Source organism: Erithacus rubecula (assembly GCF_903797595.1).
Source record: "Erithacus rubecula genome assembly, contig: scaffold_217_arrow_ctg1, whole genome shotgun sequence".
NCBI classification, from domain to species: Eukaryota; Metazoa; Chordata; class Aves; order Passeriformes; family Muscicapidae; genus Erithacus; species Erithacus rubecula.
The window spans coordinates 48,371-192,549 of NW_027636099.1; the positions used below are offsets into that span (position 1 = coordinate 48,371).

The following is a 144,179-nucleotide window of genomic DNA, read 5'->3' on the forward strand; positions in this document are numbered from 1 at the left end:
TGCAGCCTCCCCCCCCCCCTTCCAGTAGTGCTGCTTCCTTGTGGACCAAACAGGTAATGCAGCCCTCCCCCCAAGTAGTGCTGTCCCCGTGAGAACAAAACCGATACTGAAGCCCCCCCGCCCCCCCCCCCACCCACAGCAGTGCTGCTTTTTTGTGGACAAAGCCGGTACTTCAGGTTCCCCCTTTCAGTAGTGCTGCCCCCTTGTTGACAAACAGGCACTGCAGCCCCCCCCCTTTCAGTAGTGCTTCCCCCCGTGGAAAAAACTGGTAGTGCAGCCCCACCCTGTCAGCAGTGTTGCCACCATTTGAACAAAACCAGTACTGCAGCCCCCCATTCAGTATTTCTGCCCCCTCGTGGACAAAACCAGTGCTGCAGCCCCCCCCCCTCCACCAGTGCTGCTCTCTTGTGAACAAAATCAGTACTGCAGCCCTCCTCCTCACTAGTCTTGCCTTCTTGTGGACAAAACAGGTAGTGCAGCCCCCCACTATTGAGCAGTACTTCTCCCTTGTAAACAAAACTGGCACTGTAGTCCCCTGCACCAGTATCGCTGCCTCCTTGTGGACAAAACAGGTACTGCCACCCCCCCCTCACTAGTGCTGCCCCCTCTTAGACAAAACTGGTACTGAAAACCCTCCACCCCACCCCAGAAGTACTGCTTTCTCGTGGCCAAAACCAGTACTGCAGCCCCCCCTCCCTGATTAGTGCTGTCTCGTTTTGGACAAAACTAGTACTGCAGCCCCACCTTTCCGCAGTGCAGCCCTCTTTTGCACAAAACATGTTCTGCAGGCCCCCCCTCCAGTACTGCTGCTTTCTTGTGAACAAAATTGGTACTGCAGCCTCCCCCCCATTAGTGCTGCCCCCTTGTGGACAAACCCGATGTTACAACTTGCCCTCCCTCAGTTGTGCTGCCTTCTTGTGGACAAAACTGGTAGTGCAGCCCCCCTCCAGTAAAACTTGCTCCTCTGGACAAAACTGGTACTGCAGCCCCACCCCCGCAGTGGTGCTGCTTCCATGTAGATAAAACAGGTACTGCAGCTCCCCCACCAGGAGTGCTGTCCCCGTGTGGACAAAACCCGTACTGCAGCCACCCCCCTTCCAGTAGTGCTGCCCCTTTGTGGACAAAACCGTACTGCAGCCCCCTGCACCAGTAGCACTGCCCCATTGTGGTACAAAACATGTAGTGCAGTCTTCACTCACTCATTAGTGCTGCCTCCTTGTGGAACAAACTGGTGCTTCAGCTCACCTTCCTTCAGTTGTGCTGCCTTCTTTTGGACAAAACCGGTACTGCAGCACCTCTCCAGTAAAACTCGTTCCTTGTGGACAAAGCCAGTATTGCAGTTCCCCTTCCTCACTAGGGCTACCCCTTGTATACAATACCAGTATTGCAGCCTCCCCGCCCTTCAGCAGTGCTGCCCCCTTGTGAAAAAACTGCTACTGCAGCCCCCCACACCAGTAGAGCTGTCCCCTTGTGAACATAACCTGTACTCATAACCTGTACTGCAGCCCTCCCCCCCCCACCCCAGTAGTGCTGCCCCCTCTTGGACAAAACCAGTACTGCTGCCCCCCCCGGTAGTGCTGTCCCCTTGTGGACAAAACAAGTATAGCAGCTCCCCCCCCAGGTAGTGTTGCCCCTTTGTGGACATAACCGGCACGGCCGCCCTCCCCCCGCCCCAGGTAGTGCTGCCCTCTTGTAAACAAAACCGGTACTTCCACCCCTACTTTTCCGTAGTGCTGTCCCCTTTCGAACAAAACTGGTACTGCAGCCCCCCCATTAGAGCTGCCCCCTTGTGGACAAAACCGGTATTACAGCCCCCCCCAAAAGTTCTGCCTTCTTGTGGAAAAACCAGCACTGCAGCGGCCCACCCCCCCCCCCCCTCCCCGCCCCAGAGTACTGCTGCTACATTGTGGGTAAACAGGTATTGCAGCCCTCCCCTTAGAGCTGCCCCCTTGTGGACAAAAGCGGTTCTGCTGCGTCCCCCCCTTCAGAAGTGCTGTCCCCTTTATTACAAAACCAGAACTGCAGCCCCCCCGACCCCTTCCACCAGTGTCGCCCACTTGTGGACAAAACAGATACTGCAGCCCCCTCTGCACCAATAGTGCTGTACCCTTGTGGATAAAACTGTTACTGCAGCCCCAGGAGTCACTGAAAACTAGGGAGCTTCGCAGAGCACTCTGGCGCTCTGAGGCTTCCTTGTTCGCATTTTGTGTTTTGCAGCGATTTTTCTCTAACGGAGCTGAACTGACATCTACTGCTCACACAGAACACTCTGTAGCTAAGTCTAGCTACTGCCAAAACACGCCTGGGATGTGGACTTTTCTTCTAAGCCTTCTGTTTTCTACCACTCTGCCTTCCTTCTTGGAAGAGTGCCATACACTCTTTCAACTCTGCATAGCGAACAGCACAGCAGTGTAACTAAAGCTAAGGAGAAAGTGTGCACACCACACAGCATTTCTCCCTTTCCAATGCACATAGAGATGTGTTCTCTGCATGTCGGAGCCTAAGGGCAACTGTCATGTTTACGGCAGAAGGCTGCATGACAGATTGGCAAATAGCAGCAAAGCTAGCAGACATTGATCTTCCTTTGGTCCAGGAGTCACTGACAACTAGGGTGCTTAGCAGAGCACTATAGCAATCTGAGGTTTCCTTGTTCTCACTTTGTCTCCTGCAGCAATTTCTCTCTAACAGAGCTGAACTGACACCTACTGCTCACACAGAACACTCTGCAGCTAGGTCTAGCTACTGCCAAAACACGCCTGGGATGTGGACTTTTCTTCTAAACCTTCTGTTTTGTACCATTCTGCCTTCCTTCTTGTAAAAGTCTTATGCACTCTTTCAACTCTGCATAGCGAAAAGTACGGAAGTGTACTTGAAGCTGAGGAGAAAGCGTGCACACGACATAGCATTTCTCCCTTTCCACTGCACATACCAATGTCTTCTCTGCATCTTGAAGCTTAGGCATGTGGTAGCAATTTTAGTACGGGAGAAATCCTGAGCATTAGGGAAATTTAGCAGGCAGAATCTCAGTGTAATGCACAGGGCCCTTAACACAATCTGGGGTTAATTTCTCTGATATATGAAGTTGAATTTAGCACTTTTTAAATGTCTATTTGGAGGAGGTGTTTGGCACTCAAAGAACAGCCAGGCTTCTCAGTGATGGCACCTTTAGTCTGGGAGAAAAGCAGTTCAATATGGAATTTTACAGGGAGAAGCCCAGTCTCAATCCCAGGGCCCTGGACACAAACTCAGGTTTATTTCTCAGTTCACCACTTTGGCAATGTCTATCAAGAGAAGGATTTTGGCACTCAAAGAACAGCCAGGCTTCTTATTGGTGGAATTTTTAGTCTTGGAGAAATCCTGATCCTTCAGAAAATTTAGCAGGAAGAAACTCAGTCCCAGTCCCAATGCGCTGAAAACAAACAGGGGCCTGTTTCTCACCAAAATAAAGCTCACTTCAACACTTTTATAATTTTATTCTAGAGGAGGTTTTTGGCACTCAAAGAACAACCAGGCTTCAAAATGGTGGCATTTTAGTCTGGGAGAAATTCTGATCTTTAGGGAAATTTAGCAGACAGAAAGCCACTGTGAGGCACAGAGCCCTGGACAAAAACAGGAACCCTTTACCCTTTGAAAAGAAGCACACCCTCCCAGTTTCCTCATAACTTTTGGAGGAATGTTTGTGACTCCACTTGTAACCAGGGTTCTAAGTGGTGGCATTTTTAGTCTGAGAGAAATCCTGAACCATAGGGAAATTTAACAGGCAGAAGCCAAATCTCTGTCCCAGGGCCTTGGGCAAAAAACAGGGGCTGGTTTCACTGTACAATAAAGCTCACTTCATCACTTTTGCAATGTCTTTTTAGAGGAGGCTTTGGGCGCTCAAAGAACAACCAGGCTTCTAAATGCTGGCATCTTTAGCCTGCAGGAAATCCTGATCCATATGGAAATTTGACAATGTGAAGCCCAGTCGTAGTCACAGGGCCCTGGACACAGTGAGTTTTGTTTCTCAGTAAAATGAAGCTGAATTCACCACTTATGTAATTTCAATTTAGAGGAGATGTTTGACACTCAAAGAACAACCAGGCTTCTAAGTGGTGGCATCTTTATTCTGCAAGAAATCCTGATCCATGAGGAAATTTAACAGGCCGAAGCCCAGTCGCAGGCACAGGGCTCTGGACAAAAAAGAGGGGCTTGTTTTCTGTACAATAAAGCTCACTTCATCACTTTATAGTGTCTATTTAGACGAGGCTTTTGGCACTCAAAAATAACCAGGCTTCTAAGTGGTGGCATCTATAGTTGGAAATCAATCCTGATCCATGAGGAAATTTTTACAGGCAGAAGCCCAGCCTGTGGTTAGCCAAAAAGCCGCACAGAAGATCACGTGATGTACGTGGAAAATAGGGCCCCCTCCTCTCCATGACGCTAGCCAATCATAATATATTCCATGGTTATTTAAGCCACCATTCTCAGAAAATAAATGCATTTCACCATCCACCCCATGGGTGTCAGTGTGTGATTTGCCCGGCCAGTTTGTAGTTTCGCCGTGGTTTCTCTCCGAACCAAGTCGCCCTGCCTGAAATACAAGGCAACATAGTGGTGCTGAAACCCCGGAACGTCCCCCGACCCATGGGTGCAGGAGTTTGGGCAACAGGATTCTCGCTGGAGGAGAGAAACGGCCGGAGTAGCTGGACTGACTTTGGCGGGGAGGACGCTCCCGTACCGCCAAGATGGAAGCACTTGGCAATGTAGTGGCTGAACTGCATAAGCAGTGGGGAATTCAATGTAAGCCCAACAATCTTAAATGCGCAGTTATGTGTTTGTTGAAGTTGGGTGCCGTTGACCGTCCCGTGGACATCCTGCATCCAGGATGTTGGGAGAAAAGTACTAACACCCTTGCGCATGATGCAATCGTGTCTGGTTCTAGCAAATGTCTGAAAAGCTGGGGGAGGGTTACCCAGGCTTTGGAAAAGGCTTTGTTAGAACAGGAAACGTGGAAAGCAGCACAGAATTGTTTAAAAATCACGCTGAAAGTGGGGGTGGGGGCTGCCACTCAGACTGCGTTTGGTGATCACGCGGTGGATTCAGGCTTGTCGTCTCGGGCTGACAGTTGATCGCGGTCTCGGTCTTGGTCTCGGTCTCTGATCCCTACTCCCGATTTAACCACTAAACCACAACGCCGGTTAGGTTGCGACGATATTTGCGAGCCTCCGGGTATCCTTAGTGACGTGGTCCCGAAAGTGTTCGGGAAAAACCACCAACCTATGCACCTGACAATGGCATTGGGCAAGAAGGAGAAGGGCGGAGCAAGGGGTTTTGTCCCACCATGGCCATGCGCAGTTGCAAACATGAGGGGGAGGGCGCGTCTGAAAAGGGGGAGGAGAACCTGAAGCCCAATCAGGGAGTGCGCCGCAAAACATGTCCTTATAAGACAAAAAGCTCCCTTGCAGAGAGGCGAAGAAGGGGAGGGAAAGAGCCCAACCACGGGAAACTTAGAGGGAGGAGTCCAACGAAAAAATACAGCAGCCTGGAAAACCCTTACCATTCAACTTCCTCCGACTCAGACAGAGAGTACAGGTAGATCCGGCGGGTACCATGGCATGAGTGGGGGGGCAAGCAAAGGGACAAAAAGCGATGCCCATCTAGCTCAGAATCTAGCTCAGATTCCGATTCAGATAAAGACAATATACCAGCTGCATTTACCAAACTTACCGGTTTGCCTGTGCCACGCACAAAGAAGCGGGGGCTGTAAAAACCCATGCCACTAACAGACAGGAAAGAGGTTCAGGCTGCATTTGCTGATTTGCCCGAAACAGCGGCACACATATTCCCGGTTAGGAGAATGGATAACAATTTACTGGCATACACTCCAGTAAACCCCAAAGATGTGCAGGCTGTCATCAAAGCCATTAATGAAAAGGGCATAAATTCTGCTATGGTCTCCACCATGATCGATGGCCTTTTCGGCAATGACGACACACTTCCCTTTGACATTAAGCAAACGTGCCGCATGATTTTTGATGGGGCGGGAATGATTCTGTTTAAGCAAGAGTGGGAGAACAATTCAGAGAAAATGCTCACCAAAGTTAATGGGGATCAACACCCACTGCACCACTCTAGCCTGCTACGGCTGATGGGTCACAATACACAAATGGTTAGCCCTCAAGCACAAGCCCAAGGCTTGCGAGCCTCTGAGATTGCAGCCACAACCCGCGCAGCCAGAGAAGCCATTCACACTGCCTGCAGGGTTGTAGCCAAGCCAGCCCCATGGATAACCATCAGGCAAAGCAAGAGCGAACCCTTCGCCGAATTCATGGACTGTCTCCAGGCAGCCGTGGATGCCTCCAACCTGCCATCAGAGGCAAAGGGTCCTGTCCTAGAAGGATGCCTCCGACAGCAGTGCAAGCAGCCCACCAAAGAACTCTTACGCTCTGTGCCACCCGGTGCCAGTTTCGCGGCAATGATCAAGCACGTTGTGAGAGAGGAGAACCTAGCTACCAAGCCGTAGTCGGCGCTGCATTGGCTCCGCTTCCAGCTGTGGTCAGCACCACCGTAGCTGAGGTCATGGCTGTCCAAAGTCATCATGGTCACCGTCAACCACCGCCTACAGGTCCTCCACACCCAAGATCAAAAGGACCTTGCTGGGTCTGCGGTAAGAAGGGTCACATCGCCCGAGAGTACTGGAGCAAGAAGCAGGGAAACGGGCAAGGGAGAGGGCAGATGGGCCGCATGCAGCCTCCTCCCAGTTGGGATATCCGGCAGCCCAGCTATGTGAACCCCGGGACAGAGCACCTGCTGAACCCACTTCCCCCCAGGGAGGTAACCAACTTCATGGCCCAGCCAATGTCCAGCCCTTTAACCCAGTCGATGCCATTGCAAGAGTCAACTACGCCCACAGCAGCAAGGCAACGCGAAGAATGAGACCCCTGGGTGGCCCTGGCAGTGGAATGCAACATCCCACCAATAATATGGGGAGTCTGTCGACAGTACTTCTACAACTCTACGATAAGCCCCTGGAAAAACTCCCCATACCATCCTCAATCAGATGACCTCGTTATCAGCGTCCCCTTTCTGGTCGACACAGGTGCAGACGTAACGGTCATCCCACAAACATCTTGGCCTCCAAGCTGGAAGTTAGAAGATGCCTCAACCGTAGGAGGAGTTGGAGGAATCTGAATCGCCAAAAAAAGTGTCGAGCTAATAGCAATTACTTTACATACCAAGAGGGCCTGAAAAGACCATCAAACTTTATGTCCTGTCAAATGTCCCACCTCTGCTGGGGCGAGATGCCCTATCTCAGCTTAGGTGCAGGGTGACAAATTTACCATAAGGGCCACTCCATCGTACCCACAACTCCCAATTCGATTGACGTGGAAATCATCAGATCCTGTGTACGTAGAGCAGTGGCCCATACCAGAGCCTCGAATGTCCATCCTCCTTCAACTGGTCCAATGAGAATTAGAAAAGGGATACATCGAACCATCTGTTTCTCCGTAGAACACACCAGTGTTTGTAATACCCAAACGCAGGGGCGAAGGCTTTCGCTTGCTTCATGACTTGTGAGCTGTCAACAAGAAAATTCAACCGATGGGCCCCGTGCAGACAAGACTACCCAGCAACTCCTTTATCCCAACAGACCAGCCCTGCGCAGTAATCAACATCAAGGACTGCTTCTTTTCAATACCCCTGCATGAGCAAGACAAAGAACGGTTCACCTTTTCCATCATGTTTCCCAATGGGCAACAACCCAATCTTCGATTCCAGTGGAAGGTCCTTCCCCAAGGAATGGTAAACTCTCCCACCATCTTTCAAATTGTTGTAAATCGAGCCCTAGCACCAGTCCAGTCAGCAAATCCCAAAGCCACCGTCATCCAGTATATGGACGACATCCTGATAGCGGCTCCCTCACCTGGCCAAGTGGACAGTCTTGTGACAGCAGCTTCTGAGGTCCTGAAAGCCAATGGCTTCGAAATAGCCAAAGCTAAAATAAAGAAAGGTCCTTCAGTCACATTTTTAGGTGTGAAAATTAATGGCTCCTACGTATCACCTCCCACAATCAAGATCCGTCACGACATCAAAACGCTACATGACGCACAGCAAGTAGTAGGGTCACTACAGTGATTATGCAATATTGTCCTTATTCCACCAGAGGTCATGTCCCCGCTGTATGACCTCCTCAAAGGCAAGCATCCATGGGAGCAAAAAACCATCTCAGAAGAAGCTGCTCACTCTCTCCACTACATCGAACAACAGTTGTCCACTGCAATCCTTTCCAGGTGGAACCCAAGCCTGTCACTAGATTTGTATGTGCACTTCACAAAAGAAGGGGGAGTCGGAGTGTTAGCACAAGGACCTCCTGACCTAGCCAAACCAGTACAATGGGTAGCCCTAGGGAGACTGTCGCGAGCCTTTACCCCAGGAGAGGAATGCCTCGGGAACCTAATCATGAAAGGCAGAAAACTTGCTTTGAATCACCTAGGTTTATAACCTGCAAAAATATACTTACCCTTTCAGAAGCAGATCCCGGCATCATCTGTGACAATCTCGCAGTGCCTTGCCCTAGCTCTGTTCAGTTCCGCAGGAGAGCTGTGCTACGCTGCAAAGCCCCCATGGACTGGCCATAGTGGACATCAACCTCCCACAGAAGGTCAGGAATCGACCCCTACCAGGCCCAACTGTATTTACCAATGCGTCCTCAACAACTTCCACTGCAGCAGTTGTGTGGCAAGAACGAGACCAATGGCAGTGTGTTAAGAAAAGAGACGAATCTCTGTCAGTGCAGCTACTAGAAGCCTCAGCAGTAGTGCTGGCATACAATCTGCTTCAGACTGAACATCTCAACATTGTCACTGATTCCATGCTTGTCGCAAAGCTGTGCCAAGCAATGTCCAATCCAGGCGTTTCCACCTCACCCGCTGCCATAATGATTGAAGAGGCACTTTACTCTCGTCAAGGTACTGTGTCAGTCGTGCATGTCAACAGTCATAACCCAGTTAAAGGGTTCTATCAAATGGGCAAAGACAAAGCTGACACAGCAGCAAAAGGCCTATGGACTTTGCAAGAAGCACACCAATTACATGAATCACTTGACATAGGAGCGAAGGCACTAGCCAAGCGGTGCAGCATTTCAATATCAGATGCCAAGCACATAGTAGCCACTTGTCCACACTGTCAAAAGTCACCCCTATGGTCCTGCGGCATCAATCCCAGAGGCCTAAAGGCCTCAGAGATCTGGCAAACAGACTTCACTCTATGCCAGCTGCTGAAGCCCAGAGTGTGGCTTGCTGTAACAGTCAACACGTACAGCAGCATCATTATAGCGACTCAACATGCCAAAGCTAACTCCAAAGCCACCATTCAACATTGGTTAACAGCCATGGCTTGACTTGGTATCCCGAAACAAATAAAATCAGACAATGGGACAAACTTTATCTCTAAGTCAGTTCAGGAATTCACAACCAAATGGGGCATCACCTTGAAGCAGGGCATCCCATACAACAGCACAGGACAGGCTATAGTGGAAAGGGCCAATCAAACCCTAAAGGCTAAGCTAGAAACTCTGGCTAAGGCAGAAGGGTTCACTAATGCCATTCCCCCACCGGACCAACCACGCCTATTAACAACTGCCATACTCGCGTTAAATCAGTTTCCCAGAGGAGACCAAAACCAAGCCCCTTCTGAAAAACATTGGGCCGTAGAAGCCGTCAGAGCGGGTCCACCAGTGAGCATCAAAAATGAATTAGGGGAATGGGAGACAGGTTGGAAGCTAGTTGTAACAGGTAGAGGGTACGCGGTGGTAGAAAAAGATAACGTCACTAAGTGGTGTCCTCTAAAATCCATAAAACCCGTGCTGCCCAAAACTAATGAAACCTCTGAGTTTCTTTTAACAGGTTTGCCGCTGTGACCTATTTTTGTGCTCCAGTATTTTTCTGCTGTTAAGCCTGCCTTATGCCATCCAAGTGGAAGCAAGCAACTGCCCCTACCGGCCCTACGTCTGGACATTTTGCAACCTGCTTACAGGTACAATCATCAGATGTTCTGAAACCAATGCACCCAGCTGGACCGTACGTGCAGTCGACATCACTAACAGAAAACTAAGCGGTTTGTACCCAATTAGCTAAGGATTGTACTGGTGTCCCAGTGTTAACCCTTGAAAAAGTTACTGCACCTACCCAGGCTATTGGTTCTGCGGGTATTGGGGCTGTGAAACCATCGTAACTGGTAACCGGTGGAAACCACCTAAAAAGGACGACGTTTTAGAAGTCACTCACTGGCCAAAAGGCTGCGTACCAACCACGTTTAAACACAGTACTAAACCCGGCAATTGATCTCACCTTATGGTTGCCGTTCTACAGCCCCAACACCCTAGCTGAACTCTAGGCAGAACATGGTCAGTGTTCGAATACATGGGCTCGTCCTATCCAGACCGAGGCACAGTTGTGCAAATTACCAAAACCTCTATGCCAACAATATATACTGCAATAGGCCTGATAGAGCCATAGCTTTAAGGAAAATTCTAACAACTACCTCTGCAACACCCAAATTAACAGCAACTATCCCTATACCTAAGGGCAATCTGTCACCTCTTAGTGTAACACCTGAAGCGCCTTCAGACAACTTGTTTACCCGAATGCTGTATGCTGCATTTGTATCCCTAAACGCCTCACACCCAGATCTTACCAAGTCCTGTTGGCTCTGTTATGATGCCAAACCACCTTTTTACGAAGGCGTAGGTCTCACCGCACAATTTACTTACTCCAAGGAGAGCAGCCCTACACAATGTAAATGGGACACTCCTCGTAAAGGAGTCACTTTAGAAAAGGTGTCTGGCCAAGGAACCTGTATAGGCAATCAAAACCTAGTAAGCCGAAACAGACAGCTCTGTAACGTCTCAATCACTCTCGCTAAGCAGCACCTATGGGCCGTTCCAGCAGTCCCAGATGTGTGGGCTTGTTACTCCACAGGCATCACCCCTTGTGTCTCCATTAAACACTTAGACGAAACTAACGATTTCTATGCGCAAGCCATTGTCGTTCCCAGAATCCTGTACCACTCGGACCACGAAGTATTCTTCCACTTCAAAGAAAGTCTCCATCGGCAGAAATGGGAACCAATAACTGCTATAAACCTTGCAGTGCTCCTAAGCCTAGGAGTGACGGGTACAGCGACAGGTGTCGCAGCACTAGTGTCACAAAAGCAAAATCTAATGCAGCTGCAAAGGACTATAGACGAAGACCTACTCAAAATCCAGAAAAACATTCTAAGATTAGAAGAGTCCCTGTTCTCCTTGTCAGAGATGGTAATGCAGAACAGGCGAGGTTTAGATCTTCTGCTAATGCAGCAGGGAGGCCTGTGCGTTGCTCTGAACGAAGAGTGCTGTACTTATGTAAACCATTCCGGGACAATCAGAAAATCCATGGCAGAACTTAAAGACAGGCTCCGACGCCGCAGTCAGGAGCTGCAGCAACAAAATTGGTTTAGTTCCCTTTTAGGCCAACACCCTTGGGTTACTGCTTTTGTGTCCACCCTGATGGAACCAGTTATAGTTGCTATTTTTATGTTAATATTCAGTCCCTGTCTTCTTAATAAGATAGTTCTGTTTGTTAAAGCTCGTTTAAGCAAGATCGATACTATGCTTTTGGAAAAAGAACAGTTGACTTGAAACATTTCAGTCGCTTATTTCATTTACCAGTTCAGCAAGTTGTACAATCCAGTTGCAACCACCCTTAACGTTTAACACGGTTTATGTTTTGCCACTAATGCGTTTGTAAGTTTTTACTAACCAAAATTAACACAATTGGAACTTAACCTCTAATGGAGAGGGGGGAAATATAGTCAGCCAAAAAGCCGCACTGAAGATCACACAATGTACGGGATAGACAGGGCCCCTCCCCTCCATGACGCTGACTAATTGCACTGTATTCTGTGGTTACTTAAGCCACCATTCACAAAAAATAAATGCATTTCGCCACCACCCCATGGGTGTCAGTGAGTGACTTGCCTGGCCAGTTTGTCGTTTCGCTGTGGTTTCGCCCTGAACCAGGTTGCCCTGCCTTTTACCCCCCAAAAAAGGCAACAGTGTCAAACACTTTTCCTTCATTCCCTGAGTCCATGAGGAGCAGCACTGGTCCCTTGGTTCCTTGGGGCCCTGCAGTGTCACAATGGCCGCATCATTACATGAGGTCCTGCTCTGTCTCAATGTTCTGCATGGTCCCACAAGGCCCTGCAGTGTCACAGTGGCCTCTTGGTTCCATGAGACCTCCAATTGCCACCATGAATTCCTTGGTGCTGCAGTGTCACAATGGAGCCCTGGCTACACAAGATCCTGCAGTGTCATTAGGGACCCTTGGTTCCATGGGGCAACACGGTGTCACAATTGTTTCCAGAGTTCCAAGAGTCCTTGCAGTGGAACAATGGTCCCTTGATTCCATTGTCCCCAGTCTCTCACAAGGCCCTCCTTGGTTCTGCAGTGGCACAATGGCCCCTTGTTTCCACAAGGCCCTGCAGTGTCACAGTGGCCTCTGTGGTTCCATGAGGACCCAGGGTGTCACAATGCACTCCTTGCTTCCATGCAGCCCCACAGTGTCACAGTGGCCCCTTGGCTCTGTGGTGCCATGTTGTACACAGTCACTCTGGTCGTCTCAGTTCCACGAGCCCCTGCAGTGTCACAATGGCCCCTTGCTTCCCCAGGGCCCTGCAGTGTCACAATCATCACAGAATCACCCAGGCTGGAAAAGACCTTGGAGAGCATCAAGTCCAATCTGTGACCCAACACCACCTTGTCACCCAGACTGTGGCACTCAGTGCCACATCCAGTCTATCCTGAAACACTTCCAGGTACAGTGACACACCCACCTCTCTGGGCAGTCCAATGCAATGCCCAATCACCCTCTTAGTAAAGAATATTTCCTAATGTCCAGCCTAAACCTTCCCTGGTGCAGCAAAAAGCTGTGTCCTCCTGTCCTTGTTTCTGTTCCTTGGGAAAAGAGCCTGAGTCCCATCTGGCTGCACTCTCCGGTCAGGGAGTTGTACAAAGTGATGAGGTTTCCCCTGAGCCTCCTCTTCTCCAGGATAAACAACCGCAGCTCTCTCAGCCACTCCTCACAGGACTTGTGTTCCAGACCCCTCACCAGCCTTGTTACCCTTCTCTGGACACACTCCAGCCCCTCCAGGTCCCTCCTAAATTGGTAGACAAGAACTGGACACAGCACTCGAGGTGCTGCCCAACCAGTGCTGAGCACAGGGGAAGAATCACTCTCCTGGTCCTGATGGCAACTCTGTCCCTGATCCATAAAAGTTCTAAAGGTGGGATGAGGGAAATGGTGGAGAGGGTGTGGGGACAAAATCTGACCAATTGTCATGTCAGCCATGAAGGGTCTTGATTTTCATATTAATTAGCCTGCATGAGAAGGTGCTGGGGGTCAATATCAATCAGACATGGCTGATATCGATCTATAAACAGGAAAAGACAACAGGACAAAACTGTTCTCTCTGTATTGTTTTCAATATAGTATATTTACTTGGAATACACTTCTGAAATCTTTCTCATTAACCACAGAGGAATGGAGAAGTGAAATAATTCCCAGGGCCTTTTTTTTTTTCAGGTGTTTTCAACAGATGTTTATGAACCTTTGTCACTGAATTCCTGAACTGAGGAGCTCAAGAAAGAAGAGGCCTCTGGAAAAGTAAAATTCATCAGCATCCTCCAAGTGGCTGAGGATCCATCCTCATCAGATCAGAAATGAACAGAAATGGGCACAGCTTTGTGGCTGCCCCAGCTCTGGCAGGGGCCCTGGGCCTGGAGCAGGAACAACTCTGGAGAGCCCCAAGGCCAGGGCTGTTGTGCTGCCCTGGGCAGATGAGATGGCAGCAGGGGCTGCAGAGCTCTCAGGAGCTCAGGGAGTGGGGAGCAGGGCACACAGGGAGCCTCCTTTTGCCTTGGCCAAGCACCTTCTCATTCATCACCCCAAAGGGACACACCCACTGACCACTCACACTGACCACACTCACTGTACCCAGTGACCACCCTCACTGACCACAACCAACTGACCACATCCTACTGACCACAACCCTCTGACCACACCCACTGCAAAGACACCAATGCCTACACCCCACAGACCACACCCACTGACCACCCAACTGACCACACTGCCACTGACCAAAACAACTGACCACCTCCTACTGACCCCTCCCACTGACCATGCCACTGACTATCCCATATGGCAACACCCACTCATCAGACCTCACTGAGTTCCCATACTGACCACAACCACTGACCACACCCAGTAAACACACCGACAGACCACCTCTGCATACCACGCCTCAATGACCGTAGCCCACTGACCACACCCACTGACCACACTCCACTGACAAACTGACCATACCTTCAACTGACTGCACAAACCAGCACATCCCCTGATCTCCCAACTGAACACCCCCACCCAGCTACCGAATCGACTATGTTCACTGACCACAACCACTGACCATACCCCCTGACCCCTTCAATGACCACACACACTGTCCACGTCCACTGACCACCCTCACTGACTACACCTACTTCCAGGCCACCAATACTCACATGCCCCACTTCCCACTCCCGCTGGTGGTCCCCACTGACCAAACACAGTGACCACCCCACTGATGCAACCATATGATCCTGAGAAATGACCACACCCACTGACCACAACCACTGACCATACCCTTGTCCCACATACCACTGTCCACCTCCCACTGACCACCCCCACTGACCACATCCTATTGATACCGAAATAATGAGAAAAAGGACTAATGTAGATATAGTAGTAGTCATGCTAAGGCTTAGAAAACTGCAGTTTTCGGACAGGCCCTGAGAACCTACCTTGTGAAACAATAGTGAAAAGAATTAGTAGAGCATATAGAACATTTAGAACTGTGAAAACAATAATCAAAGGATTTAGTAGAGCATATAGGACATCTAGAAACTTTCAAGATAAGGCTAAAGTATAATAATAATAAATAAAGGGTTCTGGTGATGGGCAAACATACAAGGGGGATTAAGGGGGGTAGCCTATAGTTCTGAGTAGACAAGCATGCAGAATTTATAACTTTTAGGAATGATACCTGCAAGATTTATGTATCTGTATTGTTTTGAAGAATGTGTATTTCTGCCCGTAGACCACTTTGTAAAAAGGTATAAAAACCTGATGGAAAAAGGGAACTGTGGGATCCTGACTTTGGACACTAGTCCGCAGGTTCCCCAGTCCCTGAATAAAGCACCGCATAAACTAACTCTGTTAGTTTGTGTTCTGTTTGGGGCATCGGGCAACAGTTTTCTGGCGACCCAGGTGGGACTCCGGAGGTGGCTGGGGCGGTTCGTGGGCTGATCCACTCCACGCCGGCACCAGGTGATTTCTGGGGAGAACATCAACCCGTGCCCGACCCCGTGCCTGACGGACGACCTGGAGGTAAGCCCGAAGGTGCTTTATTCCTTTTATTAAGGGGAAGGGGGGCCTGCCGATTAAGTCGGAACGGCGATTCCTCACGGGGGTCACAGACGTCTTTAAGGTTGTGGAAAAGCCTAGGCGCTGACCGCCAGACGCGGCAGTGCCTGCGCAGGTTCAGCATTTGCCACTCGTGGAGACGAGAAAGGCAAGATTGGTGGATTGGTGGAAAAGGGTGTGAGTGTTCTGTGTGGTGTATAGTGTGGCAAGGTTTGTGGAAAGGGTGTGAGTGTTGTGTGTGGTGTATATTGTAAAAAAAAAAAAAAAAAAAAAAAAAAAAAGAAAAAGAGAGGTGAAATGATGTCTTTAAAAACGTTTAGAACTATGGCAAGTTCTGGGATAGAAATCCCGGACGATTCGCCTTTGGGCTGTTTATTACAACATTGGAATGTGGGGAATTTTGGTCAAGAACTAAGTAAAAGGAAATTGATTGATTTCTGTAATCATGTATGGCCTTTATATGAACCCGATGGTATGCAGTGGCCTAGGAACAGTACACTGAATCCTGACATTATTACACCTTTGATGCATTTTCTGCAAAGTAATGAAAAATGGGATGAAATACCGTATCTAGACCTCTTTTATTATTTGAAAGATAAACCGGAGTGGCAAAAGGAGTGTGGGATCATGGTTTTGAAAACATTAAAGCAGAATTGTGACGGATGTAAGGGTTGGCAGAAAGAGAAGGAATGCTCAGTTAGGTTTTCGGAACCAGAGGAGGATGTTTCTTTGCTGATAGCCCCTAGTGCCCCTCCGATGGAGGAACGTGGAGAAAGTATGCCAGAGGTAGAAAGGGAAGATCGGGAAGCAAAAATAGAAGCCACTGATATACCACGGACCCCCTTATGTGAAAGAATTCGGAGAGGGCGGTGGGAGGTGGAAAGGAAGAAAAAGGAAGAAGGTGCTCATTTAATGGTTCCGCTACGTGAAGCTGTCGGGCCACAGGGGGAACGGGTCATAGTGAAAGTTCACTTCTCTCCGAATGATTTACTAATTTGGAAACAATCAGCGGGTGCGTATCGGGAGGATCCTGAACGAACTGCGCGGGTGGTAAAAATGGTAATTAAGACTCAGAACCCAGATTGGAATGATTTACAAGTTTTGTTAGACACAATAATGGATTCTACTGAAAAGGAAATGGTGTTTAAAGCTATGACAGAGAAAGCACGAGAAATGATTAGGTTGCGGCTTCTGGATGGTACAGTAAATGATTTAGTACCTAGGGAAGATCCAGAGTGGGATCCCAACTCGACGGGCGGGTCTCGGAGACTTAAAGCTTATCAGTATTTGTTAACAGAAGGAATACGGAATGGAATACCAAAAACTTTGAATTGGTCTAAGTTGTATTCGGTCAGGCAGGAAAAGAATGAGTCTCCGTCAACCTTTTTAAAGCGGCTTAAGGAGACAGCTCGTAGATACACTAATTTAGAAGTTGAAGGGGAATTGGGAAAATTACAGCTAGCATTAATCTTTATGGGGCAGTCTCAGGAAGATATTAGAAAGAAATTACAGAAATTGGAGCGAGAAGATACTTGGAATTTAGATAAACTATTGGAAGTTGCGTGGAAGGTATATAATAATAGGGAAAAAGAAACGGCCAGGAAACAACAGGCTACTATGTTGGCGGTGTTACAGCAAGCGGCTGGAAATAATATGAGAGGGGGGAGTCGTGGACGTGGACGAGGAAGGGGAAGAGGAATAGCAAAGGGGGGAATGCCAATGGGTGCGGGAGGACTTATGGGTCAATTGAATATGGGAAGAGGGAGAATGCAGCTAGGGATAGATCAATGTGCTCTATGTAAAAATAGAGGACATTGGAAAAATGAGTGCCCTCTCAACCAAGGCATGGGTTTTGGGGGAGGAATTATAGCCAGCGGGGATGGGAATCAGGGATTGATGAATAATACAGGTGCTTTCCCGGGAAATCCACAAGGTGTCGCCCAAGCCCTTATGATGGGGAATTACCAAAATCAGAGCTGACTAGACCAGGATTTAAAGGTAATAATGGAAGTAGATGGGGAACCGTTAGAATTTAGAGTAGATACGGGGGCATCATACTCAGCTGTTAACACTAAGCTAGGACCTTTGAGTGTTTCTACTATCCAAGTAGTGGGGGCTACGGGACAAGTTGAGGAATTAACATTTTTGCGGCCGTTAGATATAAAATTTGGGGAGAAAGAATTTGAGCATCCATTTTTATATATGCCAAATAGCCCAGAATCGCTATTCAGGAGGGATCTATTGTCAATGTTAGAGGCAAAGATAATATTTGAAAAAGGTAGAGTAAGATTGGAATTTCCTGAGGAGAATATTGCTAAGTTGTTTGTAGTAAAAGAAGTTGAAGCAGCAGAAATACCACAAGAAATAGAACAAGCTGTAGTACCATGGGTATGGGAAACAGGAGTACCTGGAAAATCAAAAGCAGCACAACCGGTTGTAATAGAACTAAAGGAAGGAGCCTCCCCAGTAAGGTTAAGACAATATCCTTTGAAATTGGAAGCACGAATAGGAATAGCACCCATGATTGAAAAATTTCTTAGCTTGGGAATTTTACAGGAATGTGAGTCAGAATTCAATACTCCGATATTCCCAGTCAGAAAGCCAAATGGTAAGTATAGATTAGTTCAAGATTTAAGAGCAATTAATAACATCACTAAAGATATACACCCAATAGTAGCTAATCCGTATACATTGTTGACAGCTGTGTCGGAAAGGTTTAAGTGGTTCACAGTGATTGATTTGAAAGATGCATTTTTCTGTATCCCCTTGGCACTTGAAAGTAGGAAATACTTTGCCTTTGAGTGGGAGAACCCAGACACGGGACGCAAGAAGCAGCTCACCTGGACGCGTCTACCACAAGGATTCAAAAACTCACCAACTATTTTTGGAAATCAATTGGCTCGAGAGTTAGAAGAATGGAAGACGACTCAGGTAAAAGAATCACCTTTCTTATATGTTCTCCTACAATATGTTGATGACATCTTTATAGCCTCCACAGAAAAGGATGTTTGCCTCAGACTCACTATTGGATTACTTAATATGCTGGGACAAGCTGGATACCTAGTATCGAAAGAAAAGGCTCAGCTGGTAAGAGCCCAAGTAATTTACCTAGGCTGCGAAATTTCACAAGGGGTGCGAAAGTTAGGAGTTAATCGAATACAAGCAATTTGCACCATACCCACACCACGAAATCCACAAGAGTTAAGATCCTTTTTGGGCATGGTAGGGTGGTGCCGCTTGTGGATCCCGGAATTTGGACTAAAAGCAAAACCCCTGTATGAGGCAGCCAAAAGCCCTGTGTTTCAGTGGGTACAAACGCAAGAAAAGGCATTCCAGAGTCTGAAACAAGCCTTAAAGAAAGCCCCAGCACTAGGATTGCCAGATCTTACAAAACCTTTTCAACTATACGTAAATGAGAGACAGAGACTGGCAATAGGGGTGCTTACCCAAAAACTGGGCTCATGGAAGCGCCCGGTGAGGTACTTCTCAAAGCAGCTAGACACTGTAAGTGCCGGATGGCCAGGTTGTCTTAGAGCTGTGGCAGCAACAGTGCTTCTAATTCGGAAAGCCAGAAAATTGACTCTGGGAAAAAGGATGAAAGTATTTGTTCCCCACATGGTCATTGCGGTTTTGGAACAAAAACGGGGGCATTGGCTCTCGTCAAGCCGCATGCTACAATACCAGGCACTTCTCCGAGAACAAGATGACATTGAATTAAAAATAACTAATCATCTCAACCCAGCAGAATTTCTTAAGAGCAGCAGCCAGGAAGAAGGAGGTGAATTGACACATGACTGCGTAGAAATCATTGAACAGGTGTATGCCAGCCAGAAGGACCTGAAAGACGAGCCTTTGGAGAATCCGGAATGGGAACTGTTTACAGATGGATCCAGCTTTGTGGAAAACGGAACCAGGTATGCGGGATATGCAGTAGTGACTTTGACGCAAATAATAGAAGCTTGAGCTTTAACCCCGGGAACTTCAGCCCAGAAAGCCGAGATACAAGCTCTGGTGAGAGCCTTAGAATTGAGTCAAGGGAAAAGAGTAAACATTTGTACTGATTCAAAATATGCCTTTGGAGTAATACATGTACATGGAGCACTATGGAAAGAAAGAGGACTGTTGAATTCTCAAGGATCAGAAATTAAGCACAAAGAACAAATATTAGCACTATTGGAAGCAGTGCATAAACCTCAGGCAGTGGCAGTGATGCATGTAAAAGGACATCAAAAGGAAGAGGGAAAAGCGTTCCAAGGAAACCAGTTGGCTGACAGAGTTGCCAAACAGGTTGCCCGAGAGGTATGGACACAATTAGTTTTATTGCCAGTGCGAATTAACCCTGCAACTTCTTTTCTTGAGCAGAAACCATGGTATACACATGAAGATGAGAAGCTTGCTCAATTTGTTCAAGCCCAGAAGAACGAAAAAGGATGGTATGTCACAGCTGAAGGTCAGGTTGTACTGCCAACAAAAGTAATGAAAACAATTTTAGAAATCGAACATAACAAGTGCCATTGGGGGGCAGATGCATTGGTACAATTTTTAAAACGTGAGGTGATTTCCAACCAGATGTTAACAATGGCAAAACAGATTAACGCCACGTGTCCCGTCTGTATTAAAAATAACCCAGTGACACGAAGGCAAATACAACTAGGAAAGTTACAAGTGGGGCTGCAACCAGGAGACTATTGGCAAATAGATTTCTCAGCTACCAAAAGCACAAGGGTACCGTTATTTACTGGTGTATGTGTGTACTTTTTCAAGGTGGCTGGAAGCTTTCCCATGCAGGACTAACCAGGCAAAGCAAGTAATTAAAACCTTACTACGAGAAATCATTCCTAGATTTGGGATCCCATTAGGAATGTCCTCAGATAGGGGACCTCACTTTGTAGCTGGAGTAGTCCAAGAGGTAGCCAGAGTATTAGGGATAGCTTGGGATCTCCATACACCCTGGAGACCACAATCTAGCGGCCAGGTAGAACGGATGAATCAGACGTTAAAAGGGCAGATTAAGAAAATTTGTCAGGAAGCAAAGATACAGTGGCCTCAGGCACTACCTCTAGCCTTGCTAAGAATCAGGATTAAACCCAGAGAAAAGATAGGAGTAAGTCCATACGAAATTTTGTATGGCAAGCCATATCATGCTGCAACTTACAAAGGGGACCCTCACTTAGTAGGAGATCAAGTATTGCTGAGTTACATTTTGTCTTTAAATAAAGTCCTTACAGCGCTGCGAGGAGCATTGCAGTGGAACCGGCCTCTGCCCTTGGAGAATCCTGTCCATGACATACAGCCAGGAAATCAAGTATATGTGAAGAACTGGAATACAGAACCCTTGAAAGAAGTATGGGGCGGTCCTCACCAAGTGATCATGACTACCTACACGGCAGTGAAAGTCCAAGGGATCGACAACTGGATTCACTACACTCGAATCAAGAAGGTCCCGTCAAGATGGGAAGTACAGCCTCTGTCAGCAACAAAGCTGGTGTTCAGGGCAAGGACTTAGTTCTTTTAACATTAGTCTGTATAATGCAGGTGGGAGAAGCATTTGTTAAAATTACAGTTCCGGAGCCAGATGTAACGGTGCCAGAAGGTGCGGGAATAAATTTAACCTGACTGTTTTTTGATAACCAGAGAGCTGGATTAAAAGAAGTAAAGGTAGCCTGGAGACAAATCACCACAGACGAAGTATTTACAGAAGGAATCGTGACATTTTTGGATATGGAACAGCAAAGAGGTAACACCACATTGACAATATCTCATATGCAAGCTGATCAGGTAGGACAATTCTCATGCATTGTGTGAATTAAAGAAAGCTTTGATTATGGGGACATAAATGTAGGTATTTTAAAGGAAAATAAAACCCGAAGAGGATACTCGGTGCAGGTAATACCAGTCAGTGCACGGGTAGATATGTGGAATAGATTGAGAGATACAAGCTTGGCATTACAGAGAAACCAGGAACAACAAAATTTAGTAGTAGGGTTAATTCGAGATTTTGGACAAATACAAAACGTATCAAAAATAACAGCATGTTTACCTCTGCCACAAGCTGCAGGGGAACCAATCCCTTAGGGAGTGATTCCAGTAGGAAATTTACCACTAATAAAAAGAGGTAAAAATGGAAGTTGTGAATTAAAATTACGAAATAAAATCGAAATTGAAGTAATATGAGAAAAGGTTGGAGAAACATTAAGAATATTAACCTATAAGGATTGTCTAATTAGCCATAGAAGGTTAGGACAAATTAGGGATTGGGAAATTCAATTAGCGGCAGGGGGAAAAGTAAAACCTGAAGATGCTGCTAAGTGGGAATGTTTTATACCACATTGGCAAAAGAAAAGAATACCTAAAAATGAAAGCTATTATGAAATGATATGCCAGAACTCGTCCTGGCAGGAATCCTCGTGGGACAGTTGGAAAACGGTATGGGGCCCCAGCATATTAGAACATTTTAGTTACATTGGACAAGTTAATTGGTGTGTCCAATGGACGGGAAGCAGAAATGCCACTCACATAGAAGTATCTCAAACCAGCACTTCTACAAAAACTTTGAGCGCCACAAAAGAAAATTGGAACTGCACCCAAATTCTCACCTGTGACACTCCAGAGAATCAAATTAGTTTGGCACCGGTCAAAATGCTTATAAAATGGGGTTGTGAGTGTAAAAACTTAACCATACAATTCCAGGAAGAGCTTTCCCGCAGGACCAGAAGGGTAAAACTTTGAGCTGTAAGGATACAACTATCAGGAGTCCAGGAAATTTAGTATGGATTATGGGACATGGACAATGGACAACACATTTACCGTTAGACGGGACTGTAACACAAATTACATTAGGGGTTTCCACATTATGTCCTTTTTGGAAACAGTCTAAATTAACGCAGAAAGAGATGCAGTCACGAGCAAAGAGAGAAACAAATAAAGTAGCAGAAGAACTAGGACAGGGAGATAAAGATGAATGGCATGAACACTCATCAAGAGTTAAATTTAGATGGGTACTGGAATCCTTGTTTGCACCAATTTCTACATATAGAAACCAGGAGATGCTGTACAAATTATTAGGACAAACTGAGAGGCTAGCTGCAGTTACAAAGAAAAGATTTAAGGATCTAAATTTACAATCGCAGGCAACAACAAGAATGACAATCCAAAATAGAATAGCATTAGATTTGCTTTTATTAAAAGAACATGGAGTCTGTGAATACCTCCAAGAAAAAGTTGATCATTGCTGCATACATATCCCAAATGTCACAGAAAAAGTAGAAAAGGACATAAGTCAATTGGAACAAATTGAAACAAAAGTGCATAAAGTCCAGGAGGAAGCTGAACATAACTGGGTAGGAGCACTGTTTAGCTCCCTAGGAATCCAAGTCTCTGGTTAAATATCATCAATTGTACAATATGTAATAATGATTGTATTAATTATTGTAGTATGCATGATTATGTATAAATGTCTTTTAGAAATGATTGCCAGAGAAGGAACTTATACTCGACGTGTTATGAGAGCACTGACCCGGAAGGAAGTAATCCTGCCAACTCAAAAAGAAGACTCACCATCCTACATAGAAACCACAACTTGAAGAATTGAGCATCCTTGCAGAAAATCTGAAAAATGCTCAAAAGGGGAGAGTTGATACCGAAATAATGAGAAAAAGGACTAATGTAGATATAGTAGTAGTCATGCTAAGGCTTAGAAAACTGCAGTTTTCGGACAGGCTCTGAGAACCTACCTTGTGAAACAATAGTGAAAAGAATTAGTAGAGCATATAGAACATTTAAAACTGTGAAAACAATAATCAAAGAATTTAGTAGAGCATATAGGACATCTAGAGACTTTCAAAATAAGGCTAAAGTATAATAATAAATAAAGGGTTCTGGTGATGGGCAAATATGCAAGGGGGATTAAGGAGGGTAGCCTATAGTTCTGAGTAGACAAGCATGCAGAATTTATAACTTTTAAGAATGATACCTGCAAGATTTATGTATCTGTATTGTTTTGAAGAATGTGTATTTCTGCCCGTAGACCACTTTGTAAAAAGGTATAAAAACCTGATGGAAAAAGGGAACTGTGGGATCCTGACTTTGGACGCTAGTCCGCAGGTTCCCCGGGCCCTGAATAAAGCACCACATAAACTAACTCTGTTAGTTTGTGTTCTGTTTGGGGCATCGGGCAACACTGTGGGCACCACGGCTGCACCTCCAGCTCCAGAGCAGATGTGAGAGATGGGAAGAGAGTCAAATAATTCCTGCTGGATTCTTTATTTTGTTTGCTTATGCAGGTGACTTGCATCCACTGGTAGAGGAAGTGTTTAATGTCAAATAACACTGGTAGAGTGAAAAGAATAATATTATTTAGCTGAAAAATTACTTCATGCATAATACACCATGAGGAAAAAAGGCACATATGATCAGAGGATCATCTGAATTTTTCAGAGGATGAGAGACTCGTTGATGTTCTAGTAGTCAAACTTGCTCAAATACTTTCCTCAGGGCTTCTTTTAGATGAGAGGTGAGCACTAGAGGCCTGAGCAGCCAGAGATCTCTGTCCCATCCTGGCCAATTTTGTCTGGAGAACCCTTGCATATTAGGAATTTTTCAGTATCAATTTTGGACATGGGCACTGGGTAGGACAGATGGTTCTTTTCCATTGGAAGGAAAGCACAGGGCTTCAGTACTTCAAGGGCTGATGAGAAGAAACCCTTGGCTTGCGAGAATCAGTCAAACTTGCCAGGTGGCCCCCGGGAGGACCAGACCAGCCAGATCTGTTCCATGACCTGTTGGTTCCACGAGGCCCCTCAGTGTCACCTTGCTTCTGCAGTGTCACAATGTCCCCTTGTTTCCTTGAGGCCCCACAATGTCACAATGGCCCCTTGGATCCATGGTACCCTGCAGTGTCACAATGGTCTCCATGGTTCCTTGATGTCCCCACAATGTCACCATGGTCTCTATAGGAATAAACTGAGCCCCAGTGTTGCAGGGGCAGATGAAGGGCAGTCATCAGATGCACTGAGACAGCCAGACTTGACTGTATTGGCAATTTTTTCTGGTAACCATCTCCGGATATATGGAATTTCAGAGGCGGAATACCAATTTTGGACATTAACGCCTGGAGGAGAAACAGTTCTTTCCCATAAGAAAGAAAGAATGGAACACTGGTGTTTCAGATGCAGATGGAAGGCGGCCATCAGAGGCTAAAGGCAGCCTGAATTCTGTCCTGGAAACTTTTGTTGGAAAGTAACCCTCGGATACACAAAATTTTGGAGGTGGAATCCCAATTTTGGCTATTACTGCATTGATAAGAGGGTTGGTTCTTTTCCATAGGAAGGAAAGCACCAAGCTGCAGTATTTCAAAGACAGAAAAAGAGAGAGGTGGCTCCTGAGAGGCCAAGCCAGCCAGACCATTTTGCCCTGGCAACTTTTGCCTGGGAGAAATTTTTTGGACATACAGAATTTGGGAGGCAGAATCCCAGTTCTGACCAAAGACACCTTGACAAGAACCATCGTTCTTTTCCATTTGAAGGAAAGCACTGAGCCCCAGTGTTTCAAAAGCAGGTGACTGGCAGCCTCCAAGAGGCCAAGGATAGCCAGACCTGTCTGTCGTGGCATCTTTCACTTGGAAGCAATCCATGGATGTACAGAGTTTTGGAGGTGAAATCGCAATTTTGGCCATGGGCACTGGGTCAAGGTGAATGTTTTTTTCATAGGAAAAAAAAGTGTGAAGCCCAAACACTTTGGAAGAAGATGAGGGGTGAGCACCATAGGCCAAGCCAGCGTGACCTGTCTCTCCTGGCATCTTTCATCTGGGGTAATCCTTGGACGCAGGAATTTTTGGAGGTGAAATATCAATTTTGGCCATGAGCGCCTGGCATGGAAGGAGAGTTCTTTTCATTAGGAAGGAAAGCAACGAACTCCCATGTTTCAAAAGGCAGATGAGAGCCAGCTGTCAGGAAGCCAAGGCCAGTCAGACTTGTCAGTCATGGTAGCTTTTGTCTTGGAGTTATCCTTGGATATAAGAAATTGTGGAAGTGGAATCCCAAATTTGGCCATGGATGCCTGGATGTCAAAAGTGGGTTTTTTTCCCCATAAGAAAGAAAAACACATGGGTCCCCGTGTTTCAAAGGCAGATGAGAAGTGACCTCTGGGTAGCCAAACCACCCAGATCTGCCTGTCCTGACAGATTTAATCTGGCAACAATCTTTGCATATAAGGAAATTAGGAGAAGGAATCCAAATTTTGGCCATGGCCACTTCAATGAGAAGGATGGTTCTTTTCCACAGGAAGGAAATCACACAGCCCCAGTACTTGAGGGGCTGATGAGCAACAGCCCTCGACATGCCAAGGTCAGCCAGACCTGACAGGTGGCACCCAGGAGGCCCAGCCAGCCAGCCAGACCTGTTTCGTGTTCCCTTGGTTCCATGGGGCCCCACAGTGTCCCAATGCTCTCCTTGCTTCCATGAGTCCCTCTAGTGTCACAATACTCTCCTTGATACAATATTCTCTTTGTCACAATGCTTTCCTTGCTTCTGCAGTGTCACCATGGACCCTGGGTTCCATGTGGCCCAGTTGCGTCACATAGTTCCTTGGTTCTACAGGCCTTGGTTCTACAGACCCCATGGTTTCATCACTGACCCTTGATTCCATGGGACTCCTGAGTTTCACAAAAGTCCCCCTGATTCCATGAGGCACCAGTGTCACCAGGGCTTCTTGGTTCCCTCAATTTCCACAGTGTCTCAACTTGGACCCACATTGTCACAACTGACCCATGGCTCCATGGGGCTTCACAGTGTCACCATGGTCACTGTCAGAGGCTGGATGAGATCAATGTCCCAGACACCTTGGGATGAGCTGTCAGACAGTCACACAGTGGGCTTGTGCTGACTCAGGCTCTGATTGCCTGAGCAATCACAAGTTCCACCTGGGGGAGGCCCACGAAGGCCCAGGGGCTCAAAACATGAAGTAGGTGCTGAGCCCATGGTCTGTACCCTGCCTTCTGCTGGGGTCTGTGTCTCACCCACACTGAAACCCAAGGAGTTGGTAGCCATGTGTGTGTCTTTCTATAGAGCTTCTGTCTTTATGTCTCTCTCTCTTCCCTCTTCTTCTAATGCTCTTGATATGGAAAAGTTTTGGGTACCTCAACAAATTAAGTGTTTAAAGGTTTCTAAGGTTAAATGGGTTAAGTTAATGAAATTCCTGCTATGGTGAATGTTTTGTGATGAATTGGATGTATTAAATCCTTTTCAAGAGATCCTTGATTTTCTATACTTTGCCAGTAAAGTTTTTGTGTTATTTTGAACTCTTGAGAATATCTGGCTGGGTTTTCTCTTGTGCACCAAACCTGAGTAAAGGAACCTTTGGTCACCCCCAGCATTTCAGTGTTCTGGGATGTTACAGCCCTGCAGGCTCACAATGGCCTCTTGTTTCCATGAGGCCCTGCTGTGTCACACTGGCCCTTGGCTCATAAGCATCTGGAGTGTTACAGTGATTTTGGGAATCAGGAATTGACACCAAAATTGTAGAGTGTATGTTTTATTGCCAGCTGGGACACATGGGCGGATATCTCCTCCAAACCATGTGTACCTGGTCAAGACAGGTTCCAGACATAAATACACATTAATCCCAGAAGCCCACATCTCTCTGCCCACCCATCTCTGCCTTCTCCCACTTTGGATTGTAATTAGCTGCCACACCTCCTGCTGTCATGTTCGGTGGTTCTTGGGATGAAGGCCGTATTTCTTCCTTGATGATTGCTGTTTGACCTCTGCTTCTGGGCAGGCAAAGTGCAGGTCTGGCTCTTCCTCAGGTTAACTTGTTCCCCTGAAAACCACTTGTCTGGTTCTGGCTGGTTTTTGGAGCCTCAGGTTTCTGCTTTGTCAGGCTTGGATAACACCTGGGTCTTGCTTTGCTGAGTTATCGCAATATATTTTATCTTAATGTTTTTTTTCCTGGCAACTAAGCTCCTGTGTGGTCTGTTGGATACTGTTTCTCCTATGTGATCTATTTCCCCTCCACATGCTTAAGCATATTATAGGCTTCTAAAATCCTGAATTTTCACAACCATATATGTTCCCCATCTCACAGATCCCAAGGGAGCAGCAGCAGTGCCTGGATCTGATCCCTGACTCTGGGGCAGGGCTGGATAAATGACTCCCACAGCAGCACCAGCAGCAGCAGCACATGAACCTGACTTTCAGCACAGCCCCTGCCACTCTCCCATCCTGTGTGCAGTGGTGTCACAGCAGGCTGGGGCACCTGGGAGCCCTCAACTGGAGGTTGTGCAGGAAACAGATTTGGGGACTCCCTGTCCATGTGGAACTTCCAGATGGAAAAGGCTGCTGTGAGCAGCAGCTCCAAGGACAGAGAAAGCTGGGGCTGGAGCTCTTGATCTGTGCCAGTTCCACAGTCCTGGGCAGCAGCCACCGAGCACAGGGGGAACAGAGGGCACAGCAAGAGGGACAAAACCAGTCAAGGTCAGAGACTGGGAAGAGCCAGAGCTGGGAGCAGGAGCAGCTGCTTCATTGCACCCTTGGAGAAAGCTCTTGGCTGGTTCAAAATACTGAAAGGTGGGAAGGGCAGAGAGGAGGCCACACCAAACAATGCTCCTGGTTCCACACCCTCCCCTCTCAGTGTCCCAGAAGGAACTGGATGAACTGTATTCTTCTCTCTGAGTCCTCTTGTTCCGCATGAGCAGCTGAGCACCAGGAGCTAAAGGAGCTGAGGCCTTAGGCCACAAGAGCTGAGCAAGAGGGAACTTTTGGACCAAAATAGTGCTGCCAACATGGACCTAGCTGAATCCAGCAGATGACATCCTGGAATTATCAAATCCTTTCTCTTGGAAAGGACCTCTGAGCACTCTGAGTCCAGCTGTTCATCCAGCACTGTCAAACTCAGCATGAAACCACGTCCCTGAAGTGACAAGGCCAGGACAGCAGACTCTGAGCCAAAGGTGACCTCTGGCTGAACGTCCCAACCAAAGGTTATCTTTGTATACACTCATTAGCAAAATATGCATGGTCATTTGTGATAGGTGTATGCACTCATTAATGAAACATATATTGACCTTTTTGAAATCTGACATCTGGCCATGTCCGGGGGTTTATGATCCAAGTCACCTCCCTTTGTTTCTTCTTGAGACTTGGCCAGCCCTTGGGAGGAACCCAAGAGGAGAATGAAACCAGAACGATGTCCAGTAAATGACACTGATTCTTGAACTTGGTGTCTGTGTCTCTGCTGATGACCCTGCTTATTAGTAAAACAAAGTTGGTGTAGTCTGGCTAGACCACCATAAAATGTTGCTTTTTGTATGAAAATGTGAGAAATCAGTCCTGTCTGAAATTCCCAGGTAGAGGGAAAACCTTCCCTAGAGTTTGCTGCCTCTGGAATGGGCTTAGGTCAGAGCATAATGACACCAATGTGGAAGTCAGCTGAAAGAAGCTGAACCACTGGATGCATTGAAATATGGGAAAATGAAAAAGAACTTGTGTGTGAGAAGATGAGGATGAATTTTATTAATAGCATCTCAAAAACAGCACCAACAGAGAGAATGACTACTGCCAAAATGCTCCTACATGGAGTGACAGAAAAGCTTTTGATCTTGAACTTGGATTTGTTTGTGCAAAGGATAGAGTAATATTATAATCAATAATTATATACATATATAATACCTATTATATATATATTACCTTTTATATATATATAATACCTCTTATATATATATAATACCTATTTTATATATATATATATATATATATATATATATATATATATGTGTATATATATATATATATACAATAAAAAGTTGTAATGGCACTGTCAAATAATGCTCCAAGTAGTAATTTTTTAGTTTCTCCTGCTCTGGGATGTAACACTTAATATTCTGCACAAAATTACTCTCCAGGACCCAAACATCACTGCTGAACTCTGTGAGATCATATACAATGAATGAAAGAGGAAAGGATGAATTTGGCAGTTTTAACAGGGTTTGCTGACACGAGGATGTGGAATGCTTTGCCTGTTCCTGTGAAAAATAAAGTGAGTAAGACTGCTGGGTTTTTTCATACACCAGACCATCCACAAGCTTCAGCATTAATTGAACAGATGAAGGGGTTGTTAAATAAGAAGTTGAAAAAATTAGGAGATGAGAAGATGTCACAATGAAAACGCATCCCCCCAATGTGCTCCATACCCTCAACAACTGCTCCACTGGAGAAATGGAAACCCCTTGGATGTGCATGGCTGCACTCAATTTGCAAATACAACCATGGACAGTGAGACTTGGACTTCCTGAGAAATTATTCTGGGTGTGATGGCCCCTGACAGGGCCCCCCCCAGAGGCTGCAGGGCTGGACCTTTATGCATTAGAATTAGTTATGGTAAATCAGAAACAAATGATAGTTATCAATACCAGAACAGCGATTCAGATTCCTCCAGGACACTTTGGTTTGATAAATGCTCACTCGAGTTTGGCTTTGAAGTGTTCATGTCTTGGTAGAAGTAATCAGTGCAGATTATCACAGGGAAATTAAAATAATTCTGTTAAACAATAGTGAAGAATTGGATTATTCAACCCTATGGCAGGGAAGCACAATTATAGGTATTGCAGTTTATAAAACAGCTGTGAAAAAAGGACATCCACATTAAATCACTGCTGTTCATGGAGATAAAGGGTTTGGATGCACCAGTCCTAATTATGGATCCAGAGGTCAAATGGGCCTCCAGAGGCAGTTGAAGGAACAGCTCTGGGGAAAGACAACACTGTCTGAATACTGAAACCTGGCTGAGAAAGATGGGAATGTATCCCTGAAGCAAAGTGTCTGTGTGAGAACAAGTGGATGTTATGGGATATTGTTTTACAGATCCTGTAGGACCAAATCTCCCTGTTTGCCCCAACAGCTCTTTGGAAAATGCTCTGATCCAGGGGCTCCATGTGAAGGTTGATGTGACACTGAGGCACTTCCACAGGAATTCCAACCAGGAGCCTGGGTGCCCTCAGGAACTGGGACCAGGCACCTCCCCAGCCAAGGGGAAAGGACCCAACAAGCCTTGTCACCCACAAACAGCACAGGAAAGCTGAACAGCAAAGGACCCTGGGGATATTATTCTGGAATTAAACAGGTGTCAGCTCTGTGGACAACAGAATTATTGCTCCTAACATAAATGAGAATGAGGAAAAAGGATTTAAAAACCATGTCACTAAACTACTACTGATGCCTGCAAATTTTATCTTGAGAGTCAGCCAGAATCTTTGTTTGCCAGAAACATCTCTAGAGTTTTATCAAGGATCATTCATGAAGATGGTCATGAAAATGTCAAGATAAAAGCAGCCAAAATATTCAATCTAACAAAATGCTGGATATGTCCTCAACCAGAGGGAAATCAAGGCATAGCCATGGTTTGTCATGGTTTGACATGTTTGTCATGGTTTGCTTTTTTTAAAATGAGCTCCGTGGTGCATATGGTGCTGAGCCCTTGAATCTCATGGCCTGAGAGGAGATGGCACAAACCTTTCCAGGAGTCCAAGTCAGAAGAAAAACCCAAAGTGTCTCAAAGCATTAATGGGTCCCACTGAGGTCCATCCCCTACAAAGGCTCCTCATGGACTCCTTGGAGGAAAGAACTGGAGGCCATGATTGCCCAAAAACCTCACAGAGACTCAGAGAAGAAAGGAAAAAGGAAAGTACCTTAAAAAAGCTGGAGTACCTTGAAGTATTAATGAGCCCCACTGAGTGTTGTTACTGAGAAGGGCGCTCAAGAGGCTAATTAAAGCAGAAAATTGGAGGCCGTGATTGCACAAAGCTCTCAGAGACTCCAAGGCAAAAGCAAAACCCAAAGTCCTTTGAAAAACCCGCAGTCCCTGGGAGCATGAAGGAGCCCTCAGGGCCATACCTGACCAAGGCTCCCCAGGGACTGGTCCCAGCAGATCCCTGAGACCACTGGGATGTGGGGGGGATGCTGAGGGCAGCACAAGGGGTGACAGTGCCCAGCCTTGCTGGGGCTGTGCCAGGAGGCCCCAGTGGCTCAGGACAAGGTGTCTCCTCAGAGCCCTTGGTGGCACAGACCCTGCTGTGCCCCAGGACACCAAGACGTGGTTTCTCTTTTTCCCCACCTGTCATCTCTGCCTCCAGTTCTCTGCTCTGATTGAGGTATGGGGACACTTTCTCACTAAGGTTCCTCCCTGGGACCCATTAAAACTTTAGGAAACTTTTATTTGATTGATTTTGACTTGGAGTTCTTGAGAGGTTTCCTAACAAACCATGGTTGTGCCTTGATTTCCCTCTGGTCTGGTGCCGTTCATTAGGAATGTTTCTTAAAATAGTTATGGAAAAATATTTCTAAGTGTATCTTAAAAATATTCATTCGTATTTTAAAGGGTGTATTTTATTGCTGTTCTCTTTAAAGCAGAGGTGATTGCAGCATTCTGTGATTGATACTGATACAGGGTCTCTTCCCAGGAGATCTGGCCTGCTCAGACAAGCTGTGCCTTGAGGTCTGACCCAGTGTGGACAATCTTGCTCCACATTCCCCAACCCCATCCTGTCTTTCCTCACTCACCTGTGTCCTGCTTTGCTTGGAGAGCTGCCTCCATTCAAGCAAACAGGATTTTCCCAACTTTTTTTTACTTTTGAAGCAATCTAAAACTCCTGATTTTCCCTATGGAAAACACACACACTTCTCAGGTGTGTGCCAGCCCAAGGTGCCACCAAGGAGGTTCAGGCTGGGGATCGGGGCCTCGGGTGGTGCCTGGTGCCGGCGCCATCTTTCCTTTGTGCCTCAAACTCCCATCATGCCTCGCAGCCTCATAGAGCCCCATTGGAGCTGGGACTACAATACCCATCACTCCCCGAGATCCACAAAACACCGGTATTTCCCCCCCCATATGTCCAATAGATGTCCTCCAGGATCCCCAAGTGTACCCTCAGCGCCCATTTGGGAACCTCCCCAAACCATCCCCGAATCCCTGGAACACTCCCAACCCCACAGATGCCCATTACAGCCACTTCTGGGAATTCATCTCCTGCCATCCCCCATGACCTCAGAGCACCTCATAACCCAGTCAGTCGTCTAAAATTCCTGCTGTGTCCCGTGCCCTAAAGAGCCTGGTTAGAGCTCCCCAAGATCCCTCCAAACTCTCCTGAATCGTACACGTTCCCCTCTGAGGACCTCAAGTCGCTGTTCAGAGGCAAAAGTGTCCCCGCAGGGCCCTCCCGAACCCCAAACTCTCGGCAAGAGGCAGTTCCGGGATTACAGCACCCATCATGCTCCACGGTTCCAGTAACACGCCATTCCAGCTGAGACTTCATCCCCCATCATGCCCCATGCCTCACAAAAAGACATTGCAGTTGCGCCTGGAGCTCCCATGATGCTCTGCAGCCCCTTTACACCCTACTATACCCGCGCCTACAATTCCCATCATCCCCCACGCCCTAGAGAGCCCTGACAGAGCTCCTCCAGTGCCCGCCCGGACCCCGAAGGGTTCCAGATTCTCCTCCGTGACCTCAAAGTGCCTCCCTGGACCCCCAAGTGCCCCTCTGAAGCCCATACTTCCTTCTAAATTTTTTCTCCAGACCCAAACCTGCCAGAAATGTGCCCCAGAAATGTCTCCCTGGACCCTGAAGTGCCCACCTTGACCCTGTCTGAAACAAAGCTGATAATAAAGATGATAAAAAGATTACAAATATTATGAATTATCCTAAAGAGGGAGAAATAAATTAATTAGGGGATTTGTCTTACTTAGAAACTATGACCAATAATTTATTTGGTTGCTAGTAATATAAAGTTTATTAATATAATTATAAAAATGAGTTTTAAATGTATAGAATAGTCATATTATATCTCATAAAAATATAATTTAATAACTTTTTTTTTTTAAAGATATATTTTGAAGGTTTTTTTTTATATTTTTGGTTGCCAGTCCCAGGTGGGAGATATCAAGAGTTGGTGAGTTTGGGGATGAGGAGCAAGTTGTCTGAACTGGGTCAGTCTGCAAGGGGCTCATACTTCTCTGTGCCCAGAGCTCTTAAGCAGACATTCAGCATGAAGATCACCTGTGGAAAGCTTCTATCAGTTTATCTCTTAAATGAAAAACAGAAAAGCATTCCCTTGAGGAAAATAAAGAAGTCAGAGACACACTTTCAAATCTTCCTCCTTAACAGAACTCCAAACTGACTCCAAACAACTGCACAAGCCCTGGAGACTTGATGACAAATAAAGACAGGAAAAGAGCTCCTGAAAACTTTCTGTATTTTAATGATCCCCATGGTGGATTTGGGGCTGAGTCCAGGACCCTCAGGCACTGAGAGAAGGTTGAAGAAGCTGCTCAAGGAGTCAGAAGCAAAACTCCAAGTGCCTTGGAGCATCAGTGGCCCCACTGAGGCAGGGGCTGCCAAAGGCTCCTCAGGGATTGGTGAGAGCAGATCCTTGAGGGCAGGATTGCAGGAGCCAAAGGCTGTGAGCAGGAACTGCAATGCTGAGCAAAGCCTGGCCTGGTTGGAGGCAGCAGAAAAGCCAAGGGCTGAGCCCAGGCCTGGCCCAGCAGGGCCTGTCCCTCACGGGTGGCTCGGGGCTGTTCCTGTGGCACTGAGATGGGAGGGGCAGCAAGGACAAATGGCATCACCCTGTGTGACACTCCAGATGCTCATGGAACCAAGAGCCAATGTGACACTGTGGGGCCTCATGGAAACAAGAGGCCATTGTGAGCCTGAGGGGCTGTAACACCCCAGAACACTGAAATACTGGGGGTGACCAAAGTTTCCTTTACTCAGGCTTGGTGCACAGGAGAATTCCCCGCCAGATATACTCAAGAGGTCAAAATGGCAAAAAAATTTTGCTGACAAAGTACAGAAAATCAAGGAACTTTGGAAGAGGATTTATTGCGATGTCTAATTCAACGTAAAAACACATATCATAACAACTTGATTAGCTTAGCCCATTAAACCTTAGAAACCATCAAACACTTAAATAATTGAGGTACACAAAACTCTTAGATATAAAGAGCATTAGAAGGACAAGAAAGAGAGAGAGACAGAAGCTCTGTAGAAAGACACACACATGGCTACCAGCTCCTAGGGTTCCAGTGTGGGTGAGACACAGACCCCAGCAGAAGGTAGGGTACGGATCATGGGCTGAGTGCCTGCTCTGTGTTTTAAGCCCCCAGGTCTTCGTGGGCCTCCCCCCAGGTGGGACTTGTGATTGCTCAGGCAATCAGAGCCTGGGTCAGCAGCAGACCACTGTGTGACTGACTGACAGCTCATCCCGAGGTGTCTGGGACATTGATCTCATCCACTCTCTGACAGCGACCATGGTGACACTGAAGAATCTCATGGAACCATGGGTCAGTTGTGACAATGCAGGTCCAAGGACCCCGTGGTGACTCTGCAGAACCTCCTGGAACCATGGCCAGTGTTACTGATAGGCAAGATGTCTTTAAAGAGAATTCAGTAACTGAATGTACGGAAGTTTACATCTTTGAAATGGGTCTTAATGTCTCTATTGACTTCAAGCAACAGGTTTATTAAAGCACCCAGTCAGCTTGGCTCCTGAAACAGACAAGTGGGTCTGCAGGAGCTTGAGGTTATGAACTTTGGCATAAAATGACAGTTTCAAGAGGGGAAGATGTGGCAGGCGGTTTGGGATTGCTGTATCTTCCTTGTACCTGGACTCTTACCCTTTATTCAAATAAAGTTGAATGACTCCTCTGTCTCCTCTATGGACACTGACTTTTCATAGTGTGATTTTCCATACATGGCACTATGGAATGTCACAGAACCAAGGAGCCATTGTGACACATCAAGGCCTTGTTGGAACAAAGAAACTATTGTTGACAGTATAGAAACTCATGGAACCGTGGGTCAGTTGTGACAATGCAGATCCAAGGAAACCATGAAGACACCATGGAACTTCATGGAACTAAAGAGACCATCGTGACACTCTGGTGCCTCATGGAATCAGGGGGATCATTGTGAAACTCAGGACCCCTATGGAACCAAGGGTCAGTGATGAAGCTGTGGGCCCATAGAACCAAGGAGTGATTGTGACACAGCAAAGCTGCATGGAGCCCAGGGGCCGTGATGACACTGCAGGACCTTATGGAAGCAAAGGGCCATGGTGACAGATGCAAGGAGAATATTAAGACAAGGAGAATATTGTGTCACTACAGGGACTCATGGGCTCAAGAAGACCATGGTGACACTGTGGGGCCCCAGGAAACCAAGGGAACGTGGAGCAGGTCTGTCTGTCTGTCTAGGCCTCCTGGGGGCCACCTGACAGGTTTGACAGACATTGGCATGTGGAGGGTCTGTTCTCATCTGCGACTGAAACATGGGCTCTGGGCTTTCCTTCCTATGGAAAAGAACCGTCATTCTCCTCTAGGCATCCTTGGCCAAAACTGGGAATTCACCTCCAGAATTCCCTAGATCCAAGGACAGCTCCCATACCAAAGCTGCCATGGCTGACAAGTCTGGCTGCCTTGGCTTCCTGAGGGCTCGATCTCATGTGTCTTTTGAAACACTTGCACTCTGTGCTTTCCTTCCTAATGAACTCTCTTTTCATTTCAGGCACATACAACCAAAACTGAGATTCCACCTCCAAAAATACCTACATCCAAGGATTGCCCCCAGATGAAAGGTGTCAGGAGAGACAGGTCCAGCTGGCTTGGTCCATGGGCAGACACCTCTCATCTTTTCCAAAAACCTTGGGCTTTGCTTTTCTTTTCTATGGAAAAAAAAAGTCATCTGTCTTGACCAGGCATCCATGGCTGAAACTGGGATTCCACCTCCAAAACTCTGTGCATCCAAGGATTTCTTGGACAAGGGTCTGGCTGTCCTTGGCCTCTGGTGACTGTCCCTCATCTGCCTCTGTAACTCTGGGCCTCAGTTGTTTCCTTCCTATGGAGTCCATTGTGACACCTTGGGGACCCTGTGGCACCAATGGGCCATTAGAAAACTGCAGGGCACCAAAACTCCAAGGGAAAATTGTGACACTATGAGACCTTGTGGAACCAAGGAAATCACTGTGGCACTGATGGGCCACATGGTCCCAAGGGGCCAGTGTGAAGCAGCAGGGCTTTGTGGAACCAAGAGCTCATTGTTGCATTACAGGGCCTCGTGCAGCCAACGGGCAGTTGTGATCCTGCAGGACACTGTAGATCCATGGAGAACATTGTGGCATTGCCGGGCCCCATGGAATCATGGAGACCATTGTGACACTGTGGGGCCTCATGGAACTAAAGGGCCATTGTGACAGTGCAGAAGCAAGGAGAACACTGTCACACTGAGGGACCTCTTAAGGTAAGAGAAGAGGAAACAGGTCTGGTTGGTTTGGCCTCCCAGGCGTGACCTGACATATCCAGCTGACCTTGACATCACAAGGGCTGTTTCTCATCAGTACATGGAGCACTGAGACCCTGTGCTTTTCTTCCTATGGAAATAAACTAGTCTTCTCATCCAGGGGCTATGGACAAAACTGGAATTTGGCCTCCTAAATTCTGTCTATACAAGGATTGCTCCCAGACAAATGTAGCCAGAACATAGAGGTCTGGCTGGCCTTGTTGCTCTGGTGATTTTCTTACACTACAAGTGGAACTTTTTCATTTGAAAACACCTTGCAGTGGAGCCAGAGATCTCCAGCAGTGGGGTTTGGAAACCTCAAGCAAATGACCATTATATAGGGACAAAAGAGTTCAATGCTCAGTGGAGTAGGGACTGAGGACAGCAGAGGGGAGGGATTGAAGGCCATTTCAGAGATGGTGGATCATTTTGACATAGTAGAAAACAGATGGAGAAAGTAAGGATTGATGCCATGAACAGCTGAGGCAGTCCAGACTGAACACAAGGAGAAAGGAATTTCTCTCTTCAAGAAGGGCTGTGGTGCAACACGTGCCCCAGAAGGAGTCTGGAACAGCCCAAGGCTTTGTGTGGCCAGGCAGGGGCAGGCAGGATGCAGGGCTGTCAGCCAAGGAAGTTTGCTCAGCATCAGAGACACCTTTCCCTTGTTTTTCCTTAGCTGTCATCAGTGCCACCAGTGTTCTGCTCTAACTGGAACGTGGGGAGACTTTCTCAATTGTGTCCCTCAGTGGGACCCATTAAATCTTCAAGAAACTTTGGAGATTGAATATGATTTTGAGTTCTTGAGAAGTTTTCCTTCGTTCCCTCTCAGAGACTGATGTCCAGGGACTCAGCAATGTTGGATAATCCCAGCTCTACAGGGATGGGGCAACTGAGCCATGTTTTTTTCTTAAAGAATTTGTTCGATTAGCAGTCTCCTGGAAGGGTGGAATATAAGAGATGTAAAATTCAAAGACAAAATTCTATCATAAGCCAAACTTTTTCTGAGTTATCATACCTTATAAACATTTTTCAGCCAATTAGCTTTTGTCAAACACTTGTGCTAATACTTCTAACACCAATCACTTACTATTTTACACTATAAGGTCTTGCTACAATGCATCTTTCACAGTTCTAATTCTCCGAAATATCTGGTCTTTTTGTAATGCCACAATTTAAAACTTTTTTTTAATTCTATCTCTCTCTCAACAATGTCTTCTCTATTCCATGGCCTTTTTAAGTCAGCACACCTTATCTCAGAGTTTGCATCCAGGTGTACAAGACTGTATGAGCTTTCAGTCAGGCTTTGAGAATCCTTTGCAAATCCATTTCTCACTAAGATCAATCACAGAGTGCTGCAGTCCCCTCTTGTCTAAAGAGAACAGAAATAAATTACACCCGTTAAAATAAAAATGGCTATTTCTCAGAAGTTCTTTGACATATTTCTCCAGAACTGGAGTAGGAAAACCTTCTGAATAAACTGCACTAGACCAGACAGAAATCAAGGCAGAGCCATGGTTTGCTAGGAAACCTCTCAAGAATTTAGTCAGAATTGAACTCCAAACTTTCTGATCCCGTTCATGGGTCCCAGTGAGGGACACAACTGAGAAAGTGTCCCCAGGTTCCAGTTAGAGCAGGAAACTGGAGGAAGAGATGACAACGGTGAGGGAAATGCAGACATGGAGAGCTGTCAGGACCTTGTGCATAGAGGCTCAGAGGTAGAGATGGAGACAAGATTTGACCCAAGACCTTGGAGAATGTTGGAGAAGTAGAGCGTTAGAACTAAAATAGACATAAAACAAGAATGACAAGTTTGTAGTTAAAATAACAGTATGTTTTAAGCAGAGATATGTATTGTGTAAGGAAAGCAGTATTTAAGTAAGATAATAAAAGATTTCGAGGTTTATCAATAGAACATGTTATAGTTAATTTGAAGTTTAAGATGTATTAATGTAGGTTTGTGAAGTGTTTTATGACTGGTTGAAAAATGACACGTGGCAAAGCCATGAGAAGCAAAGCAATTAATGATTGGTGTAAAAAGACGCTAGCAAACTTCCTAGAAGAATTTGATTGGCTGAAAAACTAACATAAGGCATTGAAGCTAAGAATTAGCCGGATTCTGATATTATGGCCTTGGATGTGACACCTTTAATGTCTTACTCTTCTATAAGACTGATGCAATAAAGCAATAAACCATCTTTGATGATGTTTCTCAGTTACCCTGTCTTTTGATATGTTAATCCTCTGATAGGAAACTTTTGGACATCAGACCTACCTTTTGAAATCAAATAGGATGTAAGGAAACCAGGTTTACACTATTGAAATCAATAGGGATTTAGGGAAACCTGGTCTACCCATTAAAGTCAATGTGGATTTGAGGAAATTTGGGGCTAAAATGAGATTTGGGTAAATCTGGTGGAAATCTTGGGCTGAATTCTGCGAATTTCCGCTCCAGGATTGCAGTGCTAATGCTCTAAAAATCTTGGCTGAATTCCTGCAAGCCAGTCCTGAATCCCTGAACCCACACATGTGGCCTGTGCTGAAACTGTGCCTCCAGGTAAGCCCAAAAAATCTATTTTCAGCCCAATATCTGAGAATTCTAAGGCCAAAATGAAGATTTTTTAGCAAAGTAACTTCGGGGACATTGCATCTACCCATTGAAGTCAATGGGAATTGAGGGACACCAGGTCTTTCCAGGAATAGGACTTGATCGGGAATGGTTACTGGTTGAACTGGGAACACTGGGAAGAGCTAAGGGGGAGCACTGGGGGAGGAACTGGAACCACTGGGAGAACACTGGAAGCACTAGAAAGGAGAAAAGGGGGAAAGTGGGCAAACTGTGAGCACTGGGAGAACTGGGAGGGCAAACAAGTCAAATTGGGAGCTTATTCTTGGAGCACTGGGAGCAGCTAAGGGAAGCACTGGGGTTACTGGGAGCACTGGGGCACAACTGGGACTACTGAGAGATTAGTGACAATAATTTGGGATAAACAGGACACCCAGTCTACCACATTGAAGTCAGAAGGAATTTAGGGACACCCAGTCTACCTAATAAAGACAATGCAGATTTTTAGGGACACCAGGTATACCAAATCAAAGCAATGAAGAATTTTGGGACACTAATTTTTGGGAGAGCCCAGGAGTGTTGGATTATCCAGGTGTCCAAGGGTTAGCCAGGTGTATCCAGATGATTTGTGGGACGATCCAGGATGTTTTTGGACAGTACCCAGGTGTACCCAGGAGATTTTTTTGGGATACTCAAGTGATTTTAGGGATTACCATGGGATACCCAGGTAATTTTTGGGGATATCTATGTGATTTTTGGAGCACTCAAGTGTCCCAACTCACCAAGATGACCCAGGAGAAGATGATGGCCACCGTTGCATCCTCCCAGTCAATGTGGACAAAGATGACCCTCGGTAGGGGGGTCTGTCAGGGGGCACCCAACGTTCAGAGGGCACTTCAAAACTCCAGGTCAGGGCCCCAGGGGTGGGAGGAAACCCCAAGTTACCTTGGGAGAGGATGCAGCGCAAGTACACCAAGGCACTTTGGTCTGTGCGATCAGTGAAGATGGTGTTCTGCACCAGCTTCAGATCTGGAGGGTAAAGGGGCACCCCAAAATCTCAGGGGAGCAGTGGGGTCACTCAAATTGATACGTGGAAAATCTTTATAACCCACAAAGTTATAGGTATATATTTTATTCAGCGCAGATGTGCAGGGGGGATAGCTCCACCAAAAACATGCAGAGCTTTGGCAGCCTGTTCCTTTCTTTTTATTCTCTACAAACTAGGATTGCACAATGCACCTGATACATATTCATGTTCTAACCCTGCCTGTCCCTGCTTCATATTAAAATTAGCCCCATGCCTCTTTGTGACTGCACACTGCTTCTTGTTGGTTGTTCTGCTGGTCGTCTGGGGGTCCTTGGGATGAAGTAAACAGTCATCCTATCAGTTGAACTTTTAACCTTGCCTTCTTAATGTGTGCTTATCAGTCTTTAGTTGCTTTTCAGACCTTGATACCAGTATTTGCTGGCTCAGGGGTCTAAGGAATCCCCATTATCTAGAAGAGATGTCACTCTTCCACCCCGTTTATGCATTCTTGGCCCTCTATGTTATCTTGTAGCCTTGCTCTGTCCTTGTGTTCCTGCAAAGACAATGAAAATTAAGCATTCATGGAATCTTGTCAGCCCCCTTCTAGTTAAAGCAACCTCCTGTAATTTTACACTTAACTCTTTAATTTCGATTTTAATTCCTCTTGTTTCAGTGTCACCATGGCTCTTTGGTTTTACAGGACCCAAAGCATCATCTTTGACCATTGGTTTCATAGGTATTCTGAGTTTCACAATGGTCCCCTTGATTCCATGAGTCACCAGAATGTCACAATGGTCTCTTTGATTCCATGAGGCTCCTCAGTGCAACCATGGTGTCCTTGGACCTGCATTGTCACAACTGACCCATTGTTCCATGAGGTTCCACACTGTCAACATGGTCGCTGTCAGAGGCTGGATGAGATTCATGTCCCAAACATCTCGGGATGAGCTGTCAATCAGTCACACAGTGGGCTGCTGCTGACCCAGGCTCTGATTGCCTGAGCAATCACAAATCCCACCTGGGGGGGGGGCCCATGAAGGAGCAGGGCCTTTAAAAACACAGACCATGGGCTCAGCCTATGGTCTGTACCCTTCCTTCTGCTCCTGTGGTCTGTGTCAAACCAAACGAAATTCTCTACACCCAATCCTGGAGTCCCAGCCCAGCTCCTGAGTGACCAATTGACCCAAAGTCCCTCCCAGGGGAAGGACCCAGGAAGACCAAGGAGAATTTAGAATAGACCACTAGGTAAGCACACATCTTGATCCTACCTACCCTTGGAATTTCAAACTGAACACTGCTGGAATCCAGGAGTTGCTAGCAGTGTGTATGCTTCTCTGTAACTATTTTGTCTTTCTCTCTGTGTCTTCTATTTCTTCTGTTTCTGTCCTCTTCCAAATTTTGAGTAACTTGGGGGAGGGGTATTGCTAGGCAGGGCCATCAACTGCTGAAGTCCTGCCTGCTTCCCCCTCCCCCCAGAGTGGCCAGACTGGCCCGTGGTGTGGCTGGAATGCTGCCCCTGATCAGTTTTTCCAGAAACCACAAGGCAAGGGGGACAGGGAGCCATTGGCTCATGGGTGCAGTCCTTGAGTTCTAACCTGCTGTCGATATCCTGCCCCCCTCCCAGAGCAGCCCCTACCCTTCTGGCCTGGGCCGTTGCTATCCTGGCCCGGGCCCCAGTACAGCCACAGAAAGTTTCCATCATAAAATAACTCTGGACTGTGGCCCAGGAGAGATCTCTTGACCATCTGCAGACCTGGGCAAAATATGAACTCTTTAACTGCCCAGAATATGACTTGCAGACACTTTGTTCTCTCTCCTGAGTGAAAGAACAGGACCAAGGTGATGATAGGCACAGAATCAGCATGAAAAGACCAAGGTCAGACAAAAGGAAGTGTCAGGTCCCAGATGAGAGAAGAAGTTGAGTTGTGGACTGAACTTTCTCTGTTTTTAAGCCATGGAGAAGAGACTCTTGTTTCCCTATAACTCATAGAAAATGCTTTATGGGGAGGATTAAATGTTTTAACTGTAGACATGAGCAGAGGCATTTGTGCTAAAGAAAGCAGATGTTGAAATGGCTGTGATTCCATGAGAAATTTGAATAGAGAGGAGAGAAATGAAGATCCCTGCTGTCCCCCAGGGAAGAGAAGAAGAAAGGCCTCTGTTTTCAAAGATGAAGAGAGCTTTTGTTTGAACTATTATAATCTTTAAAGTGTGCCCCATAACTTGATATGGTCCTCACAATTAGATTTGGGATAACTGTAAGTCAAGGAAGGGATTTTGACACAGTGATCCAATTTACATTCTCCTGAATGGCTGATTCACTGACATAAGGCCAGGAGAAAACTGTTTTCCTGTGGAGAAATCTCCATAGACTGAAGAGAAATTCTCCTCACCAAAGTCAATTGGTGAATAGCTATTTTTAGAGATGGTAAACTGACTGATCTGTTTCTGTAAGATATCAGTGTGAAAGAAAAGAAGTTGGGGGGGAAGAGTAGTGTTCTGAAAGTATTATTCTGAGGTTTTGTTCATGCTTTCTTTGTGCCCTTTAAAGTTTGAGCTTGTTTGGCCTTCCTCATAATTCTATCTCACAGCAGTAAATGTGTAAAAAATTCTAGTGAATGCACTGGCAACTTGACCAAGGCTAAATCCATGGCGAACATAAAATTGAACTCTTCTTTCTTGAGCTCTTCAGTTCAGGATTTCAGTGACAAAGGCTCATAAAATTTCTTCAAAACACCCAAACAAGAAATGCCCCCGAGAACAATTTAAGTTTTCAATTCTTCTGTGGTAAATTAGACAGATTTCAGAAGCGTATTCAAAGTGAATATGCTGTATATTATACTGAAAGCATTGCAGAGAGAAGTGTTTTGTCCTTTTAAGTTTTCTTTTCATATTTATAGATTGATACCAGCAATGTCCAATTCATATTGACCCCCTGCACCTTTTAATGCACTCTGAATAGATATGAAAATCAAGACCCTTCATGGCTGACAATCAATAACACTTTGTCTCCACACACTCCCCAACATCTCTGCCATCCAACCCCTGGAATTCCAATGGATCAGGAATGGTGCAGCCAGCAGGACCAGGGTACTGATTCTTCCCCTGCACTCGGCAGTGGGTTGGGCAGCACCTTGAGTGCTATGTCCACTACTGGGCCCCCAATTTAGGAAGGACATGGAGGTGCTGGAGTGTGTCCAGAGAAGAGCAACAAGGCTGGTGAGGGGTGTGGAACAAAAGTGATGAGAGGAGCAGCTGAGGGAGCTGGGGATGTTTATCCTGGAGAAGAGGAGGCTCAGGTGAGACCTCATCACTCTCTACAACTCCCTGACAGGAGGGTGCAGAGAGGTAAAGGTGAGGCTCTTCTGTCAGGGAACAGTGAAAGGACAAAACCACACAGTCATAATATGTACCAGGGTAGTTTTAGGTTGGATATTAGGAAATATTCTTGAATAAAAGGGTGACTGGGCATTGGAATGGGCTGCCCAGGGAGGTGGGTGAGTCATCATCCCTGGAAGTCTTGCAGAATAGACTGGATTTGGCACTGAGTGCCATGGTCAGGGTGACAAGCTGGTGTTGGGTCACAGGTTGGAATTGATGCTCTCCAAGGTCTTTTCCAGCCTGGGTGATTCTGTGATGATTGTGACACTGCAGGACCCTGGGGAAGCAAGGGGCCATTGTGACACTGCAGGGCCTCATGGAACTGAGAGGACAATAGTGACACTGTGTACAACATGGCACCACAGAGCCAAGGGGTCACTGTGACACTGTGGGGCTACATGGAAGCAAGAAGCCCATTGTGACACTCTGGGTCCTCGTGGAACCACAGAGGCCACTGTGACACTGCAGGGCCTTGTGGGACCATGCAAAGCATTGTGACAGAGAAGGACCTCGTATAATGATGGGGCCATTGTGACACTGCAGGGCCCCATGGAACCAAGATACCAGTGTTGCTCCTCAGGGACTCATTGGATGAAGGAAACGTGTTTGACACTGTGGTGCCCCTTGAGACAAAGAGGCCATTGTGACACTGTGGAACCAAGGAGAGCATTGCTGCACTGCGAGACCTCATAGAACCAAGGAACCACTGTGAACACTGCAGGGCCTTGGGGGACCTAGGCACCTTTGTGACACTGTGGGGCCCAGGGATCCACTGTGCTGACACTTTGAAGCCCACGGATCTGAGGGACTTTGTGATGCCAAGGGCTCCCAAGGAAGCAAAAGGATATTGCGACACTGGGAGGCCTCATGGAATAATGGAGACCATTTTGGCAGTCTAGGCCCTCGTGTTACCCAGGTGACACCAAGTTGGCTGGGAGTCAAACTTCCCTTAACACTTAGACAGGCTGGATCCAGGGCCCAAATCCAGCAAGGTGAGGTTTAACAAGACCAAGAGCTGGGTCCTGCACTTTGGCCACAACAACACCTGCAGTGCTACAGGCTGTGGACAGGATGGCTGGAGAGCATCAAGGCAGAGAGGGACCTAGGGGCACTGATGGCCAGCAGGATGGACATGAGCCAACAGTACGCCCTGGTGGCCAAGAAGGCCTAAGGCTCCTGGCCTGGGTCAGGAATAGTGTGGCCAGCAGGACTAGGGCAGTGATTCTTCCCCTGTGCTCGCCACTGGTTGGGCAGCACCTCGAATGATATGTCCAGTTCTGGGACCCCACATTTAAGGAGGACATGGAGGGGATGGAGTGTGTCCAGAGAAGGGTAACAAGGCTGGTGATGGGTCGGGAACACAAGTCCTGTGAGGAATCGCTGAGGGAGCTGGGGTTGTTTATCTTGGACAAGAGGAGGCTCAGGACAGACAAGGTGGTGTCAAGACCATGTCAGGACAGACAAGGTGTTGGACTTGATGTTCTCCAAGGTCTTTTGCAGCCTGGCTGATTCTGTGATTCTCTGAAACCACTCCTGGAGCAGTTGCAGGATGAGCCCTGGGCTTCCTCTTCAGAAGCTCCAGCAGCCCAGGTCCCTCAGCTTCTCCTCACAGCCCCAAAGCCCATCCTGTCAGTCCTGCAGAGCCTCTCCAGCCTCTCCTCACTGCCCAGAACAGAGAGCCCCACACCCAGACACAGCAGCCCAGATGTGCTCCCCCTGGCCTGTGGTGCTTCTGGCAAGGGAGCAGCACGAGGCACTGCAGGAGCCTGCAGACAATTCCTGAAGCACTTGTAGGATGATCCTGCTCTCCAAGGGATGTACCTTTGGTGCCAACTAAGGAACTGAAATGGGGAGTGGGGCCAGAGAGGAATCTGCAGAGGGATGGGCTGGTTGCAGGGGATGGAAAACAGGGGTGAGCAAGAGGAAGAGGTTTTTATGAGGAAGAGGAAAAAAAAAAAAAGGTGAAGCACAGGAAATGCTCTGGGGTGGCTGCCAGGCAGCCCTGGCTCTATGCAACATCTGCAGCGATACAGGAAACACACAGCTCATAGGAACAAACTTTCTGGCTAACTGCAGAGGCCACTAAAAACCTGAGTGGTTTCCCTCCGGTTCCCCAGCTCTTCCTAGTGGCATATGTGCTCACTCAGATCCATCTCCCCACAGCAGCACCATGGGGGTGCTGACGCCTGCTCTGTGCAGTGCAAACAGGGGCTCCTGAACCAGTGCTGTCGTGTCTGTGCCTGCAAGGATGCGGCACCTGTGTGAGCTGGGGGAGAGGCCAGGGCTGCAGAGGGGGGATGTTGTTGGCAGGTGCATGAAGACGCTCTGGGACGCTGCCCTGGGCTGTCCAGTGCAGTGGGGATGGATCAGCCCCTGCTCTGCTGCTCCTTGCCAGGGTCTCCCCCTTGCAGGGACCTTGCAGAGCATCAGCCATGCTGTTTGCCCCCAGCTTGCCCATGGCCAGCTTGGGGCTGCTCACGGGGGTTTTTTCTGCTCAGCATTGGCCTGGCCAAGTGTTGTGGAGAGAGCCTGGCCAAGGAGCCTGGAGCCCCCAGGCCCTGCCCTGAGGCATCAGCACTGCCCCAGTAGTGCCCACGGCCTGTCCCTGCTGCAGCCCCGGCACTGCCACCCCCAAGGCTGTGCCTGGCCCCGAGAGCACTCAGGCCCTGCAGAAACACGAGGAGCAGGAGGGCAGCGGGGCAGAGGCACGGGAGCAGCACTGGCAGCACCAAGAGCTGCTGCTGCTGGGCACAGCTGCTGTGCCAGCACTGATCTGCCCTCAGCTCTGCACACAAATATGGCTGCTGCAGCTACAGAGAAGGAAACAAAAGAGGGATGACCAGTGAAAACTACTGGAAGTACCTTAATTATTTTTAAACTCACCAATGGCACAGCTCCTCATTGAATCAGTTTGTCGGTCACAGCACAAATGGAGAGAAAGAAAATGAGAAAGGGAGTGAAGAATGACATTTCTTTGTGGTTGGTATTAAAAAAACTAAAAGTTTAAGGACCTCCAAAATGAGACCAACAAGGACAATCAAGGATGACTTTTATTGCAAGTGATTTGTAGAAAAGGTCAGGCAGTTCAGTGTTTCTTAATTCTTACAGTCATCTTTGTCCACAGTGCAGCCTTGAGTTCCTGGTTCCTCAGGCTGTAGATGAGGGGGTTCAGGGCTGGAGGCACCACCGAGTACAGAACTGACACCACCAGATCTAGGGATGGGGAGGAGATGGAGGGGGGCTTCAGGTAAGCGAATGACCCAGTGCTGAGAAAAAGGGAGACCACGGCCAGATGAGGGAGGCAGGTGGAAAAAGCTTTGTGCCGTCCCTGCTCAGAGGGGATCCTCAGCACAGCCCTGAAGATCTGCACATAGGAGAAAACAATGAAGACAAAACAACCAAATGATAAACAGACGTTGACTGCAAGAAACCCAAGTTTTCTGAGGTTTGAGTCTGAGCAGGAGAGCTTGAGGATGTGTGGAATTTCACAGAAGAACTGGCCTAGAGCATTGCCCTGGCACAGGGGCAGGGAAAATGTATTGGCTGTGTGCATCAGAGCATGGAAAAAGCCACTGGCCCAGGCAGCTGCTGCCATGTGGGCACAAGCTCTGCTGCCCAGCAGGGTCCCATAGTGCAGGGGTTTGCAGATGGACACGTAGCGGTCATAGCACATGATGGTCAGGAGGAAATACTCTGTTTCAGTGAAGAATACAAGTAGAAACACCTGTGCAGCACATCCTGCATAGGAGATGTTCCTGGTGTCCCAGAGGGAATTGTGCATGGCTTTGGGCACAGTGGTGCAGATGCAGCCCAGGTCAGTGAGGGCCAGGTTGAGCAGGAAGAAGAACATGGGGGTGTGCAGGTGGTGGCCGCAGGCTACGGCGCTGATGATGAGGCCGTTGGCCAGGAGGGCAGCCAGGGAGATGCCCAGGAAGAGGCAGAAGTGCAGGAGCTGCAGCTGCCGCGTGTCTGCCAGTGCCAGCAGGAGGAAGTGGCTGATGGAGCTGCTGTTGGACATTTGCTGTGGCTTGGCACGAGGATCTGTGAAAAAGTTAATCATGGAATAGTTCAGTTTGGAGACAATTTAAATATCCCAGCCCAGCTTGGTGGCACTTTTCCCCCACTACCTGCCCAGGGCTCTGCTGCCTGGAGCTGTCCCTGCCAGCAGCTGCTTCCCTGTGCCCAGTGCTGGACTCTGCCAGTGCTGCCAGAGCCCAGCCCAGCCCTGAGGGCTCAGCTCTGCCCTGCAGACACCTCCAGCACAGGGCTCTGCCTAGGGCCAGCTCAGCCTCTGCAGAATTGTGATGGCAACGTCAGAGCATCCCCGATGAGGCTGGAAAAGGAATGCAGATGCTGCATTTAAGGGGTCCTGTGCTGATTTTTGTCACTGTCTAATTTTTGAGATCTGAGGAATTTTCTTAGTTTTTATCATCCTGAAGTGAGAGAGGAATATCAGTGTGAAATCTCGCATCCAGGAAACCCAGAGCGGTAGATTAAAAAAGCTGACTTTTCCCTTTTAGGCAGCCACTCCCTGGCTGTGCTTCCTGTATAATCTCATTGGAAATCATTGGATTTAAATGTCATGCTGTGGGCAGCCCTGAACAATGCAGCATCCTCACCACACAAGGAGAACACTTCCAAGCCCTACCAGCTGTCTCCTTCCACCCAGACCTTGTCCCCCAGTGCTGGGGGCAGCTCCCAGGGCTGGCTGAGAGCTGTCCCTGGCAGGCAGCAGAGTCCCTGCCCCAGCACAGCACCCTGAGCTGCAGGACCCTGCTCTGCAGGACAGCCCTGGGCACCCTTGGCTGCTCTACACAAGAGAGAATCAGAGAATGTACTCACAGAGTCTGCAGGCATTGAGATGTTCCAGCTTTAGGAGATCACTGCAGGAGCTGCTGCTGCCTTGTCCTGCAGCCAGAGGCTTCCTGTGTCAAGGGCTGGGAGTGATTCTGCCCCATTCACTTCTGATCATCTTCCCAGCCCTGAGTGATTGAAGCTCTCTTTCCCTCTGTGCTGTGCCCAGGGTGGCTGCAGGCAGTGCCCAGCCCTGCTGGGGTGGGAGAAGAGCTGCTCAGCAAAAGGAATGTGCTTTTAAAGCTCTTCTTGCTTTCCAGCATCTCCCTCTCTTCCAGGAGCCCAGCCCAGCTCAGAAGCACAGACACAGCACAAGAAATTTAATGACCCTCTTGGGCTTTGTGCTGAAGCCCTGAACATCAGTCCCTGACAGGGAGCTGAAGAAAAATCTCAATAATTTCAAGTCAGATTATAACTCTGAAGTTTCTTGGAAGTTTTAATGGGTCCCACTGAGAGACACAACTGAGAAAATGTCCCCAAGCCACAATCAGAGCTGAGAAATGGAGGCAGAGATGACAGGTGGGGACAAAGAGAAGCCAAGTCTTGGTGCCCTGGGGCACAGCAGGGTCTGTGCCACCAAGGGCTCTGAGGAGACACCTTGTCCTGAGCCACTGCCACAGTCCCAGTAAGGCTGGGCACTGTCACCCCTTGTGCTGCCCTCAGCATCCCCCCACATCCCAGTGGCCTCAGGGATGTGCTGGGACCAGTCCCTGGGGAGCCTTGGTCAGGAATGGCCCTGGGGGCTCCTTCATGCTCCCAGAGGCTGCAGGTTTTTCCAAGGGCTTTGGGTTTTGCTTTTGCCTTGGAGTCTCTCGGAGCTTTGTGAAATCATGTCCTCCAATTATCTGCTTTAATTAGTCCCTTGAGAGGCTTTGTCATTAATGATACTCAGTGGGGCTCATAAATTCTTCAAGGTACTCAGTTTTTTAAGGTACTTGGTGTTTCCCTTTTGACACCAACTCTTATAGTAGTTTATGCAATCATGCAGAACCCTGCATGGACAATTATCTACTTTTAGGAGTGCCTTGAGAGCTTTGTATTGACACTCTCTGGGGCTCATTAATACTTTGAGATACTTAAGGTTTCAAAGGTACTTTGGATTTTCCTTTCCTCTCTGACCCTCTGAGAGGTTTCTTGGCAATCATGGGCTCCAATTCTCTCCTCCAAGGAGTCCATGAGGAGCCTGTGGTGGGGATCGATCTCAGTGGGACCCATTAATACTTTGAGACACTTTGGGTTTTTCTTCTGACTTGGGCTCCTGGAAAGGTTTGTGAAATCTCCTCTCAGACCCCGAGGTTCAAGTGCTCAGCATCAAATGCACCACGGGGCTTATTTGGATCAGCAAGTCCTGACAAACCATGGCTCTGCCTTCAGTTCCCTCTGGTCTGGTGCAGTTCATGGGAAGGTTTCCTAAAATACTTATGAATACATATTTCCAGGAGCTTCTAAACAAACCACATTCCCATTTTAAATGTGTATTTTATAAATCTTCTCTTCAGAGAAATGACTGCAGCATCCTGTGATTGATGCTGATCCAGGGTCTCTCCTGAGGAGGTGAGAGAAGCTCAGAGAAGCTGTGCCTTGAAGTCTGACCCAGTCTGGACAACCTTGCTCCACATTGCCCACCCCATCCTGTCTGTCCTCACTCATCTGGGACCTGCTTTGCTTGGAGAACTGGCTGAGCTCAGGAAACAGGGGTTTTCCTGGTTATTTTGAAGCAATTTAAAACTCCTACATTTCCTCACTGAAAACAGACACACTCCTCAAGTGTGTGCCAGCCCAAGATACCACCAGGGAGGTTCCACTTCCCCAAGGCAGAACCCTGCAAGGAATGTTTGAGACCTTTGCACTCCTTGGCTCCCTGAGGCCTTGCAGTGCCACAAAGTCTTCTTGGTTCCATGATATTCCCGACTGTCACAATGGAGATTTGGTTCCATGGAGAATCAGATAATACCATGCTTTAGTCTTCCCCTAATGTACTCTCTGATTGTAATCAAGTTAATGGACAAAGTAAAGAAAATTGAATTTTTGTAGATACAGGAGCAACATACTATGTGTTAAATAAAGCTTTAATGCCTGTAACAGATGTGTATGTTATGATAAAGGGAGCAACTGCTTTGGAGTTTAGAGGACCACACTTTATTTCAAAAATTTTACTGCAAATTAGCCACCAATTGCACATAGATTTAGAATGCCACACCTCATATCACTCTCAGTCAAGTGGTCAAATAGAAAAAAAAGAACCACTTTATCAAGCAATAAATTATAAATCTAGGATAAGAAGCAAAATTGCACTGGCCCCAGGCCCTTTCTTTGGCATTACTGTAAATTCCAACTAAACCAAGAGCAAAAGAAAAGTTCAGCCCTTTTGAGGTCCATAGAAGACCATATAGGGAACAGGAGGGAGCACCAACAGAGGTAGGAGAAGACACTCTACGTAGATACATGATGGCCCTAAACAAACAGCTCAGAGAAATTAATAAAATATGTGGTTGGGGCTCGAAGCAGTGAACTAGATGGGTCAGAACAGACATACAGCCTGGAGATTATGTGTATGTTAAGTCTCTTGCAGACAAAATTTTGGAGCCACAGCAGGAAGGACCATTCCAGATGCTTCTCATCCTTTTAATGCAATCAACAGAGCACCTGGATTCACCATACCCAAGTGAAAAAGGCTCCAGAAGGCCCTTGGAAAGCAACACTGGGTGATAAAGAGCAAAAGCTAAAGCTTACTGGGGAAAAATGAATAGATTGTGAGTGAAAATGTTGGTTTTGCTTGTGACAATCCAGGAAAGTATTCCTAGCCAGAATCAAGCAGGTATCACCTGGGAAGCTGTGGCTTTTATGATCATAATCGTGACTATGATAACACTATGGCTACAGGGATTATAAATATCTGTTTGTCCAGGATGGATTCCAAAAAGGAATAAAACCCATCTGAAGTGGTAAGGAATGTTGTGACACGTGTTTAACTGACTACCATGAATTTGGGCTTAAAATAGAGGAGTGTGAAGCCAAGGCTTTTAAAGTTTATTACAATATAACTGAAGTTTGTGTTAAACCTGAGAATGATGCAACCTAGCCAACACAGATACTAAAAATCCAGATCACACGAGCCCTAGCCATGCCCCTTAAGCCTGAAACAAAGATTTACGAAATTGGACCATATGTGATAAGGAATGTGGGCCAACAGCAATTGCTGTGCAACCCAGAATTGTCTCTCAAGCGTGTTGAGCTGCTAATGCAGATCATTATTTCAAAAATTCAGCCAGCAGGTTCCCCTTTTCTGAAAACATCTTTTGAGAGTTGGACAGTCTGAAATAATAGGCTCACTTTAAAGACACAACACGAAGACATGTGATGGAATAATAGGTATAGGATTAAGAGTCTTAAATTGAATTAATTCAGAAATATTAATGAGCAAACTGGCCACTGTGACTAGTGATTTGGCAAAAATAAGGCAGCCTTTACAATCATCTGTGTTAGCATTAGGAACCAGTCAGTGGCAGGTTTCAAAGATATTGTCAAACTTGAGAGAAGCTGAAGATCAAGGCCACAAACTAATAATGGAAACACTTGGTGTAGCCCAGGATAACGTGTCTTTAGCTCTTATTTGTAGACAGGCACAGTTGTGAATGCAGTCAACAGTCACTTTGGTCATAAGAGACAAAGTGAAGGCATTTTTCCAATTGAAATGTGAAAAACCATATGGGATCATGCCACGAATTTGGAAAGGAAACTGCAGTTCTGGTGGACTATGGTAAATTTCACTTAAGACCCCGTCACTAATGTGGCCACTACCTTTGTACTCACTATACATAATGCCACCATTTACAGAATCCACCCTATTATTGTTTTAGGATTAAACCATGAAAAGACTGTACTCCACCGCTCTGAACATAGAGCATGGGCCCAGATGGTAGACAAGAAATGGCACACTGTAAATGTAGAATCTTGTGTCACCTTAAAACAATTCCTTTGTGAAAGCAACACCATTGATGCCCAAGATATATGCCTAGGTACTGAACAATGTGTGTGTCATTATGAGATCCACCCAGACATCATTCAAAAGACTGTGAAGGAAATCAAAGAGAATGGATACAAGGTTTTAATAACTGTCCACCATGATGTTAGGGCATTCCTCCTAAATTTAGGAATTGCACAACTGCAAAAGCCATTTCAAGTGTCTCAGCCAAAATAGAAATGATTGCTAACTCAACAGCAGATGCCTGAAGAAGACTACACACTGAAATAAACTCACTAGAAGAAGTAGTCTTTCTAAACCCCACGGTGTTAGAAAATATAACAGCCAAATGGGAGGAGTTTATATTCTAATTTATAGCAATTGTTTCACTTCTATAGCTCAGTCACAGCAAATAGCAGAGGACATCCATAACATTTGGCAACATGCAAAAGGGCTCCCTGAGGTGACCAAAGGCATTACACCTTGGAGTAAACATTTGTGGGAAACTCAAACATCTTGGCTACCTAATCTGAACTGGCTAACACAACTTTTTGTAGGAATTTTAGGAACTGGAATACCAGTCCTGAAAACCTGCATGAAGAGCCAGTGTTTTGTATGGAATTATAAAAAAACTACCACCAGGTATCACAAATGGGAGCAAAATAAAATGAGATACAGGATTGAAACAGATATTTTGAGACCACAACAAGACTATAGATGCAAAAGAAATTGCGAAGGATATAAGAAAGGGCTGGATTGGTGCGAGGCAATGAGATAATTGAGCTGCACAAAACCTGTAGCTGTGCAGGAAGAAGTAGTTACATGGTAACAGGGTATGTGAATGAAGCACTTTTCAAAAATCAGCAAACTTAGCAGAACAAGCTAATTGCAAAAGCTAACCACTGGCTATTTGACCAGACAATCCTACAGAGTTTGCCCAGGAAGCAGGAGTGGAAAGTTCAGCCCAAAGAAGATTTATGAGCCTTCATCCAAAATGGCCAGCAGCAGGCTGATGACCACCTCCTGCAGAAACCATGTATGTGCTACAAGGGCTCACATAATCATGTCATTAGAAAATATGTTGCAATATGAAGGTTAGGAAAGAATAATGTGCACATTAAGTAAAAAACGTATACAAGCTAGTACTGTGCAAAGAATGGATGGGTGAGTTTGTGGTGGAGCAATGCCCCTCACTCCAGCATCAAATAAACAAATATCTGCCCCATGTGCCTTATATTATGGAGCACTGATTTCTTGACTAATTTTCAGGCCCCAGAATGCAGTGGATTTCAGTATCATCCTGCCCAGAAAAGACTTTGGTACAAGCCTTCCTTCATATTTCAGGTGGTGCAGGAACACTGTGGACTTCTTCCCACTCTACCTGGAACTGTGCAGCAGTGCAGAAATTCAGCTACTACAGCCCTGCATGGGAGAGACTTTAATTCATCTAGGAAGTGTTTCCAGAAGCCTTGTGTGCAATCCTTGCTTGGTTTCCTGGGAATGTTGGAATTAATTTGGCTTTTCCTGCATGTGATTGCTGATCTCTGCAATTGGAAATAGACAAGAGACTGTTTGAAGCTTTGTATATTGCTCTGGTTGAAATTCCCTGTTTGTGGATCTCCACTACCATGCTCAGCAGGCATCCAGTTGTGTTTGGACATGAGCAACCACTGCCAGACACACAGCAACTGGAGCATTGGACATCAGAGATTGGGCTAATATTTTTATTGGAACACAAGGAAACATGACAACATGTGGGAATTGCAGGCACAGAAAGCTCTCAGGGCCTTGTGCATACAGGCTCAGTGATGGAGATGGATACAGTGTTTGACCTAAGCTCTTGGAGAGAGCTTGGAGAATTAGGACAGTGAAAATAAAGCAGACATGAAACAAAAATATAAGCTCATATTTTAAGAGGAATTCTGTTTTACACAAATGGAGAGATGTGGGAGTCCAGGGTTTTTCCCTGGCTCCTTTGTGGGTGCAAAAACCCCCCTGGCAGACCCCTCAGAGACCCCCGAGTGCTGCCCAGGAGCTGCAGGGGCTGGATTTGGCTCCTTGGGAAAATCTGCCCACGTTGAGAGAAGAGACACAGAAAATAATGATGAGTAGAGTGTAAATTAGAATGTTAGAATGTAGTATAAGTAGTTTTTTAGATTGTTTATATTAAGGGCCATGTGGCCAAGATGGAGGACCCTGGGTGTGGTGGACTTCTTCCTCCTTCTTCTTCATGTCATCCATGCTGAAGTTGCACCCTGGGAACCACAGATTGGATGGGAAAGAACTGGACATTGTAAAGAGGTTGCATGGCATTGGGGAAAACTTGTAAATATTGTATATGTAGTTTAGGGTATAAAGACCTTGGCTCAGCCCTCTCAGGAGACCATTCTGCTATGGTCGACCTGCAGAGCGGACCTGTGACAGGCTGGCAGAAACTTTTTTAAGATAAGATAAATAAACAGCCCCAAAACAACACAAGGTCGTCTCGAGCTGCTTTCTTGTCGGCGCCTCCGAGAGAACCAGACTTTTTACCACCTCCATGCCCTCTCTGGGGAAGTCTCAAGCCTGAAGAGACCCTTGGAGACGGGACACTTGGCGTCCCTGGATGTGCGTCTGGATTCCTGAGCTCGTGAGGTTGGAAGCCCCGAAAATCCACCTGAAAAAAGCAGCAGAAGAGAGACCTTGATCCGATTCCTGAAAAGCCAGCTACCAGGCTCGTGTCGGAAGGGAGGATCCCGGGAATTCCTCCCCCTGTGCGTCTGCTGGACAGAAGCCCAGGAGGACTCCGATCCGGTTCTGGCACCTTTGCCTTTTGGTGAGTCGGTTCAGATCCAAGATACACTATAGGCACACACAATGGGTGGTCCGTCAGTCATGAACAGGTCCAAATATTGTCTGTGTTAAAGTTTTTAGCCTCCTCCCATCCAATTTCAGTAACGGAGGATGAAATCAAAGATTTACGACAGAAATGATAGTGGTGTCACAGGGAACAGCAACAACACCGGCTCAGTCACAGTTGTTGGGGAACGTCAATCTGACTCCCTCAGCAGGGCGTTAGGAGACATCCCCTGTGACAGGGATTTGCTGCCACCAGGAACGCAGTACATCCTGTCAGCTTCAAAAGTAGTTTGTTTTTTGAATGAAGAATCTGCATCTATACCTACAGGATTCAAAGCACCGTGCCAAAAGAGACAAGATTTTTTGATAATAGGCAGAGACCGGTGCAGCATTTTTGGACTGATAATATATCCTACTGTTGTTTCAGCAGACTGCTTCGAAGAGCTGACAATTTTAGCAAGGGCTCTTCGACCCCCATTGGCAATTCCACAAAATACCCAACTGGCAAAAGCGATAGCTCTGCCATCGCATCCACTGGAACATCAAGTAATGCCGGCGATGGGCGAAGGGCATCCTCACTACAATGACCATGTCGAAGTACACTCGTTATGGTTGAAGTATATAACCCGTGAACAGCCAACTATTACTTGGGACTTGATATACAATAACAGGAAGATAACCATCACAGGGATGGTGGACACCGGAGCTGACGTGACACTGATTTCATACATTTTCTGGCCTTGAGAATGGAACTTGATTGTTCCTTTGGGCCAAATCACAGGCATTGGAGGAAGTTCTGTATGCCTCCAAAGTGAAAATTCAATAACATTCATGGGACCCGGAAAGAAGACAGCTATCACTCGTCCATTTATCGTGCAAAAGCCATTCACTGTATGGGGAAGAGATCTCCTTTCACAGTGGAACATGTACCTGACAATGGGTTTTTAGTAGGGCTCACTGCGGCACTCGCCACTCCAAAACTGACATGGAAAACTGATACGCCTTGTTGGGTGGATCAGTGGGCCTTGGAGAAGAAGTTGAGTGCATTGAAAACCTTGGTGAAAGAACAACTAGAAAAAGGACACATAAAACCGACAAACAGCCCTTGGAATTTTCCAGTGTTTGCCATCCGAAAGAAGTGTTCTGGATCGTGGAGATTACTTCATGACCTCAGAAAATTGAATGAAATAGTGGAGGAGATGGGACCTCTTCAGCAAGGACTTCCATCACTCACAATGATTCCCAGAGACTGGCCTCTTGTTATTATTGACCTCAAAGACTGCTTTTTCAGTATTCCACTTCATGAAGATGACGCTCACCGCATGGCATTTTCTATTCCAAGTTTGAACAGAGAAGAGCCAATGAAGAAGTATCATTGGGTTCATTGCCAAAGAGGGAGGGCTCCTAAAAGCGTGTGCCAGCCTTGTTGGGAGGGACAGCGCAAGCTGACTACCTGGGTTTTAAGTCAAAAGGTAGAAGCTCGAGAGCTAAAAGTGGGATCCCCATCTTGGTGGCAAATATTTTCCAAAGGTATTAACCCTGAGCTTTATTGTTACCACCCCAATGAGCCTTTGGGACCATTCAATACGGATATTGTAAAAGTGAAGTGCTGGAAACAGGTAAAGAAACTCAGGTGTGATACTCCACCATTGAAAGAAAAGAATTGGCATTCTAAAGGAAGGAAGTGGGAGAGAGGAGCAAATTCCACCCCTGAAGAATATCCTTGCTGCCGTGAAGATGGGTTACCCCGCAACTAGCAGCAACCTAGTTGGCGGGCGAGGCAGAAGGATAAATAGTGGGGAAAAAGGGCTCCCAAATATAATCACCAATAAGGCACTTATTCGTTCAAGAACCCAAGGCTGGGAGGGGAGTGGTAAGAGGGATGAAATGGAAAGAATTGGTAAACAACGAACTAACTTTGGCAGTGAACACTCCCTAACTCTAAAATTGTGTGTGATGGGGGGACTTCTGGGACTTGTTATGGGACCAGCAGCAGCTAGTCACGAACCCTTCAAATGGTTGCTAATAAGGTTCGAGGATCAGAAAGTTATCTCTACAGTAATAACCTCGGGAAGTCCTTCATTTGGTTGTCAGCCCTGCGACCTTATGCCAACAAAACCCTGCCTAAACAAGATAGGATTTTATTTTTGTCCTGCATCCAACCCGGGAAGGAGTTATTGTAATTACCCAGGGGAGTATTATTGTGGATACTGGGGATGTGAGACGGTGGCTCATGGCTTCGCCCCAGGAGGCGGGAAGGATCAATACATAACTTTAGGGTGAATACCAGAGGGCTGCACTCCCTCTAGGATAGGCTCTGATACAGGAGTGGCGAACATTGGCAACTGTGCAGGAATGAAAATAACCGTCAACCGGGATAAGCTTCAGGACCCAGTGTGGATAATTGGAAAACTTTGGAGAGCCAGGTTATGGGATCCCGGGAAAGATCGAGGGGGGCACTTCCTTATAAAGAAGGAGCCAGTCCCACACGACCCGGAACCCGTAGGGCCAAACCCAGTTATCCATGAAGAAGAAGAGATTGGCACAAAATTAAATAACAATGTAACCCTAGAAACTAATGGGTCAGGAAATGGGACTAGTTTATTCAATCAATCACATGAACTTCAGGCCACCCAAGAATATGGTGCCTCATGGAAAGTAATGCAGGCCACATTTAAGGTTTTAAATAATTCTCACCCTAATTTAACAAAGGAATGCTGGTTATGTTACATGATAAGACCACCCTTTTACGAGGTTCTGGAGTCATCTGCGAAATCTAAATGAGTCAATGGAACAAACCCTAGAGAGTGCATATGGAAAAAGGGGAAAGAAAATACCCCTGGGTTATCACTGGCCCAGGTAAGGGGAAAGGGGAGATGTGTAGGGAATATACCCGCAGAGAAAGACCATCTCTGTCAGGTTAAGATGTCCATTTCCGACTCACGGAGACCCGCTCAGTGGCTTATTCCCGCAGCCAACACAAAATGGATTTGCAATAATCTAGGAATCACCCCATGCCTAGATACTAAAAACTTTAATGAAACATCGGAATATTGCATACAGGTTCTCATCATCCCCCGAATATCATATCACCCAAAGGATTATGTGTCTGAACATCAGGTGACCCCTGAATATCACTTAATGAAAAGAGAACCATTTACAGCACTCACAGTGGCAGTGTTGCTGAGTGTTGGGGGGGGCCGGGATCGGTACCGGAGTAGCGTCCCTAGTAAACCAGCAGCAAGGGATGAGTGATCTGAGAATGTCAGTGGATGAAGACCTAAGTAGAATTGAAAAGGCTATTGATGGCTTGGTAAAATCAGTAAGGTCTTTATCAGAAGTAGTGTTGCAAAATCGTAGAGGGTTGGACCTGTTGTTCTTACAACAAGGGGGATTATGTGTAGCCTTACGGGAAGAGTGCTGCACGTATGCAGATCATACCGGCATAGTCATAGACACTATGGCTGAGCTCCGAAAACAACTAGAGCAACGAAAAAGGGAACGAGAGGCTCAACAAAGTTGGTATGTTCAATCATTCCCCTTGGCTAACCACCCTTTTATCTACTATAGCAGGACCTATAGTTTTACTGGTAATCGGATTGACATTCGGCCCCTGTATTTTTAACAAATTAATTGATATTGTAAAGGGGAGATTAGAAGCTGCCCACCTTATGCTGATATGGGTGAAATATGAGCCTCTAGATGGTGTCGAAACTGAGGATTGCTTAGAACTTAGCAGAAAAGAGCTCCAGAGATACAACGAACAAAAACAGGTAAATAGAAAAAAGGGGGGATTGTGAGGGAATGGTGACCTTTTTGTTCGTTGTAAGATAGGTTATCTTGAAACCCAGACATGCAGGCTTAAGATAAGTAATCTTGAAGCCCGGGGATGCGTGCTGGTCTGTGGGTATGTGATTACTGATTACTTAGGCTAGCACAATAACCAAACGTCTTAGTAACTTTTTTAGGAAAAAAGGAGCAAGCAGAATGAGCTGGAAAGATGAATCAGCAAGAAGGGAAGAACTTAAAAGGGGGACTTGCGACTCGATCAGGCATGGCAGTTTTGTGGAGCGGAGTCTCCCTGCCACCCAGCGCTGCAATTTGCTTTTGCCGTCTGTACTCAATAAATTTTTCAAATTGGTTTTGAGTATGGCCCTTTGTGCTCATTTATAACAATTAACACTTCTGAATCCATAGTGTTCAAGATTTCCAATCCTGTCCCTAGTATCCCAGTAAGATCTCTTTTCTGTCTGAGCTTATCAGAAGCATGTTTCTGTCACCAAGTGGTCCAATCCATAAAGGAAGTGGTAAGGATTGGGGTACATTCATATTGTATAGCAGAAACATTTACTTGTATTTCCATTTCTACTCCCTTCAGGGACCACTCTGGATTCAGTAATCATCTTTGGGTCCCTACTCTCTTAATAGCACAAGTTCCAATTTTGGTAATTATTGGCTGAATTGTTCTCCTTGAGGTAGTTTGGATTAGAGTGACTGTGGTTTCTTCCGGTCTCTGGGTCAGTGCATTTTCTGCAGTCTCATCTATTTGGGGTTCAACACAATCCTGAGTAATATTGAAATCTAATCTACACCCCTTAACTGAACACCTTCAATTTTAAGTCTAAACTCAGGACAGGTAGACAAACAGGTCTCACAACATCCAGAATCAATTTAAAGCAATTCATAGGATTCTGGTGATACTTATGAAATCCAAACTGAACAAATGTCTATTCACAACCACAAACCTTTCTCCCTTCCCCAACAGTTGCATTGGTAACCTTCATCATTTGGGATAACATCCTACGGGAGTAAGCGTCATAAGTTTTCCATGGCAAAAAAATCTCCCAGTTGTACTATATATATGTGGTGGTGCATTATCTTTGGTCACAGTTATGGCCATAGTCATGAGAAATGTAGTTCTCCAGGCTAACATTTCTATCCAAAATCTATTCATATTTCTCAAGTAAATTTCAAATTCAGTTCATTATCACCCAGTGTTGCTTTCCAAGGAGCTTCTGGAGCCTTCTTTACTTGCATATGATGAATCCAAGCCTTCTGTTCCTTAATCTTGATTGCAGTATTAGTGGTGAGAAGCACCTGTAACGCTCCTTCCCACGGAGGCTCCAGAGTCTTTTCAGTAAAAGACTTAACATACACATAATCTCCAGGTTGTGTGTCGTGTACTGGGCCATCTAGTTCTCTGCTCCAAGCTCCAGCCACATGCTTCTCAATTTCTCTGAGTTGTTTGTTCAGGGCCACCATATATTTGTGTAGGGTTTCTTCCCCTTCTTGGGCCAGTGTTCCCTGTTGTACCCCATATGGCCTTCCATAGAGAATCTCAAAAGGACTCAGTTTCTCTTTTGCCCTCAGTTTAGTCCAAATCCACGACAATGCTAATGGAAGATCCTGGGGCCAAGGTAACTGAGCTTCTTGTCCTAATCTTGCAATTTGCTGTTTCAAATTCAAATTGAATGATTCACTTTTTCTACCTGGGCACTTGACTGAGGGTGATAGGGGGTGTGAAGTTGCCAATCTATACCAAACAGGTGGCTAACTCGCTTTGAAATGAAATGAAATGTGACCCTCTCTCTGAGGATAATGTGGCTGGAACTCCAAAGCCTGGTATTATTTCTTGTAACAGTACTTTGGGGTCCTCTCGTGCTTTGACAGTTCTGGCAGGAAAGGCTTCTGGCCATCCTGAGAAGGTGTCTATTAACACCAATAAATATCAGTACACCCCTTCCCTTGGAAGTGAGCTTCCCCATCCTGTCCTTTGGGATTTTCAAATTCAGACCACATCAAGCCTTGAACCACTTGTTTTGGGGCTGTTTCTTACAGATTGGGCTGCTGACTTGCTGAGGTCTCTGCCAATTCAGCTCTCTGATGATCCTGGGACAATCCTGATCCCTGTTTTAGATAAAAGCACATATTTTTGGGACAGGAGACCTCCAGGGCTGTGCAAGACCTGCAGCTTGTGAGGTGATTAGCTGTGTCATTTGAGTACTTTTAAGAAATGTCAAAGTTTTCCTACTGCAAGACAGCAGGAATTACCTATGATTGTACAGTGCCAGAAGAAGAAATATTGATCTTTCCCTCTGTTTGTGTCACCAATATTCAGGTTTTTCATGTCCTTCTTCATTCATGGGTTTCCACCTCTCCTATTTAAATGGCTATGACTATTGACATCTCTTAACTAGACCAGCTGGATCTATGGCCTTCCCATTGCTCCCAGATTTCCTCCCCTACCTCCACTCCGGGCATTCCAATGCCTCTCAAATGAGTATCTTCCCACTTTGAGCTTCAGGGAGTTGCCCAGTCTTTCAGAACTTTAAATAACTCATTAGTCAACATCTTAATTGCACTTATGTCTTTTACAATTACCTTTGTCTATATCTAAAGATATTGCTGTATGGATATCCCTTGTGGATAAGTGGGCACATCAGATGCTGCTGGGTCATCTCATATGGCTGAGAGAAGAGTTTTGATGCTTTTAACATTATATGATATTTACAATTTGTTATGTTGGCCATGAAGAGAAACTTTTCTGTGCCTCTGAGTCTCACCAGTTCCTGACCCCCAAAGAACCAAAACTAAAACATTGCTGAGGTCTCTTCCAGACTGAGCTCACTGATAATACCAGGATTCTTCTACTCCAAATTTTGGAATGGGTCGGAGCAGATGTTTATAGGACAGGAGCCCTGGGGTTGTAGGGGACTAGACACTTGCAAAGGGCATGAGCACAACTCATTAGCTGGGTTACTTGAGTGCTTTAAGAAATGTCAAAGGTTTCCCACCAGGAGAGAACAGAAACTTCCTGGAAGTGTACTGAGGCAGGAGAAGAAACATTGCCCTTCACCTCTACCATGTGTTACCCTTATACTCTTCCCCTCTGTGTTACCATTATACTGTCTATTGTTTCATGTCCCTCTTCATTTGGGTGTTTCCACCTCTCCTGTTTAAATGGCCATGTCTAAGGACATCTCTTCACTAGACCAGCTGGTTCTATGGCCTTCCCATTCTTCCCAGATTTCCTCGTTCAGTTCTTCTCTAATCATTCCACATCAGTCAACATCTCAATGGTGTTCATATCTATCACAGAATCACCCTTTCTGATGTCTTTATTTAAAACTATTCCTGTAATGAAATCCCTTGTGCATGGTTATGCTCACGTTTCTGGCAGTAGCTTTGTTTCTGGCCACCTGCACCCCAAATTGCTTTTCCTCCTAAGTTCTTAGGAATAGAAAATTTTATATATTATAAAATAAATTATTTACTGAATGGCCTTAATCTTAACAGACAAGAGACCTTAAATGGACTTCTTATTGCACAGGATAAATAAAAGAAGTACAGATACATAAAAAACACAGTGCACAATGAAGATTCCTATATTACAGCCAGTGAAGAAATAGCAGAGATCAGGAGTCAATGTCACTTGCCACCAAAATGATGAGGGTGTACACATGGAGACCTTTCACTCAACTTCCAGAAAAGTAACCACAAAAATGCATCCAGACTTGGGGGATAAGCCTTACCTGTTTGCAGAGACTATGCAGAAGACGTCTGCTTTGTGAGAGTTTTGTGCAACATTTATAGTTTGTGAAATGAATGTGTGTCACTCAGAAATTCAAGGCTTATCTCCCTTCAGTCTGCTCTCAAGGCAAGATGATCATGGTCAGCTGGGAATTCCACCTGCCTGGCACCAGAGAGAACTCAGGACAGGACAGATGTCCAGCCTGGGTTATCTCAGCAAATCCTGAGAGGGGGAAGATGCCCTGAGTGATGGCCCCAGCTGATGGACAGAACAGATGAGCTCTGCTGTGTCACAGGGGAAGTCCTGCTGCAGGAACCTCATGGAACCAAGGGTGTGTTGTGGCATTGTGATGCCTCATGGAACCAAGGAGACCATGGTGACACCAATGAACCTCGTGGAACCAAGAAGACTTTGTGACACTGCAAGGCCTCAAGGAACCAAGGAGTGCAAAGGTCTCAAACATTCCTTGCAGGGTTCTGCCTTGGGGAAGGGGAGCCTCCTTGGTGGCACCTTGGGCTGGCACACACCTGAGGAGTGCGTCTGTTTTCAGTGGCAAAAGTTTGGAGTTTTAGATTACTTAAAAAAAAAAAAAAAAACCAAAGAAACTCCCACTTCACCAGGGTGCCACCAGTTCTCAGAAACTCAGTGCAGAAAGGAAAAAGTAAATAACTTTAAAAGACTGAAGCACCTAGAGGCATTGAGCCATTGGCCATTGAGCCCCACTGAGTGTTGTTACTGAGAAAGGCTCTCAAGAGACTAATTAAAGCAGATTACTGGAGGCCATGATTATGCAAAGGTCTCAGAGACTCCAAGGAAAAAGCAAAACCCAAAGTCCTTGGAAAAACCTGCAGTCCATGGGAGCATGAAGGAGCCGCCAGGGCCATTCCTGACCAGGGCTCCCCAGGGACTGGTCCCAGCAGATCCCTGAGGCCACTGGGATGTGGGGAGATGCTGAGGGCAGGACAAGGGGTGACAGTGGCCCAGCCTTGCTGGTGTTGTGCCAGGAGGCCCCAGTGGCTCAGGACAAGGTGTCTCCTCCCAGCCCTTGGTGGCACAGACCCTTCTGTGCTCCAGGACACCAAGACTTGGCTTCTCTTTGCCCCCACTTGTCATCTCTGCCTCCAGTTCTCTGCTCTGATTTTGGCTTGGGGACACTTTTTCTCACCTGTGTTCCTCGATGGGAACCATTAAAACTTCCAAGAAACTTTGGAGTTTGATTCTGACTTGGAGTTCTTGAGAGGTTTCCTAACAAACCATGGTTGTGCCTTGATTTCCCTCTGGTCTGGTGCCGTTCATTAGGAATGTTTCTTATAATAGTTATGGAAAAATATTTCAAAGTGCATCTTAAAAATATCCATTCCTATTTTAAAGGGTTTATTTTATTGCTGTTCTCTGTAAAGCAGAGGTGATTGCAGCATTCTGTGATTGATATTGATCCAGGGTCTCTCCTCAGGAGGTCTGGCCTGCTCAGAGAAGCTGTGCCTTGAGGTCTGACCCAGTGTGGACAATCTTGCTCCACATTCCCCAATCCCATCCTGTCTGTCCTCACTCACCTGGGATCTGCTTTGATTGGATAGTTGTCTGCTCTCAGGGAAAGAGGAGTTTTTCCTTTTTGTTATTTTTGATACAATCTAAAACTCCTAATTTTCCCTATGGAAAACACACACACTCCTCAGGTGTGTGCCAGCCCAAGGTGCCACCAAGGAGGTTCAGTGTCGGGGATCGGGGCCTTAGGGGTGGTGCCTGGAGCCGGCGCCATCTTTCCTTTTTGCCTCTAACTCCCATCATGCCCCACGGCCCCACAGAGCCTCATTGGAGCCGGGACTACAATACCCATCAAACCCCGCGCTCCACAGAACGCCAGTATTTCCCCCCTCCATATGCCCAATAGATTTCTTCCAGAACCTCCAGGATCCCCATGTCTCCCCTCAGTGCCCATTTGGGAACCTCCCAAAGACATCCCCGAATCCCCTGAATGCTCCCAAACCCACAGATGCCTATTACAGGCACTTCTGGGTATTCATCTCCTGCCATACCTCTGAGCTCAGAGCACCTCATAACCCAGTCAGTCGCCTAAAATTCCTCCCATGCCCCGCGCCCAGTTTGAGCGTCCCAAGATCCCTCCAAGCTCTCCCGAACCGTACACGTTCCTCCATGAGGACCTCAAGTCGCCATTCAGAGGCAAAAGTGTCCCCGCAGGGCCCCCCTGGACCCCAAACTCTCCGCAAGATCTACTTCTGGGACTACAGCTCCCATCATGCTCCACGGTTCCAGTAACACACCATTCCAGCTGAGACTTCATCCCCCATCATGCGCCGCGCCTTCCAGGGAGTCATTGCAGCAGTGTCTACAGCTCCCATGATGCTCTGTAGCACCTTTAAACTGTATTATACCCGCGCCTACAACTCCCATCATCCCCCGCACCACAGAAAGCCCCGTGAGAGCCCCCCCACTGCCTGCCCAGACCCTGGAGGGTCGCAGATTCTCCTCCGTGACCTCCAAGTGCCCTCCTGAACCCCCAGGTGCCACTCTGAGGTCTGCTGATTTTTTTTAAGGGAAACAGTCTTTAAAAACAAACTATTGCAGGAAGGATGGAGACACTTCAAGAAAGAAATCTTGAGGGAGCAGAAACAGCTTGTCCCATGTGCCAAAAGTCAGGTAGCAATGAAAACAACTGGTCTGTCTGGGCATGGAACTTTTTCCAGGAACTCAGGGACAAAAGAGGCTGCATCACCTTTGGACAGAAGGACAGGCAACTCAGGAAGTGTTTATTGATGTGGTTAGGTCATCCAGAAAAATAAGAGGTGAAACCTCAATTAGGATATAGCATGGCCGTGTCTGTGAAGGATAAAAAAACTTATTTTATAAACACATTAGCAGGAAAAGCAGGGACAAGGAGAACCTCCATTCCTTATTGGGGGAAGATATGGTTGCCAAAGATGAAGAAAAGTCTGAGGAACTTAACTCCTTCTTTGCCTCAGTTTTCAAGTATAAGACATTTTGTCCTCAGGACAAGTGTTCTCCTGAGCTGGTAGATGGGGAAGGGGAGCAGAACAGATCCCCTGTAATCCAGGAGGAAGCAGCTGGGGACCTGCTGAGCCACTCAGATGCTCACAGGTATCTCTGGGACCAGATAGAATCCATATTAGGGGGATGAAGGAGCTGCTGGATGAGGTCCCCAAGCTGCTCTCCATCATTTATCATCAGTCCTGGCTCACCAGGGAGGTCCCAGAGGACTGGAGGTGCCAATGTGAGCCCATCCCCAAGAAGGGCTGGAAGGAGGATCTGGGGAACTCCAGGCCGGTCAGCCAGACTTTGGTGCCCAGCAAGATGATGGAACAGATCACCTTGAGTGCCATCCCAGGGCACCTGCAGGATGAATGAGGGATCAGAGCCAGCCAGTGTGGATTTCAGTATCTGCATGGATGATCTGGATGAGAGAATTGAGTGCACCATCAGGAAATTTGCAGATGACTGCAAGCTTGGTGAGAGTGTTGATCTGCTGGAGGGTAGGAGGGCTCTCCAAGTGTGCCTGGACAGGCTGGATCCAGGGCCCAAATCCAACAAGTTCAGGTTTAACCATACCAAGTGTTGGATCTGGCACTTTGGCCACAACAAACCCTGCAACTCTACAGGCTGGGGACAGAGTGGCTGGGCAGTGACCAGGCAGAAAGGGAGCTGGGGGCACTGATGGACAGCAGGCTGGACATGAGCCAGCAGAGTGCCCAGGTGGCCAAGAAGGCCAATGGCCCCTGACCTGGATCAGGAATGGAGTGGCCAGCAAAAGCAGGGCAGTGATTCTTCCCCTCTGCTGGGCACTGGTTGGGCAGAACCTCGAGTGCTGTGTCCATTTCTGGGCCCCCAGTTTAGGAAGGACATGGAGGGGCTGGAGTGTGTCCAGAGAAGGGCAACAAGGCTGGTGAGGGTATCTAGAAGAGAAGTCCTTTGAGGAGGGGCTGAGGAAGCTGAGGTTGTTTATCCTGGAGAAGAGGAGGCTCAGGGACACCTCATCACTCTCTACAATTTCCTGACACCAGGTGAGGGCTCAGCTCTTCTCCCAGAATACTGTGACTGAACAAGCTGCACCAGGGGAGATTTAGCATGCACATTAAGAAACATTATTCATAGAAAGGATGGTTTGGAATTCTAATGGGCTTCCCAGGGAGGCTGGTGAGTCACTGTCCCTGGAGGTATTTAAGGAAAGACTGGATGTGGCCCTGAGTGCCATGGTCTGGGGGAGAAGGTTGTGTTGGGTCTCAGGTCAGATTTGATGATCTCAAAGGTCTTTTCCAACCTGGTTGATTCTGTAATTCTGTCGTGGTGGTAGCACTGCAGGGTCCCAGGGAACCAAGTGTTACTCTGTCAGGCCTCATGAAACCACAGAGACCATTGTGACACTGCAGGACCTCATATTACCAAGGGGCCATGATGCCACTGCAGGGACTCATGGAATGAAAGAAATTATTTTGGCACCGTGGTGCCCCATGGGACCAAGAGGCCATTGTGGCACTGCAGAAGCAAGGAGAGCATTGCTGCACTGGGAGACCATTGGGACACTGCAGGGCCTTGGGGAACCAAAGGCTGTTGTGGCACCGAAGGGTCCCATGGAATGAAAGGGCCATTGTGACTCTCAAGGGTGTTGGGGAACCAAGGGGCTGTTGTGACACTCTGGATCCTCCTGTAATTTTGGAAATCATTGTGACACTTAAGGGCATCGTGGAATCATGGTGATGCCAAGCTGGGTGTGAGTGTGGATCTGCTGGAGGGTAGGAGGGCTCTGCAGAGGGACCTGGACAGGTGTTATGAATTGGTTTAAACACAGAAGACCAAAAGAGACGAAACCTCGGTGAATCAAACAGATCGGACACCAAAAGATTTGAAATATACCCAAAAAATGTGATAACAACCAAGCGACTTTAGATGTTAGTGCCAAAAAAAAAAAAAAAAAAAAAAAAAATTATATATATATATATATATATATATATATAAAATTTAATATTAAAAGATGCAAAGGGTAAGGAAGAATTAGAAAAAGAGTTGTGCTAGGGGGCCTGGTGGGACAGGGAGAGAGTGACAGGGGTTAGGTAGAAGTGTATCACCTTTCTGGGGATCCCAACCATGTTTCCACTCCATCTGGTAGTGAGGATCCCCCTCTGCCATGCTGAAAAGCACAGAATCCAGTGGATTAATGTACCTTTGGGCGTGTGGGAGTGCCCAGGTGCCAGCCCTGCAGGGGCCAGTTTGACACTATTTCTTGCAACACTGTGGATCATGCTGCAGTGCTCTGGTGCAGGGTCCAACTGGGGGGAGCCTTTGGTGGGCCATGACAGCCCCTCTGCTGTGCATAAGCTTTTTCCAGGGTCAAGGGCCACTGCAACTTGGGCTCCTCTGCACAGGGAAGTGTGGGCAGTCACTGCCTGGACCCAGAGGCTTTTTCACTGCACACCCAAAGCCTCTCTACCCCCAACTCTGTGGAGTGAGAGTTTGTGTGAGCCTGGCAGCTGATAGCCCTGGGGACAAGGTCTCCACCCTGAAAGTGCTAAGCTTGATGCCCCAGTGAATGTATTCTCTCCTGAGTTACTTACATCCATGAGGGAGTGGTTCAGGGCCTCAATCAGGAGGCCTATTCAGGGTGTTATAAATAGATATTTGGATTTGTTTGATTTTGTCCAATAAATCAAACAACACGATTAAATTTAGCAGAAATTTATTAATAATAGCAGCAATTGCGTATAAATGAATGCAATCAAAATATATTAGTTACATAGATTTAAGTAAATATAAAATTTGGCAGTGAGTGATTTAGTATAAATGAGGTTTGGCTCGAATAAAGCATGAGCAAAACCAACCGGGGGATACCCAACCAGGGGTACGGGCAGGGTCATTCCTCATACCGTACCAAATCAGTCAAGATAAAATCTCACTTATACAGTGTTTACTAATGCATATTAATACAGAATATTCTAAAAAGCTCCTCCTCGTTTCTATTCCTAAAATCTCCGTCACTCTGTTGTGTTGCCATGCATCACCAGTGGTCGGGGGTCTCTCCTCCTTTTGGGGGTCTTGTTTCTGATGAAGGCTCTGGGTCTTCCTCAGTGTTCGCTGTTTGACCTTTCAGGTAGCACAAGTGAATTATGCTTAGGGTTATATAAATAAATATATGTTCCACAACAGGCCTTATTCCAGTGTGCAATGCCTGGAATCGTCCCAATTTGGCCCAATTCTAGGTCAAAAGTTTTATTTCTAGATGTTGTTCTTAGACCTATACCCTTAATATCCTTACTCCCACCAAACATCTGGAGGATGATTCCATCTGCTTTGTTTAACCACTTCTTTCCCCATTTTGCTCTGTAACAAGTAGGTACAATTTTTCTATTGACTAAAAAGCAACAATTTTGCTAATATAGTTACAATTTAACTAGCATGAAGGTGTATAAGTAATAAATTATAATATTTCAGTCTCTCACAACAGGCTGATCCAGGGCCCAAATCCAACAAGATGAGGTTTAACAAGACCAAGTGCCAGTCCTGCACTTCGGCAGCAAAAACCCCTGCAGCACTGCAGGCTGGGGACAGAGTGGCTGGACAGAGGCCAGGCAGAAAGGAACCTGAGGACACTGCTGGACAACAGGCTGGACATGAGCCAGCAGAGTGCCCAGGTGGCCAAGAAGGCCAATGGCACCTGGCCTGGATCAAGAATGGTGTGGCCAGCAGGAGCAGGGCAGTGATTCTTCCCCTGTGCTTGGCACTGGTTGGGCAGAACCTCGAGTGCTGTGTCCAGTTCTGGGCCCCCCAATTTAGGAAGGACATGGAGGCACTAGAGCGTGTCCAGAGAAGGGCAACAAGGCTGGTGAGGGGTCTGCAACACAAGTGCTGTGAGGAGTGGTTGAGGGAGCTGGGGATGTTTATCTTGGAGAGAAGTAGACTCAAGGGTGACCTTACAACTCTCTACAACTTCCTGAAAGGTGGATGTGGTCAGGTGGGGTTGGTCTTTTTCACCAGGCAACAACTGACAGAATGAGAGGACACAGTCTTAAACTGTGTCAAGGGAGATATAAGATGGATATTAGGAAAAAGTTTTGTACTAAAAGGATGATAAATGCTGGAATGATCTGCCCAGGGGTTAGTGGAGCCACCATCCCTGCATGTTTTTATAAAAAGATGAGGCATGGGACTTGGTCGCATATGAAACTTTTAGGCAGGGGTTGGACTTGATGATCTTGACCTTCCAACCTCATCATTCTGTGATTCTGTGAATTCTCAGACTCTTTCAGCTGAATTCTTGGTCCCTATCCTTTCCCTAGATCTCCTTTGCAGATGGAAGCTGCTGGTGCCATTCTCACCTTTAACTCCTAAACTGACTGCAGACAGATGTTCCCAGGTGTGTAAGCAGGTGTTGCTCAATGTTTATGTGGAATTTTTGTATCCTCATGGCAAAAAGGAGACCTTTGTGGAACTGTGAAACCTCATGGAAACTGAAAGCCATTGAGACATTGGGGCTGGATGGTGCCAAGGAGATCATTGAGATAGTGCAGACCCAAGAAAACCATGGTGACACTATGGGCACTCATGGAGACATGGGCATTGTGACACAGCAGGGCTTCATTGACTCAAGCAAAGAGTGAGCTGTGACTGTTCAAAACTTAATGGAACTAAGAGGCCATGGTGACACACTTCAGAGCCTTGTGGACCAAGGGAACCACAGTGACACTGTGGGCTCCATGTAACCAAGGGGCCATGGTGACACTGGAGCCTCATTGACCAATGGTGCATTGTGACACTGCAGGGCAGTATGGAATCATGGAGACAACTGTGACATTACAGTGGCATGGCAACAAGGGGCCATTGTGACACTGTGGGGCCTCGTAGGAACAAGGGGCATTTGTGGTACCATGGAAACTGTGACAATTGTGGCACCATGGAACCAAGGAGACCATTGTGGCACTACAGGACCCCATGGTACTAAGGAGTCATGTAACACTGTGGGACACATGGAACTAAGGGGACATTGTCACACTGTGGGGACTCATAGACTTGTAGAGACCTTTGTGACACTTCAGCGCTTCATGGAATGAAGGGACAGTTGTGATACTGTGGGGCCTCATGGATCCAAGGAGAGCGTTGTGACACTGAACCTAATGGAATTGTTGCAAATGATACAACTTTTAGGGTTTTTAAATGTAACTTAGTTAGGGGTTTGTTTGCCTTTGCCCAGGTGGTGGGCAGTTGAAGTTTCTCTTCAAAAGACTCTGAGCATTGACAAACATCACCTGCAGTGTGGTTGGAGACACCTGGTCTGGGAAAAGATTGGTAAGACAATCAAAGAATGAAGGCCTAATTCACATCAAAGGCAAAGGGATCAATAACCAACAGGAGATCAAATAGAAAGAATTTAGATCAATTAATTTCTTCAATGTAACATGAATTTCTTTGGGTTTTGTCTGTATAAATATGTGAAAAGCTTAGTAAAAAACCATGTGTGATGGAATGATTTTCCCTGCACAAAACAGGCACGTGTGGATGAAATTATTTCTATTGCACATGCTGGCCACAATAACATCCTGGCCAGAATAAAGTAATGCCTAAATTCTCCAGCACTGAGTAGATGTTAGGGAGTTTCTATTTTTCATACAGTTTCAGTGTCAGTCCCACTGAGGTTCATCACCAACAGAAGTTCTTCCTGAACTCCTTGGAGGAGATAATTGGTGGCCCTGGTTGCACAAAGCTTTCAGAGCAAAAGCAATACCCAAATTCTCTGAAAAACCTGCAGTTCCTGGGATCATGAAGGAGCCCCCCAGAGCCATTCCTGACTGAGGCTCCCCAGGGACTGGTCCCAGGAGATCCCTGAGGCCACTGGGATGTGGGGGGATGTTGAGGGCAGGACAAGGGGTAACAGTTCCCAGCCTTACTCAGGACAAGGTGTCTCCTCAGAGCCCTTGGTGGCACAGACCCTGCTGCGCCCCAGGGCACAGACACTTGGCTTCTCCTGGGCACTGCCAGCCCTGCCAGGGCCCTTGGTCATGTCCAGCACAGTTTGTCCTGTGCTGTCCCACAGCTGCTGCTGTGTCCCTGCAGGCTGCACTCTCCCATCTTTCTGCCCCTGTCTCTGCCCTGCCACTGCCAGCCCTGCCCTGACCTCTGCCCACTGTCACCCTCTGTGCCTTGGGGGACACACACACATGCACTGAGCTCATCCTCCTCCTCCTGGGTGCTTCTCCTGCCACAGCACTGCCCTAGGAGGGTTCATTGCTCACAGGAGCTGCTGTGTTTGTACTGGTGCATTTTATAGCTCTACTCTGCCTCTCTGTCAATTCTGTCTTCAAAGAGCTCTCCAAGGAATAGATTCATTGAATTGTGGAATAACAGAGGTGGGAAGAGCCCCCAGAGCCCCCTTGGCCTGTGTGTGGCTGGGATGGAGTTCCATTTGTCCAGGGTAGCCCCTGTCCTGCTGTGCTTGGCTCATGTGGCTGGAGTGGGTTTGGTCCCAGCCCAAGGCTTTGGCTGCTCCTGAGCACGGCTGGCCCCACATGAGGCATCTCTGCAACCCCTAAACCAATGGGCTGCGGGTGAGCAAGTGTTACTTGAATGGGACAGCTGGGCTGGACTGACCCAAGGGATCCTCCAATCCATGGGATGTCCTGATCAGCAGGGAAATGAGGGGGACAAGAAGGTCTCTGGATTTTCTGTATACATTTCTCTTCCAGAGCAACAACTACACATGCTGAATTCTTGTCTCTCCATTGTCTTCCTTGCTTCTGCATTTGGCCCTTGCTTTTTAGTCCCCTGAACATTAATCTTCCTTTATGGTCACCCACAACTCTTCACCTTATTTTCTCCTGTTTTCTGTGTAAGGAGGGACCATGACAGAGACACTCAGTTGTCACTGGATGCCCACAGGGGTTTAACCACAGCCACCTTGCCCAACTCTGCTCTTATGGGCACCCCCAGAAATGTCAGGGCTCTGTCAGGTGCCCACCACTGAACCCTGCTCACAGCCCCAGGGGTGTCCAGGGACACAAGTCCTTCCCAGTCACACACACACAGACAGTTCATTGCAGCACGGGCAGGGGCTCCCTGGCTCTGCTGCCATTGCCACAGCCTGGCAGGGACCTCAGTCCTGCGGGTGTCACCCTCCCCTGCCCCTGCCTGAGGTGCCCCACAGCCAGAGGGATGGACACAGGGAGCTCTGGGCACAGGAGTTCATCCCAACACTGCATCCAGGGGTTCCCAGGGGATGTTAGACTCTGGAAAATCCAGGAACAGCTGAAGATGTTTGTGCTCACTGAGTTTATGTCCCCTCACACACACACAGGATGTTCAGGACTGTGGAATGTCCCTGCACTGCTAACGCAGACTCCTGACCCGGTCATTTGATGTTCCTCCAGGCAGGGAAGTGACCTGGGGTGAGAGGCCACTGCTGGAAGCAGCTCTGGCTTTGCAAGGACACTGCTGGGACAGCCCCACCCTGAACACTACCACACTTGGGCTGTCACTGCTGTTCTCCTCTCCAGGGCACTGTGTTGGGCACATCCTTGAGATAAAACAGGGAAGGAGATTGAAGCTTTCAGGCCCTGCACTGGGGAGATGCCCTTCCATAATGGAAATGCTGTTGCAGAGCCCAGCTCTGTTCCAGCAGTGCCCACGGCCTGTCCCTGCCTGCAGTGCCTGCACAGTCACACAGCAGGACTGGGACCGAGCTGAGAGAGACGTGAGAGCTTAAACCAACACAGGGGCTCTGAAGGGGAGTGTGGAAATGAAGGAAGGGGAGGTCATGGAGCAGAAGCCTTGGGGGTGCCTGGCAGTGAGGAGAACTGTGGTTCCCTTTTCACACCAGGTCTCCCCAGAGGCACCAACCCTGTAGCTCTAGAGAAGCCAAACATGTCAGGCAACCATGGCATACAGAGTTCTTCATTTTGTGTAAGCACATATGTAGTACAGCTCTTGGATTATATAGCCTGTAGTTCACACTAGGAGTTCAAATACTGAATTAAAAAGGGTAAAGATAAAGATTTTCCTGTGAACAAATTTTAAGTGTGATACCTAAGCCAATGGAAAAAACCCAGGACAAAGAATAGGCATTACTGTGTAATATCATAATAGTTATACAGTAGAATGAAAATTTAGCACTTGTGAAAAGCATTTATGATGATTTTTCTCAGGCCATCCTTGAGCTCCTGGTTCCTCAGGCTGTAGATGAGAGGGTTCACGACTGGTGGAACCACCGAATACAGAACTGACAGGGTCAGATCCAGGGATGGGGAGGAGTCTGAGGGGGGCTTCAGGTAGGCAAATGTGCCAGTGCTGAGGAACAGGGAGACCACAGCCAGATGAGGGAGGCAGGTGGAAAAGGCTTTGTGCCATCCCTGCTTAGAGGAGATCCTCAGCACAGCCCTGAAGATCTGCACATAGGAGAAAACAATGAACACAAAACAGCCAAAACTTAAACAGGCACTAACAGCAAGAAGCCCAAGTTCCCTGAAGTAGGAGTGTGCACAGGAGAGTTTGAGGATGTGTGGGATTTCACAGAAGAATTGGCCCAAGGCATTGCCATAGCACAAGGGCAGAGAAAATGTACTGGCTGTGTGCAGCAGTGAATAAAGGCACTGGCCCAGGCAGCTGCTGCCATGTGGGCACAAGCTCTGCTGCCCAGCAGGGTCCCATAGTGCAGGGGTTTGCAGGTGGACACGTAGCGGTCATAGCACATGATGGTCAGGAGGGAAAACTCTGATCCAATGAAAAACACCAAGAAAAACACCTGAGCAGCACATCCTGAGTAGGAGATGTTCCTGGTGTCCCAGAGGGAATTGTGCATGGCTTTGGGCACAGTGGTGCAGATGTAGCCCAGGTCAGTGAGGGCCAGGTTGAGCAGGAAGAAGAACATGGGGGTGTGCAGGTGGTGGCTGCAGGCTACAGCGCTGATGATGAGGCCGTTGGCCAGGAGGGCAGCCAGGGAGATGCCCAGGAAGAGGCAGAAGTGCAGGAGCTGCAACTGCTGCATGTCTGCCAGTGCCAGCAGGAGGAAGTGGCTGATGGAGCTGCTGTTGGACATTTGCAGTGTCTTGCCATAATGATCTGTAAGAAAAGTAATCATGGAATAGTTTGGTTTGGAGAGGACTTTAAATATCCCAGCCGAGCTTGGGACCCCTTTCTCCCCACTGCCTGCCCAGGGCACTGTTGCCTGGAGCTGTCCCTGCCAGCAGCAACTTTCCTGTGCCCAGGGCTGGGCCCTCCCACTGCTTCCAGAGCCCAGCCCAGCCCCGGGGGCTCAGCTCTGCCCTGCAGACCCCACCCAGCACAGGGCACTTCCCAGGACCAGCTCTGTCCTTGCAGGCTCTGTTGGCAACATCACAGCAGCCCTGAAAAGATACAGTGATGCTGCCTATAAGGGACCCTGTGATGATATCTGTCACTGACTATTGAGATTTGAGAGAATTTTAAGAAATTTTTCTCATTCTGAACCGAGTGCAATTTCCCATCCAGGCAACCGAGAGCAGTAGATTAAATAGCAGGATTTTCCCTTTTAAGCAGCCCCTGATTTGCTGTGCTCCCTGTATAATCTACTTAAAAATGTTCTGCAGTAAATGTCATGCTGGGATCAGTCTTGAACAATGCAGTATCCTCACCACACAAGGAGAACACTTTCAAGCCATACGAGCTCTTTCCTTCCACCCAAACCCCGTCCCCCAGTGCTGTGAGCAGCTCCCAGGGCTGGCTGAGAGCTGTCCCTGGCAGGCAGCAGAGTCCCTGCCCCAGCACAGTTCCATGGGCTGCAGGACCCTGCTCTGCAGCACAGCCCTGGGCACCCCTGGCTGCTCTAGACAAGAGAGAATCAGAGAATGTACTCACAGAGTCTGTAGGTATTGGGATGTTCCAGCTTTAGGAGATCACTGCAGGAGCTGCAGCTGCCTTGTCCTGCAGCCAGAGGCTTCCTGTGTCAAGGGTTGGGAGTGATTCTGCCTCAGTCACTTGTGAGCATCTTCCCAGCCCTGACTGATTGAAGCTCTCTGTGCCTCTGCTGTGCCTGGGGTGGCTGCAGGCAGTGCCCCAGCCCTTGTGGGCTCTGAGAAGAGCTGCTCATCAAGAGAAATGTGCTTCTGAAGCTCTTCTTAATAGCTAGGATGGCCCTCTTTGCCAGGACCCCAGCCCAGCTGAGCAAAACAGACATAGAAAAATGACTTCTAATGACCCTCTTGGGGTTTGTGCTGAAGCCCTAAACATCAGTGCCTGTGAGGGAGCTGGAGAAACCTCTCAAGAACTCAGTCAGAATCAAACTCCAAAGTTTCTTCAAGTTTTAATGGGTCCCACTGAGGGACACAACTGAGAAAGTGTCCCCAAGCCTCAATCAGAGTCAAGAACTGGAGGCAGAGATGACAGGTGGGGGCAAAGAGAAACCAAATCTTGGTGCCCTGGGGCACAGCAGGGATTGTGCCACCAAGGGCTGTGAGGACACACCTTGTCCTGAGGCACTGGGGCCTCAGCCCCAGCAAGGCTGGGCACTGTCACCCCTTCTCCTGCCTTCAGTATCCCCCCCACATCCCAGTGGCCTCAGGGATCTGCCAGGACCAGTCCCTGGGGAGCCTTGGTCAGGAATCGCCCTGGGGAGCTCCTTCATGCTCCCAGGGACTGCAGGTTTTTCAAAGGACTTTGGGTTTTGCTTTTGCCTTGGAGTCTCTGAGAATTTTGTGCAATCATGGTCTCCAATTATCTGCTTTAATTAGTTTCTTGAGATCCTTTGTCAGTAACAACACTCAGTGGGGCTCATTAATGCTTCAAGGTACTTCAGTTTTTTAAGGTACTTTCCATTTTCCTTTCTTTGAGCCTCTGAAAAAATGTTGTGTGATCATGGCCTCCAATCCTCTCCTTCAAGGAGTTCATGAGGAGATTGTGTTGGGGATGGACCTCAGAAAAACTCATTTATGCTCTGAGATGCTTTGGGTTTTTCTTCTGACTTTGATTCCTGGAAAGGTTTGTGCAATCTCCTCTCAGGTGTGAGGTTCAACGTCTCAGCACCAAAGGCACCATGAGGCTCACTGGGATCAAGCAATTCCTGACAAAGCAAGTGCTTACAAAGCAAGTCCTGCCTTGATTTCCCTCTGGTCTGGTGCACTTCATTAGGGAGATTTCCTGATGCTGTTATAAAGAAATATTTCAAAGAGCTTCTAATAAATTCACATTCCTGTTTTAAGGAGTATATTTTATTACTGTTCTCTTTAGAGCAGGGGTGATGCAGCATTCTGTGATTGGTATTGAGTCCATGTTCTCTCCTCAGGAGGTCTGTCCTGCTCAGAGAAGCTGTGTCTTGAGGTCTGACCCACTGTGGACAATCTTGTTCCACATTCCCCAACCCCATGTTGTCTGTTCTCATTCACCTGGGACATGCTTTGCTGGATAATTGATTGCAGTCAGGCCAAAAGATGATTTCTTGGTTTTTTTAACTAATCCAAAACTTTTAAGTTTCCCCATCGAAAAGAGACACACTCTTCAGGTGTGTGCCAAGCCCAAGGTGCCACCAAGGAGGTTCCCCTTCTCCAAGGCAGAAACCTGCAAGGACTGTTTGAGACCTTTGCACTCCTTGGTTCCACAAGGCATTGCTGTGTCAGCACAGACTCTTGGTTCCATGAGGTTCCGTACATTCGCAATGGATCTTTGGTTCCATGGGGCCTTACAGTGTCACAATGCTCTTTTTGGTTCCATGACACTTTAATCTGTCAGGTGGACTTTTGGTTCCTTGACATTCAGTACTCTAAAAATTATCTCTGTAGTTTCAAAGTGTCACAATGGACCCTTGGTTCCATGAGGTTCCTCAGTATTAAAAAGGAATCCTTGGTTCCATATGGCCCCACAGTGTCACCACAGTGTCTTCTTGGTTCCACAAGGCTGTGCAGTTTCACAATGCCCCGTAGGTTTCATGAGGCCCCACAATGTCACACTGGACCCTTGGTTCCATGAGTTTCTTTAGTGTCACAATATTCTCCTTGCATCTGCAGTGTCACAATAGTTCCTTGGCTTCACATGGCCCTGTTGTGTCACAATGAACCCTTGGTTCCATGTGGCCCCACAGTGTCACCTTTTTCCTGTGACAACCACCAGTAAACCCCACTGCCAGGGTCAAGTGCCTGGGAAGAAGGAGGAGGCGGGGGGATATTTGGAGTGATGGTTTTTGTCTTCCCAGGGCACAGTGCCGTGGGGTAAAGCTCTGCTGTCCTGGAGATGGCTGAACACCAGCCTGCCCATGGAAGGGGGAAGAGGCAACAACCTCTGTCCATGGAACTACAACAGCAGAGAGGTCAGGTTAAGGGCTGGGTTTAAAAGACTGTCAGCAGCACAGGACACATCAATCTGAGAGGAAAGATGTGTGCTAATGTCTTTACAAATCATTTGATGGGTGAAGGGATGCATGTTTAGGCCTTTGAAATAGATCATAAGGTTTCTACTGACTTTGGGCAGCAGGTTTGTTACTGGGCCCAGATAGCTCGGCTCCTGAAACAGACAAGGGTCTGCACAAGGATGAACTTCTGAAAATTGGGGGGAAATGCCAGGTTCAAGGGGAATATGGAACGGCAGGTTTGGGGAGGCTGTACCTTTCTATTACCTCAGCCAATGGGGAAAGGAAGAGGGCAACATGCAGCTGGGAGTTTAGGATTAAAGGAAGCTGTGCCCTCTGAAACCTCAAGAGAGGAAAACCCCGTGGGCGTGTGCTCCAATGAATGCTCTCTCTGTTTGTTCAGAAGAAGTTGAAGGGCTCCTCTGTCTCATTTTTGGACATAAACTTTTGGCATTTCTGGATTTTCCTGACAGTGGCAACATGGAATCTCATGGAACCAAGTGTCCACAGTTCCATGGTGCAACCTCATAGAGCGCTGAAGACCACTGTGTCACAATGGGAACACATGGAACAAAGGCTCCATAGTGACTCTGCAGGGCCTCATGGAATGCAAGAGGTCATCCTGATGGAATGGAAACTCATGGAACCAAGTGTCCACTGTTTTTCAGCAGGTCCTCATGGAATCCAAGAGATCATTGTGATGCACTAGAAATGCATGGAATGCATTGTGACAAAGCTGGGCCTGATTCAAACAAGGAGACCATTGTGATGCAATGAAACCTCAAGGAACCAACAGTCAATTGTCAACACATCGGGCTCTCATAAAACTAAAGAGAACATTGTGACACAAAGGATTCTCATGGAACTGAAGCCCCATTTTGAGAAATTGTGACCTGATGGAAACACTGGGACATCTCCAGCCTTGGAGGAAGCAAGTGTCCAGTGTGACCCAGAACAGCCTTGTGAATCACAGCAGAGCACAGTGACTCCATGGGATCCTGGGGAACCAAGAGTCAGCTGTAAACACAGAGGAGACTCATGGAACCCAAGAGGTCATTGTGATTCCACACTGTCACAATGGAGCCCTCCTTCTGTGAGAATCCATTTCCCCACAATGTTCTCCTGGGTTCCAAGCTGTGCCTCAATGGCCCCTTGCTTCCATAAGCCATGGCACAGTTCCACTTGTCCCTGGGTTCCATGAGGCCATGCCATGTTCACAATTGACACTTGCTTCCATGAGATTCCATTGTGTCACAATGGTCCCCATGTTTCCATGAGGCTGTGCTGTGTCACAATGGACAATGGATTCCACAAAACCTGGCCATGTCCCAGTGGCACCTGTGTCCCATGAGGCCCCACTTGGTCAAAGTAGAGCCTTGGATCTGTGAGATTCCAGATTGTCCCAATGGTCTGCTGAGTTCCATGAGGCTGTACTGTGTCACAATGCACACTGAGTTCCACGTGCCCTGGCACTATCCAAGTGGCACCTGGCTTCCATGAGGCCCCACAATGTTTGCAGCTCACACTTGGTTTCCCCAGACTGCCTTGTGTCACAGTGCTCTCCTGGGTGCCATGAGGCCTTGCTGTGCAATAATGCAGCCTTGTTTCCACTGGGCCTGGCAATGTCCCAGTGGCACCTGTGTGCCTTGAGGCCCATTTGGTCAAAGTGGATCCTTGGGCTGATGTGGATGAGGGTCCATAGTGATGCAGAGTCCTCAGGCAGGTGCAAAGGTGAATACTTTATTGCAAAACCAGGCCTTTTAAAGCAATGAGACCATTATCAGTGGCACTGTTTTAAAGCATAACAAACATACTGGCTTACCTTCTGTCCATCTGTAATTAAAGCTCCCTCAATCGTCATCTCACCTTTTCCTCCTTCTTTTGCCTCTCTGTTTGCCCACTCATTTCCTTCCTGCAATTCCAAGCTCACCTTCTGATGTGCCTTAATGTGTAAAATTGGTACCTGCCCAGATAGCTGAACTGCTTCCAGTAGCTTCAATGTGTCCTGCATATTTGACTTTTTTCCTTTGTGAGTTTAACAGTCCACTTTCTATCCAGATGGCTCTATACGCATGTACAACTCAAATGCATACCTTGAGGCTGTATAAATATTTATTTTCTTTCCTTTGTGATTTCTTAGACGTGGGTTAGAGCGATTATCTCAGCTTTTTATTCAGAGGTATCTATTGTCAAGGGTCCAGACTCTATTGCCTCTTTGCAGGTGCTAACTGCATACCCAGCATGTCGCTTTCCACTGACGACATCGCTGCTTCCATCAGTGAACCAGATTTCTGTGTCATCCAAAGGGGTGTCCTTCAGATTTGGGCAGCTGAAGTAGGAGGCTTCAATAGCCTCCAGGCAGTCATAGTGTCCTGGTTGCTCTTGATTTCCACTAAGGAAAGAAGCTGGGTTGATAATATTAGTTACAACTACCTCTACATCATCTTGTTCCACCATAATGGCTTTTCAGGAACCTTTGTGGGGACAGTCAGTGCTCTCCTTTTACTTCCAGGACTGCAGACACTGTGTGAGCCACCAGTACAGTCATTTTCTGTCCCAAGGTGGATTTGTGTACATCTTGAATTTTCAGCACCACTGCTGCAAGGGCTCTGAGGCATCCCAGCCATCCCTTGGCTGTTGCATACAGTTGCTTGGATAATTAAGCAGCTGCTCTCTGGTATGGACTTAGGTCCTGGGCCAGTATCCCCAGGGCAATTCCCTGCTTCTCACAGGAAACCACAAAGAATGGTTTACTCACGTCTGGGAGTCTGAGTTCTGCAGCTGGCATTACAGCATTCTTCAGCTGGTGAAAGGCCCACGTGGCCTCTTTTGTCCACTGGAGGCCTCTGTTCCCATTTGCAATGAGCTCATACAGAAGTTTTACAAGCAAGCCATAGCTGTGTATCCACAGCCTACACTACCCTGTCATTCCTAAGAATGTCCACAGTTCCTTTGCTGTCTGATCCTTTGGGGTTTGACATATCGCTTCCTTGTGATCTTGACCTAGAGTCTGTTGTCCCACACGAATTTCATAACCCAGATAAATTATCTTTTGGTTCACTACCTGGGTCTTTTTCTTTGATGTCCTGTATCCCTGAAGTCCTAGCAATTTTAGAAGGCTTACTGTCCAGGCTACACATGCCTCTTTCATCTGGGTGACTACGAGGGTATTGTCCATGTACTTCAGTAGCTTTCCTTCTTCTGGGGAAGCCTCCCAGAATTCCAGATCTTTGGCAAGTTGTTCCCCAAACGGAGTAGGAGAGTTTTTAAATCCCAGAGGCAACACCATCCATGTGAATTGGGATCTGGGCCACTTTAGAGTTTTCTCATTCAAATGCAAAATTTTTCTGGCTGTATTCATGGAGACGGAAGCAAAAGAAGGTATTTTTCAAGTCTAAAATGGTAATCCAAATTAGCTCTGGTGTTAGGCACATTAGCCAAGTGTATGGGTTTGCTGCCATGGGATAGAGATCTTCAGTTATTTTGTTAACAGCCCTTATATTCTGTACTATCCCATATGACTCATCTGGTTTTCGGACTAGTAAAATGGAAGCGTTGAACTCAGATGGGAACTCTTTTAACAACCCGAATTGCAAGAAGTTTTCAACTATTGGACTAATTCCTTCCCTATCTTTCTTTTTCAAGGGGTACTGTTTAATTCTAACTGATTGGGGTTTTTTTCCTTCAGTTTAATTACTATAGGAGGTGCATTTTTCACCCTCCCTGGTACATTGGAGGTCCACACTCCGGAAAACACTTGATTTATTATTTCTTCACTAATTTCTCCCTCCATATGAGCAGCTGTTAACATTAAAATTAATGCCTCTATGTACTGTTGTCCAAGTTTGGGACAAATTTTAGGAAAAAGACCTCCAAAGGGCCCCCTCCCCCCCTTACAATTCCTTCCTTCACCAAGCTCAGAAAGAATTTTCTTCAGGGGAAAGTGGAAAAAACTTTTTATTAACAAAATACAAAAGAAACACTTCCCAGCACAGACCCAGATGTGATGAACTCGGCAGATCTTCACTGGGAAGGGCAGCAGAGCTTCTTTGGCAGACTTCCAGAGGTGGTCTCCGAAGTTCAGATCCGTTTCCTCTGGAGCCGGTGCAAATCTTAGGGATGGGGGGGGGGGGGGGGGGGAAAGGAGAGGGGCAGTTTAGGCAGCCGGGAGGGGAAAAGCAGCTGAAGCAATGGAGGGGAGGGGGGCAGGGGGGCAGCCGAAGCAGCAGCCAAAGCAGCAGCAAAAAGCCCCAAAAGCTGAAAAAGCACCCGGCTAGATAAAACAGCCCGGAGGAGGGGCCGGCAGCTCCATGGTGGGGGGTAGGGAGAGGAGCTAGTCAAAACATAACCCATAGCATTCCACCCCTTATCCCATATCGTGATCATTGACACACAATTGGGATACACACTTACTAGGCACAAACTTTCTCTGACTTGCTCAAAACCTTCAACACTTACACATCTCCTCCTTCTCACTTGCTCAGGCCTTTGTCACTTACACATTTCCTTCTATTCATAAAATCTGGCATACAATGGTAGTGGCACTCAACAATAATATTTGTGTACAACTTTATCCTATAATCAGATCTCCCTGAGGTACACAGCAGGTTGTTCCATCCTTCTGCATAATCCACCAAGTACATCCTGGTCCTTGAGCAAAGGCAATCCCACGAATGGGTTTGCCTGTACTCGAGGCAGGATGAATCCATACTGTCTTTCCTAGCAACCCTCTAACATGGGCCACTGGGACTTTGTCTCCGTCTACTACATTAAGGCCTTCAGACTGGGCGGGACCTGCTCGGTTGGTGGAACCTCGAGTGTTAACTAACCAAGTGGCTTTTGCCAGGTGCTGCTCCCAGTTTTTTAGAGACCCCCCACCCAATGCCTTTAATGTGGTCTTCAACAATCCATTGTAACTCTCCACTTTACCTGCAGCTGGTGCATGGTAAGGGATATGGTACACCCACTCAATACCATGTTCCTTAGCCCAGGTGTTGACAAGCTTATTTTTGAAATGAGTCCCATTGTCTGACTCAATTCTCTCAGGGGTACCATGCCTCCAAAGGACCTGCTTTTCCAGGCCCAGGATGGTGTTGCGAGCAGTGGCATGGGACACAGGGGAGGTCTCCAACCATCCGGTGGTGGCTTTTACCATGGTCAGCACATAACGTTTTCCCTGGCGGGTCTGAGGCAGTGTGATGTAATCAATCTGCCAGGCCTCCCCATACTTGTATTTGGACCACCGTCCACCATACCAGAGGGGTTTTACCCGCTTGGCCTGCTTGATGGCAGCGCACGTGTCACAGTCATGAATGACTTGGGTAATGCTGTCCATGGTAAGATCCACCCCTCGGTCTCGTGCCCACTTATAGGTGGCATCCCTACCCTGATGGCCTGAGGCATCATGGGCCCATCGAGCCAGGAACAACTCTCCCTTATGTTCCCAATCTAAGTCTATCTTTGAGACCTCTATCTGTGCAGCCTGATCTACCTGCTCATTGTGCCTGTGTTCTTCATTAGCCCGACTCTTGGGAACATGGGCATCCACATGACGGACTTTCACGGGGAGCTTCTCTACCCAAGTGGCAATGTCTTTCCACTCATCAGCAGCCCAGATTGGTTTTCCTCTACATTGCCAGTCAGCCTTTTTCCACCTTTCCAGCCAACCCCACAGAGCATTGGCTACCATCCACGAATCAGTGTAAAGGTAGAGCTTTGGCCATTTCTCTCTCTCAGCAATGTCCAAGGCCAGCTGAACAGCTTTGAGTTCAGCAAGTTGACTCGATCCACCTTCTCCTTCGGTAGCTTGTGCAACCTGTCGTGTGGGGCTCCATACGGCAGCTTTCCACTTCCGGTTCATCCCCACAATGCGGCAGGAACTGTCGGTGAAAAGGGCGTAGCGTGTTTCATCTGCTGGCAGCTGGTTGTACGGTGGAGCTTCTTCAGCCCGGGTCACTTGCTTCTGCTCCTCTTCATCAGCGAGACCAAAATCTTCACCTTCTGGCCAGTTCATAATTATCTCCAAAATCCCAGGGCGATTCGGGTTACCAATATGGGCGCGCTGCTTGATGAGGGCAATCCACTTGCTCCATGTGGCATCGGTGGCGTGGTGAGTGGAGGGAACCTTTCCTTTAAACATCTACCCCAGCACTGGCAGTCGAGGTGCCAGGAGAAGCTGTGCTTCTGTGCCAATCACCTCTGAGGCAGCTTGAACTCCTTCATAGGCAGCCAAGATTTCCTTCTCTGTGGGAGTATAGTTGGCTTCGGACCCTCTGTAGCTTCTGCTCCAGAATCCCAGGGGTCGGCCTCGGGTCTCACCAGGCACCTTCTGCCACAGGCTCCAAGACAAACCATGGCTCCCAGCTGCTGAGTAAAGTACGTTCTTCACATCTGGTCCCCTCCTAACTGGGCCAAGGGCTACTGCATGGGCAATCTCCTGTTTAATCTGAGCAAAGGCTTGCTGCTGTTCAGGGCCCCAGTGGAAATCATTCTTCTTGTGGGTAATAAGGTAAAGAGGGCTCACAATCTGGCTGTACTCAGGAATGTGCATTCTCCAAAAACCGATGGCACCTAGAAAAGCTTGTGTCTCCTTCTTGTTAGTAGGTGGGGACATAGCTGTAATCTTGTTAATAACATCAGTAGGAATCTGACGCCGTCCATCTTGCCACTTCACTCCCAGGAACTGAATCTCTCGAGCAGGTCCTTTAACTTTACTCTTCTTGATGGCAAAGCCGGCTTCCAGGAGAATCTGAATAATTTTTTCTCCTTTCTCAAATACTTCCGCTGCTGTGTTTCCCCATACGATGATATCATCAATATATTGTAGATGTTCCGGAGCTTCACCCTTCTCCAGTGCAGCCTGGATCAGTCCATGACAGATGGTAGTACTGTGCTTCCACCCCTGGGGTAGTCGGTTCCAGGTGTACTGCACGCCCCTCCAGGTGAAAGCAAACTGAGGCCTGCACTATGATGCCAAAGGAATGGAGAAAAATGCATTTGCTATGTCAATGGTGGCATACCACCTTGCTGCCTTGGACTCCAGCTCGTACTGGAGTTCCAGCATGTCCGGCACGGCAGCGCTCAGTGGTGGAGTTACTTCATTCAATGCCCGATAGTCCACAGTCAGTCTCCATTCCCCATCAGATTTACGCACAGGCCAAATGGGGCTGTTAAAGGGTGAGTGGGTTTTACTGACCACCCCTTGGCTCTCCAGCTCTCGGATCATCTTATGAATAGGAATCACAGCATCTCGAGTTGTTCTGTACTGCTGGCGGTGTACTATTGAAGTGGCAATTGGTACTCGTTGTTCTTCTCCCTGCAGAAGTCCTACTGTAATTGGATTCTCAGATAGTCCAGGCAAGGTGTTCAATTGTCGAATACGCTCTGCCATCACAGTTGCAATTCCAAATGCCCATCTTAGTTGTTTTGGGTCCTTAAAATACCCACTCCGAAGGTAATCTATGCCCAAAATACATGGGGCCTTTGGACCAGTCACAATAAGATGTTTCTTCCAATCCTTTCCAGTTAAACTTACTTCCGCTTCCACCAGGGTGAAGTCCTGCGATCCACCTGTCACACCAGCAATTGAAACAGATTCTGCTCCCATGTGTCTTGATGGAAGTATCGTACACTGTGCACCTGTATCCACTAAAGCTTTATATTTCCATGGTTTCGAAGTGCCAGGCCATCGAATCCACACAGTCCAAAAAACACGATTTTCCCTCGCCTCACCTTGGCTAGAGGCAGGGCCCCTCTAAGCCTGTTTCTCCTTCTTTTCTGGAGCATACATTTTAGAAGTTCCCTCAAGAGGATCAGACATGTCATTATCAGTATCACGTTCAGCACTTTGGCTGCGAGAGACAGGAGCGGCTTTCCTTCTGGTGGAACTTCCTCTTTCAATCTTTCCTTCCTTCAAATCCCGCACTCGTTTTGCCAGAGCAGCCGTAGGCTTCCCATCCCATCTTCTCATGTTCTCTCCAGAATCTCGCAAGAAAAACCACAATTCAGCTCGGGGAGTGTACCTCCTCTCCCAACTGGGGGAACATCTGCGTTGGATATCAGGGTTTCTAATCTGTACAGCTGAGATTTGGAGGAGGTCCTCCTTAATCTCCTCCCTGAGTCTGTGATGATTTTCCTCTATTTTATCTTCTAAGTTTTGCAAGTGTGTTTCCACAGCTGCAATTTTAGCATGAGTCGGGCCATGTAGTGCATCCGCATATGCATGAAGGTTCTTTGCCATATCGAGTACTGTCTCATACACCTCATCTCTTCATTATCGCTAGGGCAGACGCATATTCAGGTGGCCTAAGCCATACGAGTTTCCTCTACATCACTGTGGTACAAGGTACTAAATCTGGATTCTTAGTTGTTATATCATCTGAGAAAATGATCTCCACCACTGCCATCTCTCTCAGGATCCCTTACCCTATGGTCTTCCATCATGTCTGCTGCATATACAGATCATCTGCACATAGGTACCTCTGTGCCACACTATCTAGGACACATGCCCAGAGGCTGTGAGGGTTAGTCCCCCTCATCATCCCTTGATCCATGACGGGATCATGTGACAGTGATCCCAGATGTCTCACCTCAGTGCCATCCAGGATGGCAGCCTCACCTGCCGCATCCCAAAGCCGGAGCAGCCAACTAATTATGGATTCATCAGGTCTTCTCGTATAATTTTTTCCTTACAGTTATCATGGCATTTCTCTTTCAAATATTTTACCACCTCAGCTGCGTTCTGAATTTGCTCGTGTGAGAAGTCCCAAACTATAGGATCAGAAGATTTTTTTAAACTTTGGCCCAGGTCCTGCCATTTCCCACACCATTCAGGACTCCTCTCATTTTGTTTTAAATCAGGAGTCACACCAGCACTTCTAGAAATCTCAGCCCTTATTGTATATAAACTGCAGACCATGTAAAGGAAGCTTACTAAATTAAATATCAGAAAGAGAATCTCTTCAGTATTCAGGGAAAACTGCACATTTCCTAATAAAGATGTAAAAAATTCAGAGGAAAGAAAAACAAAGGTTGAAAAGCCTCCTCCCCTGCTTCCCCTCTAACAAACTCAATGCATAACCAGATCCAGGATCCAGAAGATATGCCTGGAACCAATTCCAGCATCTTCATAAACCTCTTACAAGCCATTGCAGCCAAGGACAGCCCGATAAATTTTTTGGTCAGTATCCCTCTAGTACGAAAGCTACAGATAAGGGACAGTACTGGAGCTATTTCTGAATAGGAAAATAACCCCAGAGATCAGAGAGGTATTAAGACCTCAAAAAACCCTACTAACCAAACCCACATGCCAGCCTCCATCACATAAGATATTATAAATCTATACCAATGCACAGTTACAAAGTAATCAAGTTTTTCCACTTCCTCCTGCCCCACGTTGGGCACCAATAAATATTTGTCCTGGTTTGGGACAAAATTAGGGGAAAAATATCCCAAAGGAGACCCCCAGGAAACAAACCCCCAGAACTCCTCCCCCCTCCAACTACCGGCTTTTGGAAAACTTCCTCCAAGGGAAAAAGTGGGAAAAACTTGTTTATTTAGCAAACACACACAAAAAAGAAACACTGCCCAAGTTATTCCGGCAAGTTACTAGTCAAAATAAACCTTCCAAGCATGAACAGCACACGAGTTGGGGATACAAAGTGTTGTAACATCAACCCAGGACAGTGCTAGAAGCAAAAATGTAGATTTAAAGCTTAAAGCAGAGATGTATTTAGGTGAGAAATGTTTAGCTATAGAGTTTAAGATATAGAAAGAGTAAAAGTAGTTGCAGAAGAGACAAAAAATCTTAGACTAGGTCTGTGTGCCAGAACTTGATTGTCTAAGAAAGGTCACACTGCAATTAGACTAAATTTCTTAGTTTTGAATTAAAAATAAATATCTGTGTTGGCAGTGTTTTATTGGTGAAGAAATCCTTAAAAGACCTTGTAGGCAAAAGTTTTGCAACTTCCAGCCATGCTCTTGACACTTGTAACAAGAACTCACTTTTTTTTGTAGAAGAAAAATCAACTGCACTTTGAAAAGCAACTGGAAGTCCTGTCTCCTGGCTGGGACCCCCAGAGACCCCTCCCATTTGCTTGGGGCACTCTAGAAATGGGACTGGGGCCCCCAGAGACCCCTTCCTCTGCTTCTTGCAGGGCCTGACGGGGCTCCAGGAGAGCTGCGGAGGCACCAGGAGCACCCGGAGCTGCTCCCAAAATCCCAGTGTGACCCCGGCCCCTCCCCCACTCCACCCTCACACCTGCCTGCCCCACCCTACCTTGGGCACAAGCCACGCCCCTTTTGGGATCCTCCTCCTCCTGACCAATCAGATCGCTCGGTCACGCTGTGGCCACGCCTCCTCATTGTTACCACACAATGCGGGACCTTGGCTGCTCCGCCCCCACGCTTGTTCCTCGATGCCTATTGGCTAAAGATAAAAGGGGCGGGGCATGCTCCGGGTATATAAAGAGCCGCAGTGGCTCGAGTCGGGAGCAGCGGCGGCGGGAGGAGGAGACCTCAGGAGAGGAGCCCTGAGCAGCGCCGGGAGGAGACCCCAGCCGTGACTTCGCTCCACAGAGACCACCCCCTTCCCCCCGCCCCCAGCCCACCCCAAGGTACGCACAGAGACACCCCAGCTCTTCTCAATATTAGGTGGAGGATGCGGATGGCCGACCCCACCTCAGAGCAGCGAAACGGCAACAAAGGGCGCGGAGACCCCAGCAGAGACTCCTCCGCTCCATGGGGGGCACCCCCGCCCACACCAAGGTAAGCACGAACCACAGAGACGAGCCCGCTCCCTCCCAGTAATGGGAAGTGGGTGGAGATGTCCTGACCCCTTATTCCCACAGTGGGCGAGGACGGAGATGATCCCGCTGCCCCCTCGTAGTGGGGAATCAGCAAGGAAGGGCACGGAGACCCCAGCAGAGACTCCTCCGCTCCACGGAGAGCACCCCACCCACACCGAGGTAAGCACAGAGACCACCCGGCCCCCTCCGTGGCAGAGAAGGACGGACATGACCTGACCCCCTCATTCCCACAGTGGGTGAGGACGGAGATGATCCCACCCCCCCAATAGCGGAGGACTGGCAACGACAGGGGCGGAGACCCCACTGGTGACTCCGCTCCACGGAGACCCCCCAGCCCACAGCAAGGTAAGCACAAACAGAGACCACCCAGCCCTCTCCCAGTAATGGGAAGTGGGCAGAGATGACCCTGTTGCCTTAATCCCCACAGTGGGCGAGGGCGGAGATGATCCGGTCCCCGCTTAGTGGAGGAGCCGCAACGAAGGGTGCGGAGACCCCACCAGAGACTGCTCCACTCCACGGAGATCCCCCCACCCACACCAAGGTAAGCACAAACCACGAACGGAGACGGCCCAGCCCCCTCCTAGTAATGAGAAGCAGGTGGAGATGTCCTGACCCCTCATTCTCGCAGTGGGCGAGGACGGAGATGAACCCGCTGCCCCCTCGTAGCAACGAAGGGCACGGAGACCCCACCAGAGACTGCCCCCCTCCACGGAGAGCCCCCCCAGCCACACCAAGGTAAGCACGAACCACGAACAGAGATGGCCCGGCCCCCTCCCAGTAAAGAGAGGAGGATGAAGATGACCTGACCTTCATCCCTACAGAATGCTCCGGACCCTCTAGTAGGGGAGGAGCGCCAATGAGGGGCACGGAGACCCCACCAGAGACTGCTCCGCTCATGGAGACCACCCTGCCCACAGCAAGGTAAGCACGAGCAGAGACCACCCAGCCCCTCCCTGTAACTGGAGGAGGACGGGGATGACCTGACTCCTCATTTCCACACAGGACAAGGGTGGAGACCATCAGGCCCCTCTGTTCTGGGGCAGGATCAAGACCATCGGACCCCTCCGTCCCGGGGCAGGACCGAGACCATTGGATCCCTCCGTCCCAGGGCAGGACCGAGACCATCAGGCCCCTCCGTCCCGGGGCAGGACCGAGACTGCCCGGCCGCCACCCACTAAGGGTGGAGGTTTGGAGTAGACCCACTACCTCCTTAGCTGGGGGACGGAGAAGAGCCCGGACCCCCCCGATCACGGGGCTGAAGACGGGATGGCCTGGTCCACACCCACTAGGGGTGGAAGCTTGGAGTAAACCCCGACCCCTCTGTAGCTGGAGAAGGGAGAAGAAAAGGATCCTTATCGCGACCAAGGTGATGATGATGAAGCCCCAGCTCCTCCATAGCAGAGGACAGAGACGATCCTGGTCCCCCTCAGTAAGGTGAGGAGGATGGAGGCCACCCGGTGCCCCCAAGTGGAAAGATGAGACCTGAGAGGAGGAGATGGACAGTGACCCCCACCCCTCGTGGCAGGAGGACGGAGACCCTCTGTCACTCTTCCAGTGTGAGAAGGATGGAGACCCCTGATGGGCAGGGATACTTCCCTAGAGCCCCTCCAGGCATCCCCCGGGACGAGAGGGACAGAGACCTGTTGAGCATTCCCCAAGCTCTAGGCAGCATCAATTTAGCAGAAATAATTTTACAACACATTTAAAAATCTCTTCATGCTTTGGCTGATACTGACTCTCCCAAGGAGTCCCTTGAGATGAAAATGCAAATGAATCACAACCCCTCCCCTGGGGTGAGGAGCAGGGATGGCCCAGGCTTGTCTCCACCCTTGTCATACTTGGGGAGTGCTGGGGGGACTCTACCCCTGTATTGTGGGGAGATCAGTAGGGGCTGGGGGTGATTTGTCCTTCTCCTCCTGGGGATTCAGTGCCCCTGGGGCTGTGGGAGATGCTTCTGGAGTTTGGGGATGGGGGTGTGTCTGTTGCTGTCATGCTGGGGGATTCTCAGGAGGTGACCCCTTGATGGGAGGAGGGAGATGGGAACCATCAAACTCCCCTTTATGGGAGGAGGATGGAAAGGAAGAGTGATAAAATGAAGAGTAACCCTCCCTGGGCCTCCTCAGATCTGAGGCCCCCAACTCCCCAGCATGAGAGCAACAGACACCCCAGACCTCCCAAACACTTCCCAAAGCCAGAAAGATGGGCTTTGAACTGAGCAGCCAGGGGCAACAGCTGAATTAAGAAAATTTGGCTCATAATTTGGCTCAATTTGGGTTTTGGCTGCTATTAATTCAGCTGATAATAATTTGGCTCATAATTTGGCTCAATTTGGCTTTTGGCTGATAATTTGGCTGATAATAATTTGGCTGATCTTGACTCTCCCAATGAGGCACTTGCAATGAAAACGCAACTAAACCACAGCCCCCCGGGCAGGGAGCACAGGACAGCCCAGAGATCACTTCCATCCCTATCACACTTTTGTTGAGCCTTGAAGTGATGGCCAGGCTTCAAGGCTGCAATTGTTCTGTGAGTTAAGAGGCACAGGCACACCCCCCCAAGTTCCTCTAAAGTGTCTTCCAGTGTGAAATGGACAGAGACCCCTCGAGCAGTTCCCAGGCTCTGGATGAAATGAAAATAAAAGCGACAGAGATATGACAACTCATAACAGGCTTGGACTGATTATTTATTAAAGTGTGAACAAGGTCAAATTCCAAGAGTGGTATCGAGTTTGTTTAATGGTAAATGTCAGGTTGAGGGAGAGGGGAAGAAAAGCAAGAGAGTGGCAGAGAGATTAAGCAGAAAAATCCAGGGCTGATTCTCAGCACAGCTCTGGGCTTGGCTTTTTGGATTCATCCTTCTCCCTCAGCCTCGTGCTGCCAGAATGGGCAAAAAGTCCTTCCTGGCAATGGCTGAGGACTCAGGAAGGGACTGGACTTGGGGCTGGGGTGGGAGTTAGAATTGGAATTGGGGTTGGCTGTGAGGTCAGGGTTAAATGTGGGATTTAGTTTAGGAAGGGGCTGGAACTGGGGCTGGGTTTGGGGTCAGCATTAACCCTAACCCAGCCCCATTTCTGGGGTGCCCAGATCCAGGGGAGGGGTCTCTGAGGGTCCCAACCCCATTTCTGGTGGTCCCAGACCCAGGAGAAGGAAAAAGTGGGAAAAGCTTGTTTACTTAGCAAACACACAAAAAAAGAAACATTCCCCAAGTTACTCTGGCAAGTGACTAGTCAAAACAAATCTTCCAAGCATGAACAGCACACGAGTTGGGGATGCAAAGCACTGTAACATCAACCCAGGACAGTGCTAGAAGCAAAAATGTAGATTTAAAGCTTAAAGCAGAGATGTATTTAGGTGACAAATGTTTAGCTGTAGAGTTTAAGATACAGAAAGAGTAAAAGTAGTTGCAGAGGTGACAAAACATCACAGACTAGGTCTGTGTGCCAGAACAGGATTGGCTAAGAAGGGTCACACTGCAATTAGGCTAAATTTCTTAGTTTTGAATTAAAAATAAATATCTGTGTTGGCAGTGTTTTATTGCTGAATAAATCCTTAAAAGACCTTGTAGGCAGAAGTTTTGCAACTTCCACCCATGCTGTTGACACTTGTAACAAGAACTCACTTTTTTTTGTAGAAGAAAAATCAACTGCACTTTGAAAAGCAACTGGAAGTCCTGTCTCCTGGCTGGGATCCCCAGAGACCCCTCCCATTGGCTTGGGGCACTCTAGAAATGGGACTGGGACCCCCAGAAACCCCTCCTATTGGCCAGGCCACCCCCAGAGATCCCTTTCTCTGCTTCTTGCAGGGCCTGACTTGGCTCCAGGAGAGCTGGAGGCACTGGGAGCACTGGGAGCTGCTCCCAAAATCCCGGTGTGACCCTGGCCCCTCCCCCACTCCACCCTCACTAAAGCGGCGGCAGCAGCAAGCAGCAGCAGCAGGCCAGCCAAAACACCAGCCTAGATAAAACAGCCTGGGGGAGGGGCCAGCAGCTCCATGGCGGGGCAGGGAGAGGAGCTAGTCAAAATATCAACCCATAACAAGCTGGAGTTTGTCCCTAAGAAACGTCGGAGAACACAAAGAGATCCTGCAGGTCGCCTCCAATATGTTCATGTAAGCATTGACACATATTCAGGTGCAGTTTATGTCTCTGCCCACGCAGGAGAAAAGGCTGTTCATGCCAAAGAACACCTAGTGCAAGCCTTTTCAGTGCTGGGGATCCCTAGGGAAATTAAGCAATAATGGCCCAACATATGCATCCAAGAAGTTCCTAGAATTTGTCCAGCCTTGGGGAGTGGAACATAAAACTGGCATCCCCCACTCCCCCACAGGCCAAGGTGTGATGGAGCGTGCCCATCAGACACCCAAGCAGGTCCTGGAAAGACAGAGTAGTTCAAATATGTGGATGTCTTAACAGCAGAAGCTCTGCAAAGCCATGTTTACTATCAATTTTCTAAATTGTTCATTTGAAAATATGAGTGCACTTGTGGTATGCCACTTTAACAGTGGTAATCAGTTCAAATTGTCCCAGCGTCCAACAGTCTTGATTAGGGACCCAGAAACTTGGGAAACCAAGGATCTCTGTGAGCTCCTTACCTGGGGATGTGGTTATGCATGCGTAGCCACTCCCTTTGGCCCTCGCTGGATTCCCCAGAAGTGGGTGAAACCTTTTGTTCCAAAAAATCCAGCTCCAGTAGAAGGAGAGGAGAAGCAAGTAGCCATTGTTTCAAAAAGAAGACGCCACTGGAAAGAGGACAGAAAATCTTCCTACGATGTGGCTACATTCCGGCAGACACAGAGACTTTTAGCAAGCTTTAAAAATGTTTGTTTTTCCTTTTAGAGAAAACCTGATGCATTTCTTTTAACTTTGTTAAACAAAAAATGGGGAGATGTTGTATTTCACTTATTCAGATCGAGAAAAATATTTTGTACTGTACTCCGCTAAATTCTGTGAAGTTGGTTCAGCCCTCCCTTAGCCCCTCCCCACCAGTTCAACCCCATTGGCTGCAACTCGGTTTCCCCTCCCCTGACCTAAGATTTGAAATTCCTCACCACTCCTTTGTTTGCCCTCTTTTTCCCCTGCACCCCTTCAGGAATAAAGCTCGGATTAACCTGGGAACAAGAGCTTCCTTGGTCTTTTGCTTTCTCTATGCCAAATTCCCTCCATCTCTGATTCAGAGCTAGCCAGAAGAATGGTCAGAGAGGGGGGAGGATCATGGCACTGCAGCCCCATCAGACTCTCCCTCTTTAAAGCAGGGGGAGGATTGAGGGTTTCTCACCAGCTGAGGAAAAGTGCTCCTTCAGCATCTCACCCATCTCCTTCACTAGTACCCCCATCCACTCCAGGTGGTTCCTTTCCATGGTGGGCTATGGGGCATGGTCAGGGCCTGGGGCAGCATCCTTAGACTCTGGGCAGCATCCCTAGTCTCTGGGGCAGGGTCTGGCTCTGGGGCAGCATCAGGCTTTAGGGCAGCATCCCTATTTCCTGGGTTAGGTATCAGGGTTGTTATCCCAGTCAATCCCCCTTATCTTTGAATGCTAAATAGAACAGGCCTATCAGCAACACCAGTCACTGTGTGATATCATTAGCATTTAAAGTGGATCTGAACTCCTTGAAAACTACTGGGGTGAACTGAAAAAACTGGGTGATGGGTTGGGGGAAGATTTCCCCTGCTGTCACTTCCTCTCAGTAAGTGCCATTATTGAAGTAACTCCAAAACCACACACTTAGAGTGTGATAACTCTAGATCCATGTGACTATGTTCCAGAGAAAGTTAAAAATCCATCAGTGCCTCACCTGATCAACCCACCAAACAAATCAGATAATAGTTACAGTAATTTTGGTGAGGGGACGAATGTTCAAATAAGGGCTTGCAAATGGGAGAGATGTATCTCTGATCACATGGAGCCCAAGCCAGATTAAGCTGGATAATATGGTGCCACCTAACACAAAACCTTAGGTAACTCAAGAACTGTTATTCCTTTTTTCACCCTGCTCTCAATGCCCTCAGGTCCCACTGTCTGGGCACCAAAATCTGTCCCGGTTTGGAGGACAGGTATTTGCCAAGAAAGGGAGGAGCTCCTTCCAGGATGGAGAATGTAAACTCCGTCCCTCCTAATTGTTATAATTTTGCAATCAAGGGCTCTCAGGCAGAGGTATGGGGGTAGGAGTAACAGCTCTTTACTAATATATCTAATCAGACAAACAAAAACAACAGCAGCTATGAAAATTAACAACAAACAGAACAGCAACTCAGCCCCAGTCCTTTTTGGCCACAGACACTTTTTCTGTGCTCAGTGCCAGTGGTGGGCACAGGGCAAGTCCCATGCAGCTGTGGAAGGCTGGGACAATGTCAGCAATGTCCCAGGTGGGAGAAAGGATGGAGGAAGGTCTCCCCACTCACCACAGGGGTGGTGGCACTCGGCTGCATGTGCAGAGGCAGCAGCTGGAGCGGGGCAGGCAGCAGTGCAGTGTCCCACAGCAGAGAACCTGGCTCCTGGTGTTGGGATGGCAGGGGTGGAAGTGAGCAGCCCCCAGACATCTTCTTCCGACCCCACTGGTGAGCACAAGGGCCAGACCCTGCCCAGCTACTCCCCATCTCTTTTGTCACTTGCCATTATGAGCTAGGGTGCAGCACAACAAGCTTTCTTAGCATCATAGCAGGGAAATTTCCACAGAGACAAAAAGGAAGGGAACAAACCACAATCCCCAACACAGCCACAGCAGCCTTAGTTCAAGGGCCCCTGTTTAGATAAGGGCCTGCAAATGGGAGAAATATAGCCAAGACCACGTGCCACCTGAACCAGGGCAAGCCAGACCACATGATGCCACCTAATGAGGTTTTATATCCAGTACACAAAAATTAGGTTACTCAAGAACTGTTACTCTTTTTTCTCTCAGTGCCCTCGTGCCTCACAGAGGGCGCCAAAATTTCTCTTTGTTTGAAAGACATGTCTGCTAAGAAAAGCAGAAGCCTCTCTTGAAATGCACAATGTAAACCCCCTCCCTCCAAATTATTATAGTTTTGAAATTAAGCAGGTCTCAGGCAACGATATGGGAATAGGAATAACAGTTCGTTTACTAGGAAAATTAAAATAAAAATATAGTACAAAAAAAAAAAAAAACAAAAAAAACCCCAAAAAAACCTAAACCCCAAACAGACACAAAGTCAGAATACAAGCTGACACCCTGTCATTTAGGGTGCTGGTAGCAGTCCCATTAATGGTGCCTGCAGTCCTCCTGGAGCAACAGATGTAGCTCTTTTGCAGTAGTGGTTTTGTAGAAGGCTGCAGTTTTCTAAAGGTCCAGTGATGATGTTGAAAGGTCTGGTCTTCCTCTGGAATCCAGAGGAAAGATTCCTATACCTCTGGGAATAGGCTGCCTTGGTGTTCCTAAGTTTGCAGATTTTATCTACAATTTTATCCTTGGCTCCTTCCCCTGCGTGGAGCATCTCACAATGAGATGATGTCATTTTATCAGTCATGCAGTGGGACTCAACGGCCATTAACAGATGATATCTTCCTAAAGGAAGGATGGGGTCCAGGAAAAGATAAAGAACACTGCCCCACCTGATTTCTAACAGATGCCCCATTAACAGAGATCTCCCATGGAGATAAGGAACTCTGCTGCACCTGGTTTCAACACTTCATGAAGATGCTGATAGAATACATACTTTCGGGCACATCTTCACACTGTAACCAAGGACAATCTGGGACTAAGTTCCTGAACTTTAACAAGATTTTAGGCCTTTTTACTCTCTTAAGGCACTTACAGTACATTCTTACTTAAAACTTCTACTTCATATTTATGGGATGTAATAATATTCCTGACTTAAAACAAAAACTTACACTTCTACTTCATGTCTGTGTGACTGTTCGGGGTTGAGTGTTTTTCTGTTACTGTGTCAATTGTAAGAATTTTTCCCATTATCATGCCAATGGAGCTGGCCGGGTTACACCCAGGGTCCCTGATGGGTCTAGACAAAGGGGGTGGGTGGGGACGGCCCCTGGAGGGGCCTCTGAGGCTTCCGGGAGGGCACTCGCGTTTCCGGCGAGCCGGGAGGAGGACGCCTGGGATCGTTCAGCCACGCGGCCGAGCACAGCAGAGCCAGACCCTCTGCGATCACCTGCCCTGCATCTGCCCCGTTCCAGCCTCCTGCCTCTGCGGACACAGCTGATCCCCCGGACACACACGGTGAGCGAGGAGCCACCGCCCTCGGTGAGGGTGAGCCCGTTCCCGCCCGAGACCGGCGTGGCCGCTGCTGCCCCTCCCCCCTCCCTCCTGCCTTCGTTCCCGTCTGCCCTCTGGCAAATCCGGGCTCTGGACTAAGTACAGAGACAGCGTGCTTGCATCTAAAGGGACTGACACCGAGTTATCTATTTCGTTCTGTTAGCAATTTTAACTGTTATTGTTTTCTGTTTGTATAGTTAGATATATTAGTAAAAGAGCTGTTATTCCCACCCCCCCTTATCTCTGCCTCAGAGTCCTTGATTCAAACAATCGTAATACTTGGGGGAGGGGAGTGGAACCAAAGTCTCTATTCCAAAAAGGGAAACTTCTGCCCCTACTGGCAGACACCTGTCCTTTCAAACCAGGACAGATTTTGGCGCCCAGACGTGGGGCAGAGGACACTGAGTTGAGAGTTAAGACAGGAATAACAGCTCTCTTAACTGGCAATATGTTGTCTGGTTTAATCTGGTTTGTGTTCCATGTGGTCACAGCCATCTCCCTCCCATTTGTAAGCCCTTTTTTGAATTTGGGCCCCCTCACCAAGGTTGCAGTGGCTATTGTCCAATTGGTTTGGTGGATTGATTATGTCAGGAATTCATGGGTTTTTAATTTTTTCTGGGAAGCGGTTGCATGGATCCGGAGCTATCGTACTCTAACTGCGTGTTTCTGGGGCTATTTCAGTAATGGTACTTACTGTGAGATAACGAGTGCAAGGGAAATTTTTTCCCAACCCATCACCCAGTTTTTTGAGGCTACCCCACTGGTTCTCAAGGATTTCAGATCTGTTTTAATTGCCAGTGTGATTATACAGTGGCTGGTGTTGCTGATTGGCCTGTTTTACTTAGCATTCAGAAACAAGGGAATATTGGCTTGGACAACAACTCTGATACCTGCCCCAGGGACTAGGGATGATGCCCCACAGCCCACCGCAGAAATGAGCCATCCAGAGTGGGTGGGGGCTCTAGTGAAGGATATAGGCCAAATGCTGAAAGAGCATAGCCAGATGATGAAGGAGTATTTTTCTCCAGCTGGTGAGAAAGCCTCCCTCTGCCCTAAAGAGGGAGAGTCAGATGGTGCTGCAGTGGAACCCATAGATGTCGTATCTGTCCAGGTTCCAGCTGGATCACAGGAGCAGCCACAGCCAGCAGCAGTTGCTCCTGTGGAAACTAGGAAATCTAAGATTAAAACGAGGCACTTAGATAATGGAGATCAGCAAGGAGGGTCCTCACAACCAGCAAGGGAGCCAGAGGTTGAGATTGTCACCGAGTCCCTCTCATACGATAGTCTCCGTAACCTGCGTAAAGACATTGCTCGGCGGGGCCATGAGCCTTTTACAACTTGGTTACTCCGGGTCTGGGACCTTACAGGAACAGGTGTTCAACTGGATGGAACTGAGGCCAGGAATTTGGGATCCTTGGCCCAGGATTCAGGTGTGGACCAGATATTCGTAAGGGAGCAAGGCCTCCTTTCCCTCTGGGACCGGCTTTTAATGAGTGTGAGAGAGAAGTTTGTACACAGAGAGAGAATGCAGGAGCACCACCGTAGGATGCGCTGGAAGACCCTTGAGGAAGGGATCTAGCAGCTGAGAGAGACAGCAGTATTAGAGGTACTCTTTGGGAGGGATGGACAGCATGACAATGACCCTGACAAGGTCAAGTGCACAGGGCAGATGTTATGGAATCTGGCAACCTTGGGTCCATCTCAATATACCACCTACATAGCAATGATTAATGCCGATAACAGTCCAGAGACAGTGTGTTCTGTTGCCAACAAACTCAGAAATTCTGAGAGCATGATGAATGGCCCAATGCAGGCTAATGTCTCTGCCGTGGCCAGGGACCTCCAACAGGTCAAAGATAGGATGAGGGATATGAGGGAGGAGATGATAGAGAGAATTGAGGAGGTGAGGAAGATCAGCGTAGCACCAGTACGAGTCACAGGCCCCCAAGTCAGAGCTTCACGTCCCCCGGCTAGGGAGAGAGGGTACACCTCACGAGCTGACCTGTGGTTTTTCCTGCGAGACCATGGGGAAGACATGGGAAAATGGGATGGGAAACCCACTTCTGTCCTGGCAGCACAGGTGCGTCAGCTCAGGGAGGGAAATGCTAACTGAGGGAGCCGCACTAAAATGAAGGTAGCCTCAACTTCCCACAAGCAAGGTGCAGGGTATTACAGCAAGGAGGATGTTCTGTCAGATCAGGACAGCTGGTGGCCATGGGGTTGGTGGTCATCAACGTGGCGGTCATGGGGATATTGATGGCCTTAAGGGGACTGGTAGCCATCAATATTATGGTCATAGTGCTTGGTGGCCACCAAGATGGTAGCCATGGAGAGACAGTTGATAGCCTTCAGGGTGGTCATTATGGGTCTGGTAGGCATCAAGATGTGGGTCTGGGGGCCATGGGGAGTTGCTGGCTGCAGGCATTGGGGTGTGTGGCTGATGGTGGAGTCAGAAATGCGAAATTGATGAGGTTTTTTTTTATGACGTTGTTTATTGATGTTCATCTTCTTTCATTTGGGCTTGGAATTTCCTGTGCTTACAGATTTGATTGGTCAAAGATCTTGTGTTTGATGTCAGTTCTGGCCAAATTGTTTGTGCCAAACACAGTTGGCCATGCAGGGGTTGGCTGCCATCGAGTTGGTAGCTCTGGAGGCCATGGGAGTTCCAATCATGGCTCTGGTGGCCATGAGTGGGGAGTCTGTGGCTATGGACATTGGGATGGCCATGAAGATGGTGATCCTCAGGGTGGCGGTTTGGTTTGGTGGCCATGGGAGTTGGTTTGGTGGCCAAGGGGGGGTTGATGTGCCCCAGGAGTTCCCCCTTTTTCCCCCAGTGCCCCATGATGATGCCCAAGGTGCCGCTGCTGCCGCTGACGCCTTGGCTGACGGTGCTCAGGATTTCATTCCCCATTGTCCTCCTGGGCAAGATCCTCCAATTCACTGCCAGGAACTACCTGGAGCGGCCAGGGGGCAGGACGTGTCCCCATGTCCCCATAGCCCCCTGTCCCAACATCAAAAATTCCCCCATTCCCATGGGCCCATATCCCCATAGCCCCTGTCCCAACATCACAAATCCCCCATTCCCGTGAGCCCATGTCCCCCCTGAACTCTGCCCTCTGCTCATGGGTCACCTCCGTGGTCACCTTCATGGTCACCTTCATGGCCCATGCCCACCTCCAGCTCCTCCCTTTCCCCCCCTCTCACTTCCTATGTCCCTTCCACCATCACCAGCTGGCCTTGACCATCTTCATGTCCCCACCACCATCTCCCTGTCCCCTCCTCATGTCCCACCACCATGTCCTGTTCACCTTGAATATCTCCACATCCGCCTTCTTGTCCTCCCCATGTCCCCACCACCTCTCCACATTACACTGTCCATCTCTGTGTCCCCAGTTCTATCTTCCTACCTCCTCCACCTTCTCCCTGTCCCCTCCACATGTGCCTCCACCATGTTCTGGTCACCTCCATGATCTCCAGGTGTCCTTGATCCTGTCTCCTCCCTCCCTGCTCCCCCCACCATCTCCTGGTCACCTCAACCATCTGATCCCTCTTCCCACCACTGTCCCCACCACCATCTCCAGGTGACATTGACTATCTTTGTGTCACGTCCATGATCCGCTGTCACCTTGATCATCTCCTCCTGGCTGCTATGTCCATCCCCATGACCTCACCACCACGTCCATGTCCCCAGCTCCATGTCTGGTCTCTTGCCTTGACTTTTGTCCCTGTCCCCACTGTCATCTCCATGTCCCCTCTGCTGTCCCCTCCAGCATGGCTCGGCCACTTCCATCTCCTCCCTGTCCCCACCCCCACCATGTCCCTCTGCTCCCCTCTCCCCCATCTCAATCTTCTGCTCTCAGCCCAACCTTGTCCCCCACCTCAGCCCCACCCCTGCACACAGGAGCACCACTGGCACTGCCACAACACCCCTGGCACTGTGACAACACCCCTGGCACTGTCACAAAACCCCTGGCACTGTCACCACACCACTGACACTCTCACCACTCCACTGGCACTGCCACCACACCACTGACACTCTGACCACAACACCCCTGGCACTGTCACCACAACACCCCTGGCACTGTCACACACCCCCAGCACTGTCACCAGCCCCCTGGCACTGTCACCACCACACCCCTGGCACTATCACCACACCCCTGGCACTGTCACCACATCCCTGGAAATCACCTCCTGTCACCTCCATGTGCCCGTCACCCCCTGATGCCACTGTTCCCCCCATGTTGACACTGATGGTGTCCAGCAGGGTCTGAATTAGGGGGGGCAGGTTGGGAGAATCACCTGATGCCATCTGGTGTCACCCCAAGGGTCCTCCCCTCCATGGGACGCCCCCCCCCAACAGTCCCCAAACCCCCGCCCCGCTCATTTACTGTCAATAAAGGGAATTTCCCATCCCAAACCGTCGGGGGGGGGGGGTTTTTTGGAGGGGGGGTGGGGACCCCCTGGGCAGCCAATCACAGCCCGGGGTTGGGCGTTGAGGAGCGGCAGGCCACGCCCCCCCCAGGTAAGAACCCCCCGACCCCCAATTCAGGCTTCAGTCGCCTCCAACTCTGGACAGGTCAGTGGGGCGCCCCTCCCCCTCCTGGGAGTATCAGGAAGCGGGGGAAGGGGCGGGTGATGTGTCCACTCTGGACCGGACTTTGGACCCCCCTGAGCTGGGGGGAAGGGGCAGGAGGGGGAGAGGGACCCGCATTTGTGGGATGGGACCCACATTTGGGGTGCTCATGGGGGGCGGGACCCACATTTGATTTCCTTCCTGGACTCCCAAATCCATCCCCTGCATCCAAGAATCCCCCCTGCACCCAAAAATCTCCACCAAAATCCCCTTAGGACCATCTGAGGAGCCCAAACCTACCCCCAGGACCGGCCCAAAATCCCCTTCCCAGGACCCAAGGACCTCCCAAACAGCCCGAACAAACCCTCCCCAGCACCCCAACATCTCCTCAAGGACCCTCTTGGTATCTGCAAAACCCCTGAAGATCCCCAGCAAAATTTCACTAAAGAGCAACCAGGACCCTTCCCAAAATTCTCTCAAGGACCCCAGTATCCCCCAAAACCCCTCAAGCCTGCCCCAAATTTCCCCTTCAGCACCTCAATAACCACCAAAGCCCCTCCAGGCCCAAATATCTCCCTGAAAGTCCTTCCCAGACCCCAGTATCCCCTCAAGGACCCTCCTGTGATGCTTAGCCTCCCCAGCATCCCCTCAAAACTCTCCCAAGGACCCCCCCTGTTACCCAAACCCCTCAAAGAGAAACCAAATTTCCACTTCAACCCTTCAACAGCCTGAACTGGGGGATTGTGTGTTGGGTAACTACATTTTGGTGTTTGTAGTTTAGGGACCCCAAATTTGGGGCCAGAAGAAACTGTTGAGTTGAGGGCCTCTGGGTAGAGGACCCTGATTTGTGGGGATCAATCAGGACCCCAATTTAATTCAAAGACAGGGGGTGCTCCCATTTTACCCTGCCCCATACTGGGTCTGAGGGATCGGCTGTCACTCTGGGGCTCCCAAAAACCAACGCAAATTTCCCCCTCAACCCCTCCTAACCCCTCCAAACCCCCTCCAGAGCCAAATATCTCCCTGAAAATCCTTCCTGGATCACAGTATCCCCTCAAGGACCCTGCTGTGGCCCAAAGTCCCCCCAGCATCCCCTCAAAATTTGCCCAAGGAACTGTTGTTTGGGAATTTCCAAGGACCCCCTTATTACCCAAACCCCTCAAAGACCACCAGAAATTTCCTCCTCGAGACCTCCAACCCCCCCCTACTCCGTCCAAAGCACCTCCAGACCCAAATATCTCCCTGAAAATCCCTCCGAGGAGCCCAAAACCCTCTCAGGCACCCTCCTAGGGCGCCAACAACCCCTCCCCATGACCCCAAATCCCCCTCCCGCATCACCCCAAATCCCTCTCCCGCAGCCCCCAAATAACGTCTCTGTCTCTCTGCCCAGGCTCCCCCAGACCACATCCCACTCGCCCCCGGCCCGCTCGCCCTCAGCCCGGGGCTGGGCCCCCCCGCCGCCCCTGCACCGCCTGCGCTCCCTGGCGCTCTCCTGGCTGGATGAGGACGCGCCCTGGCCGGACGCGGCGGTGGCGACCGTGGGGGACAACGCGACCCGAGCGCAGCTGCTCAGCAAGGGCGGGGGGGACTCGGGGGGCGTCCTGGCGGGGGCCCCCTTCGCCGAGGCCGTTTTCGGGGTGTCGGGGTGCCAGCTCAGCTGGAGGGTGCCCGAGGGGGCGGCGCTGCCCCCCGGGCGGGTGTTGGTGGCTGAGGTGGAGGGTCCGGCCGCGGGGGTGCTGGCAGGGGAGAGGGTCGCTCTCAATATCCTGGGGCGCTGCAGCGGGGTGGCCTCGATGGCCGCCAGGGCTGTGGGGGTGACCCGGGCACAGGGATGGGCAGGGGTCGTGGCGGGCACCCGAAAAACCACGCCCGGCTTCCGCTTGGCGGAGAAATACGTGCTGGGGGTGGGGGGCGCTGACCCCCACCGGGGAGGTTTGGGGGGACTCCTCCTTCTCAAGGACAGTCACCGAGCGCTGGCGGCGGCAGCGGGAGGGCTCGAGCAGGTGGGTACGCCAAAATTGATGAGCAATGGGGCAGGGGGGTGGGGCTTGAATTGGGGGTTCTGGCTGTGGGGGATTCCAGAATTTGGGGACTCCTGGATTATGGAGTGCTAGGTGGAGACTGGGTGAGCAGCACCGCAGTTTTGGGGGGGAGATTGGAGCGGGGAACCCTTGAATTGGCGGGTTGTGGGTGGTAGGTGTAACAGCACCAATTTGGGGGTGTGGGGTGGGGAAAATATGAGGTTTGGAGGAAATGGGGCTTTTGGTGGAGGGGGCTCGATTTTGAGGGGAGTGATGATTTGGAGTACCCCAACCTTTGAGGGTGGTGGGGAAGCACCAATATTTGAAGGGGGTACCAACTTTGGGACACACTCTTGGATTGGGGTATTCTGGGTGTGGACTGATGTGGGAGGACACCTGAATTAGGGGGGATGGGTGGAAGGTTCCAGTTTGGGAGGGAAACTGGGGGCAACCCTGGATTGGGGGGGATCATGTGTTGGATAACTAAATTTTGGTTGGGATAACCCCAGCTTTGGAGGTAGCAGACACCCTTGAGTTGGGGGACTCTGGGGGAGAGTATCCTAATTTTTGGGGGGGCAGTGGGGGAACCCCAGTTTTAAGTGAATGACTGGGGAGAGCCCCATTTTACCCTGCCCCATACTGGGGCGTCGCTCTGACCCCCCTCTTCCCCAGATGATTTTGGGGGTGCACCGGGCTGGGGGCTTCACCTGCCGGTTGGGGGTCGAGTGCTCGAGTGCGGACGAGGCGCTGGCAGCTGCTGGGGCTGGGGCTGACATCGTCCTGCTGGACAACCTGGCCCCTCAGGTGAGCCCCAAAATCGGAGGGGGCCGATAATGGTGGGACCCCAAGTGTGGGCTGGACTCCAAAAATGGGAGATTGGACTCTAAAAATGGGGATAAACTCCAAAAATGGGGCACAGGTCTCTCAAAAAAAGGGGGGTAATGCCATAGATTTGATCTCTGCCCTCAGTGAAATGGGTTGAACACCTCAAAAATTGAGGGTTAACCACACAGATCCAGATTCTGCTATCCCCAGCTGAGCCCCCCAAAATCAAAGGGAGCAGAAAAAATGGGGAACATTCTGGGGTGAGGCTGCACCAGTCAAATGGGAATCTGCTGTAAATGTGGGGCAGCCCCAAATACATGAGGGAGAATCCCAATTTTGGAGGGTCAGAGGGTTGGGTAGTCCCAGTTTGGGGGATTTTGGGTAAAGGGAGGGTGGACCTGGGGAGTTTAGGTGGGGGGACTGTAATTTGGGGGGTCAGTTGGTGGACAAATTCCTGGATTGGAGGGGTTGGATGGGAGGCCACAATCTGGGGTGGCTCTGGGTGGGGGACCTGCCATTTGGATTGGAGAGCCCACATTTGGGGTTGCCTGGAGGTGAGTGGTGGGTGGTACCCCCCTTGGGCAAATGTTGGATGGGAAACCCCTGTTTTTATTGGGTTTGGGGTTTAAGGGGGATACCCCTTGATTTGTAAGGTTTGGGGGTGGACACCCCAATTTTGGAGCTCAGTGGGTGGAGTAATCCCTGAATTGGTGGTTTCTTCTGGGAGGGACCCAAACTAGGCAGATTTGGGCCAATTTGGGGATTCTGCACTGTGTAGCATCCATTGCACCTTCATATGTGCAGCGTACCCCCAGATTTTGGGGAGGGGGTGCTCCCTGCTGACAGGGTGTCCCCCCCCAGGAGCTGCACACGGTGGCGGCACAAGTCAAGGCCGCGCATCCCGGAGTGACGGTGGAGGCCAGAGGGGGCATCGTTTTGGGGACCCTCCCCCAGTTTCTGGGGCCCCACATCGACGTGGTGTCCATGGGGTGTCTGACCCACAGTGCCCCCTCCCTGGACTTTGCACTGCGGGTGCTGGAGCCCTAAAATCCATCCCCTGAGCCTAGGATCCCCAAAATCCAACCTAGGACCCTAAAATCCTACTCTGGAATCCCAAACCCAACCTGAGATGCCAAAATCCATCCTGGGGAGGATGAAACTCACAATGAAACTCCAAAATTCACCCTTAGAATCCTCAAATCCCGAGGGGCCCCCCACTGTGAAATCTGGCACTGAATCCTCCCAGCCGCCAGGGAGCATCAATGCCTGAGAGCTGCTCATATCTTGGGGCTCCAAAATCCATTTTGGACCCCAAAATCTATCTTGAGATCCTCTAAATCAAATTTGAGACCCCAAAAGTCCATCCTGGGGTGCTCCAGAGCCCATCCTGGGACCCCCAAATCCTCCCAGAGATCCCACAAAGCCCACCCTGAGGATCCCACATCTCCATCCTGGGCTCCTCCCACACACCTCCCCCCTCTAAGCTGGACCCAGAATTTCACCCTGAGGTCTCCCCATCCCCCCTTAATATTTGTACCCCCAAATAAATCCTTACCTCACCTCCCCCACTTGTCCCCCCAGTTTTTCAGGGGTCCAAACTCCAGGTGGGGGGGGAGGGGTTGAAACCCAGTTTGAGGATTCCAGACCCCAGTTTGAGAGGCACAGATCCCAGTTTGGAAAGCTGAGACCCCAATGTGAGGATCCCAGATCATGCTTGAGGGCTGCAGATCTCAATTTAAGAGTACCAGATGCCAGTTTGAGAATCTCAGACCCAGTTTAAAGAGCCCAGATTACACTTTGGGAGTGCATGATCTCAGTTCAAAAGTGCAGGACCTGAACCCCCAACTTGAGGGACCCAAACCTCAGTTTAGGGGTCCCAGATTCGAGTTTGAGGGTCCCAGACCCACCACCAGCACATCTGACCCCACCACAAGACTGGAAATTGGGATCAGAGGAGAAGTGTCGCTGTAAATCACAAAATCAGGGTCTAATCCCTGGCCTGATCCCACCCAGCCCCATCACACCTGTGGGTGCCCACCTGCCTGCAGGTACCTTTGGAATGTCTGAAAAGGAATTGAAAAAGATGTTATTTGAATAAAAACCCTGCATTTCCTTACAAAAGTGTAGTTGGCTTGCTAAAATCTTAGGACAAAGTGATCGCCAGGCTCAACAATACTTGTGTGACCCTTCAGTGCTGACCAAAAGTGTGGTGCTGGGCTTGGATCCAGCCACATCCAGAGCCTTCTGTGAGAAGGACCTTCAAGGGAAGTCAGGGAGTTCTTTGTGCACCTTGAGAACCAGCAGGAGGCTGTCCCTGCTCAGTCTTGCCTCAATGTCCCACTCTGGGCACAGCAGGCCCCCAGCTCAGCGCACAGAGACTGTCCCGGTGCCCGCTGCTCCTTGGGGCTCCTCAGTATCAGGCTGGTCTGAGCTGCCAGACAACAGATGAATTCACACCCATCTGCCTCCAAAGCCTGAAGTTCGGTGACCAAAGCAGAGCCCAGATGAGTTCCTGTGTTTGTAGAGACCCCCCGCTCTGCCAGCCCTCGCTCCCCACTCACCACTGAAAACTAGAGCAGGCAGCTCCTCGCTTTGGCCCTCGAGATGCTGTGTGATGGTCCCTGGGCACAGAGCTCTGTCAGCCCCTGCTGCTCCCCAGCACACGCCCAAGCAACCAGGGACCACCAGGAGCCTGCATGTGGCACTGGGCAAGGGCTGGGGGGACGGGGACTGCCCAGAGAGGGACCCCAGGCTGGGGCTCACCAATGAACCTGATGGTCCAGTCTTGCATGCGTTCCTGAGGGTCCCTCAGGTACTGCAGGCTCTGATGAAGACACTGCTCAGCCCTGCTGCTGTCCTTTTCCATCTGGAGGAACCAGCAAGGTGTGGAAATTGTCACACACCCTCCAGGTGGCTGGAGCAGCCCCTCCTGCCAGCAGCCCCATCACCAAGAGCCCTCCTACCTCCCTTTGTGTGCAGGAAAGGGAGATGGGGCTGGAGGAGAGCCCTGGGGCTCTGTTCTTGAGCCAGGAACATGGATGCAGCTCTAGGCTCTGGGGTCTCTTCCCCAGGTCCAGCTGCAGAGCCCATGGCCCAGCAAGTCCCTTAGGCACATCCTCACTAAGCAGTCAGCCATCCTCCAGGTCTGCCGTGTCTTCACCACGTGCTGCAGCTCCTTCCACTTGAGGAGCTCTGCGATAGCAAGGACGGCATCCCTGGAGGCCTATGGAGCAACAGAAACTGGAAGATGGTTGCAAGGCCAGGGAAAGGTGACCTGGGCTGACTCTGCCTTCAGGGAGCTGCCAAAGCATCAGGGAGTGGCCCCTAGGTACAGGGATTGAGGCCCAAATCCCTGCTCTCCAACACCTTTGGGGACGCACCTGTGCACCTCTGGGTGGTCCTGGACTGGTGCTGAGCCCTGCTGGAGCAGGGCAGGTGCTGGAAATGGCTGTGCCAGCTTGGTTCTGCAGGGACCCTTCCCTGGGGCTGTGCTTGGGGAGCGCTGCCCAAGGCCTGGCATCCCCAGGGGTGTTAGCCACTGTGCATGATACAACTGTTCCTGAAAAGGGCCCCTGGGATCTAATACCCTGAGACAATGAAACCTTTTCATGAGAAATGTTCACCCCCCCTACTGAAACCCCTGTTATCACTTAGGATTTCTATTGGTCTTTAACTTACCTAGATGATTGGTCTTTTCTCACCTAGAATCTCAAAGTAATTGGATAGTACTCAATTTATAATTTTACTGGTTAGAATCTCAATCCCCCTAAACCCTATAAAAACATTTTGCTATGCTATGTATCTGGATTTTGCTGGTAGAACCCTTCAAAGAAATAAAGCTACCTTTGGAACCTCTACAGTCCCAGGATCTCACTCCTAGCTAGCTGAGAAGATGAATTCTGCCTTGGGGGCTCCTGGAGCTATCCAGACCCCGTAGCAGCCCAAAGCTAGAACCATCCTAGCCCAGGCAGTTTCAGTTGGCGACCTGAACCTCTGTGTGAAACTCTGACCACCTCAGTCGTGAGCAGCATTCACTGAATAGTCCCACCTTCGAGACACCGACACCTTGGCCAGCAGCTATTTTTTAAAAAATATCTACCCTAACCAAGGACAATCCAAGAGCCCCAGAATTCCAGATCTGAGACTGGAACAGCTAGCAACCAGCCAGAAGCCCTGACTCATTGGCTGAGATTCGGTGAGCATCTTCAGCCTCTCTCTAAGGACACTTTTCATGTTAGGCTCACAACTGGTTTTTTAGGTTTTTTGTTTTGGGGTTTCTTTTTTCTCTTTTTGTTTCTGCTGGCTTGGAACTAGGTTATAATGGGGAATCTGTTCACCAAGCCCTCTGCCCTGGTTTGAAGGACAGGTGTCTGCCAATAAAGGCAGAAGTTTTCCTTTGAAATAGAGACTTTAATTCCACTCCCCCCAAGTATTATAATTGCTTGAATCAATGACTCTGAGGCAGAGATAAGGGGGTAGGAATAACAGCTCTTTTCCTAATATATCTAACCGTACAAGCAGAAACAACAGCAGTTGTTAAAATTAGCAACAAAACAGAACAGATAACTCGGTTCCAGTCCCTTCTTTAGCTGCAGGAACGCTCTCTCTGCACTCGATGCTGCAGCCGGAACAAAGTCCGACAGCTGCAGAGAAGCGGCGAGAGCAGAAGTGGGTGGGGGCGGCAGCCACGCCGGTCTCGGGTGGGAACGGGCTGGAGTGGGCAGCTCCTCTCTCACTGTTTGTGTCCGGGTAATCAGCTGTGTCCACAGAGGCAGGAGGCTGGAACGGGGCAGATGCAGGGCAGGTGATTATAGACCGTCTGGCTCTCCTGTGTTCCACCGCATGGGGCTGCAGACGGGGTGTCCTGCTCCGAGCTCGCTGGAAACATGAGTCCCCTCCGGAAGCACGAGAGGCCCCTCCGAGAGCCGCTGCAACCGACCCCTTTTGTCTAGAGTCATCAAAGATCCAGGGTATAACCCAGCCAGCTCCATTGGCATGATAATGGGAAAATTCTTTAAATTGACACAGTAATAGAAAAACACTCAACCCCCAACACCACACAAAATGGGAATTGGCAATTAGCTCAAATAATTTCTGCCTTTCCTATCACTTATAAAACAGGCAGGAGAGGAGGTGCAACAAACAAAGCTCAATGGGACTCATTCTATGCAACTCGCAGACTGTCTGCTGATCCTTGAATGGGTCTTCACAAGCAACCAACCCACAAAGACAATAACCACATTTCAAGAAATTATGGCACACCTGATAAAAAAGGCCAGAATTCACCTCTGCTCTCTTGCAGTGTGTGAGTTCACATGCATTTACCTGCCATTGACCACTGGAGACTTGGAGTATTTGCTCCAGACCAACGAAAGCCTCCAATCTGCTCTGGATAGCTATACTGGCCAAATTTCCAATTACCAAAACAGGAACTTTTCAATCGGGATGCAGTTTTTCATTTGGTCCCAAAATTAATCCAAAGTAGGACTTCCCTCAAAGCTCTAACTGTTTTTACAGACGTCTCAGGCTCTTCTCACAAGTCAGTGATGACTTGGAAAGACCCCAAAACCCAAAACTGGGAATCAGATGTTCAGATAGTGAAGGGATCTCCACAAATTGCAGAGCTGGCAGCTGTTGTTAGAGCCTTTGAAAAATTCAAAGATAAACCCTTTAATCTGGTCACAGATTCAGCATATGTAGCTGGTACAGTTGTGAGAGCAGGACACGCCTTTCTAGAGGATGTTTCCAACCCAAAATTACACCAATTAATTTCTACATTGACACATTCAATTTCACTTAGAAAATAACCTTACATATTGTGCATGTGAGTTCGCACACTGATCTCCCAGGTTTCATCACAGAAGGGAACAAAAGAGCAGATAGACTGGTCATGTCTATGGAAACTGCAAATGTCCCTGATATCTTTGCTCAGACAAAGCTGTCACATGCGTTTTTTTCATCAAAATGTGCCAGCTCTCATTGCAATGTTTAAGCTTCCAAAAAATCAAGCAAAAGCCATTGTGGCAGCATGCCCAAGCTGTCAAAATTACCAAATACCCTCTATGGGTACAGGAGTCAATCCCAGAGGTCTGAACAACTGCCAACTGTGGCAGACTGACATGACCCACTTGCCATCCTTTGGGAAGTCCAAATACCTGCACGTGTCAGTTGACACGTTTTCCGGAGCAGTTTTTGCATCAGCTCATGCAAGAGAGAAAGCCATTCACGCTATTAAGCATTTTCTCCTAGCATTTGTCACTCTGGGAGTCCCAGAAAAGATCAAAACTTATAATGGACCCACCTACAAATCTCAATAATTGAAAAAGTTTCTCAGTGAACGGGGAATTGAACACATCACTGGCATTGCTGCAAACCCCATAGGACAATCCATTGTAGAGAGAACCCATCAAACCCTAAAAAGAGTACTCAACCAGTAGCAAAGAGACACAGAAATCTTATCTCCAGTTGAAAGACTCTGCAAACCTTTCTATGTCATCATCTTTCTGAATTGTACAGCATCAGAACCTGATCCTCCAATCCTCCACCACTTTGCAAACTCAACCCAAACCAAGCTCACTGAGAAACCACCAGTGCTGGTGAAAGACCCAGAAACACACCAAATTTCTGGCCCTTTCAGTTGATCACCTGGAGAAGGGGATACACCTGTGTATCCCTGACATGTGGTCCAAAATGTTACCCAGGAAAATACATAAAACCATATCTGGGCACTGCAAAACCCACCCCTTCAAGCACCAGCAAAAATTCTCCTGAGTCCAACACAAAACCTCCTCAAAACCAAACCAGCTCCAGATGGAGATGCAGGCATCACAGAGCACCCACATACCAAAGAAAAGGTCGTCCTGTCACACGACAGCAGATGAAACAGAAAACCAAGCAGCACTTAGCTGCCTCAGTTAAGTTTTAGGCTAAACTTTGTCTGCTCACAAAGTAGTTTTTAGTTCAAATGTTATTAACCCTTGTTATGGGTTATGTTTTGACTAGCTCCTCTCCCTACCCCCCACCATGGAGCTGCCGGCCCCTCCCCCGGGCTGTTTTATCTAGCCGGGTGTTTTTCGGCTTTTGGGGCTTTTTGCTGCTTTCGCTGCTGCTCGCTGCTGCTTTGGCTGCTGCTTCGGCTGCCCCCCTGCCCCCCTCCCCTCCGCTGCTTCAGCTGCTTTTCCCCCCCCGGCTGCCTAAACTGCCCCTCTCCCTTTCCCCCCTCCATCCCTAAGATTTGCACTGGCTCCAGAGGAAACGGATCTGAACTTCGGAGACCACCTCTGGAAGTCTGCCAAAGAAGCTCTGCTGCCCTTCCCGGCGAAGATCTGCCGAGTTCATCTCAATCTGGGTCTGTGCTGGGAAGTGTTTCTTTTGTATTTTGTTAATAAAAAGTTTTTTCCACTTTCCCCTGAAGAAAATTCTTTCTGAGCTTGGTGAAGGAAGGAATTGTAAGGGGGGGAGGGGACCCTTTGGAGGTCTTTTTCCTAAAATTTGTCCCAAACTTGGACACCCTGCTAAAAAAAATTCCTTTTTTGTCCCTCTCTATGACTTTGGTAAAACCCCTAACCCTATACCAAATCCCCTAGTTTCAGTGTTAAAAAAAAAAAAAAAAAAAAAAAAAAAATAGGGGAGGGGGGCAGGGAAAGGACAGAACTCTATTTCTCCCCTCCTCAAGATAACAAATTTTGCTTGTGTTCCCTATCAGAAGCCCCATCCTCGTCCAAAGATTAAAATTATCTCTGTTAGTGCTGTCCTCACTGCTGCCCAGATGTTCTTCACCGTGCCACATGCCTTCGGCTGGATAAGCCCACAGCCCAACCATAATTTTTGGGTGACTTTAGCAAAGACATTAAACCAAGATAACTTGTGCTTAACCCTGGGCAGCCTTGACAACCCACTTTCCATATGTTTGGTGGGAATTCCATTTCCAGCAGATGACTGGCCCATTTACAACTCAGAACTCCCCTGCACCACAAGTAAGAAACCCAACCCAGTGGACACCTGGGACGATTGGACAAAAATTCTGCCAAATGGCTTCAAGTATCCCCAAGAATTAGATTTTCTGGGGTCCTCCAAGGCAACATACTGTCTCAAATTTTACTTTAAACACCCAAGATAAAATTTGCATGAATTGGATTTGTTCAGAAACACATACAGAAAAAACATATCACCCATCAACAAAGCATACAGTTATCCAAATTGGTGTAACTATACTGCTCCCATAATTTCTGAGTCCTCTCTCCACCCCAAAACACTGCTCAAGGGAATGTTTCTCATCTGTGGTGATCGAGTTTGAGCTGGGATCCCCTCTTGTCTCCAGGGGGCACCCTGTAGCCTTGGCAGGCTTTCTACCCTCACCCCCAACATTACCTTGTTACAAAATTGGAAAAAAGAAAGCAATTCAAAATGCGAGAAAAGATCTTACACTGAATTTGATGAGAATTGTGACCCTAAATTGTACATTTGGAACAAACCCAAAAGAATTACTGCCTCCCTGTTTCCTACCATGGGTGGCTGCAGCAAAAGCCCTTGGCAAAATTAATCATTTAGGGTGCTGGCTTGGTAAGCAGGCCAACGCTGCATCTGCTGCTATGAGTGATCTCAAGGATGAAGAAACCATAAGACATGCATCCCTGCAAAATAGGGCAGCAATTGAATTCCTGCTGCTCTCCCATAGACATGGCTGTGAAGACTTTGAAGGAATGTGCTGCTTCAACCTCTCTTCCTGTTCAAAATCCATTCATCAAAACATCCAGAAGCTGAAAAACCATGTGAAGGACTTGAAGACTGAAACTACCCCTGACTGGGTCAACAAGCTCTTTGGACAATGGGGACTGAGAGGATGGGCTTCATCCTTGGTTAAGGGAATTTTGTGGATTTTCATTGCCATTCTCACTCTGTTAGCTATGTTTTCATGCCTTGTTCAATGTTTCAAAAAACTGTTAGAGACAGTAATACAGAGAGAGGAATTGTGGATGATGCAACTGTCCCTGAAAATGGATCCTGGGATCTCATACCCTGAGACAATGAAACATTTCACGAGAAATGCTCAGACCCCCACTGAAACCCCTGTTATCATTTAGAATTTCTATTGGTCTTTAACTTTACTAGATGAATGGTCTTTTCTCACCTAGAATCTCAAAGTAATTGGATAGTTCTCATTTTATAATTTTACTGGTTAGAATCTCAGTCCCCCTAAACCCTATAAAAACGTTTTGCTATGCAATGTATCAGGATTTTGCTGGTAGAACCCTTCAAAGAAATAAAGCTACCTTTGGATCTTCTACAACAGCTCCTGAGATCACATTCCTAGCTAGCTGAGAAGCTGACCTTCTGCTTCGGAGGCCTCTGAGCTATCTGGACCCTGTAGCAACCCGAAGCTAGAACCATCCTAGCCCAGGCAGCTACAGGGGAGGACATGTGGGGATGCACTGAAGGGACAAGGGCACATAATGGAGGGCGTGGTGATGATGATGATGGTGGTGGTGGTGGTGACAGTGTTTGGGATGGGCAACTGCTGCTCCTCAGTCCCAGCACCAGTGGAGCCTCCCCAGCCCCCAGGAGACGTCCCTGGATGTCCCCACATCGTCGCCTTAGTCTTCCCTGCCCAGGGCACATGGTGGGGGATGGGGAGGAAGGGAGAGAGAGACCTGGGAGACCCCAGAGTCACTCTGGTCATGGTGGGGGAGGGAGCAGAGACTCGCAGGGGTGAACAAGGGGCACAGAACACAGAGGGACATGGAATATGGACATGGGAACACACGTGGAGATGGGGACACACAGGGGCACAGGGTCACAAAGACATGGAACACAAAGGGACACAGGAACACAAAGGGACATGGAACACACAGGAACATGGAACACACAGGGACACAGGAACACACAAGGACACGGAACCCACATGGATGTGAGCATGGACATGGGAACACACCCACAGGCATGAGAACAAGCACACGTGCACACACAGAGTTGCTTTGCTGCAGGGGTTTATTGATTATTCCAGGGAAATTCCCAGGACTCCCAGGGGATCCGGGGTATTATCCAGACATGATCATCTCCTCATGCTGCTGGAGGGGGACAGGACCCGGGTGTCACCACCAGTTCCAGGCCTGAAAGGCAGAGCCCAAATAGTGATGCTGCTGTCCACTGGGACATGAGAGGGACCTTGTCCCCACCCCTCTCTTTGCAAGGACCTGCAGCAGGAGAAGGGATTTGGAGTCCCAGACACACTTGAGACCAGACTTGGCTCCTGAGATCCATGTGGCTCCCAGAGCCCCTTGCCCTGGAATATCCCAAAACCTCCCAGAGCCCTGTCTGCTCTCACAGGGATACTGGGTGTGCCCAGAGCCCCCCGGTGCAAGGAAAGCCTTGGGGACAGCTCTGTCCACCCAATCCCAGCAAACAGATCAGCTACCCACCATGTCCCTCTGATTTTCCCAGCTCTGTCCACCCCAGAGAGCTCAGGGTTCCATCAGGAACTTTTGGGAGGCTGGAGATTCCCCAAGATTTCTCACCAGGGCATCCACAGGGGCAGTCAGGTATCACTCCCGCAGAAGCTGCACCTGCTCAGCCACGGGGGGCTGGGGAGAAAGGTAGGGTTAGAGGCACACTGGGAGATAATGAGGCACACTGGGACATAATGGCCCACACTAGGGTGTACTGGGGCACATTGGGGTGTACTGGGGTGCACTGGAGGCAGATGACAAGGACAGGGGATGCTCTGGGCCCAGCAGAACTACGGGTACCCACCTCAGACCTCTTCACTCGTTGGACGCCGCTTGATTTCTGCAGAGAGATGGCGAGATGTCACTGCTCACTGCTCACAGCAAGGCATGGGGGGACCAAACTGGCCCCCAGTGCTCACACTGGTGCCCCAATTCCACAACTTACCCCAATGCATCCACCTGCACCTCCTACAATGGATGTCTGCAGACAGAGAGCAAAGGTTTAGTCTGGAATGGCCCTTGTAGGACTCAGGGGGTCACAGGTTTCCCAAAGCCCCATGGCAGCCCCCAGTCTGAGGAGGAAAATCACTTCTACTCCCCCAGTCCCACTCCAGCCAGTTTCAGCCGATGCCTGTGCAAGCAGGGACCACAGTGGGGATGGGGACAAGGAGAGCGAGGGGAATTTGGGGTCTCCCAGGAGGAGGGAACAGAGTGGGATGTGAGGGACCCAAAGACACTAAACTGGGGGGACTGGGGACCCCACGGGATGGGGCTGGGGGTGTTGAAGGGATAGGAATGGGGGAATGTGGGTGGGGAGGCAGGAATTCCAGTGGGGGGGATGTGGGGGCTGAAGTGGGACGTGGGTGGGGGCAGGAGAAAGCAGGGGAAGAGGACCAAAACTGATGGGTTTGGGAGGGGCTTTGGAAGTCCAGGAGGGGGATTTGGGGACACCACTGTCATGGGCAATGAGAATGGGAAAGCGGAGAGCAAGGGGACTGGCCATGGTGCTCTTTGGGGGTTACTGGGGTGCACCAGGATGGGTGGGAATAAAATGGGGACCCTGGGGAAGGGGCAGCCTTGGGAAGCTCTGGGGTGTTCAGGCACACACTGGGGTGCACTGGGATGCCCTGGAGGGTCATGGCCATGAGAGGGGAGGATCTGAGCCCAGCAGAAGAAATCAGGGTGCTCACCTTGCCATTAGAAATGCCACCAACTTTCTGTGGAGAGACCATGGGATGTCACTGAGGTGTCCCCAGTCCCAGTAAAAATTTGGGGTGACCAAACTCCCCCCCACACTGCTACACCAGTTCCAGCACTTACCCCAAAACATATACCTTCACCACTGCCAAACGTGGCCTGGGGAAGGAGAGCAAAAACTTGGTCAGGATTGGCTGTTGAGGGGCTGGGGGGGACACAGGTGTCCCCAGCACCCCCCAGCCCTTGGCTGTCCTCTGCTCTGAGCTGGGGGTGCCCGGGCATTTGGGAACATCACTACAGGGTGAAAGGCAATGAATGGAGGGCAGAGACTGGAAAGAAGATTCTGGGAATCCTCTGGAGGGAGTTGAGGGGAGCAGGAGGCGGGAGCAGTAATTTTCCAGTTTGTGCAAGTTCAGCCTGGCTTGGGACTGGACCAATTCATCCCAGTTTGGCCAAGTTCAGCCTTGTCTGCTCTTTAATGCGTTTGGACCTCTTGGTCCCTCTTCAACCCAGTTTAGGATTGGCTTTTGTCCTTGCGTGGGAAACAGAGGAGATGGTGGGGAGGGAGGTGCTCGAGGGGACCAAGAGGATGGGATGGGATAGGAAGGGATGGGATGGGATGGGATGGGATGGGATGGGATGGGATGGGATGGGATGGGATGGGATGGGATGGGATGGGATGGGATGGGATGGGATGGGATGAGATGACTCAAAAGGATGGGATTTTGGGACAGGAAAGCTCTGGGGTGCTCTGAGGGAGGAGCCGGGTCTGAGCATCCCATGGGGAAGCTGGGCTCTGGCAGTGGGAGTTGAATTGCGGCAAGGGGAGGGACAGAGGCCATGGTGGCAAGGAGAAAGCAGCACGGCCCGGGGCTGAGGAGCCCACTGGAGCACCTGGGTTGGGAAGAGCCCCCAGGCCTGAGCCCGGCCTGTGGCCTTGGAGCCTCACCTCGTTCTGTGCCAGGAGGCACAGCAGGATGGAGAAGAGCAGGGTCACGCTGAGCACAGCCACCTTCATCTTCCTCTCGCTCTGGGCAGCACTGGCTGAGGCTGCAGCAGGGCAGGAGCACCTTTATCCCTGCCGGGACTCCTCCCTGCACCCTCCCTGACAGCCCCCAGGCCAAAGCCCAGCTTGGCACAGTCCCCAGCCCTGGCCACAAGCCCATCCCTGGCACAGAGTCCATCCCAGCTGTGGCACGGATCCAGCCCCCGTGCCCGCATCCTTGCAGCTTCCTGCATGTGGCAGCTGCCCCTGGAGGGGACCGGGCACCCAAGGGGCCAAAGGGGGCAGGCAGGGATCCAAAAACAGCCGGGGACCCTGTGGGGACAACGACCACTCCAACACAATCCATACTCCAACAGTCCCAAGTGCCACAGCCCCCATCTCCTGGTTCCCCTCCCCGAGTGTTCCTTGCAGTACACCCCAGAGGTGAGGTCGGCCCCAAACCTGCTGAGGCAGAGCAGGATTGTTCCTGTCCCCACTGCAGCCCTTGGGCTCAACAGGGGCTGCACTGACCCCTCTTTGTGGGGCACCAGCACCCCAGGATCAGGGAGAACAAGCAGAGGGAGCACAGTGGGATCCTGGGCCATGGCAGCAGCAGGGGCACTGGGATCTGCAGCCTCTGCATGTGCCCTGGGAGCCCTGGGCAATGGTGGCACTGGGACAGCAGGGCTGGCCTTGTGGCAGTGTGGGGTGGTGGCAGTGCCCAGCTCCAGCCTGTTGCTGACCCTGCAGCCCCAGCCTGCTCCGGGCCCCCAGGGGAAGATCCCCTGCCAGAGCCCTGGCACAGAAACAGCCACCATGTCCTGCTGGATGAGACCAATGCTGCTGTGCTGAGCTGGCCCAGCCATGGGCTCCCAGGGGCTCTGTGCCCAGCAGGGCTGTGGCTCCAGGCTGGGCTGGCACTGGGACACAGCTCCTGCAGTACCCCTGGCCCCAGGGATGGCCCTGTCCTGTCCTGCCCTCGCCCCAGTGCTGGCCCTGAGCTGGATTTGACCTTCCCAGCCGAGGGTCCAGCGCTGCTGTCCCAGCTCAGAGGCCCCTGTCAGGGTGAGCCCCAAGGGCACAGATCAGTGACAGTCCCTGCCAGGGCTCCCAGGAGCTGCCAGGGCCTCCATTCTTCACTGACATTCCCTGACATTTCCAGGAGATGTTCCCTCCTCATGGGACACTGACTCCACAGAAGGGACCTGTTGTGGCACAGGTCAGAAACTCCTTCAGGCACCTGACTTGACTGTTTGTGTTGGATTTTTCTAAGGAGCCAGCAGTGATTTGGAAGAATGTCCTTTTGTCCCTTGGTACTTTGTGCCTTTACTCTTGGAGTATTGAGGAGCATTGGTTCTGGAGGGGCCCAGGAACATTTCCAGCCCCTGAACATAAAAGGTGCCTTTCTGGATGTTTTCAGCTGTGCATTCATGGACTCTGCACAGACGTGCTCCTGTTTCCAGATTACCAGCTCTCTGGAACATGGAAAATTCACACCTTGGTGTCTGATGGAGAGATGGGTTAGAGAAGTGACCAGGGGAGTCTGAGGTCATGCTCATCTGTCCTGGACTTTTCCCTTCCTCTCCCTGAGCAGGCCCTGAGCAAACTGGGAAATTTCTGATTTTTCTGTCATCCTTTGCCTGGGATTTTTTTCCACACTCCTGATTTGGAACTCCAAGTTACAAATCACTTTCTGTCCTGGCCATTCTTTCCAGGCTGTGACCACAGGGCATTTTTGCAGTGGCCACAGGAGGAAAAGAGGAGCCTGTTCTCCCCACATTGACATCTCCCTTCCAAATTTCTCAGGGCCCTCCATTTCCCTTATTCTCTCAGGAGCTGTGGTGTGGGGGAGAGGCAGGGACACAGGACAGGAGCAGGGGGTCTCAGTGTTGTTGTCATAGTTTGGCTGGTAGAACTGGCTGGTGAACAGCTGCTGGCCACAGCAATGCGTCTCCCCATCAGTTTCCCCAGCTGTGCCATGCTCCTGTTCCTGCTGCAATCCTGACAGGTGGGTTTGGCCTGTAGTCACTCTGCTCTGTTAGGGCTTTCTGGGCAGTGCTGTAAAGTCCTGACCTTGATCTTTGTCACGCATTGCAGCTTTGTGCTGGGCCATTGCTCTGCTTTGGTGAAGGAGGTAATTCCCAATTTCCCTGTTTTTGCCTTTTGTCCCTCAAGATGTTTTCAGCAGAGGACACACAGAATGGCACCTGCCCCACCTCTGCCTTCAATGTAAATGTGTGCTCTCCCTGATTCCAACATTTCTTCAGTGTCTTGAACATTCTTGTGAAGCTACAATCCTTCTGATGATGTTTCTCAAGAAGACTTTCCCAGGTTTTCTTAAGGTTCACTAGCTCTTTAGGAAGACCCCCCCAGGAATTTGCCCCACTCACATCAGTGCAGTCGTGGCTGACCAGGTGGGGAAACTCAGGCAAGTCCCTCTGATGACTGGCACCTCCAACAGTCTGAGACTTCAACCTGAGTGAGTTCAGGAGGGAGGGAGTGTCATGAGGTTCAAACCAAGGGAAGGAACCCCTGCACCAACTCTGTCTGACACTTCTGGGCTCATCCTGCTCCTGCTTTCCACACAGGGAGGGAAACAGGGCAGCTCTGGATCTCCACAGTCACAGACACCACACCATGACCCTTGGCTGCACTGGCTGCCCTGGAGCTAGGAAAGATCCGTGGAAACAGAGGGTGACTTGGGAGAGATGCAAAAAGATTTCAGCTACTCTCTGTGAGAGCAAACCATCAGCTGGTTACTCCCATGCCAGATACTGGGGCCAAGAGTAAGGAATTTGAGGGTACAGAGCCCAGCTGGGGATCCCTTGCTGGGGATATGGGCATTGACAGTGGGTTTAGGAATGGGGCAGCAGTCTTCAGCCTCCAGAAACAGCTCCTGCTCACTGGGAAAGAGAGGAATCTCATTGAGCAAGATCCTGTGACCTCCTGGTGGTTTGTCTTGGGTTGCAATACAGGATTTGACCAAAATTATGTATTCTTATCACCATCTGTTGAAACCAGGTGGGGCAGTGATCATTATCTCCAGGGAGATATCTCCTGTTAATGGGCCAGGTGTTAACAACCAGGTGAGGCAATGTTCTTTATCTTTTCCACAACCCATCCTCCCTCCAGGGAGATATCTTCTGTTAATGGGCCATTGAGTCCCACTGCATGACTGATCAAATTACATCATCCCATCAGGAGATGGGATGTTCCACCCGGGGTGGGGGGGACAAGCATTTCCAACCTAGATAAAAGCTGAGATTTGGAACACCAAAGCAGCCTTTTCCCACAGGATCCCAGACAATGACCGTCCCTTTCCACATCATCACTGGAACTACAGAGGAAAACTGCACCCTTCTACAGGAGCACTGTTTCAACAGGACCACATCTGTCACTGCAGGAGGACTGCAGCCACCATCTAATCAGACTGCTACCAACTCCCTGACTGACAGGGTGTCAGGCTGTATTCTGACTTGGTTGAAGGTTGTATCCTTCAAAATAAGGATATATAAAATAAGGGAGGGGGTTTATATTTTTCCACTTCAAAGAAAGTCTAATGCCTTTCTTAGAAGACACTTGTCTTTTAAACCAAGACAGGGATGCACCCAGGGCCTAAGGGAATCACCTGTGGGGGAGGCAATTTATAATGACCTGGAAAACAAGCAGCCATCCCAATACCTGGATGGAATACAGTTCATGCTGTCCATGCAGAGAGAGGTAGTGCAAAGTGCACTGATGTGTTGCTCACCAAGAGCGTGGGGATAATGAGCTGGACAGGCCACCCAACTCCAAGAACTGGGCATGTCCCTGCCTCCCTCAGGAATGTCTCTCAGCTGTGGAGAAAATATCCCTACAGTTATCCCAGCTTCTAAAGAAGGATGTTTTATCCTGTTCCCATTGTCTGCTGTCTCAGCTATGAAGAATTTCTGCCCAAGAGAGCGGCACTGGTGCCACAGCCCATGTGTCAGCACATGGTTCTGTCTGTGGAACAGGGGGTTGGACACAAGGAAGTGGGGTGGGGAACATCCCTGGAGCCTGGAAGCTCAAGTACAGAACTTGGAAGAGGGGAAAAGCCAAAAAACATTTTTCCAGGACAATCCCAGAATCCTAGGATCACTGTGGCTGGAAAAGCCCTCCAAGGCCATCAAAGCCACCCTGTGACCAATCCCCACTTTGTCACCAGACCAGAGCCCTGAGTGCCACTTCCAGGCTTTCCTTGGACACCTCCAGGACGGGGACTCCATAACCACCCCTGGCAGCCCCTTTCAAGGCCTGACAATCCTTTCCATGAAGGAATTCCTCCTGATGTCCAACCTAATACTCCCCTGGCACAGCTTGAGGCTGATTCCTCTCCTCCTCTCCCTGTTCCCTGGCATCAGAGCTCACCTGGCTACCTCCTTCCGTCAGGGAGTTGTGCAGAATGAGAAGGTTCTTTCTGATGATCCTCCTTTTCTCCAGGCTGAACCCCCCCGGCTCCATCAGACACCCCTGGTGCTCCAGCACCTTCCAAAGCTCTGTTTTCCCTTCCCTGGACATGCTCCAGCGCCTCAGTGTCCCTCTGGCCATGAGGACCCAGCACTGAACCCAGCCTTCAAGGGGCCTCAGCAGTACCAGCACAGGGACTGTCACTGCCATTTGCTTCTGGCCCACCTGAGCACACCTGGGCACACCTGTGATCATGTTCAGGCACTGTCACCAGCACCCTCAGCACCTTTTCCAGTTTTTCAGCCTGTCTGCCCCAGCCTGGAGCACTCCTGGGGTTATTGAGACCCCAGTGTGGGACCCTGCACTTGGCCTTATGAATCCTCACACCTTCGGCCTCAGCCCATTGATCCAGCCTGCCCAGACCCTTCTGCAGAGTCTTCCTGCCCAGCAGCAGATTCACAGTGCCACACATCTTGGTGTTTTCCATGAATTTGGTACTGGTAGACACAATCAGCCCTGAGCCCTGTACCAATCAAGTGCTGATCTGGAAAAAGGAGTCCATCAACCCCATGCTGGTGTCATCTGGAATGGCCCCTTAGGTGTCCAGGGGATGTAAACTCATCTGCTGAGTGCCTTCACCTCCATTGAGACCCTCAGGGATCAATGGTCCTCAGTTCTCCAACAAAGGAGACAAAAAGCACCAGGAGGCGAGAGGAAAATCTTCCACATCACTGCTGGCTCCTTAGGAAAATCCAACACAAACAGTCAAGTCACATGCCTGAAGGATTTTCTGACCTGTGCCACAACAGGTCCCTTCTGTGAGGTCAGTGTCCCGTGATGAGGGAACATCTCCTGGAAATGTCAGGGAATGTCAGTGAAGAATGGAGGCCCTGGCAGCTCCTGGGAATCATGGCAGGGACTGTCACTGATCTGTGCCCTTTGGGATCACCCTGATGGTGATGAAATCTTGATTTGGGTTCTGAAGTCAGTGGAGGTTTCCCTGAGCCATAGTGAATCCCAAGTGTGACTTATTTTGTTTCCAGGATGATCCTGTCCCAGATCAGAGGCCCCTATCCTGTGATGCCCAGCTTGAGACTCATGAAAATACTTCTCCATACACCATTGTAGGCAGAACACAAAACCAGAGCAAACTTCTGGGTTTCTTTCCAATGGGCTGCTGGAGGGGTTTGGAAGTGGATTGGAATTTGGAAGGACTGCATAAGGACTGCTCCCCCATTCCCAACCCCACTGTCATTGCCCATATCCGCAGCAAGGAATTCCCAGCTGGGATCTGTACCCTCAAATTCCTTACTCTTGGCCCCAGTATCTGGCATGGGACTAACCAGCTGATAATTTTCTCTCCTGGAGAGTGGGTGAAATCTTTTTGCATCTCTGCTGAGTCAGCCTCTGTTTCCATGGATCCTTCTTGACTCCAGGGCATGTTTGTCTGTGTAGAGATCCAGAGCAGCCCTGTTGCCCTCCCTGTGTGTGGAGCAGGGCCAGGATGGGCCCAGCACTGTCAGACAGAATTGGTGCTAGGGATCCTTCCCTTGGTTTGAATGTCATGACAATCCCTCCCTCCTGAACTCACTCAGGTTGAAGTCTCAGACTGTTGGAGGTGCCAATTTTCAGAGGGACCTGCCTGTGTTTCCCCACCTGGTCAGCCACGACTGCACTGATGTGAGTGGGGCAAATTCCTGGGGGGGTCTTCCTAAAGAGCTAGTGAACCTTAAGAAAACCTGGGAAAGTCTTCTTGAGAAGGACCACTAGAAGGATTGTAGCTTCACAAGAATGTTCAAGACACTGAAGAAATGTTGGAATCAGGGAGAGCACACATTTACATTGGAGGCAGAGGTGGGGCAGGTGCCATTCTGTGTGTCCTCTGCTGAAAACATCTTGAGGGACAAAAGGCAAAAACAGGGAAATTGGGAATTACCTCCTTCACCAAAGCAGAGCAATGGCCCAGCACAAAGCTGCAATGCGTGACAAAGATCAAGGCCTTCAGGCTCCTCAGCATCAGGCTGGTCTGAGCTGCCAGACAATGGATGAATTCACACCCATCTGCCTCCAAGGCCTGAAGTTCTGTGACCAAAGCAGAGCCCAGATGAGTTCCTGTGTTTGTAGAGATCCATCACTCTGCTAGCCCTCGCTCCCCACTCACCACTGAAAACTAGCAGGCAGCTCTTCGCTTTGGCCCCTCGAGATGCCATGTGATGGTCCCTGGGCACAGAGCTCTGTCAGCCCCTGCTGCTCCCCAGCACACTCCCAAGCAACAGGGACACCAGGAGCCTGCTGTGACACTGGGCAACGGCTGGGGGTACGGGGGCTGCACCAGAGAGGGACCCCGGGCTGGGGCTCACCGATGAACCTGATGGTCCAGTCTTGCACGTTTCCTGGAGGGTCCCTCAGGTACTGCAGGCTCTGATGAAGACACTGCTCCAGGCCCTGCTGCTGTCCTTTCTTTCCATCTGGAAGTGACCAGCAGAGGTGTGGAAAATTGTCACACCCCCTCCAGGTGGCTGGAGCAGCCCCTTCTGCCCAGCTAGCCCCATCCACCAAGAGCCCTCCTCCTTCCCTCTGTGATCAGGAAGGGGAGATTGGCTGGAGGAGAGCCCTGGGGCTCTGTTCTTGAGCCAGGAACAGGGATACAGCTCCAAGCTCTGGGGTCTCTACCCCAGGCCCAGCTGCAGAGCCCATGGCCCGGCACAAGTCCCTGGGGCGCATCCTCACCACGCAGTCAGCCATCCTCCAGGTCTGCCGTGTCTTCACCACGTGCTGCAGCTCCTTCCACTTGAGGAGCTCTGCGACAGCAAGGAAGGCATCCCTGGAAGCCTGTGGAGCAACAGAAACTGGGAGATGGTTGCAAGACCAGGGAAAGTGACCTGGGCTGACTCTGCCATTCAGCGAGCTGTCAAAGTATCAGGGAGTGGCCCCTAGGTACAGGGATTGAGGCCCAAATCCCTGCTCTCCAACACCTTTGGGGACACACCTGTGCACCCCCTCGGTGGTCCTGGAATGGTGCTGAGCCGTACTGGAGCAGGGCAGGTGCTGGAAATGGCCGTGCCAACTTGGTTCTGCAGGGACTCTTCCCTGGGGCTGTGCTTGGGGAACGCTGCCCAAGGCCTGGCAGCCCCAGGGGTGTTAGCCACTGTGCATGATACAACTGTCCCTGAAAAGGGCCCCTGGGGTCTCATACCCTGAGACAATGAAACCTTTTCATGAGAAATGTTCACCCCCCCACTGAAACCCCTGTTATCATTTAGGATTTCTATTGGTCTTTAACTTTCCTAGATGATTGGTCTTTGTTCTCACCTAGAATCTCAAAGTACTTGGATAGTTCTCAATTTACAATTTTACTGGTTAGAATCTCAATCCCCCTAAACCCTATAAAAACATTTTGCTATGCTATGTATCAGGATTTTGCTGGTAGAACCCTTCAAAGAAATAAAGCTGCTTTTGGAACCTCTACAGTGAGTCCCAGGATGTCACTCCTAGCTAGCTGAGAAGATGAATTCTGCCTTGGGGGCTCCTGGAGCTATCCAGGACCCCGTAGCAGCCCAAGCTAGAACCATCCTAGCCCAGGCAGTTTCAGTTGGCGACCTGAACCTCTGTGTGAAACTCTGACCACCTCAGTCGTGAGCAGCATTCACTGAATACTCCCACCCTCGAGACGCCGACACCTTGGCCAGCAGCTCTTTTTCAATAATATCTACCCTAACCAAGAACAGTCCAAGAGCCCCAGAATTCCGGATCTGAGACTGGACCAGCTAGCAACCAGCCAGCAGCCCTGACTCATTGGCTGAGATTCGGTGAACATCTTCAGCCTCTCTCTAAGGACACTTTTCATGTTAGGCTCACAACTGTTTTTTAGGTTTTTTGTTTGGGGTTTCTTTTTTCTCTTTTTGTTTCTGCTGGCTTGGAACTAGGGTTATAATGGGGAATCTGTTCACCAAGCCCTCTGCCCTGGTTTGAAGGACAGGTGTCTGCCAATAAAGGCAGAAGTTTTCCTTTGAAATAGAGACTTTAATTCCACTCCCCCCAAGTATTATAATTGCTTGAATCAATGACTCAGAGGCAGAGATAAGGGAGTAGGAATAACAGCTCTTTTTGCTAATATATCTAACCGTACAAGCAGAAACAACAGCAGTTGTTAAAATTAGCAACAAAACAGAACAGATAACTCGGTTCCAGTCCCTTCTTTAGCTGCAGGAACGCTCTCTCTGCACTCGATGCTGCAGCCAGAACAAAGTCAGACGGCTGCAGAGAAGCGGCAAGAGCAGAAGTGGGAGGGGCGGCAGCCACGCCAGTCTCGGGTGGGAACGGGCTGGAGTGAGCAGCTCCTCACTCACCGTTTGTGTCCGGGGTGATCAGCTGTGTCCGCAGAGGCAGGAGGCTGGAACGGGGCAGATGCAGGGTAGGTGATTGTAGATCGTCTGGCTCTCCTGTGTTCCACTGCATGGGGCTGCAGACGGGGCGTCCTCCTTCGAGCTCGCTGGAAACACGAGTCCCCTCTGGAAGCACGAGAGGCCCCTCCGAGAGCCGCTGCCACCGACCCCTTTTGTCTAGAGTCATCAAAGATCCAGGGTATAACCCGGCCAGCTCCATTGGCATGATAATGGGAAAATTCTTTAAACTGACACAGTAATAGAAAAAACACTCAACCCCCAACACCACACAAAATGGGAATTGGCAAATTAGCTCAAATAATTTCTGCCTTTCCTATCACTTATAAAACAGGCAGGAGAGGAGGTGCAACAAACAAAGCTCAATGGGACTCATTCTATGCAACTCGCAGACTGTCTGCTGATCCTTGAATGGGTCTTCACAAGCAACCAACCCACAAAGACAATAACCACATTTCAAGAAATTATGGCACACCTGATAAAAAAAGGCCAGAACTTGCGTCTGCTCTCTTGCAGGGTGTGAGTTCACATGCATTTACCTGCCATTGACCACTGGAGACTTGGAGTATTTGCTCCAGGCCAACGAAAGCCTCCAATCTGCTCTGGATAGCTATACAGGCCAAATTTCCAATTACCAAAACAGAAACTTTTCAATCGGGGATGCAGTTTTTCATTTGGTCCCAAAATTAATCCAAAGTAGGACTTCCCTCAAAGCTCTAACTGTTTTTACAGACGTCTCAGGCTCTTCTCACAAGTCAGTGATGACTTGGAAAGATCCCAAAACCCAAAACTGGGAATCAGATGTTCAGATAGTGGCGGGATCTCCACAAATTGCAGAGCTTGGCAGATATTGTTAGAGCCTTTGAAAAATTCAAAGATAAACCCTTTAATCTGGTCACAGATTCAGCATATGGAGCTGGTATAGTTGTGAGAGCATGACACGCCTTTCTAGAGGATGTTTCCAACTCCAAATTACACCAATTAATTTCTACATTGACGCATTTAATTTCGCATAGAAAACACCTTACATATTGTGGCATGTGAGTTTGCACACTGATCTCCCAGGTTTCATCACAGAAGGGAACAAAAGAGCAGATAGACTGGCCATGTGTTGGGGGTTGAGTGTTTTCTGTTACTGTGTCAATTGAAAAGAATTTTTCCCATTATCATGCCAATGGAGCTGGCCGGGCTACACCCAGGATCTCTGATGCGTCCAGACAAAAGGGGGTGGGTGGGGAACGGCTCCGGAGGGGCCTCTGAGGCTTCCAGGAGGGCACTTCGGATTTCCGGCGACCTTGGAGCAGGACACCCGGGATTTTCAGCCACGCGGCCGAGCACAGCAGAGCCAGACCCTCTGCGATCACCTGCCCTGCATCTGCCCATTCCAGCCTTCTGCCTCTGCGGACACAGATGATCACCCGGACAACACACGGTGAGCGAGGAGCCGCTGCTCCAGCCCGTTCCCGCCCGAGACCAGCGTGGCCGCTGCCGCCCCTCCCCCCTCCCACCTGCCTCAGTTTCCGTCTGCCCTCGGCACAGTCTGGGCTATGGACTAAGCACAGAGACAGCGTGCTTAGCATCTAAAGGGACTGACACTGAGTTATCTATTTCGTTCTGTTAGCAATATTAAGTGTTATTGTTTTCTGCTTGTACAGTTAGACATATTAGTAAAAGAGCTGTTATTCCCACCCCCTTATCTCTGCCTCAGAGTCCTTGATTCAAACAATTATAATACTTGGGGTGGGGGAGTGGAACCAACGGTCTCTATTCCAAAGGGAAACTTCTGCCCTTACTGGCAGACACCTGTCCTTTCAAACCAGGACAGATTTTGGGCGCCCAACGTGGGGCAGAGGACACTGAGTTGAGAGTTAAGACAGGAATAACAGCTCTCTTAACTGGCAATATGCTGTCTGGTTTAATCTGGTTTGTGTTCCATGTGGGTCACAGCACATCCTCCCTCCCATTTGTAAGCCCTTATTTGAATTTGGGCCCCCTCACCAAAGGTACTGTAGCTATTATCTGATTAGTTTGGTGGATTGATTATGTCAGGAATTCATGAGTTTTTAATTTTTTTCTGGGAAGCGGTTGCATGGATCCGGAGCTATCGTACTCTAACTGCGTGTTTCTGGGGTTATTTCAGTAATGGTACTTACTGTGAGGTAACGAGTGCAAGGGAAATTTTCTCCCAATTTATCACCCAGTTTTTTTCTGAGGTTACCCCCTTAATTCTCAAGGATTTCAGATCTGCTTTAATTGCTAGTGTTATTAATCAGTGGCTGGTGTTGCTGATAGGCCTGTTCTACTTAGCATTCAGAAGCAAGGGAATATTGGCTTGGACAACAACTCTGATACCTGCCCCAGGGACTAGGGATGTTGCCCCAGAACCTGCCTCTGCCCCAGGGACTAGGGATGCTGTCCCAGAACCTGCCTCTGCCCCAGGGACTAGGGATGCTGCCCCAGAGCCTGCCCCAGAGACTAGGGATGCTGCCCCAGAACCTGCCTCTGCCCCAGGGACTAGGAATGCTGCCCCAGAGCCTAACCTTGCCCCACAGCCCACCACAGAAATGAGCCACCCAGAGTGGGTGGGTCCTCTAGTGAAGGATATAGGCAAATGCTGAAAGAGCAGAGTAAGATGTTGAAGGAGCATAGCCAGATGATGAAGGAGTATTTTTCTCCAGCTGGTGAGAAACTCTCCCCATGCCCTAAAAAGGGAGAGTCAGATGGTGCTGCAGTGGAACCCGTAGATGTTGTATCTGTCCAGGTTCCAGCTGGATCACAGGAGCAGCCACAGCCAGCAGCAGTTGCTCCTGTGGAAACTAGGAAATCTAAGATTAAAACGAGGCACTTAGATAATGGGGATCAGCAAGGAGGGTCCTCACAACCAGCAAGGGAGCCAGAGGTTGAGATTGTCACCGAGTCCCTCTCATACGATAGTCTCCGTAACCTGCGTAAAGACATTGCTCGGCGGGGCCGTGAGCCTTTTACAACTTGGTTACTCCGGGTCTGGGACCTACGGGAACAGGTGTTCAACTGGATGGAACTGAGGCCAGGAATTTGGGATCCTTGGCCCAGGATTCAGGTGTGGACCAGATATTCGTAAGGGAGCAAGGCCTCCTTTCCCTCTGGGACCGGCTTTTAATGAGTGTGAGAGAGAAGTTTGTCCACAGAGAGAGAATGCAGGAGCACCACCATAGGATGCACTGGAAGACCCTTGAGGAAGGGATCCAGCAGCTGAGAGAGACAGCAGTATTAGAGGTACTCTTTGGGAGGGATGGACAGCATGACAATGACCCTGACAAGGTCAAGTGCACAGGGCAGATGTTATGGAATCTGGCAACCTTGGGTCCATCTCAATATACCACCTACATAGCAATGATTAATGCTGATAACCATCCAGAGACAGTGTGTTCTGTTGCCAACAAACTCAGAAATTTCGAGAGCATGATGAATGGCCCAATGCAGGCTAATGTCTCTGCTGTGGCCAGGGACCTCCAACAGGTCAAAGATAGGATGAGAGATATGAGGGAGGAGATGATAGAAAGAATTGAGGAGGTGAGGAAGATAAGCGTAGCACCAGTACGAGTCACAGGCCCCCAAGTCAGAGGTTCACGTCCCCCAGCTAGGGAGAGAGGGTACAACTTCACGAGCTGACCTGTGGTTTTTCCTGCGAGACCATGGGGAAGACATGGGAAAATGGGATGGGAAACCCACTTCTGTCCTGGCAGCACGGGTGCGTCAGCTCAGGGAGGGAAATGCTAACCGAGGGAGCCGCACTAAAATGACGGTATCTCAACCTCCCACAAGCAAGGTGCAGGGTATTACAGCAAGGAGGATGTTCTGTCAGATCCCCTGGAAGGACCTCCCTATGTATGCCCAGGAAAGAATAATAAACCAGGGCTAGAGGGGCCCTGCCTCTAGCCAGGGAGAGGCATGGGATGACAGGATCTATTGGATAGTGTGGGTGCGATGGCCTGGCACGTCAAAGCCACAGAACATAAAGTGTTAGTTGATACTGGTTCACAATGCACCCTGATACCATCAGAACATGTGGGGAAGGTACCTGTCCATTGTTGGGGTGGACGGGGGGATCACAAGAATTCACTTTGCTGGAAGCTGAGATTAGCCTGACAGGGAAGGGGTGGCAGAAACATCAAATTGTAACTGGCCCAGGGGCACCGGCATTCTAGGCATAGACTTCCTCAGGAACGGCTACTACAAAGACCCAAAGGGGTTTCAGGTGGGCTTTTGGAATAGCTACTTGTAGAGACAGAGAGCATTAAGCAGTTGAACACCTTGCCTGGACTGTCAGAAAACCCTCTGCAGTAGGACTCCTGAAAGTGACTGAGCAACAGGTGCCAATTGCCACCATGACAGTGCACCGCCAGCAGTACCGGACAAATCGAGATGCTGTGATCCCCATCCACAAAATGATCCGTGATCTAGAGAGCCAAGGGTGTGGTCAGCAAGAGCCACTCACCCTTCAACAGTCCTATCTGGCCTGTGCAGAAATCTGATGGAGAATGGAGACTGACTGTGGACTATCGGGCATTGAATGAAGTGACTCCAGCACTGAGCGCTGGCCGTGCCGGACATGCTGGAACTCCAGTACGAGCTGGAGTCAAAGGCAGCAAGGTGGTATGCCACCACTGACATTGCAATGCATTTTTCTCCATTCCTTTGGCAGCAGAATGCAGGCCTCAATTTGCTTTCACCTGGAGGGGCGTGCAGTACACCTGGAACCGACTGCCCCAGGGGTGGAGGCACAGCCCCACCATCTGCCACGGACTGATCCAGCTGCACTGGAGAAGGGTGAGGCTCCAGAACATTTGCAGTACATCGATGACATCATTGTGTGGGGGAACACAGCAATGGAGGTGTTTGAGAAAGGAGAGAAGATCATCCAGATTTTGCTGGGAGCCGGTTTCGCCATTAAAAAGAGCAAAGTCAAAGGACCTGCGAGAGATCCAGTTCCTGGGAGTGAAGCGGAAGGATGGACGGCGCCAGATCCCCACCGAAGTCATCAATAAGATCACTGCAATGTCCCCACCAACAAGCAAGAAGGAGACCAAGCTTTTCTAGGTGCTATCGGCTTTTGGAGAATGCACGTCCCTGAATACAGCCAGATTGTGAGCCCTCTCTACCAGGTCACTCGCAAGAAGAACATTTCCATTGGGGCCCTGAAAAACAGCAAGCCTTCGCCCAGATCAAACAGGAGATTTCTCATGCAGTGGCCCTTGGCCCAGTCAGGACAGGACCAGAGGTAAAGAATGTGCTCTACTCTGCAGCTGGGAACCATGGTCTGTCCTGGAGCCTTTGGCAGAAGGTGCCTGGTGAGACCCGAGGCCGACCCTGGGATTCTGGAGCAGAAGCTACAAAGGATCTGAAGCCAACTACACTCCCACAGAGAAGGAAATCTTGGCTGCCTATGAGGAGTTCAAGCTGCCTCAGAGGTGATTGGCACAGAAGCGCAGCTTCCCCTGGCACCCTGACTGCCAGTGCTGGGGTGGATGTTTAAGGAAAGGTTCCCTCTACCCACCACACCACCAACGCCACATGGAGCAAGTGGATTGCCCTCATTGCACAGCGCGCCCTATTGGCAACCCGAATCGCCCTGGGATTTTGGAGATAATTACGAACTGGCCAGAAGGTGAAGATTTTGGTCTCGCTGATGAAGAGAAGCAGAAGCAAGTGACCCGGGCTGAAGAAGCTCCACCGTACAACCAGCTGCCCAGATGAAACACGCTATGCCCTTTTCACCGACGGTTCCTGCCGCATCGTGGGGATGAACCGAAGTGGAAAGCTGCCGTATGGAGCCCCACACGACAGGTTGCACAAGCTACCGAAGGAGAAGGTGGATCGAGTCAACTTGCTGAACTCAAAGCTGTTCAGCTGGCCTTGGACATTGCTGAGAGAGAAAAATGGCCAAAGCTCTACCTTTACACTGATTCATGGATGGTAGCCAATGCTCTGTGGGGTTGGCTGGAAAGGTGGAAAAAGGCTGACTGGCAACGTAGAGGAAAACCAATCTGGGCTGCTGAAAAATTTGGGGTGGATAATGTTGGGGTTGAGTGTTTTCTGTTACTGTGCCAATTGAAAGAATTTTTCCCATTATCATGCCAATGGAGCTGGCCGGGCTACATCCAGGATCTCTGATGGGTCCAGACAAAAGGGTGGGTGGGGAACGGCTCCCGGAGGGGCCTCTGAGGCTTCCGGGAGGGCACTGGGGTTTCCGGCGACCTTGGAGCAGGACGCCCGGGGATCTTCAGCCACGCGGCGGACCACAGGAGAGCCAGACCCTCTGTGATCACCTGCCCTGCATCTGCCCCGTTCCAGCCTCCTGCCTCTGCGGACACAGCTGATCACCTGGACACACACGGTGAGCAAGGAGCCGCCACTCCAGCCCGTTCCCGCCCGGGACCGGCGTGGCCGCTGCCGCCCCTCCCCCCTCCCTCCTGCTCAGTTTCCGTCTGCCCTCGGCACATCTGGGCTATGGACTAAGCACAGAGACAGCGTGCTTGCATCTAAAGGGACTGACACTGAGTTATCTATTTCGTTCTTACAATATTAAGTGTTATTGTTTTCTGCTTGTACAGTTAGACATATTAGTAAAAGAGCTGTTATTCCCACCCCCTTATCTCTGCCTCAGAGTCCTTGATTCAAACAATTATAATACTTGGGGGGGGTGGAACCAACATCTCTATTCCAAAGGGAAACTTCTGCCCTTACTGGCAGACACCTGTCCTTTCAAACCAGGACACCATGTCTATGGAATCTGCAAATGTCCCTGATATCTTTGCTCAGACAAAGCTGTCACTGTGTTTTTTTCATCAAAATGTGCAGCTTTCATTGCAATGTTAAGCTTCCAAAAATCAAGTAAAAGCCATTGTGGCAGCATGCCCAAGCTGTCAAAATTACCAAATACCCTCTATGGCTACAGGAGTCAATCCCAGAGGTCTGAACAACTGCCACTGTGGCAGACTGACATGACCACTTGCCATCCTTTGGGAAGTCCAAATACGTTCACGTGTCAGTTGACACGTTTTCCGGAGCAGTTTTTGCATCAGCTCATGCAGAGAGAAAGCTACTCACGCTATTAGCATTTTCTCCTAGCATTTGCCACTCTGGGAGTCCCATAAAAGATCAAAACTTATAATGGACGCACCTACAAATCTCATAATTGAAAAAGTTTCTCAGTGAATGGGGAATTGAACACATCACTGGCATTGCTGCAAACCCCATAGGACAATCCATTGTAGAGAAACCCATCAAACCCTAAAAAGAGTACTCAACCAGTAGCAAAGACACAGAAATCTTATCTCCAGTTGAAAGACTCTGCAAACCTTTCTATGTCATCATCTTTCTGAATTGTACAGCATCAGAACCTGATCCTCCAATCCTCCACCACTTTGCAAACTCAACCCAAACCAAGCTCACTGAGAAACCACCAGTGCTGGTGAAAGACCCAGAAACAACCAAATTTCTGGCCCTTTCAATTGATCACCTGGAGAAGGGATACACCTGTGTATCCCTGCCATGTGGTCCAAAATGTTACCCAGGAAAATACATAAAACCATATCTGGGCACTGCAAAACCCACCCCTTCAAGCACCAGCAAAAAATTCTCCTGAGTCCAACACAAAACCTCCTCAAACCAAACCAGCTCCAGATGGAGATGCAGGCATCACAGAGCACCAACATACCATAGAAAAGGTCGTCCTGTCACACGACAGCAGATGAAACAGAAAACCAAGCAGCACTTAGCTGCCTTAGTTAAGTTTTAGGCTAAACTTTGTCTGCTCACAAAGTAGTTTTTAGTTCAAATGTTATTAACCCTGCTAAAAAAATTCCTTTTTTGTCCCTCTCCATGACTTTGGTAAAATCCCTAACCCTGTACCAAATCCCCTAGTTTCAGTGTTTTAAAAAAAAAACACAAATAGGGGAGGGGGCAGGAAAGGACAGAACTCTATTTCTCCCCTCCTCAAGATAACAAATTTTGCTTGTTTCCCTATCAGAAGCCCCATCCTCATCCAAAGAGGAAAATTATCTCTGTTAGTGCTGTCCTCACTGCTGCCCAGATGTTCTTCACCGTGCCACATGCCTTCGGCTGGATAAGCCCACAACCCACCTAATTTTGGGTGACTTTAGCAAAGACATTAAACCAAGATAACTTGTGCTTAACCCTGGGCAGTCTTGACAACCCACTTTCCATATGTTTGGTGGGAATTCCATTTGCAGCAGATGACTGGCCCATTTACAACTCACAACTCCCCTGCACCACAAGTAAGAAACCCAACCCAGTGGACACCTGGGACGATTGGACAAAAATTCTGCCAAATGGCTTCAAGTATCCCCGAAGTAGATTTTCTGGGGTCCTCCAAGGCAACATACTGTGTCAAATTTTACTTTAAACACCCAAGATAAATTTGCATGAATTGGATTTGTTCAGAAACACGTACAGAAAAAACATATCACCCATCAACAAAGCATACGGCTATCCAAATTGGTGTAACTATACTGCTCCCATAATTTCTGAGTCCTCTCTCCACTCCAAAACACTGCTCAAGGGAATGTTTCTCATCTGTGGTGATCGAGTTTGAGCTAGGATCCCCTCTTGTTTCCAGGGGGGACCCTGTAGCCTTGGCAGGCTTTTCTACCCTCACCCCCAACATTACCTTGTTGCAAAACTGGAAAAAAGAAGCAAATCAAAATGCGAAAAAGATCTTACACTGAATTTGATGAGAATTGTGACCCCACATTGTACATTTGGAACAAACCCAAAAGATTACTGCCTCCTTGTTCCTACCATGGGTGGCTGCAGCAAAAGGCCTTGGCAAAATTAATCATTTAGGGTGCTGGCTTGGTAAGCAGGCCAACGCTGCATCTGCTGCTATGAGTGATCTCAAGGATGAAGAAACCATAAGACATGCATCTCTGCAAAATAGGGCAGCAATTGAATTCCTGCTGCTCTCCCATAGACATGGCTGTGAAGACTTGAAGGAATGTGCTGTTTCAACCTCTCTTCCTTTTCAACATCCATTCATCAAAACATCCAGAAGCTGAAAAACCATGTGAAGGACTTGAAGACTGAAACTACCCCTGACTGGGTCAACAAGCTCTTTGGACAATGGGGACTGAGAGGATGGGCTTCATCCTTGGTTAAGGGAATTTTGTGGATTTTCATTGCCATTCTCACTCTGTTAGCTATGTTTTCATGCCTTGTTCATGTTTCAAAAAACTGTTAGAGACAGTATACAGAGAGAGGAATTGTGGATGATGCAACTGTCCCTGAAAATGGGTCCTGGGATCTCATACCCTTAGACAATGAACATTTCATGAGAAATTCTCAGCCCCCCACTGAAACCCCTGTTATCATATAGGATTTCCATTGTCTTTAACTTAACTTTATTTTTATAATTTTTACTGGTTAGAATCTCAGTCCCCCTAAACCCTATAAAACGTTTTGCTATGCAATGTATCAGGATTTTGCTGGTAGAACCCTTCAAAGAAATAAAGCTACCTTTGGAACTTCTACAACAGCTCCTGAGATCACATTCCTAGCTAGCTGAGAAGCTGACCTTCTGCCTCGGGGGCCTCTGAGCTATCTGGACCCTGTAGCAGCCCGAAGCTAGAACCATCCTAGCCCAGGCAGCTACAGGGGAGGACATGTGGGGATGCACTGAAGGGACAAGGGCACATAATGGAGGGCGTGGTGATGATGATGGTGGTGGTGGTGGTGACAGTGTTTGGGATGGGCAACTGCTGCTCCTCAGTCCCAGCACCAGTGGAGCCTCCCCAGCCCCCAGGAGACGTCCCTGGATGTCCCCACATTGTCGCCTTAGTCTTCCCTGCCCAGGGCACATGGTGGGGGATGGGGAGGAAGTGAGAGAGAGACCTGGGAGACCCCAGAGTCGCTCTGGTCATGGTGGGAGGGAGCAGAGACTCGCAGGGTGAACAAGGGGCACAGAACGCAGAGGGACATGGAACATGGACATGGGAACACACGTGGAGATGGGCACACACAGGGGCACAGGGACACAGAGACATGGAACACAAAGGGACACAGGAACACAAAGGGACATGGAACACACAGCATGGAACACACAGGCACAGGACACACAAGGACACGGAACCCACATGGATGTGAGCATGGACATGGCAACACACCCACAGGCATGACAACAAGCACACGTGCACACACAGAGTTGCTTTGCTCAAGGGGTTTATTGATTATTCCAGGGAAATTCCCAGGACTCCCAGGGGATCAGGGGATTATCCAGACATGATCATCTCCTCATGCTGCTGGAGGGGGACAGGACCCGGTGTCACCACCAGTTCCAGGCCTGAAAGGCAGAGCCCAAATCATGACACTGCTGTCCACTGGGACATGAGAGGGACCTTGTCCCCACCCCTCTCTTTGCAGGGACCTGCAGCAGGAGAAGGGATTTGGAGTCCCAGACACACTTGAGACCAGACTTGGCTCCTGAGATCCATGTGGCTCCCAGAGCCCTTGCCCTGGAATATCCCAAAACCTCCCAGAGCCCTGTCTGCTCTCACAGGGATACTGGGTGTGCCCAGAGCCCCCCGGTGCAAGGAAAGCCTTGGGGACAGCTCTGTCCACCCAATCCCAGCAAACAGATCAGCGACCCACCATGTCCCTCTGATTTTCCCAAGCTCTGTCCACCCCAGAGAGCTCAGGGTTCCATCAGGAACTTTTGGGAGACTGGAGATTCCCCAAGATTTCTCACCAGGGCATCCACAGGGGCAGTCAGGTATCACTCCCGCAGAAGCTGCACCTGCTCAGCCACGGGGGGCTGGGGAGAAAGGTGGGGTTAGAGCCACACTGGGAGATAATGAGGCACACTGAGACATAATGGCCCACACTAGGGTGTACTGGGGCACATTGGGGTGTACTGGGGTGCACTGGAGGCAGATGACAAGGACAGGGGATGCTCTGGGCCCAGCAGAACTACGGGTACCCACCTCAGACCTCTTCACTCGTTGGACGCCATTGATTTCTGCAGAGAGATGGGGAGATGTCACTGCTCACTGCTCACAGCAAGGCATGGGGGGACCAAACTGGCCCCCAGTGCCCACACTGGTGCCCCAATTCCACAACTTACCCCAATGCATCCACCTGCACCTCCTACAATGGATGTCTGCAGACAGAGAGCAAAGGTTTAGTCTGGAATGGCCCTTGCAGGACTCAGGGGGTCACAGGTGTCCCAAAGCCCCATGGCAGCCCCCAGTCTGAGGAGGAAAATCCCTTCTACTCCCCCAGTCCCACTCCAGCCAGTTTCAGCCGATGCCTGTGCAAGCAGGGACCACGGTGGGGATGGGGACAAGGAAAATGAGGGGAATTTGGGGTCTCCCAGGAGGAGGGAACAGAGTGGGATGTGAGGGACTCAAAGACACTGAACTGGGGGGATTGGGGGCCCCACGGGATGGGGCTGGGGGTGTTGAAGGGATAGGAATGGGGGAATGTGGGTGGGGAGGCAGGAATTCCAGTGGGGGGGATGTGGGGGCTGAAGTGGGACATGGGTGGGGGCAGGAGAAAGCAGGGGAAGAGGACCAAAACTGATGGGTTTGGGAGGGGCTTTGGAAGTCCAGGAGGGGATTTGGGGACACCACTGTCATGGGCAATGAGAAAGAGGAGAGCAAGGCGACTGGCCATGGTGCTCTTTGGGGGTTACTGGGGTGCACCAGGATGGGTGGGAATAAAATGGGGACCCTGGGGAAGGGGCAGCCTTGGGAAGCTCTGGGGTGTTCAGGCACACACTGGGGTGCACTGGGATGCCCTGGAGGGTCATGGCCATGAGAGGGGAGGGTCTGAGCCCAGCAGAAGAATCAGGGTGCTCACCTTGCCATTAGAAATGCCACCAGCTTGCTGTGGAGAGACCATGATGTCACTGAGGTGTCCCCAGTCCCAGTAAAGGTTGGGGGTGACCAAACTCCCCCCCACACTGCTGCACCCAGTTCCAGCACTTACCCCAAAACATATACCTTCACCACTGCCAAACGTGGCCTGGGGAAGGAGAGCAAAAGCTTGGTCAGGATTGGCTGTTGAGGGGCTGGGGGGACACAGGTGTCCCCAGCACCCCCAGCCCTTGGCTGTCCCTTCCTCTGAGCTGGGGTGCCCGGGGATTTGGGAACATCACTGCAGTGTGAAGGCAATGAATGGAGGGCAGAGACTGGAAAGAAGATTGGGAATCCTCTGGAGGGAGTTGAGGGGAGCAGGAGGGGGAGCAGTAATTTTCCAGTTTGTGCAAGTTCAGCCTGGCTTGGGACTGGACCAATTCATCCCAGTTTGGCCAAGTTCAGCCTTGTCTGCTCTTAATGAGTTTGGACCTCTTGGTCCCTCTTCAACCCAGTTTAGGATTGGCTTTTGTCCTTGCGTGGGAAACAGAGGAGATGGTGGGGAGGGAGGTGCCCGAGGGGACCAAGAGGATGGGATGGGATGGGATGGGATGGGATGGGATGGGATGGGATGGGATGGGATGGGATGGGATGAGATGACTCAAAAGGATGGGATTTTGGGACAGGAAAGCTCTGGGGTGCTCTGAGGGAGGAGCCGGGTCTGAGCATCCTGTGGGGAAGCCGGGCTCTGGCAGTGGGAGTTGAATTTCGGCAAGGGGAGGGACAGAGGCCATGGTGGCAAGGAGAAAGCAGCACGCCCGTGAGGAGCCCACTGGAGCCCTGGGTTGGGAAGAGCCCCAGGCCTGAGCCCAGCCTGTGGCCTTGGAGCCTCACCTCGTTCTGTGCCGGGAGGCACAGCAGGATGGAGAAGAGCAGGGTCACGCTGAGCACAGCCACCTTCATCTTCCTCTCGCTCTGGGCAGCGCTGGCTGAGGCTGCAGCAGGGCAGGAGCACTTTATCCCTGCTGGGACTCCTCCCTGCACCCTCCCTGACAGCCCCTAGGCCAAAGCCCAGCTTGGCACAGTCCCCAGCCCTGGCCACAAGCCCAGCCCTGGCACAGAGTCCATCCCAGCTGTGGCACGGATCCAGCCCCCGTGCCGGCATCCTTGCAGGTTCCTGCATGTGGCAGCTGCCCCTGGAGGGGACCGGGCACCCAAGGGGCCAAAGGGGGCAGGCAGGGATCCAAAACCAGCGGGGGACCCTGTGGGGACAACGACCACTCCAACACAATCCATACTCCAACAGCCCCAGCGCCACAGCCCCATCTCCCGGTTCCCTCCCCAGTGTTCCTTGCAGGACACCCCAGAGGTGAGGTCGGCCCCAAACCTGCTGAGGCAGAGCAGGATTGTTCCTGTCCCCACTGCAGCCCTTGGGCTCAACAGGGGCTGCACTGACCCTCTTTGTGGGGCACCAGCACCCCGGGATCAGGGAGAACAAGCAGGGGGAGCACAGTGGGATCCTGGGCCATGGCAGCAGCAGGGGCACTGGGATCTGCAGTCTCTGCAGGTGCCCTGGGAGCCCTGGGCAATGGTGGCACTGGGACAGCAGGGCTGGCCTTGTGGCAGTGCTGGGGTGGTGGCAGTGCCCGGCTCCAGCCCGTTGCTGACCCTGCAGCCCAAGCCTGCTCCGGGCCCCCAGGGGAAGATCCCCTGCCAGAGCCCTGGCACAGCCACGGCCACCATGTCCTGCTGGATGAGACCAATGCTGCTGTGCTGAGCTGGCCCAGCCATGGGCTCCCAGGGGCTCTGTGCCCAGCAGGGCTGTGGCTCCAGGCTGGGCTGGCACTGGGACACTCCTGCAGTACCCCTGGCCCCAGGGATGGCCCTGTCCTGTCCTGCTCTTGTCCCAGCACTGGCCCTGAGCTGGGTTTGACCTTCCCAGCCGAGGGTCCCGCTGCTGTCCCAGCTCAGAGGCCCCTGTCAGGGTGAGCCCCAAGGGCACAGATCAGTGACAGTCCCTGCCAGGGCTCCCAGGAGCTGCCAGGGTCTTCATTCTTCACTGACATTCCCTGACATTTCCAGGAGATGTTCCCTCCTCACGGGACACTGACTCCACAGAAGGGACCTGTTGTGGCACAGGTCAGAAAATCCTTCAGGCACCTGACTTGACTGTTTGTGTTGGATTTTCCTAAGGAGCCAGCAGTGATGTGGAAGAATTCCTTTTGCCCCTTGGTACTTTGTGCCTTTACTCTTGGAGTATTGAGGAGCATTGGTTCTGGAGGGGCCCAGGAACATTTCCAGCCCCTGAACATAAAAGGTGCCTTTGGATGTTTTCAGCTGTGCATTCATGGACTCTGCACAGACTGCTCCTGTTTCCAGATTACCAGCTCTCTGGAACATGGAAAATTCCCCTTGGTGTCTGATGGAGAGATGGGTTAGAGAAGTGACCAGGGGAGTCTGAGGTCATGCTCATCTGTCCTGGACTGTTCCCTTCCTCTCCCTGAGCAGGCCCTGAGCAAACTGGGAAATTTCTGATTTTTCTGTCATCCTTTGCCTGGGATTTTTTTCCACACTCCTGTTCCAAATCACTTTCTGTCCTGGCCATTCTTTCCAGGCTGTGACCACAAGGCTGTTTTGCAGTGGGCCACAGGAGGAAAAGAGGAGCCTGTTCTCCCCACATTGACATCTCACTTCCAAATTTCTCAGGGCCCTCCATTTCCCTTATTCTCTCAGGAGCTGTGGTGTGGGGGAGAGGAGGGGACACAGGACAGGAACAGGGGGTCTCAGTGTTGTTGTCATAGTTTGGCTGGGAGAACTGGCTGGTGAACAGTTGCTGGCCACAGCAATGCGTCTCCCCATCAGTTTCCCCAGCTGTGCCATGCTCCTGTTCCTGCTGCAATCCTGACAGGTGGGTTCGAGCTGTAGTCACTCTGCTCCGTGGGGGCTTTCTGGGAAGTGCTGTAAAGTCCTGACCTTGATCTTTGTCACGCATTGCAGCTTTGTGCTGGATCTTTGGTGAAGGAGGTAATTCCCAATTTCCCTGTTTTTGCCTTTTGTCCCTCAAGATGTTTTCAGCAGAGGACACACAGAATGGCACCTGCCCCACCTGTGCCTCCAATGTAAATGTGTGCTCTCCCTGATTCCAACATTTCTTCAGTGTCTTGAACATTCTTGTGAAGCTACAATCCTTCTGATGATGTTTCTCAAGAAGACTTTCCCAGGTTTTCTTAAGGTTCACTAGCTCTTTAGGAAGACCCCCCAGGAATTTGCCCCACTCACATCAGTGCAGTCATGGCTGACCAGGTGGGGAAACTCAGGCAAGTCCCTCTGATGATTGGCACCTCCAACAGTCTGAGACTTCAACCTGAGCGAGTTCAGGAGGGAGGGAGTGTCATGAGGTTCAAACCAAGGGAAGGAACCCCAGCACCAACTCTGTCTGACACTTCTGGGCTCATCCTGCCCCTGCTCCACACACAGGGAGGGAAACAGGGCAGCTCTGGATCTCCACAGTCACAGACACCACACCATGGCCCTTGGCTGCACTGGCTGCCCTGGAGCTAGGAAAGATCCGTGGAAACAGAGGGTGACTTGGGAGAGATGCAAAAAGATTTCAGCTACTCTCTGGGAGAGCAAACCATCAGCTGGTTACTCCCATGCCAGATACTGGGGCCAAGAGTAAGGAATTTGAGGGTACAGAGCCCAGCTGGGGATCCCTTGCTGGGGATATGGGCATTGACAGTGGGTTTAGGAATGGGGCAGCAGTCTTCAGCCTCCAGAAACATCTCCTGCTCACTGGGAAAGAGAGGAATCTCATTGAGCAAGATCCTGTGACCTCCTGGTGGATTGTCTTGGGTTGCAATACAGGATTTGACCAAAATTATGTATTCTTATCACCATCTGTTGAAACCAGGTGGGGCAGTGATCATTATCTCCAGGGAGATATCTCCTGTTAATGGGCCAGGTGTTAACAACCAGGTGAGGCAATGTTCTTTATCTTTTCCACAACCCATCCTCCCTTCATGGAGATATCTTCTGTTAATGGGCCATTGAGTCCCACTGCATGACTGATCAAATTACATCATCCCATCAGGAGATAGGATGCTCCACCCAGGGTGGGGGAGCAAGCATTTCCAACCTAGATAAAAGCTGACATTTGGAGCACCAAAGCAGCCTTTTCCCACAGGATCCCAGATGATGACCGTCCCTTTCCACATCATCACTGGAACTACAGAGGAAAACTGCACCCTTCTACAGGAGCACTGTTTCAACAGGACCACATCTGTCACTGCAGGAGGACTGCAGCCACCATCTAATCAGACTGCTACCAACACCCTGACTGACAGGGTGTCAGGTTGTATTCTGACTTGGTTGAAGGTTGTATCCTTCAAAATAAGGATATATAAAATAAGGGAGGGGGTTTATTTTTTTCCACTTCAAAAGAGTCTAATGCCTTTCTTAGAAGACACCTGTCTTTTAAACCAAGACAGGGATGCACCCAGGACCTGAGGGAATCACCTGTGGGGAGGCAATTTATAATGACCTGGAAAACAAAGCCATCCCAATACCTGGATGGAATCCAGTTCATGCTGTCCATGCAGAGAGAGGTGTGCAAAGTGCACTGATGTGTTGCTCACCAAGAGCGTGGGATAATGAGCTGGACAGGCCACCCAGCTCCAAGAACTGGGCATGTCCCTGCCTCCCTCAGGAATGTGTCTCAGCTGTGGAGAAAATATCCCTACAATTATCCCAGCTTCTAAAGAAGGATGTTTTATCCTGTTCCCATTGTCCTCTGTCTCAGCTATGAAGAATTTCTGCCCAAGGGAGCGGCGCTGGCGCCACAGCCCATGTGTCACCACATGGTTCTGTCTGTGGAACAGGGGGTTGGACACAAGGAAGTGGGGTGGGGAACATCCCTGGAGCCTGGAAGCTCAAGTACAGAACTTGGAAGAGGGGAAAAGCCAAAAAATTTCTCCAGGACAATCCCAGAATCCTAGGATCACTGTGGTTGGAAAAGCCCTCCAAGGCCATCAAAGCCACCCTGTGACCAATCCCCACTTTGTCACCAGACCAGAGCCCTGAGTGCCACTTTCAGGCTTTCCTTGGACACCTCCAGAACGGGGACTCCATAACCACCCCTGGCAGCCCCTTTCAAGGTGACAACCCTTTCCATGAAGGAATTCCTCCTGATGTCCAACCTAATACTCCCCTGGCACAGCTTGAGGCTGATTCCTCTCCTCCTCTCTCCCTGTTCCCTGGCATCAGAGCTCACCTGGCTACCTCCTTCGTCAGGGAGTTGTGCAGAATGAGAAGGTTCTCTGAGATCCTCCTTTTCTCCAGGTGAGCCCCCCCGGCTCCATCAGAACCCCTGGTGCTCCAGCACCTTCCACAGCTCTGTTTCCTTCCCTGGACATGCTCCAGCGCCTCAGTGTCCCTCTGGCCATGAGGACCCAGCACTGAACCCAGCCTTCAAGGGGCCTCAGCAGTACCAGCACAGGGACTGTCACTGCCCTTTGCTTCTGGCCCACCTGAGCACACCTGGGCACACCTGTGATCATGTTCAGGCACTGTCACCAGCACCCTCAGCACCTTTTCCAGTTTTTCAGCCTGTCTGCCCCAGCCTGGAGCATTCCTGGGGTTGTTGAGACCCCAGTGTGGGACCCTGCACTTGGCCTTATGAATCCTCACACCTTTGGCCTCAGCCCATTGATCCAGCCTGCCCAGACCCTTCTGCAGAGTCTTCCTGCCCAGCAGATTCACAGTGCCACACATCTTGGTGTTTTCCATGAATTTGGTACTGGTAGACACAATCAGCCCTGAGCCCTGTACCAATGAAGTGCTGATCTGGAAAAAGGAGTCCATCAACCCCATGCTGGTGTCATCTGGAATGGCCGCTAAGGTGTCCAGGGGATGTAAACTCATCTGCTGAGTGCCTTCACCTCCATTGGGACCCTCAGGGATCAATGGTCCTCAGTTCTCCAACAAAGGAGGCAAAAAGCACCAGGAGGCGAGAGGAAAATCTTCCACATCACTGCTGGCTCCTTAGGAAAATCCAACACAAACAGTCAAGTCAGATGCCTGAAGGATTTTCTGACCTGTGCCACAACAGGTCCCTTCTGTGAGGTCAGTGTCCCGTGATGAGGGAAC

The 144,179-nt window shown here is 49.3% G+C and overlaps 2 protein-coding genes, 1 long non-coding RNA gene and 1 pseudogene across 4 annotated transcripts; 1 reads left to right on the forward strand and 3 right to left on the reverse strand.

Moving 5' to 3' along the window:
- Window positions 1-19,838: 19,838 nt before the first annotated feature.
- Window positions 19,839-115,511, reverse strand: LOC306815769. Its single transcript, XR_013777464.1, has 3 exons — window positions 115,475-115,511; window positions 115,240-115,305; window positions 19,839-19,934 (listed from the first exon to the last, which is right to left on the reverse strand). It is a non-coding gene; the product is annotated as an uncharacterized lncRNA (long non-coding RNA).
- On the reverse strand, window positions 46,852-47,784 carry LOC306815768 (olfactory receptor 14A16-like; the record flags this gene model as incomplete). The annotated part of the gene is made up of 1 exon (XM_079332318.1): window positions 46,852-47,784. The coding sequence occupies one exon, from the start codon at window positions 47,782-47,784 to the stop codon at window positions 46,852-46,854; it is 933 nt and encodes a 310-aa protein (XP_079188444.1).
- LOC306815766 (olfactory receptor 14J1-like) lies at window positions 74,074-75,002 on the reverse strand (annotated as a pseudogene). The gene has a single exon. The product of its transcript is annotated as an olfactory receptor 14J1-like (transcript).
- LOC306815767 (nicotinate-nucleotide pyrophosphorylase [carboxylating]-like) lies at window positions 99,624-106,058 on the forward strand (the record flags this gene model as incomplete). The annotated part of the gene is made up of 7 exons (XM_079332317.1): window positions 99,624-99,677; window positions 99,915-100,058; window positions 100,141-100,276; window positions 101,834-101,882; window positions 103,270-103,882; window positions 104,573-104,704; window positions 105,587-106,058. 7 exons carry the CDS (start codon window positions 99,624-99,626, stop codon window positions 105,770-105,772), a joined length of 1,314 nt encoding a protein of 437 aa, XP_079188443.1. The 3' UTR covers window positions 105,773-106,058.
- Window positions 115,512-144,179: the final 28,668 nt, after the last annotated feature.